General features: G+C 39.7%; 11 protein-coding genes across 22 annotated transcripts; 6 read left to right on the plus strand and 5 right to left on the minus strand.

Moving 5' to 3' along the window:
- The first annotated feature begins 4,004 nt into the window (after window positions 1-4,004).
- On the plus strand, window positions 4,005-18,590 carry dnajb5 (DnaJ heat shock protein family (Hsp40) member B5). 3 transcript variants are annotated; one of them, XM_055049114.1, is made up of 4 exons: window positions 4,005-4,594; window positions 7,503-7,742; window positions 8,996-9,660; window positions 15,128-18,590. In XM_055049114.1, the coding sequence occupies exons 2-4, from the start codon at window positions 7,532-7,534 to the stop codon at window positions 15,359-15,361; spliced, it is 1,110 nt and encodes a 369-aa protein (XP_054905089.1). In that variant the 5' UTR covers window positions 4,005-4,594; window positions 7,503-7,531; the 3' UTR covers window positions 15,362-18,590. The 3 variants fall into 3 exon arrangements, with proteins under 3 accessions (XP_054905089.1, XP_054905091.1, XP_054905090.1); XM_055049116.1 differs by lacking the exon at window positions 4,005-4,594 and adding an exon at window positions 5,057-5,273; XM_055049115.1 differs by lacking the exon at window positions 4,005-4,594 and adding an exon at window positions 5,671-5,759.
- Window positions 18,591-19,114: 524 nt separating this feature from the next.
- akr1a1a (aldo-keto reductase family 1, member A1a (aldehyde reductase)) lies at window positions 19,115-22,431 on the plus strand. 4 transcript variants are annotated; one of them, XM_055049016.1, is made up of 9 exons: window positions 19,115-19,206; window positions 19,725-19,845; window positions 19,932-20,051; window positions 20,611-20,762; window positions 20,873-21,068; window positions 21,652-21,701; window positions 21,769-21,918; window positions 22,008-22,167; window positions 22,295-22,431. In XM_055049016.1, the coding sequence occupies exons 2-9, from the start codon at window positions 19,765-19,767 to the stop codon at window positions 22,358-22,360; spliced, it is 975 nt and encodes a 324-aa protein (XP_054904991.1). In that variant the 5' UTR covers window positions 19,115-19,206; window positions 19,725-19,764; the 3' UTR covers window positions 22,361-22,431. The 4 variants fall into 4 exon arrangements, with proteins under 4 accessions (XP_054904991.1, XP_054904993.1, XP_054904990.1 ...); XM_055049018.1 differs by lacking the exon at window positions 19,115-19,206 and adding an exon at window positions 19,245-19,362; XM_055049015.1 differs by lacking the exon at window positions 19,115-19,206 and adding an exon at window positions 19,392-19,544.
- A 697-nt stretch (window positions 22,432-23,128) lies between these two features.
- Window positions 23,129-32,382, minus strand: vcp (valosin containing protein). Its single transcript, XM_055049043.1, has 17 exons — window positions 32,220-32,382; window positions 29,505-29,616; window positions 29,220-29,392; window positions 28,993-29,135; window positions 28,782-28,912; window positions 28,570-28,701; window positions 28,218-28,320; window positions 27,990-28,123; window positions 27,665-27,800; window positions 26,948-27,060; window positions 26,274-26,438; window positions 26,050-26,172; window positions 25,740-25,952; window positions 24,764-25,072; window positions 24,237-24,392; window positions 23,994-24,148; window positions 23,129-23,726 (listed from the first exon to the last, which is right to left on the minus strand). Exons 1-17 carry the CDS (start codon window positions 32,234-32,236, stop codon window positions 23,621-23,623), a joined length of 2,421 nt encoding a protein of 806 aa, XP_054905018.1. The 5' UTR covers window positions 32,237-32,382; the 3' UTR covers window positions 23,129-23,620.
- A 348-nt stretch (window positions 32,383-32,730) lies between these two features.
- Window positions 32,731-41,839, minus strand: fancg (FA complementation group G). 3 transcript variants are annotated; one of them, XM_055049045.1, is made up of 15 exons: window positions 41,672-41,839; window positions 41,397-41,490; window positions 40,686-40,811; window positions 40,385-40,557; window positions 39,051-39,189; window positions 38,127-38,251; window positions 37,881-38,027; window positions 36,753-36,913; window positions 36,575-36,641; window positions 36,166-36,482; window positions 36,035-36,075; window positions 35,788-35,961; window positions 34,784-34,898; window positions 34,142-34,255; window positions 32,731-33,435 (listed from the first exon to the last, which is right to left on the minus strand). In XM_055049045.1, exons 1-14 carry the CDS (start codon window positions 41,738-41,740, stop codon window positions 34,162-34,164), a joined length of 1,842 nt encoding a protein of 613 aa, XP_054905020.1. In that variant the 5' UTR covers window positions 41,741-41,839; the 3' UTR covers window positions 32,731-33,435; window positions 34,142-34,161. The 3 variants fall into 3 exon arrangements, with proteins under 3 accessions (XP_054905020.1, XP_054905021.1, XP_054905019.1); XM_055049046.1 differs by having other exon boundaries at window positions 38,127-38,245; window positions 41,397-41,493; XM_055049044.1 differs by having other exon boundaries at window positions 41,397-41,493.
- Window positions 41,840-46,352: 4,513 nt separating this feature from the next.
- LOC129372163 (neurofilament medium polypeptide-like) lies at window positions 46,353-50,317 on the plus strand. Its single transcript, XM_055049252.1, has 4 exons — window positions 46,353-47,157; window positions 48,003-48,202; window positions 48,302-48,426; window positions 48,526-50,317. The coding sequence occupies exons 1-4, from the start codon at window positions 46,404-46,406 to the stop codon at window positions 49,667-49,669; spliced, it is 2,223 nt and encodes a 740-aa protein (XP_054905227.1). The 5' UTR covers window positions 46,353-46,403; the 3' UTR covers window positions 49,670-50,317.
- Window positions 50,318-52,619: 2,302 nt separating this feature from the next.
- On the minus strand, window positions 52,620-62,649 carry thoc5 (THO complex 5). Its single transcript, XM_055049309.1, has 20 exons — window positions 62,597-62,649; window positions 62,232-62,333; window positions 60,905-61,048; window positions 60,233-60,346; window positions 59,750-59,847; window positions 58,539-58,685; window positions 58,319-58,433; window positions 58,033-58,165; window positions 57,852-57,929; window positions 57,681-57,724; window positions 56,430-56,529; window positions 55,594-55,702; window positions 54,430-54,531; window positions 54,232-54,328; window positions 54,039-54,150; window positions 53,856-53,959; window positions 53,690-53,777; window positions 53,487-53,602; window positions 52,908-53,098; window positions 52,620-52,791 (listed from the first exon to the last, which is right to left on the minus strand). The coding sequence occupies exons 2-20, from the start codon at window positions 62,325-62,327 to the stop codon at window positions 52,728-52,730; spliced, it is 2,052 nt and encodes a 683-aa protein (XP_054905284.1). The 5' UTR covers window positions 62,328-62,333; window positions 62,597-62,649; the 3' UTR covers window positions 52,620-52,727.
- A 727-nt stretch (window positions 62,650-63,376) lies between these two features.
- tfip11 (tuftelin interacting protein 11) lies at window positions 63,377-70,167 on the minus strand. The gene is made up of 15 exons (XM_055048810.1): window positions 70,059-70,167; window positions 69,405-69,610; window positions 68,569-68,734; window positions 68,307-68,463; window positions 68,068-68,195; window positions 67,779-67,940; window positions 67,141-67,332; window positions 66,825-67,004; window positions 66,582-66,716; window positions 66,382-66,485; window positions 65,598-65,766; window positions 65,259-65,502; window positions 64,987-65,129; window positions 64,052-64,211; window positions 63,377-63,910 (listed from the first exon to the last, which is right to left on the minus strand). The coding sequence occupies exons 2-15, from the start codon at window positions 69,608-69,610 to the stop codon at window positions 63,564-63,566; spliced, it is 2,493 nt and encodes an 830-aa protein (XP_054904785.1). The 5' UTR covers window positions 70,059-70,167; the 3' UTR covers window positions 63,377-63,563.
- A 427-nt stretch (window positions 70,168-70,594) lies between these two features.
- srrd (SRR1 domain containing) lies at window positions 70,595-73,206 on the plus strand. Its single transcript, XM_055048819.1, has 6 exons — window positions 70,595-70,864; window positions 70,955-70,995; window positions 71,220-71,413; window positions 71,503-71,601; window positions 71,889-72,040; window positions 72,125-73,206. The coding sequence occupies exons 1-6, from the start codon at window positions 70,677-70,679 to the stop codon at window positions 72,390-72,392; spliced, it is 942 nt and encodes a 313-aa protein (XP_054904794.1). The 5' UTR covers window positions 70,595-70,676; the 3' UTR covers window positions 72,393-73,206.
- Window positions 73,207-73,415: 209 nt separating this feature from the next.
- si:ch211-166a6.5 (clustered mitochondria protein homolog) lies at window positions 73,416-96,049 on the minus strand. 2 transcript variants are annotated; one of them, XM_055048811.1, is made up of 29 exons: window positions 95,965-96,049; window positions 84,646-85,037; window positions 82,950-83,059; window positions 82,662-82,833; window positions 81,961-82,092; window positions 81,712-81,866; window positions 81,463-81,617; window positions 80,154-80,276; window positions 79,930-80,062; window positions 79,732-79,824; window positions 79,462-79,628; window positions 78,932-79,111; window positions 78,404-78,844; window positions 78,238-78,311; window positions 78,035-78,139; window positions 77,847-77,947; window positions 77,599-77,751; window positions 77,436-77,498; window positions 76,656-76,888; window positions 76,483-76,567; window positions 76,179-76,332; window positions 75,938-76,077; window positions 75,300-75,380; window positions 75,083-75,208; window positions 74,882-74,991; window positions 74,708-74,801; window positions 74,505-74,630; window positions 74,305-74,378; window positions 73,416-74,153 (listed from the first exon to the last, which is right to left on the minus strand). In XM_055048811.1, the coding sequence occupies exons 2-29, from the start codon at window positions 84,692-84,694 to the stop codon at window positions 73,655-73,657; spliced, it is 4,128 nt and encodes a 1,375-aa protein (XP_054904786.1). In that variant the 5' UTR covers window positions 84,695-85,037; window positions 95,965-96,049; the 3' UTR covers window positions 73,416-73,654. The 2 variants fall into 2 exon arrangements, with proteins under 2 accessions (XP_054904786.1, XP_054904787.1); XM_055048812.1 differs by lacking the exon at window positions 95,965-96,049 and adding an exon at window positions 95,852-95,950.
- On the plus strand, window positions 87,215-88,794 carry LOC129371933 (uncharacterized). The gene is made up of 2 exons (XM_055048817.1): window positions 87,215-88,076; window positions 88,200-88,794. The coding sequence occupies exons 1-2, from the start codon at window positions 87,252-87,254 to the stop codon at window positions 88,527-88,529; spliced, it is 1,155 nt and encodes a 384-aa protein (XP_054904792.1). The 5' UTR covers window positions 87,215-87,251; the 3' UTR covers window positions 88,530-88,794.
- Window positions 95,365-107,740, plus strand: ddhd2 (DDHD domain containing 2). Of its 4 annotated transcripts, XM_055048813.1 has the most exons (19): window positions 95,365-95,476; window positions 95,996-96,206; window positions 97,530-97,722; window positions 98,846-99,039; window positions 99,172-99,261; window positions 99,945-100,065; window positions 100,148-100,237; window positions 100,321-100,462; window positions 100,578-100,786; window positions 100,884-100,945; window positions 101,033-101,152; window positions 101,389-101,484; window positions 101,675-101,842; window positions 101,927-101,953; window positions 102,325-102,480; window positions 102,821-102,923; window positions 102,993-103,151; window positions 105,729-105,903; window positions 106,004-107,740. In XM_055048813.1, exons 2-19 carry the CDS (start codon window positions 96,045-96,047, stop codon window positions 106,083-106,085), a joined length of 2,349 nt encoding a protein of 782 aa, XP_054904788.1. In that variant the 5' UTR covers window positions 95,365-95,476; window positions 95,996-96,044; the 3' UTR covers window positions 106,086-107,740. The 4 variants fall into 4 exon arrangements, with proteins under 4 accessions (XP_054904788.1, XP_054904789.1, XP_054904790.1 ...); XM_055048814.1 differs by lacking the exon at window positions 101,927-101,953; XM_055048815.1 differs by lacking the exons at window positions 105,729-105,903; window positions 106,004-107,740 and adding an exon at window positions 103,340-105,715.
- Window positions 107,741-108,816: the final 1,076 nt, after the last annotated feature.

The following is a 108,816-nucleotide window of genomic DNA, read 5'->3' on the forward strand; positions in this document are numbered from 1 at the left end:
CAGAGAAGGTGATCTTATGACTGGTGTGACAGACAGGGCACTCTTAGTCTCTTTGTTCTGGTGCTTTCATTGCTACTCAGATTATTATTAATAACAATAATGATTTTGTGTTTTAATAAAGCACTTAAGCTTCTCTCTTTCCAGTTCAAAACAACTTTACCTCACACAAGTTGAGTCGAGTCATTTCTTTCATACACAGTCAGAATTAAACACACTGGCTGGATAAGATCTCATATGGAAACAATTATGTTTTTTTAACAATTTGAGTATTATAATGTCATTAAAACTGAAAGAAGGACCTATAACTTTCTTCAATATTTACTATTTGTCAGCTCTGGAAAAAATTAAGAGCCCATTGCACTGAACCCCATTGAAAAGCTCCTGGTTAATCCAGCAAATATTGATTTCTGAACTCTTCCTGAGTTAAAACATTCGTATTGTTGTTTTGAAATGAACATGAACTTGTTTTCTTTTGCATTATTTGAGGTCTGACAGCGCTGCATCTTTTTGTTATTTTGACCATTTCTCATTTTCTGCAAATAAATATAAAATTTTTGCTTGGGATTTCTGAGACATGTTATCAGTAGTTCATAGAATAAAATAACGAAGTTCATTTTGCTCAAACATAAAGCTATAAAGAGTTAATTCAGAGAATTGATCATTTGAAGTGGTCTCTTCATTTTCTCCAGAGCTGTAGTTGTGAGCATGTCCAAATAAAATTGGACTTTTATTCCTGCTGAAAACACACTATCTATTTGCTTATATACATAGCTGCACAATGTCTCACTATTCTTCCTCTTTTGACCAAATCCTGTGTCTCTGTGGGTTTACTTTGTGGCCCATGAGTCGGTTGGTGACACTTTATACAAGGCTAATTGAAATTTCATGATGCTTCCCTCATTGCATTTCTGCCTCACAGATTGAGCTGAGGCTGCATGAATCAAACTCTGGTGCTAAACAGCTGCTCCTCTGTGACAGCTGCAGTGACCAGAAGTCCCTTCCTCCTGCTAAAACACTCGGACTCTTCAGCTGGACCCACAAGAATGTCCCTGAATGTCCCTCTGCATAGCAGCTTCTCTCCATGCTCACATTGTTTTGAATGTTAAGTGTGTGTGTGTGTGTGTGTGTGTGTGTGTGTGTGTGCGTGTGTTATTCACAGCATATCTGCGTGTCAGACAGACTCCTCCATTCAGATGCCCACCTTTCTCACACCTCCTCGCCTCACCGGTGACTCAAACTTAAATTTGTTTTTATTTCTCTCTCCAGCTCTTCCTCTGGCATCGACCAATCAGAGCAGACGTGTCCTGCTGAGCGTACCTTTATGGGCACTTAACGATAAAAGTCATCAATAATGACTCAGACCTTCAGCACTGCTGCTCTAATATGATTTGTCTGAGAACAGGACAGACTGGTTGTTATTTATATCAGGACTGAGAGCCAGGGCCGGCCCAAGCCTCCATGGGGCCCTAAGTGAAATGTGGTTTTGGGGCCCTCTAGTTCTGCTAACAATGTGACCGACTGCAATCAACAGCCTGGTCATCAGATCATTCACAAACCTGCTACAAACTTATTGCATCTCTGACCGTGCTGTTTATATTATATACATGTATAATATAGGATACATTCATTGGCCAACTGATTTATCGACTAGTTGATTTCTGGGACCTGATTTCCTTAATTTTGGGGGATTGTGATCAGCCAATACTTACATGTGAAGCTAATCTCAGCTCAACTGAGGGGCCCCTTAGTGGCCTTGGGTCCCTAAACTCCTGCTTAGTTTGCTTATGCCTTGGGACGACCCTGCTGAGGATACTGATGAAGACAAAGGGAAATAGTTTCAATATTTCGCCCGCAAGATGTTTATCGTTTCACTTTGTTGCAAGCAGTAAATCCTCTCGATTGTAAACAAGCAAGAAAATCCTCTGATGAGGGAACATTTTGCTCAGAAAGCCTGTGTTGACTCATTTCTATATAATGGGTCTGATGAGTCAGAAGCTCAGTATAAAAGCAAGGTGTCAAATTCAGCTAAAATTAGTCCCAGACTAAGTCGGAGCTGATGGCAGTCCAACACTTCGGACCGCCACCGGGCCAACAGGTTGGCTTCTGTAGGTCAGCAGGTTTGGAGCATGCATCAAGTTTGTTTTCCAGTGGTTAGTTTACAGAAATATGTTGAAGAAAACTAGTAGAAATAGTTCAGATTTATCCAAAGATGATATTTAGTGTTATGTGATGCATTGCGGGATGTTTCCATATGGCTCTGTTTCTCATGCATCGTAAATTTTTGTCCATGATTTACTGTGCTGCTCGTTTTCTCCATAAAACAAAGTGCGTCTTTTCTAACCGTTCTGAAATATCAATTAAATTCCCATGTTAAAAATGTTCTTTGTTTTTGACAAAATCATCACAGTACAAATATTAGCCCACTTAATAAAATGCATCGTTTGTATGTTGCAGCTCACGTTGATATGTAACTCTGTATCATCAAGAAAGAAGGATGTTGGGTCATTATTTTGGCTAAATTTCTGGATTTTCTGGACTTCTGGTTCCTCTCATATGCTTCCCTCTCTTCAACTCACCACTGAGGTTTTCTGCTGGATCTCCGTGTGGGAACTTGGATAATGCACAGTCGTGGAAAATAACAGATTTTGAGTCGGACAAACCATTTCTGTGTCGTTTAACTAAATAAATGCACTCAAACTGAATTTGTTTTGTGGAATTTTGCTCATCTTTACCAGGATGTATATGTGGTGTTTGTAACCATTTGTTTAATGTTTTGTGTAGAAAACTATTTTGTGAAATAGAGTCATAGAGAAAGCACAGCAATTTATACAGTGAAGACATACAAATTGTTGAAAAAAGAAGTGTCACTTTTTAAACTTTGCAATCAGCCCTTAAGCTACTTTTTTAAAAGTACTTTTTAATGGTTTCCCTGCATGTTGAATTAACTATATATTTAACTGTGTATTTATTAAAGAGTCCCACTCAAGCGTCTTTTTTGAAGCGTCTATCCTAAGGGTCAAGGCTTGGTTATTTCAACAGAGCTGTCTAAACTTAGATTTTAAGTGGGGGGTAAGGTTTTAGTGTTGCGCCTGTGTAGTGCATTCCTGGTTGGTTGTTAGCAGAAATCTTTTTGGTGTCCACCCACAGCAACGTCCAGCGGCAGCTTCAGCGGTGGTGCCACAGATCCACTTCGTGTGCTGTACATGATCATTTTCACATTTTCTTTTAAACTCACAATGTTTTGCAGTTAATTAGTGGGTGAATAATGACTAGACTGACAGGGCAACTTGTCCCTTGGTGATAAAATCGGTCACTTGTCAAAGAAACAGTAGTAGGAGTAAAGATGCTCCAGTCTGACAAAAACAAAAAGCATAAATTGCTAAAATAACTAAACGAGGACTTTAACACAACTTTCACATTACAAATGTGTAACTATAACACCTGGTGACAGTAGTATGATATGGGTGGGATGGCTCAACACCCAGGGCACCATTGCATCCAGGGGTGGCACAAATGTGCAATAATGTTGAGAGTTCCATCTCAAAATGCATATGCAGTGTTTTATAAATGTTTCAGCTCCTGTGTCCTGGAGAGCTTAGTCAAAGTCCTGTAAGAAAATGTGTCTGGTTCTGATTTTGAAGTCAGTGCTGGGAAATAAAGCCATAGATTAAATGCATAGAAGGCAAGTGAAACAGAGAGAGATGTCTGGTTCAGTTAAAACCTCCACGCTGTGATTTGATGGTTGCAGTCTTTATAGAGATAGGAGGTAAAGATGCGGGTGTGAGTGGAGTCATCTCATGACTCAGACCAGGCACGAGGCACGACTGTAGCGCCGCGCGCACGGATACGCACACCCACATTTTATTTTTATTTTTTTTAAAGATCAGCATCCAAACGGGACTCTACCTCGTTTGTGGACAGCAATCATCTCCCCGATCTAATGAGAGGGAAAAGAAATAAAGAAAGAACCATACATTGTTTTTGAAACTTTTATTTTTAGTTGTTGTTCAAGAACCCCCGGGGGAGCGGGGGCCTCCTGCAGGCCGGCTGAGGGGGCTGGGTCTGGTCTGGCTCCATATTTCAGGCACAAGTCCAGGGACGAACACCGCAGCAGTGGGCTCGATAAGGACGTTTTAAAATGCAGCTTTTACTTTGAAAGGATCTCAAAGTTTAAGAAGGGGGTCGATTTTTCCCAGACAACCATCAGAGTTCAGTTATTGACGCCGTTAAATCGATAACTAGACGCACCGATTTGGACACGTTTCTCTCCCTGATTCTTGGAACCAGTCTGCTCCTGCTTCCCCATCAACACGGCACCGGTACAGATTTGGCTCGGAGGTTGTTTTTTTTTTCTTCTACAGAGACGTGAGGCGAGCGGGCGGGCGGACCTCAGCGTTTGGTCACTGGTTTATTTCAGAGCCTGTGATCCCCGCCGGTCGCTGCTGCGTCCTGACGTCAGGTTATTATAAGGAGGCGACGGAACCGGAGCGGCTGGGCAGACAGCGGGGCTGAAAGGGGAGAAAGGAGCGCAGAAACAGGCTGAAGGGGAGCCGGACCATGCTGATCTGATTCTCCGCTGACAGGGGCCATTCTGGTAGGGCTTTGTCTTCTTGTCTTCGCTTGTTTTGCTCGCTCTGCGGGCCTGCATGGGAGCATGTATGTGTCGGAAGTATTGAGCTTTATTTTTGGCATCCCATCGCAAATTGGAACTGTTTCTTTAAGTAGAGGGAACAAGCAAAAAAAAAAAAAAAAAAAAGGATTTAAAAATCCTCCTCATTTTGCTCTCTGGAGACCGCCGTGCCCTGTTGAGAGGCTCTGCAGTGAGGGGGGTCTCTCCTGCCCATCAGGATGCTTGAACACAATAGATTCAGGCAGTGTACCACCGTGGGCTGCAGTGGGCTGCTTCCTTCTGTTCCTCACACAAAATCTCCTGCGATTCCAGAAGAGGTGATTGAGGGGGGAATTATTCTGGAGCTGCCCGGCAGAGTTGATGTGGAGAAGCCCTTCTGGTTACAGTAAGATGAAGGGGATTCCTCTGCTCTCCATCTCAGACTACATCATCACCGTATCGCCATGGCAACAGCTGATGAAACCAGCACTCTCTGTTCCCTTCATATCACTTAATAGATCTCACTAAGTCTCCAGCAAGTGAGATGTCTGGAGGGAGCATGGCAGATCCAGGGCCGGCCTGAGGTTGTCTGAGGTTCCAGCAAAACCCATCACCAGTACATTTTTTTCTTTTCTTTTTACAGATTTAGGAGAATAAAACAAGGGTGAGTTTAATATTTTCAAATTAACTGCACCAAATCAAGTCTTTGGTGTAACTAAAAGTAAAGGTTACACTGTAGCAGATATCACTGCATTGTTGTATGAAACCATAACACATTATTGTTATGCTTAAATGAACACTTCAATACTTATGGGTTTTTTTTTTACTTTAATAAGAAAATGCAATGAACTGCTCTGTGTTAACTGGGTGTAATATTCACCCGAATCCAATTATAAATAGGCGTTTAAGTTTAAAGATAACAGAAGGAATGAGTCAGAAATTAATCAGCACCACATGAAACAAACACGCGGGGCTATTATTTTGAAGAACCACACATGTCTTTTTGTAATGATATAAAGTGTTCCATAAGCAACCACTCAAATAATGCTGGTTCTTGTTGCTCAGCAGCTCAATAAGTAACGTAGCGACTGTGGTGACAGTTGTGGGTTTGATTCCAGCTTCCTTGTGCCACATGTTGGTGTGCTGCTAGGTGAGGCACTTAACTGCAACTTGCCTTCTGATCTGTGTATGTAACTCTGCAGGAATTAAAACTTCAGTGTTGCTACAAATTTAAAACTCTTGGGATTTTTCCAACCGATTCTTTCATAAATCTACCATGTGTAATTTCAAGATTTGGTGCAAGTCCTCCAGGCCAGCAGGGGGCCATAAGCAGACGTAAAGAAGGCCTGTTTGGCCAGGTCATAAAGTGGTTCTCTATAGTTTTGAATATAATTGACAAAAATCTGTATTTCAATAATTTAGGCCAGAAAGGTAAACTGAAACACTGCATAGATTGTTTATACTTGCATTTAAAGTATTTATTTCTGTCAGTTTTGATTATATTCCCAGGGTCTTGGGTTGTTTGAGTTGTTTTTGTGTTTGTTTATTATTTGTTCCTCAGTTTCAATTCTTTGTTTAGATCAGCTGTGTTTCTGTTTTCATTTGCTTCAGCCCTTTCTTTGTTACTCCAGTTTTACTATGTTCCTAATGTCTGGTTATTTGTTTGTTATTAGATTCATTTTTACTAAGTTAATCCAGTTTTGACCCGTGTGCCATTTTCTCTCTTTCTCTCCCCTCACACCGTCAGCCCATTCTGATCATCCATTTATTCATTGTTCAGTAATCAATATCCCCAGTATACATAAATCCCATTCTCAGCCACTCCTTGATGGTTCCTCCTGTTAAATTTAATTTCGTCCCCGTTCGCCTGGCTGGCTTGTGCCGTGATTTTTTTGGGATTTATTTTGTTTTAATATGGCTCCTTGCATTCCTTGTGATTTTTTTGTTGTTGTTGTTGTTCTTCATTTTATATTCAAATTTAAAAGCCACTCGCCATCTCCACCTTGTTGCAACACCACAGTTTAACACCACACTAATCTTTATAGATATTGGTTCAGAGCTTATTAATTAAAAACTTGGCTACTTAGAAAACTGTAAAATTGCAATTAACCCCCTCAAAAAAGTACGTTTTATACAGAAATGTGGCCTATTTAAATTTTTTTGCTGTGAATTCATGACCAGAACTCATTTTGCATGAATTACTGCATCGGTGCAGAGTGGCTTGAAGATGATCAGCTTGTGGTTCTGTGGTTGTTCAGGAAGCCCGGGTTGTGTGAACAGCAACCTTGTCTCTCCACTCCGTATCTGGACTCCGTGATCTTGATTGAGTCAATCTAGAGTCTGTATGTAGATACAAACTCTCCATTTGTGTTTATGCGCTCAAATGCAGAATTTTCTTTAAATAGGACTTTGAACCAAGAAGCAACAGTCGACTTTGTCCAGTTAGAAGTTTTAACACAAGGAATGTGACATTTTGTGTGCAACACTCTCGATCTTGCATACAAAGGGCGTGACGGCCCTTGAGATTCTAACTCCAGCTGCATTCCTCACATTGTAAATCTCCTCCAAACCCTTAAATATGCTTTGCCTTGTAATTGTCTAAATGATGTGGCTGTTCATTTCTGCATCTTTTTCTACCACACTTTATCCCACCATTGACCTTTTATTGGTCCAATGTTATGTTATAATAATGCCAGAAACTGAATTGTGGGTTTTCATTTGCTGTAAACCATAATAGATTCATGTGTGTCAAACTTTTTAAGCTGAATAAATGAACTTTTTAACATAATTCTAAGCCACTGAGATGGATCTAGCGTGTCATTCTCAGCAGCATCGGTCTCTGAGGATTGTTATGAGACTCTTATTGTGTCCTTGTGTCTCACACACAATACAGCACAGTCTGAGCTGAAGAGAGGCGCAGGTATGGGGAAGGACTACTACAAGACCCTCGGGATCCCCAAAAGTTCCAACGAGGATGAGATCAAGAAGGCCTACCGACGGATGGCGCTGCGCTTCCATCCGGACAAGAACACAGATCCAAACGCGGAGGAGAAATTCAAGGAAATTGCAGAGGCCTATGAGGTTCTCAGTGACCCCAAGAAGAGGGTCATTTATGACCAGCTGGGAGAGGAAGGTGAGGAGAAAACGGGTGCTGTGAAAACTTTTGGAGAGCAAGAAGCCAGCAGGCATTTCTACTGAGATAACTCAGGTCTAGTATCACACAAATATGCCTTAGTCATTCAAGTAATAATGTTATCTCCTTCATGTTTTTGTATTTTATGTGTGATTGTTGGTTATTATAGTGTCAACAACCTTCACCAGGTCCAATAACTCATAGTCCTCCTCAGCTGCTGTTTTGTGATCTGGGTATGAATGTGTGTGTGAGTTTCCTGACAGACAGATGGCCCCGAGATCATGATGCTGCTGCGATATGAATAGCGGCAACTGCTGCAGGTTGCATTTGTGGGCGTTTTGTGCACACGTGTGTATTTGTGTGAGTTTGTTGCTTGCAGTGACCTCGTATTTCAGTCACTGCCGGAAGATCGGTGATGCTGTGGGATTTTTTTCCCGCCCACAATCTCTCAGCTTTTTGAGAGAGATCCTCTGTCTGGTATCTGATTTTGTACAGACGTCCAAAACTTTTTTTTATTTAAAATTTACACGTTTTCAGGTCATTTTTCTACATTTTTTATGTCTGAAGTTTTAATATAGATTTGGACATTTTAGTACAAAATATTTACTTATCTGTAGGTACCACAAATTTCAAAACAACACATCTCTGAAACTCACTCCTGTTTTTGGCTTCTCTACTAACTTCTAAACTTTTATTGCACAGTCAACAATATATTAATGCTGAAAGTTGACACTGACTTAAAATGTGCAGTGAGGGAATGTTTCTACTCCTTTTTCATTCATGAAATCAAATTAATTACTTTTATAATTCAGCTCATAAAAGGGTAAAGGCCCAGGTTAGGTGAACATGAATTTAAAGGTACCTAAAGTCCAAAAAGTGATGAAGAGACTTTTTCTAAAAAAATGTAATGCATCTGCATTCAGTCTATATGTCAAATACCAAAATACTCATGGGTGAAATGAAATCAACATTTGATTATTAAAATTAAAGATAAAACATGTAAAAGAAATAAGCCTTTAGAAAACTAAAGACAAGATAAGTCAGAAAATCAAACATTTGTTCATTCTAAATTTCACTTTATTTTTTTCATACTTATCCACTCCTGGAGATGGTAATAGAAATATGATACTGTTCCAGGGTGTTTGATGCTGGGGTCAGAGCCATGTGTGTGTTAGAAGATGGTCACAGATACACGGGGTTCGTAGTGTGTGTTTGTACAGTCAACCATTTCTTAGCCCTCTGGTCTGTTGCAGGTTTGAAGACAGGAGGCAGCAGCTCTTCTGGCGCTCCTGGCAGCTCGACGCACCACTACACTTTCCATGGAGACCCCCACGCCACCTTTGCCTCTTTCTTCGGGGGCTCCAACCCTTTCGACATGTTCTTTGGCTCCAGCCGCAGCCACAGCCGCTCCAACGGTTTCCCCTTCCACAACGAGCACAGCAACGGCGCAGAGCAGGACACAGAAATGGATGAGGATGACCCCTTTGCTCATTTTGAGAGACAGTTTGGCTTTCCTGGAGGAATGAACAATGGCTTTCCAGGCGAGGGTCGCAGGAGGAGGGGGCCAACCCCGTCAGAGCGCCTGGGGACCAACCGGAAGCACCAGGACGCGCCGGTGGTCCACGAGCTGAAGGTCTCACTGGAGGAGATCTTCCACGGCTGCACCAAACGAATGAAGATCACTCGGCGCAGGCTAAATCCAGACGGGAGGAGCATGAGAACGGAGGACAAGATCCTCAACATTGTCATCAAGAAGGGCTGGAAGGAGGGGACCAAGATTACTTTCCCAAAGGAAGGGGACGAGACCCCAGAGAATATTCCTGCCGATATAGTGTTTGTGCTTAAAGACAAGGGGCATGCCCACTTCAAAAGAGACGGTTCCAATATCATTTATAACTACAAGATTACCCTAAAAGAGGTACGTCCAACTTATTTCATCTCTGTTTATCTTCTCACGTTGTAGCTCTACCTGCAGATTAGTTGCTAATTCTTTAGAGGGATTTTGATACCTGGTGGATCCAGTCAGGCAAACACTCACTGCAGTCACATGGCTGGGAAGCTTTGGAACAGAAATGCCTCAAATAGCGACTTTCTAAATCTTTTCTGCATGCATCATCTTCAACAACACAATTTGGCAACACAGTTTTTGGACTGGATTCCCACAAAGTACAAGTAATATGTTTTTAAAACTTTTTTTCTTGTCTGTAGGTTTAAATCTATGTGCTTTAAAATAATAATAATAATAATAATTCATCCACTTTTAAGTTTATCTTTATTTCAGAGCCTACAAATTGAAATGAAACGCTTCTTTAAAAATGACAATATGTACATATTTGTCTAAAAAGTTGTCTTTTTTCAAAAAGTCATGCGACATTTTAATGCTCTAAAGTTTTATTTGGCTAATCTGAGAGCAAAATGGCTCTTTAGGTTGCAAACTCCTGGTCTATCACATAAAACACTTCATATTTGCTATGTGAGAAAATGTAAACGTGCTGAAGGTTTGTGAATATTCCTCCAATGCACTTTATTCTGCTCCTCAGTCCTAGATGTGTTCATTGCATGTGGTCATTGCTGGAGGACAGGATCAGTCGGAGCAGAGTCTCTGCCACCCACATGCGAGAGAGGAAGCAGGAATGTGGTGTCCTGGTGTGACAGGCATAGAACCGCCATCCTCATTCGTTATGTGCATCAGCATGAAATCATATTCATAAACACCGAAGACAAGCACACAAGCATCCACCTCCTGCAAACACATTCAGATAAAGATGGATTGTAGTGTTACAGTGGTGACAATCCCAGCTTCTGTTATTGCAACTGGCAGGATATTTAATTGGCCGCTCCAAGAGTGTGGAGGTCACTGGGTGCTCCGTTGCTTCAGTGTTTCCATCAAGGTTCCCACGTCCTGACAGTCAACCTGATGGTTGGTTCGCTGAGAGCACCAGGGATGTCAGTGCAGTTCTTTGTTCTCAGCTTAAGCCCATTTTTATGGGGTTTTTTCTGTGAGCTTTTCCAAATAACCAGCTAGTCAATGGAGCAATGGCCTCACACAGCAACTCTGCACAGACTAGAGCGCAAAGGAGTTTATTGAGTCATATTTAAAGCTGGAGATGTTGTTTAATCAAACCTGCAAGCGATTAAGTTTGCACTTTGCAACTCCCACAGCTAAAACCTTCTCATCTTTCCACAGCCAGATAAGAGACTTAGGTCTGGTGGAGTTAAACATGAGATGAGGCAGAGTAGGGGAAATGTGTCTGGGGTGGGGGCTGCATCCTGGGAGTTTTAGGGAAGTGGGTCAGATGATTTAGTTTCCTAAGCAAAAATGAGCTCATATATCTCTCCTCCTTCTGCTCTGCTTTCTTCAAAAATGCCGAGGAATGCTGCAGTGAAAAACCCGGCTTCAAATGCGGGCTGCGCACACTCCAGTCTATCAAAGTGTGAAATATGTCATGCAACACATAAAACAAGTCCCGTCACAGGAATAATTGCTGCCATAAATAAAAGCCAGCTTGTTGTTTCTAAGGAGCAAAACAGAACCGTTTGGATGTGTTGATGTTCAAGGTTTGAGTATTAAATATTATGTCATATTATGACAGCTGGATTCTTCACTAGCTATGAGGTTGCTCAGTTTTGTTTTCTGCCAGAAGGATCCCTCACTAAGCAGCTCAGTTTAGTGCTGCCAGTTCTGCTTTTCCATGCTGTGACACTCATGGGAGACGTTCATCCCTGCAGCATCTCCAAAAGTCACAAGCAACAGGAGATGTAGCTCAAATCTGACACTCTGATTTATCTAGAAGCAAATTCTTTCCAAACCCACAGGAGGCCAGAGTGTAGCGATGATAATGGATCAGTGCGCTCCATTCAAAATGGGACGTCTGTCTTCCGTCAACTTAATAGTCGCTGAAGCGGATGATGAATCTTTTCTAGTAGATTTTGTGCTTGAATAGACAGTTTTGGATTTTTGAACTGATATTTTGTTAGATTCTTACCTGCAGTAGAGATCTCTCATAGCATTTCCATTAGTGTAAATCCAGATTAGTTGGACTCAATGGCTGAAGGTAACAGCTTGTTCCACAGGAACCATCTTTAAGCAACTCTAGTGTCAAAAATAGACAAAGCAATTTATGCAAATGATGAATATGATGCTGTATGTCATTGATATTTCTGAATCAATCTATATTAAACAACTTATTTTTTCTCAAAGAGAAAGAAATATCTTGGGTTTGTTAAAAAATTGTGAAAATATTGTAAATGCTCTTGCAAGAAAATATCACAAGTTGATGCAGAGCCAAATTACAAGGTGTGGGCAAAAACTGATTACACAGCATAAATAATGTACTAAAAGTTTTTATTCCATCCTTATGCAAAAAACAGAGTTTTCAGTTTAACGCCGGCTTCTCTTTTCTTTATAGTTTGGCAAACCTTTTTCAAGTCTCTTTAGTCGTCATGCAGTAGAGCCACTTTTCTGCTCCTGTGACAGTATCGAGCCAAGAAATTACCTCCCTGAAAAAACGCATGTCAAATGTACAAAATGGGATCCTTTGTAGCGTATTTCAGTGCTCCATTCTGCGTCAGAACATCTCCCCCTCAGTCCACAGAAAGCTTGAACTGACGTCATGTTTCAAGGCTGCTCTGTATGGTTTAGTGATGTTGTTTGCAGTCATGGATTTAAAATGTTTCCATGACATTTTACTTACTGAAATGAAAGAAAATGTGGTAACAAGAAGTACTTTTAATACATCTGTCACTGCGCATAGCCTGGGTTACAAAAACACAAATATTACTCTAAAAATAGAAAAACGACAGCCTTCGTCCAACAAGCTCCTTCACTACTTCATTTACATCAAGCAGTAATGTATTGCTAGACAAAAAATAAATGAATGCATTAAATCTTCTTCAAATATATTGATGCTCATTAATGATTTCATGAAGCCTGTAGTGGAAAATCAGTTAAAGTATAAATCTCAACCGACTGTCTGTTTTGATAACCATCTACAATTAAAAAAAGTTGCAATATAAATCATTATCAATAATATTTCTTCATCCAGTCATATATAATAATTATCCATTCCTGCTTCTGAGAGCTACCTTAGAATGCATTAATTACCTCTTCAACGTTTTCGTGACATACTGTTTTTATTGTTCAAAACAAGTAGAGAACAAAACGTGTAAAGTAGAACGAATGCCTGCCGTAAAAGTAAAGCATTGTATAAAATTAAACTACCGAATCAGTTTAACTGAATGATATTTTGCTGTCATTTACTACTCTGCAGTTATTCTGACCAGATACATTTGGCATGTTCTGTTCTCAGCACACATTTGCACCTCCTTCAATTTCCTATGTAAATCATCATCGACGTCAGTCCACATCGTTCAGAGGACCCTTTTGGTGAAGAGGATATTTATCAGTTGCAACAAAACACAAAACAGAATTTTTAGGTTTAAGCACGATGGACGTTTGGCTCTGAGAAAATCTTGACAGTTTACTCTCCATAAAAAAGTGTCAGTGCTTGTCTGTATGTGCCAGTCTGTGGTGCTGTTGTCTGAGCAGAGCCTTATGCAATCAATGATCAGATGGCAGTGTGCTCTCAGTGTTATGGCAACCTGTATCTGTGTGTAAGATTTGCATTAGTGAATGAAAGTGTTCAGAACTGGAGGATGAGTCTCTAAGGCAGCCAAAAGGCCAGGTCAAAGGGCAACGTATGTAATGGATGACGGGACGCTGATGTCATGGCTGGAAAAACACCGTCTGTGCCCTGAGACAGCTGCTCTGCTTGACCCAAAAGTCAATGGTCCATATTTACTTTCTATTAGACAGAACAAGAAGACCCAGCAACGCTCCTACCAGAACATTTAGCAAGTACAGACATAGATGTGCTGTGAGGTTAAGCCTGTGCAAAGACACAATTACGTTATGAAAAGCTGGCGGAGTGGAACTTAATAGTACTTGGAACTTTGTGTATTTTCTTTAATGTTTGGCATTATGGATTTGCTTCAGGATTTTAACCAGGGACACATGCATTCTCAAAAACAACAGTAACTATGATTACAGACGAAAGGTTTTCCTTCTGCTCGTTTTGTCGAAGTGCAGCTTCAGCTCTGATGTCGCCGACCGTCTGAGGTCCATCGCTTTGACCAATCAGACGGCATCCACTTTGGCCCTCATGTCCCCTCACGGCCGCAGTGAAGGACACCATCCTGTAGAAAACGTCTTTTTGTTGTTCACTCAGCTTTGTGGGCGTTGCCCTAACTATGAAATTGTTTATTTTAAAGTTTGTAGACTATCTGTGAACCAGCTGATTACTTATCAGCGAACTTTCATGGCTCATATCTTCCTGCTGAACGACTATTAAACATTCCCTATGATTGTGCAGGTCACAACATAACATTTCTTTGCTAAATATGATGTTTTTTGATCTTACTCAAATTTTCTGATCAATTGAACTCTGAATTGTCATTACCTGTAACCTACTTGAAATATATTATTCTATATTTGAATATAAACACAAGTTTCACTTACATATACATTTCAAAGTTACTATTTTGTTTATTTACTCTTACTCCTCTGACCCGAACCTTTCGGATTTGTAGCTGTGTGCTCATCTCCATCTGTGTCTCTTCACACCTGACTTTTTTATTTTACTGCTTTTCTTTGTAGCACTTGCTTCTAAGTGTCAAATAAAGTCTGTTGTTCATTCAGATATTCAGTCACACAGTTAAAAATAGTTGTTTTCTGTTCAGCCTTAATATCCTGAAAGATGCCCACCACAAAGCCTGTGAAGTAGTTAAAACCCACATGTCTCTGGATTCATGGTGCATTGTGATAAGGAGGTTATGCTTATGTGTGTGTGTGTGTGTGTGTGTGTGTGTGTGTGTGTGTGTGTGTGTGTGTGTGTGTGTGTGTGTGCGTGTGTGTGTGTGTGTGTGTGGGGGGGGGTGCGCGCCGCCAGCCATGACTGTGTGGATCTGACAAGCCCTCCAACTATTCACAAGCTCAGCCGATTCCTGCCTCACTTCATTAGTCCAAGATATGAGGGTGCTGCTAAAATTAGTCCCCAGTGCAATGCTGACACACTTGTGCACTCACACAACACACAAAGACCTGAAAACTTTTCCGATGCCAAGTTCCTAATGTTCTTTTCCAGAGGCGGTTCTCCAGACCCGGCAGCGCTGTAGTCCAAGCTAAGTGATCTTTAAAGAGGAACACTCTCTGTTTTCCACACACACAGCACAGAAAACACAACAGCATGATGTTGTGTTTTGGGGGAGGGGAGAGATAAACTCCAGTTTTACCTCATGGAAACATTAGGTCATCAGGATATTCATGGCTCTGGAATTCATTTCTTTCTATAGACTTTAAACCTCTGTGTTTCCTCTCTCTTTTCCAGGCGCTGTGTGGCTGCACTGTCAGTATTCCCACGCTGGAAAACCGCGTCATCTCGCTGCCTTGCCACGACATCATCAAGCCAGGAACGTTGAAGCGGGTCAGGGGGGAAGGTTTGCCTTTCCCCAAGAACCCTTCGCAGCGCGGTGACCTCATTGTGGAGTTTTCCGTCCGTTTTCCTGACAGGATCCCCCCACAGTCCCGAGAGATTATCAGACAGCACCTCCCCCAGTCGTAGGAGGACCCCTCTGAGCCCTCCACCGGCAAATAAAACTACCCATCATACAACCTCATCTACTCCTCCCATATATGGTTGTTACGGTTTTAATGTCCTGTGTTGATGCACTCAACATCTTAGAAGGACAGACAAAGACTGACAGGATCAGGATTTAATTTAGCTTTGTATGTGCTGTCTTTTGGTCCAACCACACACACACACACACACGCACGCACACACACACACACACACACACGAGTCCCCAGACAGTGAAGCGGTGCTGAGGCTGGGCTGTGCACAACTGTGGCTTCTATCCAAACTTCTTTTCTGAACTGTTTTTTTTACAAATTTATCAATGGTTTTATAAGCTCTCCTCCTCTCCAATCCTTGTCTTTTTGTGAAAAGGATGAAGTTTGAGATATTTTTTAAAAGAAATGTTTAATCAGGATTTTATTATTATTATTTTTTTGTTATTCTTACCTCAAGTGTACCAGCAGCTTGGGTGTTTTCAGTACATAGTCTAGTTTTAACATAACTCCACCTTGACTTGGACTCCAGGCTCAAGAAACAGATTTTAAATCTGTAGACTTGTTAGTGTGGTCGACCTTCCTCAAACTAATAGACACCTGCTAGGGAAAAATTTCACATGAAGTTCCACATTGCACTGCAGTTTAGACTTGGCATGGGCCGGTTTCTGGTCTCAAGGTATTCCAAGGTTTTAAAATGTTAAAATGTTTCAAAACCCCCAAACCTTTCCTTCATTCTGATTCTACTGTTTAATGTCATTCTATAGAGGTATATGAGAAAATACTGGCATTAAGAGCAACTTTTTCTTGCTGTTTGAAGCACAGAATAAAACAGAGTTGCTGTTCCCTCGTTTGTTGCTGCGCACTGCCAGTCAGCTGCTTGAAGGTATGCGACTACCGTTTTACATTGTTTAAAAGAAAACACAGAATGTCATTATATGAAAACTCAAAGGGCGACATTTATTATTGCTATTAAGCTCTTAGACTGTTTTAAAACTGCATCTGGTAAACGTCAGCATGTCGCAATCAACTGCTTGCCCAAAGAATCAGCAGTGGAATCAGGATTGTGACATCTAGAGCAGGAGCCCCCTTCTCCAACACTCCTGGATCAAATAACTGAATGATCTCTTCTGCATATCATCAAGTTCCAGAGGCCTAATAATGAGACATTCATTTGATTCAGGTGCGTTGAATCAGGGATTCGTCTATAAGTTTTAGTACTTTGGCTCTTGATGACTCACAGTTGTTTTTGGTCCAACTGGACTTTTTTCCTGTTTTTATTCCAACATAGTCTGTTTTTCTACAGAATTGAAGAGAACAGCAACTCAGATAGCAGCCATAACAACATCACTTTATATCACACCGTAAGCTGAACAGATGCTTCATTCATGTCAGCATGCTGGATGCTTGAAAATGAAAGAGAAACTCATTACAGGACCTACTTTCCGAGTAATTTTGTTAAATATTTTCTGACCATCACATTTTATTCCAACATAGTCTGTTAATGCTTAAATATAAGAATAGATGGTGACATTATAACATACTCAGAACACTGTGATTCCACATCGTTGATCCCAAAACACACGCAATACCCAGAATGGGAAATCATTTTTACACAAATACCCTTCATTTCATCATGTTTATATTCACATAATTCACTTTTCAATATGAATCAGCATGAGAGCAACTATAGTTCTTTCTCCTTTTAGGAAAAATATGTTACCTTTAGCCTGCATGTCACTTGTTTTTGTCATGGCTGTGCAACCAGCTTGTGAAAAATTTCCAGCTCAGAGAAATTATCCCAAAACATCTCATGCAGATAAACCATCAACTCCTGTTTAAGAAGCAGAAAAACAAAGGGCGCTATTTTTCAAAATAAGCACAGTTACTTAAAGAAACTACAACACTTGTCAGATATTTATTCTACATTTTGTTTAATTTTATGTAAGACGACCAATTTACCAATAAATAAATGAAATAAATAACTTTTCCTATAATCATCATTATGTAATGGCATTTCAGATGCAATGGGGCTAACGTTTTTTTTTGTTGTTTGTTTGTTTTTTCTGATTCAAGTCAAAACTATTAGATTACGTCATGCATTTTGGGCTTAAGCTTTTCTGGTAATTACCATTTGGCTCACATTTGTCATACCATGAGGATTACGTACCAGCCCATGCCTCGTTGACATTAGCCCATCTTGGTTGAATTAAAAAGACAATCACAACCTGCAACTGCAGCGGGAGCTTTGATAACAATCTGCTTGCAACAAAGGGTGCTTTCCTTCATGCTGAGCTGCTCACCACCGATTAGCTGGCTCACTTTCTAAGGGACATAAAGGTGCCTTAGCCCAGTGTCACACCAATAACACAGGCCACACTGTAATAAATACAAAAAGCCATGAGTCCACAACAGATGATGCCCTATGCTGTGTTAGACTTTACCATCTGGAGGTGGAAAAACTGTAAGTAAGCAATGTAAAGTTTATAAAGTACTGTAAGTGAGCCAAAATGTTTTTAGGGAGCAATTTGATACGAGACTGAGGATTTTTGTAAGTAATTTAAAGCAAAGTGCCAAACAAGTAGAGGTGGGATTTTCCCCGAGGGACTAAATAGCGGTTACTCTGACAGCCCCCTGCTTTGTTGTGTATTATATCTTTGTTCTCTTGTGGCTTTTGAGGGCCATGTCTTGGTGCTAAAGTGAGCAGTGCCACCAATAAACCACACAGCTTTGTGATTTGATAAGGCTTCTGTGTTTTATATGTGTACAGCTAGTAGGACATCCTGTTTAGGAACCTGGCCTTGGAGCAGATTACCTTTTTCTCAACAGCAGGGGGCGCTGAAACCCGTTGAGCTCCTCATCATTTTGTATTTTACATCAGTGATGTAAAGACACAGAGATGTTTATATGAGCATGAGTTATGCAGGATGTTGGTCTTACATATATACATATTTAAAAAATGTTTTCTTCCTGGGATGTTTAAATGCATTAAAAATGCACTTTTATATTGTAAAAATATTGTGGAAACAATTCGAGGATGGGAGAGACGTGAATGTCTGATTGTGCGATTGTTTGTACTGCCTCTTAAACCCTCAGAGGACACTCAAGTGTGGCTGCAACAAGAGAGTACATGCACTGCTGCTGAAAGACTCGCCGTCACTGCTTGTCTGCATTTGACAATACTTATTTATTAACTTTTAAATAAACCAAATGTGTGAAATTAAGCTTGTGCCATTGTTTTATTCTAGTTCAGGCTAACACTGAATTGGATGATTCAGTGTCAGCCTGACAGTGTAATATTGGAAAGTTTTGACAAGGCTCAATAAACAGGGTCGGATGTTTTCTTCTAATCAGAATCAAAACTTCATGGAGGGGCAAGGCTGCCAAAATTACCCCAACTGTACATCAATAACTAACCCAACAAACTCAGAACATCTAAAAGCACTGCAGACTATTAAAGGTCAGAGTTCATGATTTATCAGTAAGGGGGAAACTGAGCAAAAAATGGTATCCATGCAATTAGTCTATCTAAAATTTTGACCTGTGACACAAAAAAAGGAAATTTTTTTGTCACTCCTCACAGGAAGGAAAATTTCTATACTGAATATTTCCAGCACAAATAAACATACAGATATGTTGATCTGCTGTCAATACAACAAACAACGTTAAGGCAGCTTTTTAATTCACTCTGTGTGTCTCTGGTGTCTCCTAGCACACGGTGGAGTTTGGACATTTTTCACCACTGATAGGTAAACACACACTTTGACCTCAACTTGGCAAAATTCAGTCGAACACAAGAGCCCCATTGGACCCTTCGAGAATATTTTGGAGCAATCTCAGGTAGGAACAGAAAAAGTCAGTACTTTAATTAACTGAGTGAATTACACTCTGGTCTGCAGCCAGGTCAGGAGGCAGTCAGGCTCGCTTATTTGTGCAAGAAGAAAAATCACGTGAAACTGGAATCGTGGTTAATGAACAAATTGTGTGCAGCACATGGTAGGTAAGGATGTTGCTGATGATTACTCAGCCTGGAGGTCAGCTGCAGCCACATTGCACTGTGACTAATGGCATATAGCTGTGTCAGCTATTTCTAGTGGTAAGGTTGGGTTCACAGAAGGTTTATGAATCCTCTGAGAAGATCTACTTTAAGCCTAGAGCGAGCGCGAAACAGTAAGTAGGTCAGTAAATATTTAGTTTGCCTGCATGAGAAATGGCATCTGCTCTGTTATAAGTTTCTATATTATGTGAGAGCCACTAAAACATGCTCCAGGGCAGAGTTAATGAATCCAGATGATAATCATTAATAGAATATTAACACAGTCATCATGACTGGACAATCACTGTGCCCACTTCCACAGGAGTTAAGAGGATCCTCCGTTTGGTTGTCGGCACTAAAACATGAGCACCTCTGTGACTCTCTCATCGGGGCAGAGGATGCCTCTGGTTGGCCTCGGCACATGGAAGAGTGCTCCAGGTCAGGTAGAGCAATGCATATTCATAGAGATTTAACAGACAGATCCAAAGGATGCTCTGGATGTTGTTTAAGTGTTACTATGTACTGCCAGGTGAAGCAGGCGGTGCTGGCAGCTTTGGACGGTGGCTACAGACATATTGACTGTGCGGCTGTGTACGGCAACGAACGGGAGGTTGGAGATGCTTTGGCTCTTCGGGTGGGTCCAGGGAAGGTGAGGAGCTGTGATTTCTTCTTCCTTTTGTACTTCATCAATATTTTATTGGCCTTGTTTAATGTCACTTTATCCAACTGCTATGACTCACTGAATCACCTCTCTAAGGGGAAGAAGAGGGTTCGTCTTTTTCTCAGTGTGAAGCAAGTTTAAGACGTTGCATCTCAGGCTACAAGGTTGCCTAAACTCCGCTTGGCCCTTGGTTCTAAAAATTAACTTACAATAGATGACAAGACAATTTTGAAAATGTTCTTTCACTGTTTTGAAAAAAAAGAAGAGGTTTTTACATTAAAATTAAATAATTCCTTGCTAGAAAACTACTGTGATTTACAGCAAAATAAATAACTGAGATTATTCAGTATCAATTAGAATCAGACGTTTCTAACAAAGCTTAAAAACAAACATGGCAATTTTCTTCCCACTGTTCAACATGATTTCCCACTTTGGTTCAGATAGGATATTCCAAGTTACTTTTGTGTGATGATTCTAAGTGATATGAGTCTCACTTTCTGAAATGAGAAACATAAAATGCTGAACATTTTCATTTTATTTACCCCAGGCTCTGCCGCGTGACGATGTGTTTGTGACTTCCAAACTCTGGAACACCAAACATGATCCCGAGGATGTTGAAGAGGCTTGCAGGTCCAGTCTGACCCACTTGGGTCTCTCCTACCTGGATCTCTACCTCATGCACTGGCCCATGGCCTTTAAGTGAGTAGCAGCTCTTTCTGCAAAACACTGTTTCCTCCTCCAGTGCGTATTATGTGCCCGAGAGTGAAACCCATTCATTTCTATGCTGAAACAAAATGTGGATGTTTCAGGAGAGGGAAGGAGCTAATGCCTCAACGAGACGATGGGAGTATTTGTTACTCTGACACTCACTACAGAGATACTTGGAAGGCCATGGAGAGCCTTGTAGATAAAGGTCTGGTTAAGGCTATTGGGCTGTCCAACTTCAATGCAAGGCAGATTGATGACATCATCACCATTGCCAGGCACAAACCTGTGGTGAACCAGGTACAGCTGTTCAAACAGAACATAATGCATATTGAAAATCCAGAGCAGACCCAAAGAAAGTGATCCAATCTGCTACCTAGCAGCCGCGAAAAGAGCCTGACTTTTCTTATTATGCAAATCTCAAAAATTCAGGTTCTGTCATCACTTTTCTCAAGAATGACTCAAATTTAAAATCACTTTGGAGGTTGTTTAAAAAGTAAATAATAATAAAAAAAAATCTTATTTATGCTTAATGTGAAATATTTCCAATTCAACAATTCGGTCATTTATTAGTTTAACTATTTGTGTCTGGGCTGGGCTCTCAGCTCATGCACATCATTAAATACCAGTGATGTGAAGAATGCAAGAGCAAAGCAAAACATTTCAGTAACATAGTATTACTGTTGACTTACTGGTAAACCACATCAAATTCAAAACACAACCACTTGATCACTTTAATGAGTGATTATTTTGGTTTTACTTGGAATCGGGTTCCCAAAACAAAAATTTGTTTGTTGCCCCATAAAATCTTAGACCGGCTCTGTACAACTTAATATTTTCATGTCAATTTCAATGAACTGCATCTCCTGTTTTTTTTCTGCAGGTGGAGTGCCACCCTTATCTGTCTCAAGCAGACCTCCTGTCACACTGTCGGTCAGTTAAGTACACTTTAGATAAGGGGCTTTCAGAGCAGCGGAAATCATGTTCACTTCTGTTCCAGGTCTTTAGCGGTTTGTGTGACAGCCTACAGTCCTCTGGGCAGCGGAGACAGACCCTGGGCTTCTCCTGATGAGCCCAGTTTGCTGGCAGATCCGCAACTCGCCGCCATCGCTCAGAGGTACCAGAGATCTCCTGCTCAGGTGATACTCAGGTAAGGCAGACCCCTCAAAGTATCACTTTGCACGACTAACTGTCCTCTAATGTCACTGTGGGCAACGTGACTACAATCTCACTCTGCAGGTGGAACATCCAGAGGGGGGTTGTGTGCATCCCCAAAAGTGTGACGGCCTCCAGGATCCAGGAGAATTTAAGGGTGTTTGATTTTTCCTTGTCTCCAGAAGACATGAAACGTATTGACTCCTTTAACCGCAACACACGTTTTGTTATCCCAACAGTGGAGGTGAGACATAACTGGTAGAAATCTAGAAATGGATCCTTAATGACATGTTTACAACTCTCCATGCAGAACTGAAGTAGCAGATGTATTAAGAAAAAATCTGAGAATATATTAATTTTTCTCTCTACAGAGGGATGGTAAGAAAGTGTGGCGGGATGGAGAACATCCTCATTTTCCCTTTCATGATCCTTACTGAGCCATCAAGAAACACATTAAAGGCGATTGTCAGATAGATGACGTGAAAAAATAAATGAAACTGAACCTCAATCAGAATTTGTTTTGTCATTCTTCCCCTGTGACACATTCACAAAATTTATGGAAAACAATAATATTGAGTTTGACTTTCATATAAAAAAAGAAAGTTATGGTGAGAGCGACACTATGTGGCCAAAGACAGTACTGCCTCTCAGCCACCAGATATTTAAAGATTCCTACACCATCCAACTGTTTCATTGTGATAGAGATCTAGTTCTAGATCATTTCTGTACCTTTTGGTTATGACTTCCAGTGAATTGAATTCCCCCAAAAAACTGAATATCACATTAAAACCAAGGAATGTTGGCACCAGAATGTAAACCCTAGAGGGCCCTCCACAGTATTGGTTGGTTCTTCTTTTATGTGAATTATTGCATCAGTAGCACAGAGATGATTAGCTTGATGTTCTGCTGAGGCGTTAGAAAGGTTCAACTTGAACCAAGAGCAGCCTTCTGCTACACGATGTTGAAAGTAAGGAGAAACTAAGTTCTGCTGGAATATTAACTCAGGGTCTCTAAAGCAGAGACAAGCTTTTTTAAATTTAACCCTAAAGTTCCTGATGGATGACTGTTCTGACTTTGTACTTGATAAAACAATGAGAGCAAAATAATAGCAAATGACATGGCATCCTAATAGAAATTGCAATAAAATCTTAATCAAGCCTTAAAAACCCTTAAACTAATCTAAACAAACAGCAGAGAGACCTTAGTAACGTCTCCATTTAGTGAGATTTTATTTGCAACAACATAACCTTGACAAATTTGTAATACATTATATGCTACTGTTTATTTTAAAAAAGAAAAGAAAAAAAAGTCATCAGCAATGTTTTTCATTCAGAGTCTAGCAGAAATCCCCATCACTATAGCCATTCATGTATTTTTTGAGATATACTGACAATGAAGCCACTGAAAAAACAAAAAAAACAAAAACAAAACAAAAAAAACGCCAACCCCGCCTTCTCTGATCCTCATTTGCGGTCACTCACCTTCCATTTTCGTCATCCCAGTCCCCCACCCACATCAAAGTCAGGGCAAACCAAGTGGCTACATGCTGTTTCCAAGAGAAATTATACAAAATAAAGGAAAAAAAAAGAAAAAAGAAGGGAACACATGAAAGAAGCACAAAGTCCTAAAAATGTGGAATCTGGTGAGAATTTGTACAGGTGTGATCCCATGACCGACCACTGGGGGGCAGTAGGTATTTATCCATAAAGGTCGTCGTCATTATCTTCGTTGAACACTGGGCCAGTACCAGTTCCACCAGAGCCGTGACTTGGACCGCTGCCACCTGCAGCGCTGGAGGGAAACCTGGGAGGGAGGAGAAGAAGAAGAAAGATATTCAGCTCCAGCATCAAATCATTTCAGATAAACTTTGAGTCAAAATGTAAACTGATTGGGATTGTGATACTAATAAAACAGAATTTAAGAACGTAGTAATTTGTTAATTAAGAATATCTTTTGTAATGACAGCTATGGTTTCCAAATAATGTGCTGATTACTCATCAGTCACTTTATGCCCTCCAATAAGAACAAATCTAAGAGGCATAAGTAGGTCAAACCCATCGGAAAGTATACCTGAAGCTGCCAAAGCCTCGGCTCTGCTGCAGTGTCTGAGCAAACATCTCGTATTTGCGGATGTCGTTGTCGCTGACAGAGCGACGGGCAAACCGCATGGCTTCTTCAAAGTGGTCCTTCCTGATCTCTGGCACGGGGTCATCCTCTTCTACCTCCTACAAGGACAGAGATGAAGGAGTTCTGGGTGAGATCATGAGGCGTTGAGCAGCAGGGAGCAGACGCTCTGCCTCACAGAGCACTGACCATGGCTGATGGGTTCGTCTGCCTCTCCCGCTCTCTGCGGATCTCGTTCTCGATGCTCTCTCGGATGGCCAGCTTACAGGCCCGCTGGCAGATCTCTGTGAGATCAGCGCCTGAGAAGCCATTGGTCATCTTAGCCAAGAAGTCCAAGTCCACATCCTTTAGGGTTAAAAAAAAAAGTAAAAATTGCTTAGTATCTTGTTTTGGGTTTGATTTCACAGTCAGCCTAAAAGTCTCTTCTAAACACATAAATGTTAAAGTTGCTGTGTGTTGATTATTTAATGTTTATTGATTCTGATGATAACACCCCACAAAATGTAACGTTTGTTACTGGCTTCTCTATTGGAAATGTTTATGACTTTATGTTTTTATGATGTAAAGCACTTTGAACTGCCTTGTTACTGGAATGTGCTGTACAAATAAACTTGACTGAAAGGTATTTAGGAGATCTTTACTAGAATACAATGCAATATCATTACACTCAACTCAAAGATGCCAGTAAATAGACCATGAACAAACAGCGCAATCACCTTGCTGATGGGACTCTTGCGCAGGTTGGCCTTCAGGATGCTGATCCTGCTCTTCTCATCTGGCAGAGGGATGTAGATGAGCTGATCCAGACGGCCAGGTCTCAGGATGGCCGGGTCGATGATGTCTGGCCTGTTGGTGGCGCCGATGATGAAGACGTTCTTCTTGCTCGACATGCCGTCCATCTCGGTCAGGATCTGGTTGATCACACGGTCGGCGGCTCCGCCGCCATCGCCAACGTTGCCGCCGCGAGCCTTAGCTATGGAGTCCAACTCGTCGAAGAAGAGGACACACGGAGCAGCCTGACGAGCCTGAGGACACAAGGACAACGGTTTTAAGACGGGGTACGTTTTATATTTGAAAGTTCTGTACGTGTTCATATCCAAATTAAATATACTTGGGGACACTGAGAACATGAATATGTTGTTTGCATGTTATATGATACATACAAAATTATCCAAAACTAAAACTAAATTCAGAGCAAAGCTAAGGATTTTATTCACTTAATCAACTTGTCAAAGTTAATAAAAAAAGTGTTCTATGAGTTGGTAACAAAACAGTCTCAGTTGAAAAATTGATTCAAGATCAAGATGCCATCAAAGCTGTGAAATGTTATTAGATGTTTATTTTACAGATTCTCTCATCCATCTGAGCAACTGTTCCCTTGCAAACATCCACATTGCGTTTCAGAGCCATTTGTTTTCTACCTAAATAACTATTTTCATAAACAAAACTACATTTAACAAAAATTCCAATTAAGACATGGCAAATAAAAAGATGAATTAAATATGTCAACATGAGAAGCACTACATTTGTTCTATATGAAATAAAACTAATGCAACCTTTATTTATACTCCGTTTTATTTTTTATGCATTTATTTTGATGTGGAAACTGACTTAAGACTGTTCCTCTGAAGGCCTGGATTTAAATGGACTGACCTGGAAGAAGAAAAAAAAACAAAAACAAAGAGAACATACCTTGTCAAAGATCTCTCTGACATTAGCCTCAGATTCTCCAAACCACATAGTGAGCAGTTCGGGTCCTTTGATGGAGATGAAGTTTGCCTGGCACTCATTGGCAATGGCTTTGGCCAGCAGAGTCTTACCACAACCAGGAGGACCGTAGAAAAGCACACCCTTGGATGGGGTCATGCCAAACTTTAGGAACTTGTCTGGATGCTCCACAGGGTACTGAATTATGCACAGAGAGACAACAGTGTTACAGTAAGAAAATACTCCAAGTTTGAAAAGAATAAAGAACCCCTTTCTAGCATAATCTCTCTCATACCTGCACCAGCTCCTGCAGCTCCCTCTTGACATCTTCCAGACCTCCAATATCGTCCCAGGTGATATTGGGAACCTCAACAACCGTCTCCCTCAGAGCTGATGGGTTGCTCTGGCTCAGAGCCCACTGCAACACAGTGTTGACCGAGTTAATATCGACAAAGACAGCCATTACTGGCCAACTGAGGCACCTAAAATCCATTTGAAGCGATCAGATTACAGGTTTACCTTGAAGTCGTCCATGGTAACGGCAAGAGAATTCATGACTTCGGCATCAATAGTCTCGTCCTCCAGGTCGATCAGGTCCATCTTCTTCCTAATGGCCTGCAGGGCGGCCTCGGAGCAGAGAGCCGCCAGATCCGCACCGACGTGGCCGTGGGTCTCGTTGGCCACCTGCAAACAAAAATGTTAAGATTCTCAATGAGGGCACTGTAATTGTGGTTCAAAAGGTCGCCACAGTTAAGACAATACTTAAAATTCAGCAATTTCAGCAAAAATACAAATTTCTGAAATCTTTGATTATGCAGTCATATCTAATAAAACTGAATATAAGAACTGATGAGATTAAAAGTAAATGATTTGTTAGCTCCATGAGTTTTCAAAACTGGGAATTGCATATTAGGAGTTCTTTCAGGGCCATCCATATATGTAAATATTCTCTCATTTAAAACTTTTTGTAAGACAAAATACGTAGGGAAATTTAAATATGACAAACCAAAGTATACTTAGACTAATTATCCATATGCATCAAGTTTACTTAAGCCAGTTTATTGGAACAAAAAGTTAGGATATAAATGGCAGAATGTTACTTATGGCGTAGTTATTAAAAAAAGAAACAAACAAACATAAAAAGCACCCCTCTTTCCGAGTCATATATCCTAATGGGAGTAATGTGCACAAACCTGTTCCAAGTCAACATCGTCAGCTAGTTTCATGTTCTTGGTGTGAATCTGCAGAATCTCCAACCTGCCGGTCGCATCAGGGATGCCAATGTCCACTTCTCTGTCAAAGCGTCCTGGAAGTGGAAGTCGGTACAAAGCGCTCAGTGGTTTTAAAATGATACACATTTGAGATGGATGTCAACATAATTTAAAACCCTTTTCTCAGATGAAGCACTAGATGTGTATTTGAAACTGAGCACAATCTATTTCCCACCCTCCATAAAGCCTGTCATAAACATTAAGTCATGCGTTAAAAATGCAGAACTAGAGGGATAGAGATGGACATGACTGACAGAGTGTGCTCTGATCTCCAGAGCCAACAACAATAAATGCCTGCGCTGTTATGCAATATTTTGTTTTGTAGGAAAACCCCTATCTTAATTACAAAATGAAACTGAAATTTAGTCCCAAGGGACAATAACCTGTATAATAAGGACTACAGTGCATCTTAGAACTGTTAATATAAAACTGTCAGGTAGTAAAATGACCATTTTGATGCAGCAATTATTTAAACTGAGTTCATGTTCATTATAGAGAACAGCATTTGCCATAATATTTGAGGGGAAACAAGTACTCATTACCAGCTCTAATCAGCATAAACCAAAAGAAGCACAGCTTTAAAAAAAAAGCCTCAAATTAACACGCATATCCGCATGGAAAAAAATTAAGAATATTTACCAAATCTCCTGAGAGCTGGATCAATGCTGTTTGGTCTGTTGGTGGCTGCCATGACAATCACATGAGCTCTCTGTTTCAGGCCATCCATAAGAGTCAGCAGCTGGGAAACTATGCGCCTCTCCACCTCTCCATGAGTCTGGAAAACAAACAAAACACTCAATGCAATTATGTAGAAGGAACAGATTTTGCAATAGGAGCAAAAAAATAGCTGTGCATAATGAACAGGAATGTTCTACAGAATAATCACTGTGCACTTTCAGTCTATTGCAAGCTCTAAAAAGGTTTTGAAATCTATTAGGCAGGCATTGCACCACTTTACACTCACCTTCTCTCTCTTTGGAGCAATTGCATCAAGTTCATCAATAAAGATGATGGCAGGAGCATTCTTCTCCGCTTCCTCAAAAGCCTTTCTCAGGTTACTCTCACTCTCTCCAGCCAGCTTACTCATGATCTCAGGGCCTGAAAGCATAAAAATCAAGGCTCAGGTTTAGAGGCAGCATTTCTACTATATACAAGCAGCTTTCAAAACAGAAATGTTGCCAAGTGTACACACCGTTAATTAGGAAAAAGAAAGCTCCTGTTTCGTTGGCCACAGCCCTGGCAATCAAGGTTTTTCCAGTTCCAGGTGGTCCATATAGAAGAATGCCACGTGGGGGCTGAAAGGGCAGAAACATTTGAAGACTACAACTTTCTCAAAATCTAACTTCATTCAAAGAGTAAATTAATAACTCAAGTCTCCTTGTGATATAAAGGTTTAAGAGGCTTGTTTGAAAGATCAAATAAACTGTAATCAATCTGTTGAATGTGACTTCTGTTTGAATTCCAATTCGCAGTTATAATAAAAAAGGTCAAGTTTTGCTCCATATTTGAATAAGAAAAAAATAAAATAAAATCAAGTGCCTGACCTTGACTCCAATGGCCTTGAACAGTGCAGGATGTCTGAGAGGCAGCTCCACCATCTCTTTGATCTGAGCTAACTGCTTCCTAACTCCTCCAATGTCATCATAGCCCACTTCATTCAGAGACTCCTCCTCATCCTGCAGGTGGAAGACTCAACATTTTAGTTTTCACATCATTTATAACAAGAATTAAAACATATGGACAAATGTGTTCATACCTCTCTCCTGATTGGCTCACCCTCACAGTGAATGACTGTGTCAGGAGCAACTATGCAGTAGGGGGATGGATCAGTCTCCACTACCTTGAACTCCACGGCTCTCATCCCGCCTCTGACCAGGAAAATATCACCTTTACAAGTCAAAGGGGGACAAAAAATAAGTTACTTATATCTGTACAGGTTAAAAGCAACAATGGGGTGTGGAAGTCACCTTTGCGGATCGGTCTGTAAGCCTCCAGAAAGTATGGCTTCAGGTAGACTTCAAACAGGTTGCCAGTAATGCCCTCCACTGTGTCGTCTATAGGGAGGACATGAATCCTCTTTCCGTACTTCACATCAGGACAAGGCTGAATGCTGAGGAAGACATTACTTAGCATGGCTTAACATTCATATATATATATGTAGGTGAAAGTTGGACAACATTCCGTTTTCCCTCACCTGATGACGTCACCAAGACGGACCCTCAGGTTGTTGCGGACCACCCTGTTCATCCGGACCTTCTCGTCAGAGCAGGTGTCATCTGAGAGCACGATGCACACAGTCTCCCGCCTCTTCTTCCCCTTCATCAGAACTGTGTCACCACGGAAGAGCTGCAGTTCGTCCATCTTGGCCTAAGATACAAAACATTGAATTGATAACTTGCGTTATTCTGAAACTCACCAAATCGTAATCCGACTTTGTTTCTCCAGCTGTTGAGTGGGTGGAAAACCTCTCAATGTTTACCTGAGAAAGAGAGACCACGCTGTTGTCTTCATTGATAGATTCATCAACAATCAGTCTGTTGGGTCTGCTCTTTTGCTTCAGAATGGCAGTTTGTAGGTCATCATTTTTGGATCTACAGAGGAGAAACAGAAGAAAGGGTCAGACTGAATAATCTTACTCCTCAGCACAAGGGCCCTTTTTTAATTAGCAAAATACTCAAATGTTTATGCAGAAAATAACATTTGCACTTAAAACCAATGGCGACATAATTTTTTTTTAATTATACAGAACTCCAGTATGAAAACATGGTAATTTGCAAATCCTAGTGCCATATTTTATTGGCTCAAGGTCAAATATTTTTTTTATTTTCATCCCAACCTCGTTCCATTTGTTCCAGTAAATAAAAACATTCAGATTACATCTATAATATTGTACAAAGGTTTATTTGTTGTTGTGTTCTGGCATTTTTGATTAATACTGACTACTGAGGGTCCCTTGGTGACGTTTGGAATATCAATCCAAACAAAATTTTCAAATTCTATTTAATATTGAATTTAAAATTAACTGCGCCTTATTTTCTGAAAACAATATCAATGATTATGGTTCTGATTAGGGGTGGGCATTTATTTCATTGTATATTGTTTGGGATGGAAAAGTTTTGATTCATAATTGCCATGATAAATTCTAATTAATATTTTTACCATTTGTTAAAAGACAGCATCTCATAAAATATGATATTTTGAAAAATAGTTGAAAATATTGATTAAATCAAGGTACTGTGCACCATTTAGATACAAATAGTTATATTATTCAAGAACAGCATTTGTGTTTGTGGGGCAATGATTACAGTTATCTAAAATAGAATAGTTTTTAAGCATTTTATTGTTATATTCTGTGAAACTATTGTAATAGCATTATGGGTCCACATGCTCCACCCCTAGTTCTGATCACAGCTGGGCTCAATGAAACATCCTGAAAGTAAATGCAAATTAAAGAATTGTGTGTACCAAAATCTTCATTGTATAAGACTTTTTTTTGTGTCCTGCCGATTTTGCATTCAAATGTTGACCTGGTAGAAAATCGTGTCATGTTTCATAATCAATTTGACAATTAAAATTGATTTCTTAATACTCTGCATTAAGGAAACTTATTTTGTTTGCTATTTAGTCATGATCTTCCATATCTTAGGCAAGTCAACTTCCAAAAAGGAATCAAAATCAAACTAAATGGAAGGATAATGTAAAACTGTTTATAATGAAATACAATTACTTTGTGTCACTGAATCATTTTTTATGACAAATTATTAATAAAAATATTTAAACAATAAAATTCAAATGGAGTTGTTGGCACAATGAGAAAATAAAAATTGACCATGAGTGAAATAGATTTTGTTTTATTTTGGGCAATTCACTTCTTTAGCATCACCCACAAGAAATTTGAGCTGGAAACTAAGCCACTTTATAAAAAGGTCCACCTCTACCCAATAAAATTCAGTTCAAATTCCACTCAGACCTATTGAACTCATAAAATACCACCAATCAATCATACTCTTTTCTAATTACATGCAGAGCAATCTGAGCCTGTTGATTATAACAATGCCAACTGGTAAGAAATGTCTTATAATGGAGAAGTTTTTTTTTTAAACAAAAAAACAAACAGTAAGTTTTACCTTACTGTTCAAATATATAACAAGGATGTTAATTTGCCTCTGTGGCGCAGTGTTTACATTTATATAGATAATCCTGCTAAAGATATGTGGCCCACGTTGTATTGATATGAGCAAACAGGTCGTTTGCTCAACATCCCAACTACCACCAAATCACGTTACGCACAGAAAATTCAATAATACTTTTCTACAGTCATAAGACCACACCAAGCACTAAGCTAAATTTAAAATGTCGCCCTTTTCTAGAAACTTCGCTGAATATTTTGGTAGTTTCCTTTTTACGTTGACAGCATGCTAACGTTAGCCTGTAGCTAGCCGGCTGGCGAGCAAGGGAACGCAGATGACACAGCAAAAGAATCCAAGGAAAAAAAACTTTGTTAGCAGGCTTCGTCCTTTTAAGAAATCCCATTAAAACTACATTGCGACTGGCAAAATCTCAACGTAACCTTGTTTATGCTGTGATTAGAAAGCTAATTTCAAGAGTTTTATTCTAACTGAATAGGTCCATAAAGGCTTGCCGATCGCCTAAATTGAATTAGCCTGCGTTGGTGCACCGTTTAGCATAGCAGTTCGTCACAACCGTTTGGTCCCGTAGAATCGTTAGCTTGTCGGGTAAACTTTTGACAAGCTGGACAGCTGAAATATAATGTTTTCACATTTTAATACAAACTTTAAATAATGAGTTACCAGGACCGGTGAATAGGCCAATTTTGATCGCGGATGGCTTTGGCCTTGACAGTGTTGCTAAGCTAAAGCTAGCATTCGAGTAGCGATGACTGCGCTTTGTGAAGTCATACAACTGAGTTAGTGAATACCGTTAACCGACCAGGAAGGACCGTGTGTGGTGACAACAGTTTAATAACAATTAAAGAAGCCAACATACAAATGGTAGTACGTTTAACCTACAGAAAATACTGCGAAGGATGAAGTAACTGACCCCATTAGCTCCCATGCTAGCAAATTCGACATGTATTAGCATTCTGAACGTTAGACATTTAAAGGGTAATACTTAGCTGCCACTGCAACAAAAAATACGCCTTTGAGCAATTCTGAAGATTCTGTATACTTACTCCCCTCCCGAAGCCATGGTCGTCCACCTGGTTTGCTGGTAATAAATATAGAAATTCTAGCTAAATGTTAAAGGAGCTGGACCGGTTTCGCTACTAGACGTTCTCAGTGCATTCACACGAAAGAGCAGCAGTTTCCTTTGCCTTCTTTACGGTTATACCATGAGTTATACACAATCTGCTTTCTGATTGGCTGGAAAAAATTCGGGCACCAATCAGACGTGTAGAAGCTATCGTCACCAAGGGCACTTCTGAAGTTTAGCCAGTTACAAAGAAGAAAGAAGAGGTCGTTAAGTTTATTTTCTATTGGCCTATTATTAAAGACCATTCATCCAATTAACGCTCACCGCGTTGATATAAATCCTGTAAATTTTTTGTTTTGCTAGTAGTAACAGTGATGTTGCCACAGTCCAGGCTTTAAAATTATTTGTGACTGAAAGAAATTGACTTTTTTTTTCTCCTGAAAATATTCAAAAATTAAGCCTGACTTTTTTGTTTCAAAAATAATTCTGTCTAAAACAATGTAATTTACTGTACTTCTACAGAGCAGATAGTCATACCAATTTTTTCCCTAAGGCAGAAAACATACGTTGAAAGAAAGAAAACAAAAAACAAGGCTTTTTGAAATCAAAATTATACAGTTGACATAGTGCTTAAGTACAGTGATTGACAACATGTCATTTCCAGTCCCAACTTTGAAGGTGGAGATGTAGTTCAACAGCTCATCTGAACTTATTCCAATTTCACTGTCCTTATCCATGATTTGTATAATTTTACAATTTTTAGACATTTCAGTGGTTAGTGTACATCAAACCAGGAATAACAGTCACATATTGAAGGATATAGCAACACAGAACATTATGCCACAATTGATCCTTATGAGTTTTGTGAATCAACAAAATGCAGAACAATGTCAAACTTTTTGCCAGTGTCCATAGCTCCTGTTTGTGATGTTCCCTCCATACACCTGTAGAGTGTCTGGTTTTTGGAAAATCAGGCTATGTTTTGTTTTTTTGCAAATAAAATGGTTGTTGGAATTTTGAAACCACAATCCTCCAGGCACACGGGAATGGTTTGAAGCCACCTATGAAGTGACTGGGGTGAAGATTCACTTCTAAATCTGAGGCTCAACAGGAAAAAGTTGCGTTGCTTCCTCCAGGTTAGGTTTCAGTGTCTTCCTGATGCACAACTCCTGGACCCATTTCCCCTTCAACTTAGTCTAGGACAGTAGAAGACAAAGGATGAATGAAAAGTATTATTCAGAATCTGTTTAATTTCTTTACATTATAACAAAAGTTCTCAAAGCCCCAACTTGCAAGATGTTTTTCAGGTGGTGGAGTCATCAGCTGTGTAATCATGAATACATCACACAGTTTTTAGATGTGCCACAGATACAAAACACTGGAATGAAATGGCTTAATTACCTCTTTCTTATGTAGATCAGTTCTCCAGAGCCTTGCTAATGACCTAATTATTCTACTTAGGTGTGGCGCAGCAGAGGCACATCTAAAAGTTGCAGGACACTGGCCCTTGAAGACTAGAGTTTGACACCCCTGGTCTAGAGGCTATCCAAGTCCTATTTTTGACAGCTGCTATTTTGCAACTTCTGGATGCATCTCTTCCACAACACATCTGAATCAAAGGGCATTCAACCTGCAGAGATAATAAGTCATTCATTTGATTCAGGTGTGCCAGGGCAGGAAAGCATCTAAAAGTTGCAGGGTGGTTGCTCTGAAAAGCAAATTCTGCAGCTGCAGTTTAACTGACACTAACATACCTACAGAGAAATGTGCAGACACAGATCAAGTGATGGGTTTTCATAAATGTGGTTTCTTTATTTCATTCTCGTCATATTTTTTTGTGCTAGCATTTTGAGTTTTATTGCACAGGCGATCACCAAACATTCATGAAGCGATTAGACTTACTTTTTCATTCTCTAAACCGGCTAGGCAGGACCAGGTTCTTGTAGTTTTTGGTGCAGCTCTGCCAAATCCAGCAATGGTCCAGACTGAAGTTCTTGTGCATACACAGGAAGAGCCCTGCAAGAGAATTGAGGTTCCCACCATAAAATTTTGTTATAAGAGGTCAGGTAGAAGTTACTACTGAGCGATTGTTTTTTGTTTGTTTTTTTTTGTCTGTCAATGCATACATTTTAAAATAAGTTTGTTGATTGAATGCTGAACCAGATTTATACGTATGTACTTACTGCTGCTAATAGATGGTGTCAGAGCACTTTAACAACCAAAAACTGTTTTACATCTTTTATTTTCCTTCATCGTTTAGCACAACAATTGGGGTCTCAGAGCAGGACTGAAGTTAGCTTAAAAACAGGTTATAATTAGGTTTTCCCTATTTCTAGATAGGGAAAACCTATCTACAAATAGGTTCTCCTATTTGTAGATAGTTTTTCGATCAGACCTAAATAATTCAAATTATACAATTTCTAATTTTTTTTTCACTTCTTCCTTTTAAAGCCCCAAACTCCAAACTATCAGATTGTTACTGGTTGATATAAAATTCAGTAAAAAGGAAAAGCCTGTGCAAGAGCAGAGTTTAAAGTATCTCACTCTGATAAGGATGGAATGGGACAGCTCTGGGTCTGTTCCCAACAAGCAGCCGCCTCCTGCTTCCTGTCCAGCCTCCACAGGACCTCACCACACCACCGCCTGGCATTCACACCCTCTGAAGCCGAAAAGATTGAACGATCATGTGATTGAAAACAGGACAATGTAATACAAGTACACACACTGTGGTTTTAAATAACATATTTCCTTCTATTTCGACACATTGACATCATCAAATTACAAAAATACACAATCTGACATGTTCACCTCTAGAAAGCAGCCCACTTTCCATTTACAAAGCCTGCAGGTGGGCTGAGTATTTCCACAGACATTTGATCTGTATTTTGTGGTTTCTTGTTTATAGACAGGTTATTTTTGCATCTGTATTATCACATCCTCTGTACAACAGAGGATGTGATTACAACAGTGCCTTTATGATTACTTTTTGCAGCAAACAAGAACATTGCTAAAAATCAACAAACGTTAAATGGCATCCAATGACAGCATTGTTTTAGATTATTGGGCCAGCTGAAGGTTATATATAAACAAATGAAAATGGCCCTGATGAAATAAATGTCACCCTTAACTTGATTCTCTATTGCAGAACTATTTGCACCAATCACTGCTAACCTCAGAGTTCAGCCTGGATGAATTTGGATAATTTTCCTTTTGTGTCCATAACCATGTTAACCTCATACTCTTTTATAATATGAACAACTGTTGTCACAAAAACAATACACTGCTTGGAGATGGTCTAGTAGAGTTTACCATAGAAATTTAAAACCTTCTTTTTGAGATCCTGATCTGATGACAAATTTGAAGGCATTTATGATACTAATTTATATTCCAAACATGGCATTACTCCCCATACATCGACATGTAAAACAAACAAATATTTTATTTTATTTTAGAGCGCTAACATACTATCATATACGCTCGGATCAGAACTCGGAGGACACTGTGAGCTATGCATCTTTAATCATTATTCACAGCTGTGGGGTGCATACCTGGGTGGGCCTGCCGGCTGAGATGAAGGTCTCTGAGAGCCTCTCTCAGTCGGTCTATCTGTGCGAAGCTGATCCCCCTACCAGCTAAGGAAAGTCCCTTTAGTCTTTGGAGGACACACAAGTCTACACCTTGCTTAGCATCTTCATCAGTGCAGGGCATTTGCAGTGAGGAACCTGTAAGGAAACATGCAATTAAGAAGAGACTGACTAGAGATCCACTTCAAAATTCTTTTAAAAAATACTCCACCTGTGTCTTTATAGTGCACCTTCACCAACAGGTTGATACACCTACAGTGCAGAAAACCATGTTGTGTATTTATTCAGAATTCCACATAGAAACAGTCTGAGTAAAACCAGTCTAGAACCAGAACTGCAGACCTTGTGTAGTGGGTTACTGCTTGCTTCCAGTCCTTCAGCTGAGAGTAGCAGTGACCCTGAAGGAGGTAAGCTGCTGCTGTCCAGAGCAGCCTTACCAACCCATTTTCTGTCTCCTCTGTCATCTCCCTGCTCCTGTCCACTTTCCCATCCCCTGGATCCTCCAACAACACTTTTTCTGGAATCAGATCCAGAGTCGCCTCTATGACTTCATCACAAAGCGCCAGACAGTCTGCAGGCCGCTGGGCCATCAGTAAGGCAGCTCCAGCCTCAAGGTAGAGTCTAGGTAACTTGGGGAGGGTGGAGCCTGCAGCATGAACCTAAGGCCATAAACAGGCAATGCAACACTTTTCATAAATACTACTTCATTGATCACTTCTTGGAAATGGTTTGTCAACATGTTTGCTCTTACTCCATGCTGATCTTCTGACTGAAGAGCAGCAAGCAGGTCCAGATAACACTCCACGCCTTCTGATACCCTAAACAACCAGAAATACTGTCATTTCTTAGCAACGAAGTTAACATGTTCTCAAATACACGATCTGTGCCGGTGAAAGGAATTCACGTGGACACCATGCTGCTTTTCTCACCTGCCGTGGATCACGCATTTGAGAGCCAGACTGTGAAGGACACTGAGGGCAGACGGGACAGAGAGCAGGCTGCTCAGTGATTGGCTGCAGAGAAATAAGGACGGTGAGAGGAGATGGCCTGCAGCCATGGCAGGTTCTGTACTTGAGGGTAACAGCAATATCTATGGAAGAAAAGAGGTTTGTTGTTTCAGTATCCAGACTTGGAACTCACTTAATATTTTTCAGAGATAAAAAGTTAGTTTTTCACTTATTTGCTCATCTAGTCAACTACAAAACACAGTATTTGGGGAAAGGCATTTATATGCTTTAAGCATTTTCCAATTTTGTTACAATTCGTTCCACAACCCACTACTATATGTTTTATAGTAGTGCATATTTAATATGTGGAAGAAAATCCAGGACTGTTTTCCAACTTAAAGATCTCAGAAGAATGATGAAAGCTTGTGTTCAGTCCCCTTTACACTGAAATGCCTAAATAAACACCTGATTAGGTTCTGGAATCAACCTGTGTGTGATTTAATGTTTTGGCCTGAGCAGCAATGTATGATGCAAAAAAAAATCCTACACTGCACATCACCCTGAACATACCAGCCCCTTAGAAAAACATGGTAGAGTCAGCATCATGCTGTGAGGATGTGTTCCATCAGATGCAAGAGTGAAAATAGTTGTTGCTAAATTCAGAACAATCTTGGAAGAAAACCTGTTAGAGGCTGCAACAGATAAAAAAAAAAAAAACAGGAGGAAAACAATGCTAAACATAGAATCAGATTATGGTTTAGATCAAAGTTTATGCAAACATTCATGGACTGACAGAGTCAAAAATCTAGACCTAAATCTTAGTCCCTGTCGCTGTAAAAGGGTGATTTTGTAAAACCTTTATATTGGTTAAAAATGAGAACATGTAATTATCCTTTCTACTTTGTGTTGGGCTATTAAACAACATCCTAATAAAAGACATTTAGGTATTTTGGTCATAAATTGACAAAACATGGAAGTATTTAAGGATATTAATACTTTTGGAAGCCAACCACTAATTATTATGAAAACAATTTATTTGTATCCATTAACATGAGAGACAACAAAAAGCATCCTATTATTTGGGAAAATATTCTTATTTTGGTTACTCACCGAGTGTAGTATGCGAAGAGCCTGTATCTCCGCCTGCAAGTTTTCCAACTGCCTGTAGATGAGCGCGCTCTGATAGAGAGCAGAAACACAGCCGGGGTCTGTCTCTAGAGCCTTTCGGTAACACTGCAGTGCCATTTGAGGGCGGTTCTAGAGTCAAGTGCAAACACACACATGCTCACGACAATGAAACAACCCAGCACTCTACGTTTTCTGTTATCAGTGGCTGGTCTGAGCGGCTTTATGTACCATAAGGGCGAGGCAGGAACCTGAGAGGAGGTGTGTGTAAGCGACGAGAGCTCTGGGAGCAGGCGAGGCAGAATCAGCCTGCAGAGCAGAAAGCACACTCCAACCTTCGGTCAGCCTTTCTGCACCTTATTAAAACAAAGGAAGAAGAGCAAAACCACTTGGATTGTTATTCATCAACACCCGCTAACAGGAGAGGAATAGCATTGATCGTCTTAGCTGAAGAAGGAAACAAGTGAGGTGTCAGATCTGGTCAATCTTACAAATTTCTCATTTTAACAATCCAAACTTTTTTGCATTAAAATTTCCAAATGTCTCAACTGATTTTGAAGCATTACAAGGAAAGAAATTGTGATAAACACTACTTTTACTGCACTCTGAAACATATATTTGGGGCTTTAAACTTCCCAACAACCTAAATGACTACAGAAATATATGATGATATATAATAGTTTTTATTAACATATGATCATTCATTAATAAGCGAGTTCCTCTTGGGGATCAATAAAGAATACTCTATTCTCTTCTATTCTATTTGAGTCAAATAGCTTTAAAATAACTAACATTGGAAAGACTGACTTATCTTTCCAATGTCATTCTTCCTGTTCTTGTTTTTGTCTTCTAACAGCTTGACTCTTCCAACATGGCGCACTATTTTGGTGTGATTTCACTTTATTACTAACCATAAACTGTAATTCCCTGTTACAAAGTTCAGTTGAGGTCATTATAAAAGAAAATAGTTAATAATTCTCTATAAGAAACTCATCTGATAGCTTTGGCCATTCAGAAAAAAAAGTGCAATTATGGAAAAATTAAATGTTTGTGTTAGAGAGCATAGAGCTAAAATATTATTAAATGTTAAATGTTGTTTAGTCACAAATACTGGAATCAGAATCGTAAAACTCAACCAGTATGAATGTTGCTGACCTTGGACAATTGCAGTGCAGATTTTCAACAGATCAGCAAGCCTTCTTGGGTCTACAACTAGTATGGGAATATTCAGGACATTTTCCTTTGTTTCAATCCAAACTGCTCCACTTTGTGCCTCCAAAGTAGACATCTCCTCCTGCAGCAAAGAAAATGAGTGTTTTGTAGTTTTTTTCATTGATAACAACCAAACCTACACAGAGATAAAACACTGCAGAGTTTGAGAAAACAAATGATAGACTAGGATGAAGAGTGAGGCATTTGGGTTTTGAATTTTCAGGGGAGTCTTGAAGCAACAGACAGATATCTGGTGGGCAGAATGGCTGCAAACTGGATGGTTTGTAGGAATATAGAGAGTCTGTGAGTTAGCACTCTAACTGGTCTAAAGAAAGTTCTGGAAAACTGCTCAACAATTCAGAAAAAGAAAGCAGAACCCATCCCAGGCTGCAAGTCTTGAAATTAAAATTACTTTAACGCCAACTGAGGTTTTTTCCGCTACCTTGCAGGAAATTATTTCTGGCACACATGAAGAGGTCTGAAGTATGCTATAAGTCTGTCCCATTTGCTGTACTCTGTCCTGAATATAGCACATACACAACAAACAGCATCCAGCTTTTCGGACAATGCGGTGTCTGTGAGTATGTTTTCATATACAAGATTCATTTTATTACTGCCAGTGTTAAATGTTGTTGTTTAGACGATGTTAGCATCTTCATTACTCCAATTCTCATTAATCCGTTAAAAATACATACAATTGATAAATAAAAGTGATATGTGTGGGTAGTGAAAATTTTACACATTGCATTTAAATTAAAGTGTTTAAAAGATTAAGATTAATTTCCCTATGGAGCTGCTCTCAAAACTCAAATTAACCCCGTTTCTTTTTATTTCCACTTCAGTTTGATCATATTTGACATTTACACTGTGGTAAAAAAAAAAAACAGCATCAACTAATTATGTATAAATACCTAAATAACTTAATTTCATTTATTTCTGCAATGCCTTAAGTAGCAAGGTCATAAAATACAAGTCTTTGCTTGCACTTTATCATGTTGTATGCAAAAAAAAGACAGAACAACAATAAAATTTTAGCTATTAGATTTTAAAAAAACTAATAGCAGTCTTATTGAAGAAGGACTGTTTAGCGTTTTTGATACAAATGGATCATGTCAATAAAGTTTGGAAAAAGACATTTGTTGAATGAAAGTTTACTCATTCCAAGTTTTCATTCATTACTGGACATATGTGGTGAAATAATGAAGGAAAATAAAACAAACAAATAACCTGCCACCTAAACTCTTTAGGACAAAAAAAAACATTTGTTCAAAACTTACTTGAAAGTCTTGCACGGCGTTCAGGCAGCTCTTGGCCAGCCATACTCCCCTTTGCAAACAGAGGAGGCTCAGGACATAACGATGCAAAGCTGTCCCAGTCACTGATTTAACAGCTGCTCTCCAAAGCACAGAAGGATCAGAAGTACCAGGATCATCTCCTGCTATCAGAAGCACTACCAGGAACAAACATAAACAGTAGGAGTGATAGCAAAACCTTATCTGATTAAGATTACCTTTAAGGCACTAGCTGGTGTGATCAACAGTACAGTAAAGGTTCCTGTGCTTTCAGACAGAAACTTACATCTCTGGGCGCTCTGTGTGAGGAGCAGCTCAGCCTCATCAAACTGAGACTGAGCAGTAAAGCACACACAAGTGTTATAAACGACAGAAAGCTCCAGCTGTGCACGATCCAAATGAGGAGGAATGCCTGAAAGAGATAAACGCAGGACAAGAAACACATGAGCTATAAATGAGAGCTTTTCTTGAGGAGTAATATACAGATTTCCTTAAAATTTTTCATTTCAAAATGCTACACTTTCATAGAGTCAAATTTCTCAATTGTTTCTGCAGTTTTTGTAACATTCTGGACACTCAAGCCGAAAACATTAACCTTGAGCGACTGAAATTAGAAGTCTTATATTTCCTAGTGGGGTATGTTGCATTTTTTCTGCTGTTTTTTGTTGTTTTTTTTTGCATCAGAACCAACTTAGCCTCTATTTTAAAATCGGCTATTCTTGTCCTTGCAAAACAAATTCTGGAGTTGACAATCATTGCATTATTCAAACAATAGTAAACTTTGATCACTTTATTTCATTTGCTTAAGGTACTATTTGTCATTTATTTTATTCTGATTAACAGTTATGTCTAACAAATAGAAAAAGGCTTTAAAGTGGGTTTTCAATGTGGCATTAAAAAAACAACAAACCAAAAAAATTGTTGGTTTGTTGGTTTCAACAAACCATAAAAAATAGATTTAAAAAATGGGATAAAAAAATAGAGGACTCTGAATCACCTTGTATTTTTCTGAGAAGTTTGTGGAAGTCAGAAGACCATCGTCTCTGCCTGAACAGGTTGTGCTCTCGGTTCGGTGCGTCTTGTCCATCCTGCTGCTGAAACAATCAGTCCAAAACAAACGATAAACTTCATAAGGATGCATCTTAGTTTTCTACCTGCAGACATGCCACTTTACGTTCTTGGTCCACCACAACTTAGAAGAAAATTAGCAACACTATAGCTAAAACTTATGACTAACATTTAGCCGTTAAAATAAATATAACAGGGATTTACCTTACAGCTAGAAGCTAGTTGGTTATTTTCCAGAGTCCAGCTTTCCAATAAACTTGTTGACTGAATCATTTTGTCAGAAACTACAACATTGTTTATTGTAAGAAAACAAAAAGTAAAAAAAACAATAATATAGTTGCTGGTGGTTGTTCAACTTTCCCTCGTTCACAACCGGAAGTCCAAAACCTCACTGCCGTGAAGACTTCTTCTTCTGGCATTAGTCCGAGAGGCGCACTAGCGCCACCGTCCAGTCTGGAGTGTGGGACACAGAACCAAATGCTGAAAGGAAAAAATAATGTCAGGTTGTCAGGTCAAGTTGGCAAATAAGGTAGGTTCCTGTGAAGAGTGTGGATCCAAAGAAACAAAAAATTAAACCACAGCCATAAAATTAAAAAAATAATTGTACCATTTTTTTATTTGTGGTTGACAAATATTGTGATTATAGAGGTCAACTTTTCTTTAAATTTCCTATTCTTTTCTAAATTTCCCCATTTTCTCCTTTTTGCTTTTACACTGAATCATTACAAGTTCAATTGTTTTTTATTTGTTTACAAGACCTACACCTTCCTTTAGGTTCTGTCCATCCTGTGCAGCACTAAGTCCAGTATGTCTTAGCCAAAGGCTTGTTATTACCCCTTCTGCAATTCTCTAAATTATCAAAACTCCTGAATTCTCCAAACTTTGTTTGAATCATGTACCTCTTGTTTCCCGTTTCTTTTCAGTGCTCTATTTTAAACCTGTCTGTGTCGGATGATTCTGACTATGACTCTATAAATTAATGTAATCTTTTCAGTTCCGTGGACAGTTCACTCACCTTCACCGGTAAAGCAGCTGCTGGGTTTGTTTTGGTGGATGACCTGTTAGTAGCTGCGCGGTTCTGCTGCCCCAGGTGGGTCCATCTGTGAAAGGCACGAGCAGTTCTGTTGACTGTCCAGTAGGTGGTGCTGTGAGGAAGCCAGGCCCGGCTCCAGAAACTTCAATCAGTCTATCCTGCAACAGCCCTCAAGCTGTTAAGAGCCGCTGTTTGCTTGCAATCTTCCAAAAATAAACGCCATTTTTAAGTTTCATTAAATTTTTAGCTTTATTCAGAATGATGGATTCCAACAAAATGAAACTTTAATCAAATATAGAAATCTGGTTGCACACACACAGATTTTAATTGCATTATGGCTGAGTCATACTTGAGCCTGCTGGGACAGCCATTTTTCTAAATGTCCCTGCACAAGGTGACCCACTGTCCTCTCACCCAGATGACACCCAGATGCATCTGTCTTAGATCATTCTGTGTGTGTTTGCTGTCATCCCTGCATCAGCCTGGGCTGCCATGGCTCAATTTGCTGCTGTTTCTTCAACCCTAAGCATCCCCCACATTCCTTCATAGACTCAAATAACTGGACAGTCTAAAAGGCACTCCTGACAGCTATGATCCTCAGCACATCCTCCTTGCCTACACTGCAGCACGTAATTTATGCAAATAACACATTGTTCTCCTGAGACATTTTCCACATTTGTAGATATTTTTTCTCCCCTAGCTCTTTCCTTCCCCCTGTCCTCCTGCCATAGCTCTTTGAACAAGTTGTCTTGGATATTTACAATACGGGTTTTGTTTTGCTTATTTCTTATTTTATGTCACTCCAATAGCCATTTGCAAAAGTAGTTTGAACCTTTTCACAATCTTACAAACTAATTTTTTTTGTATTTTACTGGTATTTTATATGACCAACAAAAGTAGTGCATAATGCAGAATTTTTACAAAGTACGACATTTTGTAAACCGCACAAACAAACTGGTTAAAATTGTGCAAAACCACCCTTGACTGCAATTACAGATGCAGGACTTTTTTTTATTGGGTTTTTTTTTGACTTTTCTCCACTAGCTTTGCATTTTTGATTGACATTTCTGCCCATTCCTCATTGCAAATCAGCTCAAATTTATCCAGATAAAATGGAAAGCATCTAAAAAACAATATACAGTTTTAAGTTCTTGTCTGGGCTTTGATTCATTCTAATATATAAAGTTATATTGGTTAAAACTACAGGAAAGTAAACCTTCCCAGGAGTTTTATGTATTCTTTTTTTTCCAGGATTTCTTGTATCCTCCTTCGTCCCTCTTGCCATTCTCCCTGTCCCTCCTGAAGCCAAGCATCCCCATAGCATGACACTGCCACCTCCTTACTTAAGTAAGGATAATAAATTCAGGATGATGTACACATCTAATGCTATCTTTTAAACATGTATTTCCTCTTGCCTCCTCTTTCGTAGTATCCAGATTTGTGGAGTATATAGATTGAGCCTCTGAAGAAGTTTGAATACATCTACATGCTATTATGAGATCGTCTTACTTCACGTTTGCTTTCAAATGATTCTTTTCTATTTATAAACCATGTAGCCCTGAGAGAGACACATGTCTTGTCTGTCCTTCAGCCACCCAAACATGAGTGATGGAAATGACTGTGTCAGTAATTATTAGTCGCGTCACAGGAAATTTAAAGAACCATTAGCGGAAGGCATAAAATGCTGATTTATCCCAGGCTGTCTAGGGAGTCAGTGCTATAAAAGCATGTCATCACACAAACAGTAGATAAAAGGAAACACCAAAGTGCTGGTTTGTCTGCGCTTCATCTTAGATCTCAACAGATCAGTGAATTCACAATTCTCGTGACTCTGTTGAGGTGCGCCGGGTAAACTCGTTCACCCCCAGTTAATCAATAGGTGCTGCACATGCTCTTCAGGGTGAGCTCTATTCTCAGAGCGGAGAGCTCTTCACACCAGCAGCTCAATTTTGGGGGTAATGCTGTGTCATTGTAGCAGAATTCACACACTGACACATACACTGTAATGGCGCTGCAGAATATTGTGCATTATGTGGTGATTTGCATCATCTTAAACCAGACAGAGACGTGCAGAAACATACCAGTGATAATTAGATTATACAAAAGCATTTTTGTTTGAAGCTTGAAATGTAGCCCTTGCTTTTTCGGAAAATGATTTGCTCTAGTATTTAAACACCTTCATATTTTGTCATGGGTATCTTTAGAGGATTTAATGTGATAGACCATCACTCTGTATAGCGCTTAATTATTATGATCATTTAGTGTTCTTCAGGTCTTGTTATATTTCATTTATTTATCAGGAGAAGCAGGGACCAAAATATAAAATTTTTACCTCCCTGCGACACACTGTGTGTGAAAAAGCTCAAATCCCCTTGAGCACAGCATACCCCCTGGTCAACATCAAACACTGTGGTGGGAGCATTATGCTGAAGAAATTGTGAATGTCAGCAAGAAATGTTTTTTTAATTGTTGGTAAAATCCATTAAACGAAATACAGGACGATCTGTTGGAGGCTGCAAAACACTTGATCCAGTAGAGGTTCACGTTCAACAACCCTAAAAATGCAGAGGTCCAATAGAATGATTTAAATCCAAGTACCTTCATGTGTTGGAAGAGTCCTGAGGTCCAGAACTAAATCTTGTTGAAGGGGATTTGAAAATGAATATCTATAGAAATAGAGAAATATTCCCAAAAATTTACGTCTGGAATTGTAGCAAAAGAAGTGCTGACTCTACGTAACACATTGTGCAACTATTCAAATTTTCTGTTGAAAACAATGAATGATTTTCCTCCAGCTTCACAGTAATGTGCTGATTGTGTTGTTGTGTCACCTAAAATCCCAATAAAAACCAAAGATGTCTGCTGTTGTTATGACAACATTTGAGTTGAAGGGGTGCGAATATTTTGCATGTTTAGATTTTTCGCCTTATTTTCTATTCTGACGTTTCCAGAATGGGTATGCTGGAGGGATGAGTCAACAAAAATAAAAGCCAACCATCTGGCGTGGACCATATAACACATTTTGATTTAATCACTGGACTGAAATGAAACAATTCCTGCTATTTTTGCAAATGTGGCAGATTTCAAATAGCATCATAACTGATCTGGTTGCCTTCTGAGAGCAGAAACAGTAGGACACAAGACGCACAGTGAAACAGACAAAAATGTTAAAGCTGGAGTTGACCACTGAAGAGGGGCAGAGGAGAGGATTACAAATCATATTTCATTTTCCTTCTTTATTCCCTGTTTTACACATTTGAACCTTGTATTGCTCTTCCATGTAAAATCCTGATGACATAAAGTCAAGCTTGTGTCAACTTGACGAAACAGGAAGGAGGGATGTGAATACTTTTGCCAGACGCTGCAAGTGTGAAAATTGTCACTGGCCCAGCAGCTGAGGTGATCCCCAGGAGGGCTGATCTGCAAACTCACTGCAGCAGCAAACAATAAAAAAAGCATCAGCAGAACCCACTGAAACCCCCCCAGTTCACCCTCACCATGGTTTTACATCTTAAAACATAAAAGAAAAAAAAATAATCTGAGCTGTTTATTAGTGTTGGATTGAAATGCGACATGGTTGCATGTTTTAAATTGTGGTGCTTTTTGCCCCTTTTTTTTAAAAAAAATACATATATATATAAAGTAGATGAGGTGATTTTTAAGATGCGTGTTGCATGATATAAAGTTAATACTGAGGTTTGTAGTTTCAGCATCTCAGCTGCTCAGCGCGAAGTTATTTCTGCGCAGCCGGTAGATTTTTTTTTCTTTCTTTTTTTGGGGGGGGGGGGGGCTGTCTCTTTAAAAATGCATTGCCCTTGTGCTGACTAGCGACTATTCCCTCCCTCCTATAAAAGCGCAGCGCTCTCCCTCCTTTGCAGTCAGTTCTCCCCCGGCCTGGCCAACATGAGTTTCACGGTGGACCACCACTTCATGGGGCCGAGCTCCTACCGCAAGGCTCGGCCCACATCCGTGTCTTCCAGCGGCTTCCACTCCCAGCAGCGCCGCCGCCTCACCTACAGCCAGCCGGCCTCCGTCGAAAGCGTGGAGACCTTCAGCAGCGACATGACGCGGAGGAGCGAGAAGGAGATCCTGCAGGCTCTCAACGACCGCTTCGCCGGATACATCGACAAGGTGCGCAACCTGGAGATGCACAACCGCAACCTGGAGGCAGAGGCGGCGGCGCTGCGGCAGAGCCAGGCGGGGCGCATCTCCGTCGGGGAGCACTACGAGAGAGAGCTGAACGACCTCAGGGGGCTCCTGCAGCAGCTGACCGGGGAGAAGACCCGAGCCGCCCTGGAGCACGAACACCTGGAGGAAGACATCCAACACCTGCGGGTCAGGCTGGAGGACGAGGCGCGCAACCGCGAGGAGCTGGAGGCTGCCGCCCGCGCCATGAAGAAGTACGTGGAGGAGTGTCGCTTGGCGCGCTTGGAGCTGGACAAGAAGCTCCGCGCCCTGGAAGAGGAGGCGGTTTTCCTCAAGAAGAACCACGAGGAGGAGGTGGCGGAGCTGCTGGCGCAGATTCAGGGCGCGCAAGTGAGCTTCGACCTGAGGGACACGCTCAAGGCGGACGTTACCAGCGCGCTACGAGAGATCCGCTCGCAACTGGACAGCCACGCGTCAAAGAGCGCAGTGCACGCAGAGGAGTGGTTCAAAGGTGAGGATGGCCAGGTTTCAGCGCAAAAGCTGCAAAGTCCCTCTGTCCATGGTGCTGAAGCCGTTTCTCTGCACGTCAGATAAAAGCTGCAGTGATTCGTTTCCACATAAAACAACGATGTCTATTAATGCGCATTGGTTATCTGGTTGTAAACTTTTCCAATTACATGCGCCGCAGTTGTTGGCTGCATCGACGCGCATGATGATAATTTTCGCAGAAAGACAGGACAGCTCTGCGTGAGATGGCACACAGAGAGGAGACTCATTTGCACTCTGGCTTGCTGCCCTTGCATGCAGTGCATTTTTTACGGTAATGGATGCAAAAAATAAAACTCCTCTACAAGGACACAGTGCGTTGCTTAGACAGCAGGTCAAATTAACGCCTTGATCAGTGCGTCTTCTTCTAAATTTGTGTACCTGTACCTGCCTGCTATAATCAATCGGCTTATTATCTTTTGAATAAAAAAGAAAAAGAAAGAAAAAGTACAGTCACAGTTCAGCTGACCTTTAAGCCTTTAATGTGCTGCAAATCCAACGACGTGCCCTAAAACTTGTGCAGCCGAATCCATGCTGCTCTGAGTGAGTAAAAAGAGCAAACTGCGTGACCTCTGAGTCCAGCTGACTGCAGCAGAGCATCATTCCTTAAGGGGAGGAAGCTGAGTCAGACTGAATGACAGATGGTCAGAGTCAAGGTTACACACGGTCCCAGCGGTGAAGGAAGGGACTGCCAAAAAGTCTGAAGATGGCACATCTAATCTGACATGTACATAAATCGGCGCTGTGAAACGAAAACAGAAACCTGGTTTCTGAATGTTTAATTTTTCTTTTTATTTTGTGCACCTGCAGTGCGCATGGAGCGCCTGTCTGATGCCGCCAGGTCCAACCAGGACGCGATCCGCGGCTCCCAGGAGGAGATCGCAGAGTACCGCCGCCAGCTCCAGAGCCGCACCATCGAGCTGGAGACCCTCCGAGGAGCCAAGGAGTCTCTGGAGAGGCAGCGGATGGAGAGTGAAGACAGACACCAGGATGACATCAACTCACTCCAGGTACCAGACAGGCACTTTTTTCCCCCCTACTCACACATAATCTCCTCAAATCTTCAGTGTGACTCCTGATCTTAAGGTTTCTGTGTTTTCATTTCGCAGGAGACCATCAATCAGCTTGACAACGAGTTGAAAACAACCAAATGGGAGATGGCGAGCCAGCTGAGGGACTATCAGGAACTCCTGAATGTGAAGATGGCTTTGGATATTGAGATTGCTGCATACAGGTTTGCTAGGGTCAAAGTGCACACGTCTTTTTTTTTTTACTATTTAGACACTCCTGCTAAAGGTTTTTAATATTTTTACCAACTGTGGTTTTGAAACAGGAAGCTACTGGAGGGAGAGGAGAATCGCTTTGTGTCAGGTGGCAGCCCCTACACCTACCTGGAGAGCAGGATCTCAGCCCACGTCAAAGTAAAAAGCGAGGAGATCTCAGACACTGTGATTGTGGAGGAACAGACGGACGAGACACAGGTGACAGAGGTGACTGAAGAGGCAGATGATGAAGAGGAGGAGGAAGCAGAGGAGGAAAAGAAAGAAGAAGAGGAAGAGGAAGCGGAAAAGGAAGACGAGGAAACCAAACAGGACGAAGAAGATGAAGAAGCAGATGAGAAGGAGGAAGAGGGAAAGGAAGAGGAGCAGAAGGAGGAAGAGGAAGAAAAGGAAGAGGAGAAAGAAGAGAAAGAGGAAGAAGAGGAGAAAGCTCAATCTCCTGCTGTGAAATCACCAGAATCTAAATCACCCCCAAAATCTCCAGAAACCAAATCACCAGCAGCCAAATCCCCCGAGCCCAAATCCCCTCCTAGTAAATCCCCCGAATCCAAATCTCCAGCTCCCAAGAGCCCCGAACCAAAATCTCCAGAAAAGGAGAGCGCTAAGCCCGCTGCTGCCAAAGACACCCCAAAGGAGGAGAAGAAAGAGGAGAAGTCTCAGCCAGCCAAAGAGGAACAGAAAGAGAAAGAGCCACCTGTGAAGGAGGAGAAGAAGCAGGAACCCAAGGAAAAGGAGCCAGAGAAGATGGATAAATCTGATGCAAAGAAGGACGAGAAGGCAAAGGAAGAAACATCGAAACCTGAGACTCCCAGCAAGCCCGCTGAGGACAAACCTGCTCCAAAACCTGAGCCCAAAGAGAGCAGTCCTCCTGCTAAAGAGGAGAAGCCCGCTGCTCCCAAACCGGAGAAACCAGAGCCTGAGGCAAAATCTGAGAAAACCGAAAGCAAGAAGGAGGAGAAGAAGCCTGAGGAAAAACCAGAGAAAACTGAAAGCAAGAAAGAGGAAAAAAAGCCTGAAGAGAAACCCGCGGCCAAGGTAGAACCAGAGAAAACCGAGAGCAAAAAGGAGGAGAAGAAGCCAGACGAGAAGAGTAAAGAGAAGAGTAAAGAGGAGAGTAAAGGAGCGAAGGCAGAAAAAGCTGAAAAGTCCTCTAGCACTGAGTCAAAGGAAACCAAGGAGGAGAAGGCCAAGAAGTGAGACCTATCGCTGCATTTTTACCTGTGGAGGAGAAGGAGATGCCAAAGAACTGAGTAGGATGGAAGGAGAAGGGTGCAGAGCAGGAGGAAGGAGCTGGGCGCACCCAGCTGTTCAGGCAGGTAACAGTATGTAAGCAATATTGATTTCTCTAGCAAACAACCCCACCGCTCCCCAAGTATGGCCATCTACCCCCCCACCACCACCCCAGACCCCCCAATGCTTCTGACTGTATGGCTGTAGTGAATACAGAATGCTCTAAACTCCTTATGTGAATGTGACAACCGCCCTTAACAGACATCAAGTGCATTTAAAGTGAATCCTGACGGGGCCGGCAGGGCCCTCATGAGCCTTCAAGGGCAGAGATGTCAAAGCTATGTCAAGCTTATGATTGTGAGCAATATTGAATATATATAAATATGTTTATTAAAGGAGGTAGAAATCTCTATATTCTATTTACAGATGAATAATTTAAGGAAGACTTGAGTTTTGCTCGTTGTGCACCAATAATGCTGCTTCTCCAGACAGGTGAACGATGGCGTCTCACTCTTCCAGTCTGCAAATGCTAAGACAATGATGACTGTGCTATGTGTAAACTGCTGAGAATATGCAAAATGAAACACTAAATAAACAATGAAAAAAACAAAACATAAAAAATCTGTGTGGGATCATTTTCTCTCTTTTTTTAATATTACAGTCCTGCAGAAATGTGCAACGTAAGAACTCTTGGTAAAGATTAATGAAGTGTCAGAAGCTCTCATACGAGGTGTGAGACCACAGAAAGGTAAACGCCGGGAGTTACTGCACTGCATTGCGGCTAAAGAGAGGGGGAGCTGTGCCCGTCCTCAGCAGCCGCTGCACCCTGCCTCACATACAGTTGATCACGTTCATAGATAAATCAGTAGTCCTGTCTTCACGGAGCAAGTTCTAAGTAACAGCAGCACCTTTATGATCCAATTTAGTGCTATTGATTCCTTATTACCAAGGTGAGGGGATGAACGTGTGAAAACAGCAGCAGAGGCTGTTCGTTTTCAGAAAACGCTTGTTCAATCAATAGGGACAGATGTAATTGATTATGTCTGTCCATGTCAACTGAATAAGAGACAATTGTCTTTCTAGGAAATTCCCAGCATGAGTGCCACTGAGTGTGCAACTGCTGCAGAAACAGGGTGTGGTTTCCCTCATTCAAACTGCAAAATTGACACACCAAGCAAGAAAACGTGCCTTTGTAGTTTGAATTAGGTGTGTCGACAACGCTCACCTTTCCCTGAGACACACTGGACACACTTTTTGCTGACTCTGAGGATGCATGCTCTGGCAGGTTTGTCCTCATTGCAAACAATACTTCACTAAAGCTGCAGAGCACCAAATTAGAAGCAAAGTAATTCCTCCTCCTGCAGCTATTCAGCTATTCTGCCTCCAGCTCCTCCCACCACAGCAGCATGTTTTTGATGCATACTCCACATATACTAAAAATAGATTCCTGATTACTGATACGGGACTGGATCCTCAGTGGCATTGTGCCATCATTTGTTTAACCCTCTAACCTCCCTATAGGTGTAATACCAAGGAGTGGATGAGTCAAAGTGCCCTCCAGCTTATGGTAGAAAACCGATTTCAGTGCCCAGAACTTGACTCAGTGAGGATAAAGAATACATGGCAAACATGAATCTTTGGTGTCGATTTAGACTCAAATTAAACTTTGACTGATCATATGAAATGAGCTACTAAATTAGCTGTCATTAGCTAATTCAGCATTTCAAGGAGCAGAACTAAACACCCTGAAAACCTGAGCTGCATAGAAACTGCCACCTCCTTCAAATCAGGAGTAAAATCAATTTTGGTAGTTTTCTTTAAAGAATCTGATTACCGGTTTGCACAATAATTAATTACTGAAGCATGGGTTCAGCGTAAATTTGAATTTAAATGAGCGTTTTTGTTTTACTTCATGCAAAGCTTTTAAATGTTTGGCACATTTAGCACACTTTTATTTTTTGTTTTTCATTTGATGTCCTGCTAGTGCATAAATGGACATATTTAAATGAACCTCCCTCCCTACAGCTCTTTTGTACACTAATATAGCATAACCAGTTAACACATCTACAAAAAATCTGCTATCTGAGAACATTACAATTCAGCTAAACATAATATTTTGATATCTTTGCATTGTAAAAACCCCCAAAAAAGCTAAGCTGTATTTTTGCAAAGAATGGTCTTAAGCTATGGAGAGAAGACAAAGCAGCTGTAATTGCAGGGAAAGATGGTTCTGCGAGATATTTCTTCAAAGGTTCAGAAAGCATGCCACACTTTTCAGATTTTTATTTGTAAAAAAATTAATCACTTTCACTTCAAAATTACACACTAATTTGTGCTCAGCTATTATGCAAAATCTTTTTTTTGTTTTTAGACATTTTGAAATAAAGGTTGAGATGTTTGAATACTCTTTTTCAATATCTCTAGGACGTCACTCAGCTGTCTATACATTTTCTTTAAAACATTTTTTTTTATTCTAGGGAGGGTGAGGTTTAATTAAGCTTTCTGCAGAACTGTTTACATTTGATGAATGAAAATCTCCTCTTTCCAAAATTACAAAGAACCTCTCACATTTATTTGATCAAAAAAATGAAAAGCATCTCAGGAAAATTGAGAATTTTGCTAAGATGCCTAGTGAAAAGCTGCCCTGCCTTTAGGAAAGGCTGGACAGTGAAAGAGGGGTCAAAGGTTACCTGCACACACAATGCAAAATGTTGCATTTTGTGTGCATTTGTCCCTGTGGAAATGACTCAGCTTAGCTCTCCACTGAATCACAATGGAATAATAATCGGCCTGCTCTCACATAGCTAAAAATAGAGCAGGAAAGACAAAGGTTGGAGAATAGAGGACAATCAAGAGATTAAATGGAAAACGATGTGTGAAACAGAGCCTGCTAGTCATAGACAAATCTTAAAGACCATTAAAGATGACAACAAGGAAATGTTTTATTTGCAAAATCTTTAAAACGGGACTTCATGTTGCCAAGAGGTACAAACACAATTTCAGAAGGACAAATATGGACGCAGGTCTAACGGTGACTGAAGAAGCCCTGAGGGTGGTTGTACTTGAACGGCTTCAGGCGGTTTGGACCCCTGAATTAAAAAAACATGAAATAAACAGGGAAAGAGAGAGGATGTTAAAGGTAAATTTATATAGCATACAATTACATGATTCATTAAAAATCTATCATTTCTACAAAATTGGATACCTGACAGTACGCAGACACATTTTTTCTCGTGGGAACTCCCGAGGTCCCTCCACACTGTCATCTTGCACTTCTGTCTCCAAATACACGTCCAAGCAGACGCACAGGCGTGCGATCTGATTGGTCAGAAGCTGATGCCCAGGCTTTGGGCCCTGAAGCTCGTTTTTGAACACATTCACTTCGCTCTCCATGGCCTAAAAATGTAAACAATATTTTGATGACAAAACATTACATACAATCTTGCAAAGCAATTCCCATCCCTTAAAATCAAGCAAAGACCAATTTCAGTCTCTAGATGTCCAAAGCTAGAAGACAAAAATCTGAATATGGATGGATATTTAATGGTAGAAATGTCTGAAAATCCTCTTTTCATCCGCGTCATGTTGTGCACTACTTTGTGTTTGCTGACGACAATAATAAGAGACAGGCACTTTTTTACATACATTTGGGCCTGCCAACAGGGACAAATGGTAAAAGGTTAAATGAGGATGAATACTTTTGCAAGGTACTTATTGTATTACAGGACCAAAACAGTAAACTGAGAACAGAATTTGAGGATATAATAAGCTGAAATGTCCATACTCTGAGGTTGTCATCACTGCGCCCGCTGCACTCTCCCTTCCAGTTGAGGGACAGAGAGAACAGAGGAGAGACTTCTGGGTAGCGGGGACTCAGGACCACAGCTGCGTGAAGACGCGCTAAAGGGAAAGCAGCCATGACGGGTTTTACTTTTTTAAAGATTCACAACAAATGACTTCATGTATGGTGTCAGTGACTGGACTCACCTGTTCCTCTTTCGACAACTGCCATGAAGTACAGGTCTGTCTCTCTGGCCAGTCCGGCTTCAGTTACATGATGAGTGTAGGGCAGCTCCTTCAGATGAGATTACACTGAGCATGAACACTGTGAACTTGCAATGAAAATGTTGAAGTGGTTTCTTCTTGAATTTACCAAGTACTCCTGCTGAGTGATGGTGGTCCACCGAGCCAGACGGGAGATGATCTTGGCAGGAAACAGGTGCTGACACTCGGCGGAGATCGGAATGATGTTGTGCTCTGCAGCCACAAACACGGTCAACCTCTTGCAGGCAATCCACAATTAAGATTATTTAACATAAGTTGTAAAGTGAGTCACCTAAAGAAGCAAACTGTTTGTGCAGAGCCAAGCGGGACAGGACTCGCCCCCTCAGCAGCTTCATGGTGGTCTCCATGTGGCTGGCGCTCAGAGAACTGCCCACCAGAACGCCCTGGACATACACAGACATACACCAGCATTTAACAGCAACAGCAGCAGCTTTCCTGAGGCACCTCAGGGTGTCAGCACACACCTCTGATGATTCAGTGGGGAAATGAAGTCCTCCCAGATTCTGGACCCACATGTAGGGATATCCCAGCTCCTCCACATAGTCAGCAAAGGAAACAATCCTAAAGTAGAATTACATGTTAATCCTTCTTGAATATACTGGCAAGTAACATTGTAATCTAGAGCTCGTTTTTTATTCTCCGCTGCTGCTCGATGTCCTTACCCGACTTTGTCAAACTGGTAGCGATTGGCTGGATTGGGAGTCTCTCTTCCTTGGTCACTGGTGTAGAGACAGCTCAGGAGAGTTTCAGATTTAAGAAGCTCTCTGGAAAAAAGAAAACACTGTTACAGTATCTTTCGGCTCTTAAAGGCAGGGTTTCTATGAGAAAGTGTGATAAAGTGTCTGATAAATCCAACACTTTATCAGACTTGAATTTTCAGATTTCTCTGTCCTTTTAAGTCTCTTTTTAAAGAAGAAATACAAACAATCAGGGTGGAAAGAAATGTCCCTTTCCACACAGCTCCTCCGTGGAGATGAGAGTTCTCAGCTCCTTCATACTAGCGGCAGCAGCAATTAGCAAAAACCTGCTGAAACTGCATGCCTGCTGCTTATCATACAAACTACTTCTCTCTCAGTCCAACATTCCTAAGATGGCTGTAAATGGCGCAACGGACGAATGTTGATGTGATGACGGTGAAAGCGAAGTGTCAGAAAGAGAAGGAGCTCCTTAAAGGGACAGGTCCCAATTTCAAGGTGTCAAATTGCTAAGTAAAATTTTCATTAAATCACATTTAATATATACTGCATTTTTATGACGGAAGTTAACATTGTTGATTGTAACACAAAATGGCACCATGTGCCTCGAAAATACAATTACTGACAGATGTATGGAATTAGCATATTAGTTTTTTCTTTGCATCCTCTTTTTTTAGTTGAGGCCTTTTTAAATAGAAATGAATTTGATTAACAGTAAATGTGTCTCGTTACTACAGTTAATCTGTTGTCAGTGTTTTTGTTTGCTTTAAGCCCTACTTTAATAGCAGTTATTCTATATATTATGTTGATTCTTTTAAAAAGTGTGACAGAATTTGTTCAATGGGAGAGAAAGAATTTGACATTATCACAAAGTAAATGATTACAAGAATAAATTACTCAGTACAGCTAATTGGATGGACAATCTGATTTACAAGGGGCAAACAGATGAAAAGATGAATACACCAACAACTGATAAAAGGACAGATTGATGGATATCACTTATTAAAAACATCATTGTGAAAAACATTTTTCCCACACCATTTTTTTTCACTGGATTAAGGGACTAGGTAAAAACATTGCGAGTTTTCCAGTTTGAATAGAACCCTCACACAGAGTTGAGTTTATACACACCCAGCGCTGATGGCCGCGTTGAGGTCTGTGGATGTAGAGACGTTTGTCTTCACAGTCAAAATATTCAGATTCATCAGGTAGAAGAAGTAGAGATGCAGAGTGCTGCCATCTGTAGGAATAATGAGGGAAATAAATCATCCTGAGAAGCCAATTCACTGCTATCGTAACACGCTCTCATCCTTCCTTCATTAATCCTCCCAATGATAGCCCTCATAGGTTTACTTCACACTGCAGGGAGTTGGAGAGCAGCAATAGGGCGTGGTCAGTGTGGCAGCTTACCGCACCTGGGGAGCACACACTATGCTGATGGTCATCTTTTAACATACTGTCTCTGCAGTAACATTGAACTCAGTGACACGCTGTCAATCACTCACACCTATGCTACTCTCTTTTTGCTTTTCCTGCACTAAAAAGGCTGCTGGCAGCAGAGTGAGGGGGTGGGGGGGATCAGGAAGGGAAACTGGGGTAGAAACAAAGCAGAGAGAGAAAACGCTTACAAGATGCTGTAGGTGCTGCAGACCTACGATGCTGCAAGTATCTACTTCCCTTAATTTCCTCCCCTCCCCTCCCACATTAGGTAGAGTTACGCCTGCAATGCAGATCTCCCCCATAATCTGTCACCATGTTCCCTTTGTTGCCAGCAGAGGGAACACTAGGGTCAAGCGGTGTCATGCCACAGCAGAGCCGCTCACGATTTCTCCCTCATACAACCATAAATATAGTTACATCGCAGCACAAAAAATATGTGGTCACATTACAAAGTGTGCATGAGAAAACAACTGTAAATATTAGGACGTATAGTGTGAAAAAAAAAAAGAAATGGAGAAAATCTTTACCTTTACACTGAAGGTCCAAGCTCAGAGAAAGAGGGTGTCTTTTTAGCATCTCTCGTCTTTTGTCGTCCAGTTGTCCACCTGTTGTCGGCCTCCTTCTCTTCTGTCAAACACACAGCCACCATGACATAACATTAGAAAACACAAAAAGGCAGATGTTTCATGATGTTTATGAGATGCAGTTAGAGAACCAAATAGCTGAAAAGACTGTGGAGAAATGGAAAGAAACATTTTTCTTTTGTTAAATGAGAGGATGTAGAGAGCACTACATGATGACATAAAAGTTTAACTTTTACCTTTGAAGTTTATTAAAAGGTAAAATAAAAAAAATTTATGAAAAATTAATTGATGGTAAAAGACTGAGAAAGGCAAAAAGGGAGTTTGGGGGCACAATAACAGGGCAGGCCCACAACAGCAGGAGTGGCCGAGTCCAGTCCTCCAGACCCAGAGTTTTCAGGCTCAACATACATGAAGCAATTAAGTTGCTCACTAAAAGGCTCCACTAGAGTCTGATGACTTGATGAACAGGTAAATCAGACAAATAAGTCACTGTGTTGGACTAGGGACAAACATACAGAACAGTGGATGTAAGGGACTGGAGCTGGTTGATTTTCAACGCAGGCCTTTTTACTGCTTGGTTTGACAGACAGACACATGGATGATGGATGAATGCCGGCCAAATCAATGGACAGACGAATATAAGAATAAACAAACTAATGGATGGATGAACGGAAAACTTGTCTAGACAGATGAAAAATGGGCAGATGGATGGCTAAAACTTTCAGGAAATAAAGTCATTAAATACATATTTTTCACCCTCTCTCTCAAACATTGTTATGCCTGAAAAAAATAATACTCAAATGCTAGTTTTTAAAACTGTGTCACAACCTTCAGTTCATAAATCATATCTTTAAGTCACAACTAAACCTTCATCCATTTAGATGCTAAAATCCAGCTTTGCTATGATGCTGAGAGTGCATGTCCCAGACGGACTCAGGTTACAGTCACCTCCCCGATCTGGGTAAATATTTCCCAGAATCCCCCACTCGCCTCCGGATGTAGACATCGATCGATCGCTGCTACTCTTTGAGCCACCCGACCACAGCGTGTGGAAAGCAAAACTTCAGGCAAGGGTTTCCGTGTCCAACCCAGAGACAGGTATTTATAAAACAACTGAACTCACTAACCTCTGAGCACGCGCGCGTGTGTGTGTGTGTGTAGGTGTGTGTGTGTGTATCCTGTCCTGAAACTCACCGTTTTCTCCTGCTCCTCTTCTGCATCTGAATCACTCTCATCATCTGGGAACAAAAATGTCACATTTTGAAGAACAGATATGTTAAAAAAAAGAAAATCCAACTAAATGGACAGAAGTTGAGTTTTTAATGTGGACAGACTCCAGTGGCATCAACATGGCGCTGCATGTACCTTGAGAATCATCAGGAGGCTTGGAAAGGGCCCTGGCCTCGTCCACGTCACCGCAGATCGACACACTCAGGTTCTTGTCTAAAATATGAAAAAAATAAATCAGTTATCAAATCGAAAATGCATGGTGAGCTGTCCAACTCAAATATCTTAATTATTTGTGATATATTCTGTCTTGACTCACCACAGGCTTGGCCGTAAGCATTTGCTTGAACAAACAGCACGTAGAGCGGTGGAGGAAGGTGACGGGCAATCTCTGCCTGCTTCTGGGTCTTTTCGAATGGCATGGACAGGTACTCCTGCACTGGGAGAGATGCCTGTGGAGACAGAGCATGAGGGGAAAAGGGGTCGTCACTGAATTTGCAAATAAAGTCACCAAAAACTAGCTGAGAATTTCAAACTGATTCTAGGCTAGAATATAAACAGAATAACAAAATTTGTCTGTTTTCCTTCAACTTTTTATAACGTACCTGCATGATGGCATTCAGTCCAGGCTGAAGGCTTCCCAGATGCTCTTTCTTTACCTCTATGGTCTTCTGAATTTTCTCCTTAGTGGATTGTGACTCCTCGTATTTCTCCGCCAACCTGGATTCCAAAGACTAACGCTTAACTTCTTTCACCTCTCCAAAAGTTAATAAAAACAACACCAAGTTATTCCAACTCTGGGCGACTCTGCTTCCGGTTTTTCACCTCTTCCTCTGTTCCAGCTCCCAGTCCAGTCTTGCCAGTGTCAGCTGGTGGGGATCATTTTTGGTCAGGCTGGGCCTGGAAATCTCCGGCGGAGCATCCTGGAAGAACTCCTCTTCGCTCACCAGGTCAATTTCTTCATGCTTGGATCTGAAGCAGGAAAGATGCTAATCAATGTGACAAAATATAAATCTGAAAATGTGAAACATTTGAGGATTGCTTTCAGTGTAACTGGACTGCGGTGTTTATAAGTACTTTTCGAGTCGCTTGATCAAAGTCTTTAAAGTTTCATTTTAATATGCAAAAGCTTACTGTGACAACGTTTCAGATACATTTCCATGTAAAAGTGTTAATATCTATTGAACTTCATTAAACCATAATCTTCAATGTATTTTATTATTTCTTTAATATGACATAACAATATAACCTACCAAGATATGCATTTATGAAGTGGCAAGAAAAGAAAATATGGGTTTGAAAATGTTTTACAAAGAAAAGCCTGAAAATTTTTCTTTATAGAACCTTTTTATTGCCATTTCCTTCTTATTGCAGCTGCAACCAGAAGAAACAGATAATTACTTGACTATCCATTATTTTTGCAAAACACACCAAACTCAGCTAGTTTGAATGTAGAGGATCTTTGAACTTGCATGTTTAAATGTTCCGACAGATTCTTAACCAGGTTTGGGTTTTGACACAAAGCCGTTTCTCTGGCTTTGTGTTGTCCAGCCATCTTGCCATTAATTCTGACCAGTTTTCCTGTCTCTGCTGAGGAAAATAATCCCCGCAGCAAGATGATGCTGCCATCTTCATGAAGATGTTTACTGCCTAATGTTCTCTGAGGCCTTTTCAGAACAGAGTTGAAATTACACACATGTGGACTCTATAAAACTATGTGACCAAATCTGGTTGCACTTGATTTTATTTAGGTGTAGCAGAGTAAAGGGGGCTGAAGACAAATGCATGCTGCACTTCAGGATTTTAATAGAAATAAAATTTAATACATCATCTATTTTCAATAATGCACTACTTTCTATTGGGTTATCACATAAAACACATCAAACTCTGAGGTCGTAACATGACAAAATAAATATTTTTGCACGGCACCGTCTTCCAGTCCTTTATGCCAAGGTTAACTGGGGCGACATCAGTGACGTACATTGTCTCAATAAAACTATAAATGTTTAATTTAACAAAGAGTAATTCACACTAACTTGAATTCGAGACACTTGCTGATCTCCTTCTGAAGATGCATAACCTCATAGAGGAGGTTCTGCAGCTGAAGATGAAGCACATCGACCTTTTGCTTTGCCTGAGGACAGAAACATAAATCGCTGGTGAGGCTTTTCCACCAGAAGAATCACCTGACGGACGCAAAACAAACACCAATACATTTATACCTGACAATATGCCAAAACTGAGAGCCAGGTTTATGTGAAATCAAAGATTAATGAGCTTAAATACAATCTACAGCGAACATTTACAATTTAACACAAGCGCACTCAAACTGTTTCTGCAGACTGTAGCATCTACTGCAGTTAGATGTTGCAAGGACAAAAGTGCTTAGTTCACCACTCCTTCAGTGATCAGCACAAAGGAAACTCGCATCAGCATTTTTTTTTGAGAATATATAGAATAGTACAACTCAACTTATTTTGTCTGTCATTAACTCCATTGTAGAACTGTGGAAGAATTACCTCATGGGTTTGGTCTCGCCCTCTTTTTAGACGCATGTGAGCTAAACGGTTGAGTTTTTTCAGGTTCATGAAGTGGATGCAGCCCTGCATGCGTCTCAGCTCCACCTCAGCATTCTAAGGAGAAACACACCAGTGAGATAGATATTTAAGGTCCTCCTACTGTATACACTGCAGATACAAGGAGGCGTGGAATCTGAGAAGCTAAATATCTGCAGCATTGCTTCCAGACATCTTAGAGATATTTCCCTTCTTAATTATTGATTCCTTTGAAGAAATATCAATTTTAAGAGACATATTTTAAATGTAGCAAGTAGTTAGTCACTGATCAATGTGTATGATTACACATAATGAAAAAAAAAAAAAGATTTCTTCATTCGCTTATGCTGATCTGACAGTTCCCTTTCTTGTCAATGTTTTGGATCATTTTAATAGCATTTTTTTAAAGAAATTCTTACTTAAAACTTCAGTTTTAATCAGAATACATATTCTGTATATAGGTGCCGTTTATGTATAAGGAGTACTTGTTTTTTTTTTTTACTGAATTGAAAAAGCAAAATAATCAACCCCATACATAATTGAGAAGAAAACAAAACACACCACAGTGAATTGAATTAAAGTACTCTCCACTAAGAACAATGGAAAACTATATTTATGTTGAATTGATTGTTTTACCCCCTCTTTGGCGCCGTTGGCTTTCAGCTCCTGGATCTCACTCATGACTGCAGCCAGACTCTCACAGGATTCTTTGTACTGCAGGTAGTCCTGCTCGGGGTCCCTGCCGTCCAGCTCCCCCTCCTCATTATAGACACGAACGTCCTGAATGAAGCAATAATTAAAAAGTTAACAATCCACATGTATTTATAGGTCACCTCTTTCCTGTTGCTCTCATTGTGTTATCAACGTTAAATGAAAAACTAAATATTTTGGTCATAATTCCTCATATTTGTCCCCTCTTTGTGACACGATTATTATACAGGTTGCAGTTAAACAATATTTTCCTCTTTTGTTTCCTTCAAGATGTCAACGCTGTCCTAAATGAGAGTGTCAATAAAATCTCTTGGGAAAAAATTACGACACCTTATGAAATATAGTTTTTATAAGAAACTGTTCATACATCAACAGCTAATCACAATTTCATCTAAAAAAAAAAGTAATTTAATTGGACTATAACACAAAAAATAACCTGATTTGATGCATTAAGTAGAGAACAAAAGTTGGAAAACTCTCCTTGGCTTCTCATGGCAATTTACAAGACTAACACCCCTGACTATATGTGACTGGAGATGGTTTTATGCATTATCAATTTATTATGGTTCGCAATGTGTGCATTCGAAGATAGAATCAATAAAGCAAGGACACAAAATCATACATACATAATAAAGGTGCAGCTCTGCTTCAGCTTTAATTGTTTTCCACTGGGCCTCATATTTTCCTCTGACAGACTAACATTTACAAGAATTCACGGTGGATGGCGTGATGATGAGCATCTCTGAGCTTAATGGATGTCAAGTTTGTGCTGACAGTTGTTTTGAATGTCCCCCACCTGAAACCAGGCTGCTTTCAGGTTCTTCTTCTCAGCCTTTCCACATCCCAGCTGCAGTCTGAAGGCCTCAGACAGCTTTTGATCTTACCATTGAGTTCACCAACACTTCAGAACTAAATACCCTAAACATAAAAAGGGCAAACCTACACCAACATGCGGAGAAAACGTGTTCGAATCATTTGATCCGATTATGAAATTACTAAAACTAGTTTTTGACATTTTACGTGGGACTAAATACAGAGGTGTCCTAAATGATTCCTTTACCGAAGTAATTTTTAGTCATATTTTATAGAAAATGTTAAAGGTGCCTTTAAAATGTTAAAGGGGGTTTTCGTGTTAATTTAAAACACAAATCTTTGTATCTGTTGGGTTTTTTTATTTTATTTTATTAAAATGGTCATGAAGTCAGATGAAGACACACTGTCTGCAGAGCGTCGGTTGTCTGGTTGTGCTTACCTGGTCCACATCCCCCCGGCCTCGCTTCGTCTCTGGGGTCCCTCCTTCACCGCGGAGAACCTTCGACTTTCTCTTCTTTAAGGCATCGGTCGACATGGCTATCTACGTGCATAAATAAATGAAACGACATGAAACCTCAGTTTAGCAACATGTTGGATGTATATGCTAATGTTAGCCACATAGCCTGTGATAGCTTAGCTGCTAACAGGCTCAGCCGCTAATAGTCGTCTTTCCTGACGACTATAATGAATAGAATTAGTCTATTATTGTGTTTCAAAACGCTCATGCACTAATTTGTTCGAAAAAATTGGCACCGTAATAGTTTAATAGTAAATTAACAACAAAGAGCTATAATGTTGTCTTACCACAAAGCGCCGAATGTTGACGGAAGCCTGGATGAGCCAATAATCAACAACCGAACCACAATAAGCAGAAAGAAGACTGCCACCTACTGTTCCTGTGTGGTTACCAGGAGTACCTCTTTCAGTGTCAAAAATGTTTTGTCATGTTAGTTGTATTACAATAAATTATATGGAAACAAAACATAAAACTTTTCCAGATGAGTATTACTGGAAATTTGTAAGACTCATCGGGAGAATTAAGTTATTGTACATTTTCTACCTTTGATTAATTTTACCAGGATTGTCTTATGGCTATCAACAGGAAGTTAAACAGTTTAGAGACAGATTAAGATGGGTCTTGTTATTCACAGGGTTGTCTTTTTGCGTCTCTTCTAGAATTTGCTCTCCAAAAAAAGAGAGTGACTCTACTGTCTTTTCTGTGTTGCTCTAGCATTTTTATGCTATTCCAGTTAAAGTTAGTGAGAATGATCAAAGTAAATTTTCAGCTTTCTATGACAGTTCCTAGCTACTGCTATGGATGCTCTGCATTGTTTCTAAAGTTTTATTGAGGGAGATGTAGTAGTTCTTCCCAAGTAAGAAAACTCCAGGATGTTCCATTCTCATTAGACAATTCCCACTATTGTTCCGCCAATGATGAAAGTAATGAGTTGGCTTATGCTAGATCTGTCATAAACTTGCAAAGAAGGGATTGAAAGACAAAACTTGTATGCTGTCTTTCCATAAAAAGTCCAAAGATGCATTAAAGGAATGTCAATTCTAACTGAAAGGTCATTCATAAATAAATAAAAATAGAAAACATGTTTTATTTGTGGAAAGTAGTCTGTGAATGGTCATCATTTTTATTCAGTCTGACAGTTTTTAAATTTATATGCGTGACAAATAACCACTGCTAAAATTACATGAAAAAGTTGCTTTACTTTTTAAATCGTTTCATAAAAAAAAAAAAACCAAAAGCTTCGTCTGTCCAAGTTCACTTTGCCATATCTATGAGACTCTGCAAAGACGTGGGAACCCAAGTCTTCTCCCCCTGCACGAACACAACGCCCCTGTCTATGTAGATCACAATACGGCCAAATGTGTAGAGCTGCTTCCCCTCGTGCCGTTTGCCCACTAAGGGCATGAAGACGATGTTGTTCTCCTCTGCTTTGGTCTGAATGAGATCTTTAAAGTTTGTTGGCACACCAGTACTGATGCCTCTATGAGCCACACTCTCAGCATCCCTGCGCTCCTGCAGCGCTTCATATTGGAAGTCCTTCCGTCTCTCTGTCTGTGTGAGATATGCAATGTTCTCTCTTGCTCCTGGTTGCATGTATCCCCCTGTGGTTGCAAAAGTGAACAAGTGTTATGATAGGTTTCAGTGGAAAGGCAAGCTGAGATGCAATAATAGTTTTAAGGCAAAACAACTTTTTTATGACTCTTCAGTACATATTTTAAAGGAATATGGACAATGTCCCGTACCTGAAGACACTGCTCGGTTCATGATGTCCAAAGCTTCGTTGAATTTCTCTTTAATGAGTGGTTGCGCCAACAAGACGTCGCTGAACATGCTTTTCCAGCCGAGGTACCACTTAGTAATTTCCTCATAGTTTGGACTATTGCTCAGCCATGAACACAGCACCTTTAACCAACACAGATACAAAACATTAAAGTTATTAACATATTATTACTGACTAGAAATACTTTTTTATAAATCCCAATAAAATAGGTGTCACTCCAGGATCCCTAAAATATCACTGAGTTTTCAATTAAGTAGAAAGATTATATATGCAAAGTGACTGAAGGTAAAGACATTAACTAGTTAATATACTAAAGTAAAAGTTTGCTGATATTATTGAAACTTTGAGATTTCTTTATAGGTAAAGAAATCTGCACAATTGCTTTTTTTTAACTGGGTGTCTAACATAAGGTGTCCCTTATATTATCTCAGATCCACTTCTGATTGGCTGATCAGTTCCTTCTGATGTCTCCTCCCCAGGAAGTGCATAGTATTGAGTTAAGTTTGTGCAGTAGACAAATTTTACACCCATCACTCTGTTTTTCGTTTTAATGTCATAGGAATACATGATGCCGTATGAAAGCAGCACTCTACTACTTATTCTACTCTGCAGTATTTCACAAAAATTTTCTTTCCTAAATTTACAATTACATTTACAGTTGTATAATAAAATTAATATTGTTTGTCTCTGTTGGTAGTTAAACTTTTTTGGCCGGAGTTTAATTACCTTTGATTGTAAACAAATCATAGTCCTGAAAAATACTTTGAAATTTCCAAATTTCTTAATGTTATTTAAACTACTTACATCTCACTACATAATTAGCCTAATAATGTACAGACTTGAAGATGATCTACTTATATGTCCATAAGATCTGTTTTATTCCAAGCACTCACTTACCTGCAACCATTTAGGAAAAAAGTTTTTATCCAAAAGCGAGACCAGGCTGGAGGGTGACAGCATGCCTTCCCAGTCCATCACCCAGTGAAATGGCTCCATCTGCTGCTGGTGAGGGTTGATAACCAGTTCTTCCAGACACAAGGCTTCCCCCAGTGCACAGAAGAGAGACTACCATTAGTAGCAGCCACAACAAATGGAGAACAGAGAGCAGCAAAGTATACATTCATTAATGGATTTACCAGACATTGTCCTAAGCATTCCTGCGGACCTACCTAGTTTAGGGATGATGTTTTTCACCATGAAGGCTTCCCATGCGCCTGCCGTGAACACATTCTTCCACGGCTGCAGGATAAGGCGGGCTGAGGCATCGCTTGGATGCCACCTTTGCAAAGCGTTGGACAGTTTGCTCCTGATCGGTGGGTAAAGAGGCTCCAGACGGGCTTGGAGCAGAGGCAGCCAAGGGTGGATCCAGGAGTGAATCGGGACGGTGTCGGTCAAAGGGTTCCAGTTATCCACCTGTGTCAACAAGATAGAAGTTCACTCTTAAAATCCATCTTCTGATGCTGGTATTAGGGAGAATACACAATCATGTGAGACGGTCTTTGTCTTGCCTCTCGCTGCAGTCGGGGTAAGATCATCTGCTCCAGCAGCTGATCTAGGATCCATGGGGGGAGAATAGGGGTCCACAAATCCAAACAGTCCACCATGGGCCCAACGAGTCGAGGCTGCCAGTTGGACACACAGGAGCGCATCACTGGGATCCACACCTCCCATAACAGTCTGGATGAATAAACGCACATCACACACTTTACAAACACAAACTGAAATATAGTGGCAGAAGTTGACATCCTCTTATAATCAGCACAACTGCTGTTAAATAAGGTGTTTTAATACATGTTTATAAACATTGACACAACTTGAATTTTGCAAACAAGAATTTATTTTACATATTTTAATTGACTGAGGACTTCTCTAATGTAAATAGGATAACATTTATTTAGAAATATATTTAGAAATGCATATACATTCGCCCCATACTAATAGTTTAATAAAAAGAACTATCAAATATATCAGAATTAGGCCAGTTTTCCATGGGTGCAAAATGTATCTGCAAGCTGCTAAGTAGGATTTACCTAAATATCATAATTTATATTTAAGATTACAGTGGGGATTAAAGAATATTATCAAATTCTAATTTGTGCATTTACTTTTTGTATTTAAAATTCTCTAATTGTGTGATTACTCTGCCCACAAAAAGAGAATTATGTTTTAAATGTTTTGTTAAAAGCCCAAAATTAATGAGAAACTCATGTCAATTAAGACTAGATAGAAATTCTGTTTGGCACAAATTCTTCACGAGGCACATCTGAGTCTCTCTTTTTTGTTTAAAATCACCTGTGGTATGGATCCATGTTTGAATGTGGACCACTGGAGTGCATGTCCTGGGACTCGAGGATTGCTCTCCACTGACCAATGTCTTCCAGACAATATGAGCTGTCCTGAAATAATCAGACAAACAATATGAGCTGTCCTGTTGGCAGTATCACTTAAAAATGTCATCATTTTCTTCAGCTGTGATGATAGCAGAAGAATACCTTGAGAGGGTCCCAGGAGGAGAGTTTCTCTTTGAGTAACGGGTGTACAACAGCAACAGCCAGGTCCCCCAGTCCCATTGTCTTGTACTCTTCATAATAATCAGTCTGCAGGGTCTCAAACATACGGGCACACTCCTGAACAGAGGAAGAAGAAGAAGTGATTAAAAGAATAGGGTTGGAACGATAAAACTCAAAATGCTTGACGATAGAGGGTCTACAGTGTATAATCAGTGTAACATAAACCTGCAGGGTTGGTCCCTCGCCCGGGGCCGTCTCCTCCGTAGGAAATCGCTCCACCAAGGCCAACACAGTCTCCATTCTTTTAATGGCATTCTGCTCTGTGTCCAGTCGACTCTGCAAGGCTCGAGATTCGTGGCTCAGAGAAACAACCACGTCTTTTTCATGCTGCAAACGCCTGGCGGACTGCAAAACATGCACCAGGGAAAGAAATGAAGCTTAGAAACCGTTTGGTAACTCTTACATTTGTACCTCAGATTATTAATATTTTATGAAGATTAAGTCTTGCTCCTGCTGAATGCACTTCACTGTTTCCCCTCACCTGTAAAATGTCCTGCTCTGTGAGGTCTATCAGAAGCTGCAGGTTGTGCTCGAGCTCAGGGAGAGCAAAGCCAGATCCTTTCTGATCGCGAGTGGCCAGACTTGGTGGGGCTTCATCTGGAACGCTGTGTTTGTTGGATATCTGGCTGTAGCTGTAGTAAACCTTCTGCTCTCGGCCAGTCATATCTATGACCTTAACCAGGAGAAACATAGGAAAAATACATTTAAAACGCTAAATAGCAGGCTTCAATGGACTCACATGTTCAAGATATTCATGCCCAAAACTCTTCATTTTGTTCCAGAGGTAGTATTCCCAGTGAAAAATTAACATTGTTACGTCTATGACTCATTTGCTAACATATAAACAAAAATCCTGCTTTCTAAATTTAATGAGTAAGAATCCATATAAAACCATTCAAAGCTAGCAATGATGTGAGAGAGGGGAGGAATAAATAAGAACGATTTCAATGCCTGAAAAAGTAAGAATGTATACTTCACAAAATACTCTAGTGTGTGAGGGCCATAAATGTGAGTGCAACTTTATTTTTAAGCTTAAACACATTAGCCCAACTCCCCCAAAACTGTTGTGTAATCCATGCGAACATATATGAAGGAATCCAATCTAAGGCATTGACATACCTTGACTTGTGCCAGCTCTCCTGCAGATGCCGGTGTGCCCCGATAAGCCATTTTACCTTTAGCTTTTAGCTCATCTGCAGTTTTGTAGGAGTACTTTGGCTTCTTCTTTCCTGCAGTCCCAGCCGGATCCTTACGCCACTGGCCTAACTCTTTCTTAAATTCCTTTAAAACAAAAACAAATCATGCTAAAGAGGCTCTGCGGGATCAGGAAACAGGTTATGAAAAGCAAAAGCCATAGTGGATATAAATGGGAAAAGAGTGAATGACGACATCTGTTCCAGTAGTTTACCTTTTCCTCCTCCTCCTCAGAGTCAACCACGGGGAAGTCCTGAAGGCTCTGCTGAGTTCGCTCATTGCCATAAGCACCAACTGCTCCTTTTCCCTTACGAACTTTGGCCTCAATGGGGTTCACAATACCTGCAGCAATGGCAGAGAACTTCATGTTAAAGTTTCCCAACTACACCACCTCTCCTCTGAAATGTAAACAAAATGACACAACAAGACAATATCACTGACAGTTCTACCCACCTTGAGCATTCTTGCCCAAACCTTTTCCTGGCTGGTAACCCATTTTCTGCAGAAGTTTCTGTCCAATTCCCTTGGTGTGCTTCTCCCAGTTTCCAATGCCTTTACCAGATTGTATGCCACCTGCAAACCTCTGGGACTGATTCCCACCAAAAGTACCCTAGAAAAACAAAGCATTTTAAAAGAAGGTCTTGCTAGTCTTCCCTATATTTTCTTCAAATTAATGGTTAGCAAATGGACAAAATGCAGACATAAATGAATTCACCATCTGAAGTTTTTTGGGAGCTGTCGCACGAGGAGGAGGAGGAACTGGAGGGGAATCATCATCAGAGTCATCAGAACCTCCTTCTTGCTGCTGCTGTTTCTCCTCAGCTGCAGTCTTACGCACACCAGCACTCACAAAGCTCACTGGAGCAGTGTAGTCTTTAGACCTGGAGAAAAAAAAATGTCACAACCATTTACAGTGCCTTGAATAATAAAAATGCTCCACATTTTGTCCAACCATGAATTATTTTGTTAGCAAAAAACAACCGGTTTTTATTTAAACTAGAAAATAGAAACAATTCTGCTAACAACAATTATTGCTTTACCATTTCCAAGATCTTCCAGTTTACTAATGTTACATCAAAGGTCTATGTATTAATAGGTTTAATAAGTTTTTACATGCTAGGCCAAAATAATCTTGTTTGCTATATTTGCATTCAACATATTAAATAAAATCTAGTGTAAAAAAATGAATTCAGATGTCAACTTATTGGTAAATAGAGCCTATTGTGTGTAATTAATGTCAGCATGACTTCAGCTGATCTGTGAAGGCCTCAGCCAACACTAGCTAATGAACATGTAACGCAGCATACAAGTCAGGGAGAAAGTTGTGGAGGAGTTGGACCTGGGTTAGATAGTGATGAATGTAACATTTTAACATTTTTATTTGTATAAAACCAGATCTCTAGTTTGTGTTGGTTTGACATATTAAATTAAAGGTACATAAGTTAGTGATTGTAATATTGGAAAAAGACCATGGGTATTAATATTTTTTACAAAACACATTAACTGAACCTATTACTATTTGTGAACAGAAATCAGCTTAGGTGACACTACCTCTTGCCTCCGAAGCTAGGTCTCTCATCCTCATCTGAATCCCTGTCAGCCCAGATGCCATAGGTGGCCTGCTCCTTGGTCTGCCTGAACCTGCGACGCTCCGGGTTGAACTCGTTGGCCAGATCCCAGTCTGTCACTTCAAAGCTCTCTATCTCCACACCTTCCTCCTCCTCTTCCCTCCGCCCGTAAAGGTGAGACATGGACATCTAAATGTTGAGGCAGGAAACACAAAAAACAAAACAGAATATGTGAAAATTGGTGACCTGATGGCAATCAAAACTTGTGACTGAAAACAGAGGGGGAAAAAATATATATTGTACTTGTGTTAAAAGTGTCAGAAAATACTGCGTTTCCCTTCAGAAACAATATAAATGTTACTGCTTTAAAAGTAACAACTAGGATTACAAATACGATATTGTTTTTGTAGCAGCGATTTGCTCATAGTTAACCAGAACAAATAAAATATTAACAAAAAAAAGACAATGTTGAAAAAATTATATTTACACGTTGCCATTTAGCGACAACAAATAAAGAGTAATTAGGCGACCTGAAAGCTAATGTTAACTAGCAAATTCTAACGTGGGCCATAATCTATACGTCTGTACGTTGAAACAATTTAAACTGAAAAACATATAATTATTTTATCATACTCACGTTAAAGTTTATGTAATATTCTTATTCGAGATCAACAACATGTTTTTTTAAAATAAGAAAATAGAAACAATTCTGCTAACGACAACGGTCGTTTTAGCAGATCGAAGTACTTCCGGTTTACAGGTGTCACATCAATTCTTGTTCATAACGAAAGCATAGGCATGAATACGAACAAAAATAAAAGTCTGTTTTTCCCCGACTTAGGTTTTAAGTTCTGTTTTTACTGTTAACAACTGAATTGTTGTTGTTTTTTTATTCCAGTTATTCTGTTGAGAAGCACAAAATATATATTTTATATATCAATATTGATTATATTATATTATATTATTTTATTACTTCATTTTTTTATTATTATTTTAGAAATTATTTTGATTTTAGTTACTTCGATTGTGTGTACAATATTTTACACACAATATTGTACACACGTTATTTTGCGCCTCCTTTGATTTGTTGACTATCATTTTAAATTGAAAAAAAAAATAAAAAATGACGTGACCCCGGAAGAGGAACTTCTGTGTCGTTCTCAAAATAATCCCTCGTGCTGGCAGCTTCCCAGGCTATGCGCTCTCCAGCAGACAACGATTGCAATAAAAATATGCATCATAAAATATACCTTTTATGACATTCCTGAATATATGTCTGCATAGTAATATATACATGTCGTCGGATTCTGTAGAAGAGTGGCAGGTGGTTCGACGGGGAAAAGGTGCATCAAGGAAATTTCGATCTCGCCAACAAGTCCCCTCTGTATGTCTTCAGGAGCAGCTGGATGTTGAGAAACTTGTCAGACGGATCCGAGATACAGTGTAAGAAATGAATCTGTGAGATTAAATCTTTCCGAAGTTCAGCAGATTAGCATCACACACTATTAACTGCTTTTATTTGTCCTCCTTTAGGTCTGAGCTGAGAGCTGAAGAGTTTTGGCAACAGTGGAAAAGTAAGTGTTGTGCACAGCTAAGTATTTACAGTGCCTTACAAAAGTATTTATTCCCCTTGAGCCTTTTCACATATTGTCACATTCAGTCACAAACTTAAGCGCGCTTTGGAGGATTTCATAAAGTGAACAAACCAGGGCTTAGTTGGAATGAATACTTCTATCAGGGACTGAACCCTTGTTCTTGAAGGATCTTGGTAGCACCCTGATGAAAATTTTGTCTTTAGATCAGCTTCTAGTTTCAACATCCCCATCAAGACCTTCAGACAGTGTAAAGACTGAAGGCCAGGAGGACGGGGACACAGAGGCGACAGGAGGCCAGCAGCTGGAGTGTGTGTGCTATGGCCTTGGCTGCTTTTCTTCGTGTGTCTCAGCCCGCTACCAGCTTGCCATGTTGCTGCTGCTACTGGATGCAGGACATGTGAGGGAATCAATTTCATCCGCGCTATACCTCAGATTTATTAAATTGTGTTTTAATCTAAGATGGTATGCTGCTGTTTCTTTGTGTAGATTCCCTTGAAGGATTGCTCTCTTTATGATCCTGCATTCTCTGTCGCAGAAAAGGACATTTTAAGAGAGCTGGGGTTGACTGTGCTCACAGAAAATGAGGTTAGTTTTTTTCTGCTTATGCATTTTATTTGTTCAGACTTGCACATCTAACAGACACTGTTGGATGTATATTAAAGATAGCTGCATTATATTTTACTACTTAGCTGAATCAAATCACAGATCCAGTCAGCTTTTTTATGTTTTCTATTTGTCAGCCTGTAATTTATAATAATACTTTAATAGTAGTAGATTAGGCAGACATCAACATTTACAGCTATTGCACCTTATCATAACTTAATAACAATTTGTATGGAAGAAACAACGTCTTATTTTGTTGTATTGTGAAGGAGGGGAAGCGCCTGGCCTCTAAGCCCACCATATTTTATCTAATGCACTGTGGGAAAGCCCTTTACAACAATCTGCTGTGGCAGAACTGGAACCCACACTGTTTGTCTCTGGTTGCGATCATCGGAAACTGCTTCAGCGGCATCAGAGAGAGGTGTGTACCAGGAATTAATGAAGTGAGACCATATTGCAAATGATGGCAGAGATAAGATGACGTTCTTTCCTCTTTTGCCTGCAGGACCATCGAGAGGGAATTGAAGCGGGATTACAGCTACATCTGCAAAGCTGTGGATTTGTGTGAAGAGAGACTTCTGCCTTGTCCTTCCCGTCTGATAGACATCTTCAGTGATACAGCAATTATCACTTTTCCTTCAGACCGACTTAACAAACTCCCCTCATCTACTTGGGCGGACTCACCTGAACCACAATACCAACATTGCTCAGATTTAGAAATTATACTGAAACAAACACCTGTCTTAGACTCTCCAGAGACAGGTCTTAGCTAACAATGGATGTATTTTGAAGCCTAACATTTACACACCTTTTTAAAAAAATAAATGCTCAATCTGACAGATCAGCATCATCGTAAGTTTGTTTTGAGGCTTTCTGGGAGAAGAAAGAAAAATATTTAGTTAAGGTTTGGTTTCATTTAGCAGTTATTACTCTCATTGGATTAGTTTATGACTGTTATTTTGAGTGTTTATTATTAACTACTTTCATATTTTTGAATGTTTCTTTTTCTTGAACTGCAGTAGCATTACCAAAAAGATTATTTCCGTTCTGTGAAGTTCTGACAACCAATATTTTCTGCAAAAGCTAACTTGAAAGGAACTGTGTTCGAAATGTCAGATATGTAAGATGCAAATTTTGACAAATATTAACATCGCTACTAGTACGTCTAGAACTAGTGCATCTAATTAAACTAATTTAAAAGGTAATTGCTAAATACTGAAGACCATTTTGAGGTATTACTTTTTCTAACTGTTGCAGTATACTTACCACTTAACATGCTTACCAAGACATCTGAGAGTTGGCACCAAGGTTATTTACAGGTTCTGTAAATAACCAAGTAAAATTCACTGCGAGTGAATTTTACTTGGGTAACTTCCTATAAAAGTTAGTCACCATCTTAAAGAATTTCTACCTGTTGCTAATATATTTTGACTATAGAATGATGGATATTGTCTCATAATTTTTCCCAGATTTGTGGGCAGCTGCAATTCATGTTGTCTGTCCTTGTTAACATCATCTGAACAGACACCTGTGTTTATTGTTCACAATCACTTCATAGAGTTCCATTAAAAGAAACACTTGACTTCAGGATAATCTTGATATTAAACTCACTATGCTTTCATTTTGTCAAGAAAACAGAATATACTTCTGAAATATGGTTCAAATATTTGCTGGAAAATGACTTTTTTTCTCTCGCTTGGCAAACAAGATTTTAACTGTTGTGCTCATGCTAGTTTCAGGAAAAGCAGCAAAAACCAGGATGCTTTATTAATAGAAGACTAAGTTTGTTCATTACAGCAAAGTAAAAAGTTTATTTTTGAAACAAAAAAATAAATTGCAGCCAAACAAGTTTCTCACAGCATCCGTGACAGCGAAACATCTCAAACATGAAAGAATACTCGTCTTTGTTAAAAATACCTTCCTGTATTTCCTGTTGTTTTGAACATGTTACGTTTTAAATCCAAGGTTAGTTTCATCTTACAGCAGTGTCTTTAGAAAGCTCGGCCCTACAAGCCTGTGTGTGTTTTCAGTGTTTTCACTCTTCAGCTGCTCCATTAGCAGTGACTCCATTTACTGCCTTGCCTCCAGTTCCATTGCTAGATTTTGAAACGATATCTGCCCAGCTTAGTTTACTACTCATGGCAGATGGGCTGGGAATTGTTTCTACATCTCCATTTATTTCCCTATTTTCCCCCCCTGAAGCTGACTGCATTTCACCACCATTCACTGTCTGGGTTTCTCCATCTGCAACTTCTCCATTAGTATCCACATCAGCTTTCTCTTCATGTTTGCTTCGCTCAGCTGGCTCTACCACATGACCGTTAGCTAAGACACCTGCACTACTGTCGGTAGACATGCTCTCTGCTTCGGTTCCTTTGTCACCAGCTTCCTTCCCATTTTCTTTATCCAAGCTTTTATCTTCTCTGCTAACAAGATTTGAGTTGACAGGCCAGATTGGGAGCTTGAATCCCAGTTCCTTTGCTGCTGCAGCCTTTCGTTCCAGGTGTTTCTGCTTATACTCCTGGAACCTATCACTATAAAAACACAAAGAGATTAAAAATTGGTATTAATAGAAAACCTACAAAATCTTTTTAATAAATCAAACTACAGATTTGTTGCGAGTCATTTTAATAATCGTTTCTTATCTCTGATTTCACACCTTACAGTCTTTAGAAATATATTTACCTGCGTGTAATCCTCCTGATCCCTGTAACTAGAACCATCTGCTCCAGCACAGTTTCAGATGTTGGGCTTAGACACTGAGAGAAGAACATACAACAACCTGAGTATGTTTTTACACCTTTTAGATAATCTATATATATATATATATATATATATATTATATATATATATATATATATATACACACAAGCTCTTACACTTACCTCAACGGTTTGCTCAGCAGACTCACTTCCTGTCTGTCTGAGAGTGCGTTCTACTTTGACTGCCTGCTTGGTGATGGTCCCCAGGAACTCTTTGCTGCAGCTCGTCTGTGGGTGATCTTCTCCAAACTGGAATAGAAAGTTAATTTAAGCAGACAGGCACAAAGAAAATGAGCCCTCTGACGGTTTCTCCCAGAGTTACGAACCAAGGATGTAAAGGCAGAGAGGGCTTCTTTCTCATGTGTCATAGCACTTCTGTAGTCTCCTTTACTGCACATCCACTGGGCCAAGAGGTGGTGGCTGCACAGAAAAAAATGGAAGTAGTAAGTAAACCTACTGAGTTAAAGCCACATTTCCATTGTGAGCTATAATTAACATACCTAAGAGCGGTATGCAGATCAGTGGAGCCGAAAAATGAAGTGTTAAGTTTCAGAGCATTCTTAAGGAACTGCCCTGTTTGATCTTCTGTCAGCACCAGACCAAGACAACTCTACCAGAAAACAAGTAGGGGGAAAAGCTGAACCATGAGCAAAACCTGTGTTTCCTTCTTTGTTAGACTTTAAAAACTTGATTTGACTTACATCTAGTGTTGCGGTGTACGGGTGGTCTTCTCCATGCACCGTCAACATTAGCAGACGAGCTCTGAGAAGACATTTCTGAGCCAGGGCCGTCTCCCCTCCGGCATACGCATACACGGCTAGGAGTGCCTATAAATCACACATCAGTGACAATATTCACACTGTGACAACTCGGATGAGTAAACAGTGATGATAAATATCTACATGGAGCTGTACTCACATATTGCTGTATAGTGTTTGGATGGTCAAAGCCAAGCACCCTCTCACTAATGACCACTGTCTTCAGCTGAATACTTCGAGCCTTAAGGACAAAAAAAAAATCAAGGTCAATCCGGGATTCATGGAACGGTTTCGTCTTGTGGAGCTCAGAATCTGTCAACTGATATTTCCTCTTGAGCTGTGAATCTCTGCTTCTCTGGTAATGCTCTCCTTTCAAGACCTTCCAATTTAGGTGGGCAGCTATGTTTTGCTAGGTCTGCAATTGTGCCATATTTATTTAATGTTTAGATGAAAAGTTTTATGAAACGTTGCATTGGTAAATGTGTATGGATGCTGAAATAAACCTGCACACAGAGGAACTACATTTACTAACTAATTGACAATTCTCAAGGCAATTGTTTGTACATTTCAATTATGCACTGCTTTATGTTGGTTAATTACTTAAAACACCATTAAAGTATGCTTATGTTTGTAATGTGCCAGAAGGTGAAAACATTACAAGAGGATTAATACTTTGTAATGCACAAAGCAACGTTTTAAGTAATCAGCCACAGCTATCCATAACTGGAATACTTTAAAATCTGCTGATACTCTGTCATTACTGTCAGAAGTTGACAGGTTTGGAAGTTGTGAGCGTACCTCAGCTGCTTTCCCCTGTAGGAAAGTGACTTTGGCCAACAAGCTGTTACAGTTACAGGCCTCAGGGTCCAGATCATCACACACTCTGCCATACAGGTAAGTTGCTTCCTTCAGCTGTTCGTGGGCCTGATCTAGCAGACCTACACACCAGAATGGAGGATTCATAAACATAAGAGCCACTCAAAATCATATGTTGAACATACAGTATGCTCAATAGTTTTTTCTTTTCTTAGAGACATACCCTTCTGGATGGAAGTCTGTGCAGCTCGGTATACCTTTGAAGCATCAGCAGTCGGCATTTTGATGTGTTTAACAACAGGAAAGATGTTAAGGATGTCGTCAGGACTGAAAGGCGCTTTGTTCTGGTTCTCCAGGACGAAGTCTCTCAATCTCAGCTGGTGCAGATACAGAGTTCTCAGTGGTGTTTTCAGAGAGTTTATGTTGCTTTCAGGATGTTTCTAATACATGCGTTGTGTCTTATCCTGAATGCATCTTTAGAACTGCAAAGTATTGATTCAAATAAACAAAACTGAATATTTGATTACCTGCACTCCGGTCTTTAAACAGAATTCTCTCAGCAAAGAGACTTTTTGAAGCCCATAGTTCTCCACCAAGTGATTCGGACTTGAACTATGAGAAAAGGGCTGGGGTTAAGCATTAACTTCATCATTGCTTAACACACAAAGGGGGTGAATGAGCGAGGTCTGTGACTTCTCACCCAAGGCAGTCAGAGATATCATATGTTTCAACAGCATCTTGGCAGACCAGATTCCACAGCTCAGCTCCAGTGAGCATGCTCCAGGGCGTGCTCTCGGAGGCCCCGGCCCCACGGCCACGCCTCCGTGACTTTTTCTTAACCTCCTCCCCGACAGGAGAGGGTGTGAAGTGATGAACCAAAAGACAACTGAGGAAATGACTGATGGCTGCAGACAGGCTTGGCACGTCCACACCCTATGCAGACATGAAGAGATGCTGAGCTACACTTTCTGTGGAGAACCACAGAAAATGTTAAAGTACCAGTTGGACGTTTACATGCACTCATCACGGACAGAAACTATCGTATTCATTTTGGGCCATTACTGGTGCAACTCAAGACGTTGTAAGGATGATTCACAACATTTGATAGACATCTGTAGATGTAAGGTGACACCTCAAGTACTGCTTCATTGTGTGACATTATAGGAAAGCAGATATAAATGCAGCCATAATTATTTACCTTCTTTGGAAATATATCTGTCTGATAAAAACAAAGTGATGTTTTAGGCCAAATGATAGTTGTTACATTTGGAGGTAAAATGGGGAAGTCTGCAAGACTCAAATTTAAAGCAGACCGTTGTGAGAAACCTGCAGTATGATACCGAAAATGTTTGACACAAATCAGACTATTGACAGGGAATGAATGTAAACTTCCAACTGGAAAAGTCTTTCACCACCCATCATGTATTAAGGTTTCCAGACATAACTTATTGGAGTTATATTACTGAATGCTGCAAAGTACCTGTAGGAAATGGTTGAACACTCTTTTTGCTGAGCGGGTGAAAATTTCACCTATTGTTGATCTCTGTTTTATATAAAACAGGAGAAAGAAGAACATTATAAAAAAAAAGTCACAATAAGACCATTTTAAATTTGTGAATTAAAGGTGAGGAAACTAAACATACCATTATATGCCTGAGTTGCTCCTTGTGTTCTGACTGGGAAATAGCCTTGACCACGTGCCCCAGGTAGCGGAGGTTGATGCCTCTCTGGTGTAGCGCCTGTCTCAGAGATGCTCCGTCCATCGGCGCCTCATTGCTGTGTAGGCAGGACTGCAACTGTAAACACAATCATTAAAATGTATTATGCACTGATTTTGTTGTCCCAGAGAATTTCCCTGTAGCACAAAATCTGAAACATTGAGGACACGCACAAAGTCTGGTATCTGGTGTGTGATAATGAAAGCTGCAGCTTCTCTCAGCAACTTCTCCTGCAGGTTTGTTGACGCACTCTCAGAGGAAGGAAAACTTATTCCTGAATGTAAAACACAAGAAATGTATGCTCCAGTAAACATTTATTGTCTGTCTGTTGTTTCTGAGAAGGTATAGTTCAAGTGTATACCTGGAGAGAAAACATTTGGGTTAAAGCGCATCTCAAAGATGATGTCACTGACGGAGCCTACGTCTCTGCATGCAGCTCGTACGGCATCTGTCGCTCGAGAGTCACCTGGGAAAAAGTAATATTAGTCCACAATTAAAACGTGTGCTTCGTGTTAAACAGGATTTAAATGTTCTTTCACAAGGATGTGCTGAAACACTCCTTACAAGCTGTTGCACATTCTTCAAATCCTCCATTTTCATCCATCTTCTCCTTCACACGTTGGGTAAACTGACAATGTCTGACAATAAACAAAGAATATTAAACTTAATAATAATAATAATAAATAAAGTTATGACTGAATGTAAAAGTTTTCTTTCACATTGGACTCACTTGTGCTGAATGAAAGCCTGCACCAGCTCTGGCCTCAGCCTACAGAGACTGTGAGGAAACCTCTTTGGAAGCCCAGAAGTGCTCTGATAATTCTCTGGCCAACCTTGTTTCTCATTCCTGTTGCTCTTTTCCTCATTCTCTTCGCAGCTTTTGCTGCTCTCTTCCTCCCCAGCAGCTGTCTGACTTTGTGTTTCCTCCTCTGGACAGAAATTGGCATCAACTGGGAAGCTTCTGAATACATCTAGCAGGTAGAACCTCCCATCAGCCCCCAGCAGGCCCTGAGCGTCCAGGGAGGTGAACAGAGGCACCTGGTGACCCTTGGGGGCCACAACAACATGTCTCTGGATGAACAGACTTTTGGCGGCTTGAGCCAATAAGGCTAGCAGCCGTCTGCGTTGACGGGATTCTTGGGGCCCTGCGTTCACCCCGTAAAGCAAACCTCTGAGGAGAGAAGAAGAAACAGATTTAGCTGCAAATGGACAATAGAAGTCTCACACAGTTCAAATATAGGTCACAGGTCAGACGTACCCTGAAGCAGGAGAATCTTTTTGGTCCTGCTCTGAGCTTTCAAACCCGGGGGCCAGACCCTGGGCCGACAGACGCACTCCTCTGTAGTCCACGATGGCTGTGGGTAAAGTATGCAGCCCCTGCAGCCCCTCTAAGTCACTGTAAGCCTGCACGCATTTAAGCTCCAACCTCTGAGCTGCCCTGCAAGCAGATCAGAAAATACTAAAATAATTTTTAAAAAAATCCATTAGAAACCCCTGCCCAAGTTGTAAAATGCCTCGACATAAATTCATCTTTTTTAACAATAATACGGTATAATGCCACACTAAATATTTCATTACTGTAAGGAAGCTAAATATCTCCAAAGCTCACTTTTAGAGAACTGCAGCAAAGAGTCTCATCTCAGGTTGTACGAGTTTGAATAACAATTTATTCTGCTGTTTTTATGCAAATCTTTGCAAGGAGTGACAGCAATTGTGGAGTCTGCATAAATATACAGTTTTGTGCATCTTCTCTCCCATGTATGCAAAAAGACTTTAGACTTTTATTACCTGCGACCTCTCTCACCACCAAACGCTGGACTTGCGGCCCCCTGACTCATGAACAGGCCTCTCCAAAGGAATGCTGGGTCCTCAGGGTTTCCATTTACCGGCTCAACAAATCCATCTACAACCGTCTCAGCTGCCTGCATAACAGTCCTTACAAAAGCACTGTTAACCTGAGGCGAGAGTGAAAAAGAGGAGGACCGACAAAGGAATCCAGAAAGATATAGAAACTGGACTTCTGTCATGAGCAAAAAAATTCACTGGCTTATTTCTTACTTGTAGCAAAACTTTGTCTCTCTGCAGCCTTTCTTCCAGACTCCCCTGGGAAAGATTTCTGGCCGCTTGTAACTCCTCATTCCAGTCTGGAGCCTACAGGTGAGACCCACAAAGCTGCTTAGACTTGGTTTATTTATGTTTTATGCAATATATACACAATTAAAATCAACAGCAAACCACTGCTGTGTGGTATATAACCTGTGCTGCCGCCTGCTCATCCACCCCCAATCTACTGAAGGTGTTCTTGTGGAGACGAGAGGCGCAGGGAGGTCCGAGCCAGCACAGCGTGTGGTAAGGAGTGGGCATTGCCTCTACTGGTGGCTGTGGTGGCCTGAAGAATGAGAGGCATTATGCAGATTCACATCCATCACACTCAGCCACAGCAGTTCTTACAGCATCCAGTGGTATTTAATATTACTTACCTGTTTTTGAGTGTGGTAAAGGCTTGTTTGAAAGTAGGACTGACATGACACAGCAAGTCGGTGAGACAGTGACAGACTGGAGTAGACTGCGCAGGACGAGGGTCAAATATATCATGGGTAGACCTAAACATTAAAAAAATAAATATGAAACGTTAAAACTGTTCATTTGCAAAAATGAACATCCATCCATATAGTGCGTATATGGACGGATGTACATGCAGTGTCCAACAAAGCCAGATATATCCTTAGAACATTTGCGCATGTCATTTTAAGGAATAATTGCTAAATGAAAATAAATTGATTCATGGTTTTCAGATTGTTTTTCCAAACAGAAATCTGGTCATTTTGGCAAGTCCCTAAAGCAATATTTTATTCAATCACTGCTGCAAATCTTTCTAAGTATATCTACCAAATTTTCACATGTAAAAACTAAAATTGCTGCCCATTCGTCTTTGCAAAATATGTCCAACTTAGTGAGACTGAATCGCCTTTACAAAAAGTCTCAGTAAATTTTCTCTGGACCATGACCTGGAAATACTTTGATCTACTGTCATGTTGTAGCACTGGCAGTGTTTTAGTGTCCTGTCCTGTGGGAAAGGGAACTTCCTCTCCAGACTCAAGTGTTATCCAGCTTCTAAAATATTTTTCTTTCAGCACTCTCCGAAATGCTGAATTAATGGCGAAGCTCCATGAGAATTATCACTGAAATCTTTGCAGCTTCTCTAATTAATGCTGTCCTTGTCTGGCTTGTTAGTTTAGATAATCACTAATCTCCTTGTACGGTTTGCAGACATGTCATCCTTTTTCTACTTTCAATCCATGCTTTACGCAGCTTTTCATAACATTTCAAAGCCTGGGATATTGTTTTATAACCTTACTGTGCGTTAAGCTTCTCCTTCTTTCTGACTTGTCTTAAGTGTTCCTCACTCTTCACGATACTTTGTGCTCAACTATGTTGTCTAACACTGAAGAATTAACGTAACTGATATTATTGGCAAAAGCTACACACAGGTGAATTCTATTTACTAATGTTTGTATTTAGTATAATCAAAGTAAATATGACTGAACACAAATAAATGCACACCGGACATTTTAAAAACTGCATTCTTTTCTCCAACTTCACGATTACCGGTTTGTGTTATTAATAACACCCACCACCCAAAAAAACCTGAAACATGTTTGTTATTTAAAAAAAAAAAACATGGTATATTTTTGCATAATAATATTGCTCTAGTATCAAAACACTTAGTTATTTAATTATTGCTGTCAAGTCAGAAAATAAGACAATTTCTGTTGTAACTGTGCTCACCTGTTCAGGAAGAAACCTTTGGGACAAGATGTGATATCACAATGCCGACCCTCTATTGTCACCACTGTCAAGTACATGAAGTCTCCCTGCAGCTTCCTGTGTCCTGGTGGGGGGTGCCAGCAGCTGAGGGACAAGTCCTTCAGGTAACTGGGGGGCTGTTGAAACACAGATAAAGAGGAAAATGTTAAACTTGTGTTTTCTTTGGGTCAAACAAGTCAAATTCCCAGATAGACTCTGGTATGAATCCACCTCTGGCTGAGAACTGTGTGGCAGCAGAGCCATAAGGGGTCTTTCTGAGGAGCCAGGCAAGAGGTACTCAGGTGGGGGTCCATTCTGGTTGGCTGATTCTCCCTTTGAATTGCTTAATGAACGCTTCAGGCTCTTTCCATTTGGTAGGCTCGAGTCTGTAGTAGGGGCAGAGAGAGAGATTTCAGTATGAGTCAGAAACCATTTAGTGTTGCCTTCACCTTTCAGTGGGCTGTTTCTTTGTGCATTTACCAGGTGTGTGTGTGAGTGTCTCCAGTACGCTTGGTGATTGTCCTTCTCTCAGTGCATCGTGAGGTCCGGACGCTCTCAGCAGCTCCACAACCTGAGCCAAGTGGACCCTGGCGGAGTGGGACGTATAAGGCTCTGCGGAGACATGCATTAGTTAGCATCCAGTGTAGCCTGACCGTCTTTATGAAAGTCACAGTGATGTGGGAAAGGTCTGCTGAACCTGTGAAATGAACAACATTGCTAACAAAGCATCCAGAACATTGTGGTGAGCAGATGGTTGAGTTTAAGTCTTAGTTTAAGTCTAACCTTTTAATAATAACATTAATCCATTTTATGTACCCTTGTACCCTTCTGTACCTGTCTCTTCTTAAGCAAGAGCAGTTAGTAAGTCTTTTGGAGTATCTGCCTAAAAGCTTTCGACATCTCGAACCTGTATTTTCTGCCCCTTCTGCTTTGCAACATAGCTTAAATTCAGTTAGACTTATTGGGGAGCTCAAATTTAAAACAGTGGATTTAAGGAGACTTCATTTATATGCAAAATGTCAAAAAGTTCATGGGGTGAGGATATTTTTAAAATACTGATGTAAGATACTAACCAGCAAAAGGACAAATATGTCATGTCACTAGATTTAATCATTACTCAATCGTGCAGCTACAGCGTGAACTCACAGCGAGAAGAAACAAAGTGAAATAAAAGAGTATACCTTCCACCAGGCGAATGAGAGCTCCGGCTTTAAGGCCCTTGATGCTTTGCAGATCGGAGTGGGGATCCAGTGTTGTCCCAGCTAGAGATAGAGACAAGTTCGAACGTGGGCACACCTCATTCCTTGACAGCAAGGCCATTATTGCATCTTGAACGAGCCAAAATGCATTCACCTACACAGAACAAACACAGAATGGATCTCAAAACATGAACACAAAATAAATTTGTGGGTTATGGATGAGGGTGAAAGTAAAATGCCGTCTCGCCTCTCTCACTGTTGTTTTTGTACCTGCAGTTCAAACGACTCGACTCCTGCTCCTTGGATCTTCACAGGAAACGCTGTGCCCTCATCTTGTTTGATATCAACAGCATCATCTCCGCTGGCTGCACTGATTACATCTATTATACGGAGAGAAACCAAACTAACTGTGAATAATTACAGTGTCTGTAGAAACAGGAGAAAATGATGGAAACTTTCTTCTGGAAAATACCTGGATAATTGTATCAAAAGATAACTTGAATACAATGAGAAGATGTGCTCTGATTTTATCAGTGCGTTTATGTTTTGTTTATCAAGACCTTTTCAAAAATCCCCGTCAGCTAGCTTGAAGAGTCTTAATGAAAAAAATAGGAAGAGAAGAACATGCCAAGAAGAAGATAAATGGGGCGTAGCTACTGATTTACACTCACATGTAGAACCAGAGGCAAAGCAGGACTCAGCGTGTTCCCCAAACTGATCTGTGACTAAACCTGTTGCATTTGCCTGCTGGTCTTGATGTCATCTCCAGGTGAAATGACAACCACACCCAGATCTGACATCAGCAGACAGTACAGTGTAACGAGAGACACAAAAAGTTTGACTTCTTCCATTCAATACTGAAGGCCCACAACACCAACAAATCCTGATCTATGTGTGATTACTGTTCTCCTTACTACAGTAGATTATCTGCTCATGCTGTCAATCTGGATCTGCTTTACTACTGGAAAGCTTCCAGTCAACAAGTGGCCGCTATTGGCTGGAGGAACGCGCCTCCCCTGTGGTAGCTAAGAAGGCATCCTTTATTTTCTCTACAGGAGTTGCTACTTCATTTTAACAGGAAAAAAAAAGGCTTCTTTGAGAGCCTCATTTCAGTTTCTAAAACAGTAGTTTTCATTTTACCAAAATGTGTCATTTTTTGCTCAGATTGGAGCAACTTAGAAATTTGACACATATAAGTGAAAAACTGCTAATAACACCGTGGTTAAAGATGTTTAAAAAAAACGTCTGTAATTTGGAAACATGGCTCTGATTGTTATTTTTTTATGCATGAATGATCTATAAGTTGGTGTTAAATTGCTTGACAAACACTCCTCTGCATGGTCAACTTTGAGAGACGTTCTAAAAGCTTCGAAGAATTGAGATCACTTTTAAAGATTATAAGAAAGTTTAAAATATCATAAACAAACTAATACAAAACCACATTGTCATTTACGTGTAATTGGAAAAACACAAAGCGTCCAGGTAATTAAATTCGCCACCTTTCAGTTTTATTGTGGTGACAACATTTATTTTTTTACAGGAAAAAGTTTGACTCAGTCTAATTTGGAGATGAGCCAACACACACTGAACCCTAATTCAATCATTCAACTCTGTAAAAAGGGGAGTGGCAAATGTTGAGAAAGGCGAAGAAGTCACACTGGAGAGCATTGCTCCTTCTTCTCATAATAAATCTACTCTTTGAAATTGTTATAACTAGATTGTTACAGTATTATAAGGGGGGTAGCCATTTTGTAAGGAATGTGTCAGGATCAGGAATGCTCTAAAACCAGAAAAAATGAACTGCACTTTCCCCAAGCAGCTAGAAAGTTAGCACCAGCCATGTTAGAGCGTCAGTGCTGTGCCAGATCTCCCACCCTACTTCCACACATTCTTCTCGAAGGAGAAGAATCCACTAAACGGAAAAGAAGGGACAAGAGAAAAACCTGTGATTACAGGGATTACTCACCAGTTTTGACATGATTCCTTCCTCCTCCTTTCTTCAGTTTGTCCTTCATGGCTGGGAGTTTTACTTCTTTGTTACTCCCTAAAAAAGTCTTGTCTAAAAACTGCTAGAGCAAAAGAGAGCAGAGAAAAGAGGGTTTGATTTGTGCAGCTGGACTGTATGTGTGAGAGAGAGAGTCCAGCGGAGTGAAAGTGAACGGCTCACTGTTCAGGACTGTGACTCATGCACCTCTTTACAAGGCAAACTCAACTTATCTGTTCCCAGTGTGCAAAAAAGGCCACACCCTCTTCTTGCTCCACAGACTGCCTCAAAAACTTTGCTGGCCTGGGTGTGTCTTTGTTGTAACTTCCCTCACTCTTCCTCCCTGAGGCATGTTTCACTCCTCCCCTATAAGCCTGCAAAGCAGAAGAGAAAATAGTGCACAAAGCTTTTGACATATTCAGCTTTTATGTTGCTGTTGAGTTTTGAAAGTCATTTCAATTTGTCGGAAGAAGACATAATGCAGTAAGACACATCTATTTAAACAAAGCAGCTGTAATGTATCTTTCAAACTGCATGAATCCTTCCGCTGTAACATGAAGTTGATCCACCATGCTGCACTGTTCGATAGGTCAGTTTGCAGAAAATACAACAAGACATGGTTGAACTTCCACAGATGGGTGTATCTCTGTGTGATGCGGTTTCTTGTGATTGTGTCGTGTACAACTCCTACTACGTTATGTTTCATCACACACATACTTGAGAGTATCTCAGTTTAAACAAAACCGATGATGTGTGGGTTACAAATGTCACCTGTCTGTTATCACTGGTATCCGACAAAGTAAACTTGAATAATGCAGAAGTAGAGCAGGGCGTTGTCTAAATTAGCTCTAGTTGTAGGACAGGTAAATCGAGACCAGACCAAGTTACAAAAAAAAAAAAAAAAAAAAAAAAAACTAATTAGACTAAGGTTTATTAACCTCATGACATCTATGCTGAGCATGGAAATGACTGTGCCAGGGGTGCTTCCATAAAGATATAAAAGTTCCCAGATGGGGGAGGAAAATTAAGGGGTGGCAGAATTTAAATAGTTGTATTATTCTGTCATTGATCGTACGGCACAAGCCCTAAATTATTCACACCTGGAGAAGCTGAGAAGGGAACAAAAGATTAGAGTGATGACAAGTAGGCATTTCAAATACTTAAAAATCTCTGCAAAAGACAAGTCATCAAGAAAACCAGTGGAAATATCCAAAAGTTGCTTAGCAATTAAAAGTATTTGAGTGAGGCTTTCCATTAGTTATTGAGATAGCATAAATAATTATTGACATGCCATCTTTTGTTAAGATATATGTTAAAAAGAGGAAATATATTATTTCTATTGTCTCATAAGATACCCCTGTGTCATTTTTACTCAGAATGTGCTTAAGCCATTCTATGTCAGTTTTTTTTTCTGTTTAGTTATGACTTTTCACAAATAGAGAACTCTTACAAAAGTATTTGTAACATTTTGAAAAAAACAAACAAAAAACAACTGCACGGTGGCCTAAACGAATTAAATGTTATTGTTAAGACTATTTCTAGTTGATAAATATATTTCAGGGTCACATAGCCATCCTTATAGTGGACTTCATCATCTGTATTTATTTCAAAGAGAATATGCCCATCAAGGTGAAGTAAATTACTCAAACTACAACATGAAATGACAAAATAAATCTGAATAAATTACTTAACCCATTAATCCCACAATTCTCTTTCCTAAACTTGAAACTGTCAAGTGTTGTCCAGCAATTTGGCTCTTCTCCTTTGTACATTCACTCTTTGCTTTTACTTCACAAATTATGTAGCCCGTTTTTGTTAAATTAAATCAAATTATCTCATTATAATGAGATAGTATCTCATTATAATGAGATAGTATCTCATTATAATGAGATAGTATCTCAAAATAATGAGATACTATCTCAAAATAATGAGATAGTATCTCATTATAATGAGATACTATCTCATTATTTTGAGATAGTATCTCATTATAATGAGATAGCATCTCAAAATAATGAGATAGTATCTCATTATAATGAGATAGTATCTCAAAATAATGAGATAGTATCTCATTATAATGAGATACTATCTCAAAATAATGAGATAGTATCTCATTATAATGAGATAGTATCATTATAATGAGATACTATCTCAAAATAATGAGATAGTATCTCATTATAATGAGATAGTATCTCATTATAATGAGATAGCATCAAATAATGAGATAGTATCTCATTATAATGAGATAGTATCTCATTATAATGAGATAGTATCTCATTATAATGAGATACTATCTCAAAATAATGAGATAGTATCTCATTATAATGAGATAGTATCTCATTATAATGAGATAATATCTCAAAATAATGAGATAGTATCTCATTATAATGAGATACTATCTCATTATTTTGAGATAGTATCTCATTATAATGAGATACTATCTCATTATTTTGAGATACTATCTCATTATAATGAGATAGTATCTCAAAATAATGAGATAGTATCTCATTATAATGAGATAGTATCTCATTATAATGAGATAACTTGAGTTGGCCCTATAGTTTGAAATATGCTCAGCTTGATAGAAAGAAATGGATATTGATAACATCATTGAGCAATACTTCAGAAGTGGTTTTACTAATCTTGAAATTTTGGGAGTTTTGGAAGAAACCCATAATGTCAAATTAAGTCTCCGGACGCTGGAGAGAAGACTGCAAAAGAAGCGCCTTTGGCGTAGAAAAAATAAGACAGATGTTGCAGAAGTGGCCTCTTTTATAGAGCATCAACTACAAGGATCTGGGAGACAGCACGGCTACAGGTGGATGCACCAGAAATGTTGGATGGCTGGCATAGTCACAGACAGAGAAACAGTACGTCTTTTGATGCGCCTATTGGATCCCAACCGGGTTGACCTGCGTGCACAAAATCGCTTGAGACGACGCTTATATGTCAGTCGGGGACCAAACTATGTCTGGCACATCGATGGGTACGATAAATTAAAGCCTTATGGGATATGTATTAATGGATGCATAGATGGCTTTTCAAGGAAAATGATCTGGCTCGAAGCATATAAGACTAATAGTGATCCTCACATTATTGCTGGCTATTTCATTGACGCTGTGATGGAGTATAATGGATTTCCTCAAAAGATACGAATGGATCATGGCACAGAGAACACTTATGTGGCAGCGATGCAAAGATTTCTGCACAACACCGAGAATGAAAATGGTTTTGACTCTGTTATTCTCGGTCCGAGTACAGGAAATCAAAGGATAGAGCGATGGTGGTGCACTTTAAGAAGTGAATGTACCCAGTTTTGGATGGAACATTTCGACCAGCTTAAAGCTGATGGCTATTTTGTTGACAGTTTTCTGGACAAATCACTGATCCAGTTTTGCTTCTTACAAACAATACAGGTACTATAAATTTACTTCTTACTTTTAGCACACAAATTTGAAATAAGTTACAAATAATACAGAAGCATGAATTTTTTTTTAACAACTATTTTATTTTATTTTTTTCAATTTTTTTTCATACAGATGGAGCTGGATGAAGTTGTTCATACATGGAATGACCATCGAATACGATCTACAAATAATCCTCGGGCTCCTCCTGGTCGTCCCACATTAATGCATGGTGTTCCCAACCTGTATGGGGTTCCAAACTTTTTACAGTCTGCTAATCTAACAAAGCTGGAAATATGTGTAGAAGAATGTCATTTCAAGGACTTTCCCTGTGATGTCGATGTATTTCACTTATGCACTGAACTCATGACAGAGCACAGACTGGTAATGACAGATGATGTATATGAAATTACTAATCTTTATGTAAGACTCCGCCAAATGATCAGTGATGGGCTGAGGGAATAGTTTCTCTAAATCGCCCAGGTTAACAAGTCAGATATTATGTCAGTATGTCCTGTGTAAACATTGCGATTGTAAAACTTAAATGCATGAATGAGTTACAATTTGTTTCTATGGTTTATTTAAAAACACTAATACATTTTAGTTTCCTTCAACATTGAGGTCAAGGTCAATCTACTAATTTCTATGTATTAAATCTTCTTTATTATTGCAAAAATACAAGCCTCTTCTTCAAAACAGCACTAAATAGTGGCAGCATTTGCAGGTTCTCTGTTTTCTTACCCTTACTTAGTCGGGGAAAGTGTTATATGTACAAGGCAATGTTTTAATCATGTTATTACTAACAGATAACCATTTGTGACAATTTTCCTACCAACATGATTGTTTGCAGTTGGTATTAATTCGATAAGAGTACAAATGTTGTCATTACTCTTGACATACAGTACAGACCAAAGTTTGGACTCACCTTTTCATTCAATGAGTTTCCTTTATTTTCATGACTATTGACATTGTAGATTCACACTGAAGGCATCAAACTATGAATTAACACATGTGGAAATATGGACTAAACCAGGTGTGTCAAACTCATTTTTGTTTTGGGCCAAATCAAGATCATGAAGGCTCTTAAAGGGCTGGTTGTGCCAGAATGAGTTGATAAAACCTGTTCACAAACGGTTAATATGTCAATGAATTCTTAAAATTACATAATATTATTGAAGATTTCCCTTCAGGAACTTATAATAATGTGACTGTTTATTTACTCGCTGTATAAATCATGGACTATAATCATACATCAACTAAATACTCAAGAAATTGGAGGGATTGGTTGATATAAATTGGCAGTAAACAGATAAAAAACTGCATTGATAGGATTGATAATATAATATTTATTCACACTTAGTGTTTAGTGTAGTCTGTGGAGGGCCACATAAAAAAGCTACGGCGGGCCGGATTTGGCCCCAGGGCCTTGAGTTTGACACGTGTACTAAACCAAAAAAGTGTAAACCAACTGAAAATGTGCCTTATATTGTAGTTTCTTCAAAAGTAGCAACCTTTTGCTGTGATTACTGCAAAAGGTAAATATGATTAATGCAAATCACAGTAATCACAGACGACCTCTTGATAAGCTTCAAGAGGTCATCACCTGAATGGTTTTCACCTCACAGGTGTGACCTGTCAGGTTAGTAAATGAGCTTTCTTGCAGGTTGTGTCCAAATTTTTGGTCTGTACCGTATATATGTTTTTCAGTATTATGGCCAATAAATATGTTTACAGTGCAACAGCAAAATATAAACAGACCCTACACTTTATTCAAAATATATTTATTTTGTATTCTTTCAACAAAGAAAAATCCATTATTTTGACATTCCACTGACAGTTAACAGATCTGAATTTGCAGAACTTGTGCATATATGGTAGAGTTTTGACAATCTACCCTTAAACAAACTAACAGCTGTGCTGCACAAACAAACATTCACCTCTCACAAATAGGTGATCCCTTTTTATAACATCTGTAGAAATTTGGGAATGGTAACATCACCCTGGTAAATTGTTATCTGTAAAACCTTAAATTCTGATAAGGAAATTTTGGGGGAAAACATCTAATTAGATTTTGATAGGCAACTTGTTACTTTAAATAGCCACCTTAATCTCTTTTTTTTCCTCTTCCTCCATCACTTTAAAATCTTTAAATAATGTCCATGACCCATACATTAGAGTCCAAAACCTTGTTCATTTCAGCACTGAAATGGATAGCTATCATAATAGATTGACAGCTCGAGGACACAGCTACATGTGTGAGCCACAGGTCTTCTGAGAAACCCTTGAATCTTTGTAAAATCAATAAGAATTTTCTTATCCAAGAACAGGTCTGAACCTGTGCAGAACCTTAGAAACAAGGACAGATGCTGCAAATCTGCGTTCCTGATATATGTGCTAACATACTTTTGAATGTCCTTCTGATGACCACTCATTCCTGAGGAAAGACAATGGACTTCAAAACTTTTCTTGCATTTGGTTGTAAGTTTTCATACACTGAAGAAAGATCCTGGAAGCTGTTCCCGGTGTTACTGAGTGTTTTGGCCCACTGTTTCAATAACATAAGCAGGCTCTTGGACAAGTGTTTTGTGTGCAAGCTCCTGGAGGATTTCATTTACGTTGCTGGCAGTTGGCATTCGTCTGCAACTGTAGTTATCAAGAATCTCTATCAATTCCTCTTGGTCAACACTGCTGAAGTCTGACTGCCATGACTGAAACACAAAGCGCTCAGATTCAGGCATGCACTTAAGGAAATTCTCCACTACATCACTTTTTACCTGTCCAAAGGCTGCTTGCTCTAGTATGACAGGTGCAATCTTCATAGGAAGATATTTCTCTCTTGTCCATCCAAAAACAATTATGACTGACTGCCATGACTGAAACACAAAGCGCTCAGATTCAGGCATGCACTTAAGGAAATTCTCCACTACATCACTTTTTACCTGTCCAAAGGCTGCTTGCTCTAGTATGACAGGTGCAATCTTCATAGGAAGATATTTCTCTCTTGTCCATCCAAAAACAATTATGACTGACTGCCATGACTGAAACACAAAGCGCTCAGATTCAGGCATGCACTTAAGGAAATTCTCCACTACATCACTTTTTACCTGTCCAAAGGCTGCTTGCTCTAGTATGACAGGTGCAATCTTCATAGGAAGATATTTCTCTCTTGTCCATCCAAAAACAATTATTCGGCCTACACTCTCCCACTGGCTCTGTCCATAATCATCTCAGAAAAGGCACTCTGTAAGTGTTTCCTGTAGTACATTGGTCATAGAAATTCTTTCCAGAATTCAGAAAGACAGTCTCTGACGACTCCTCCGTCATCATATCCCATCTCAGGAGTTCCATCTGGCAGTACTAGCTGGATTTCGAAGTCTCTATCTAAAAGTCTGTCATCACAGAAATGTGCTATGAGCTCAGGAAGTACCTGTCCTCTGTGAACTATCAGTATCTCCTTCACTGCTTTGGCAGATGATGTGGATTGGGGGGATATTGGCAAAGTATCGTCCAAAATCTGTGGCTCACTGTCAGAAAATGGTCCTAGAAACACTATGCCACTGCTATCCAAATCCTCCTCCCTAAGCTCTGTAGACTGAAGTGAAAAGTTTATATGTCATGATTTGTTATGTTTCCAATAAATAGAAAGTCAGGAGTTACTTCTGTGGACATTGTGGATTGGCTGGTCATTGCAACATTAACAGCAGATGAAGAAGAGGGCCGACTCACAGAACTGGCTTGATCCTGAAAAATGGTGAAGGCAAAACTTCATCTTGACTGACTGACTGGTTAGCCTTCTTTTATGGGTGGTCAGGTAAAACCTGAGAATAGTCAGTTTTGTAACATGAAACATTTGTCCAACAGTGATTTTGTCATCAACTGCCACTTCCTGATAATCTTTCAGATCTATTTCAAAATCTGCTATGGACCCTTCTCTATTTCTTCCATTTGGAAAAATGCCAACAGCTATTTGGATTAACTCACTTTTTTAGCATCCTTTGAAACATCAACCTTCCTTGTTCCACCACCTCTTCTTGCTCTTACTTGTTTAAAAGCTGTTGGTCTTCATCATAAAGCAGCCAGCCTATTTCTATTTTTCTCTTTGACTTCAGCATTCTTCTTAACGTTTGTTTCAGATTGCTCTTCTTTTTCCAGACCACAACCATCTTGATGAGCAGTTTTCCTTTTACCCAGCTTTGATTTCAGGCGCTCAAACAGTTTTGATTTGTGACTGTTTGGGGGACCAGTTTCCTTCCTTTTACAGTATCCTAATAGGGCGATGCGGTCTCCATATGATGGCAAATAACTCTTTAGCTCTTCATCTGTCATGAGTTGGATGACACTGCTATCAATCTAAACAAGAAGAATAAAAAATAATTTATTTTAAAACTTATGGAACTAGAATTGCATGCAAATTATTTGAATTCAATTATATAACATTGCTAGACACATGCCTTAAACAAACCGTAATTTTTGAAATACTGATTTATTTTTTAGCTTGTACCTTCTCTCTCAGCATGGTCTCAATAGTTTCCTCAGGAATATTTCTTTGTCTCAGGAAATCACTCAGGTCATCCATTCTGTGATCATACACTGGAAGGTGAAGATACACAAGACCATCATGTTTCCAATAAAATGTAAAGCAAGTCATACTACAAATTATAATTTTCCTGAAAAATTAATTATAATTCATAATGCCATTTATCCATCCATTTTCTACCACCATTGTCCCTAGTGCGGTTGGGAGGTGCTGGTGCCTATCTCTAGCTGCGTTCTGGGCGAGAGGCGGGGTCACCCTGGACAGGTTGCCAGTCTGTCGCATGGCAACACAGAGAAAGACAGGACAAACAATTATGCACACACACACTCACACCTAGGGAGAATTTGGAAAGACCAATTACCCTGACAGTCATGTTTTTGGACTGTGGGAGGAAGCTGGAGAACCCGGAGAGAACCCACACATGCACAGAACATGCAGGCTCCATGCAGAAAGACCCCGGGCCGGGACATTCATAATTCCTTTAAGCGCAATTTATTTATTTTTTTGTGAAATGATTTTACTAGGGGGCCTGCACAGTGGTGCAGTTACTAGCACTGTTGCCTTGCAGCAAGAAGGTCATAGGTTCGATTCCCTGCCCGGGGTCTTTCTGCACGGAGTTTGCATGTTCTCCCTGTGCATGGTGGGTTCTCCCCGGGTACTCCAGCTTCCTCCCACTGTCCAAAAACATGACTGTCAGGGTAATTGGTCTTTCCAAATTCTCCCTAGGTGTGAGTGTGTGTGTGCATGGTTGTTTGTCCTGTTTGTTTCTATGTTGCCCTGTGACAGACTGGCAACCTGTCCAGGTGACCCCACCTCTCGCCTGGAACGAAGCTGGAGAGGCAGCAGCAACTCCCAACCCCAATAGGAACAAGGGTGAACAGAAAATGGAATGCATCTTTTTAAACTTTTGTTTTATAATAACTATTACCACAGTTATTTTATTTGTGTAATTACACAAATTTATGCATATACAGTGGTTTAAATGGACACATCTTGAGAAACCTCTTTAAATTCACAGAAAAGATAAAAATATTTATTGGTAATAACAAAGAACTGTACCGTTCCATACTGACAATGTCTTTAGCAGTAGAAAAGGAAAGAAAACATAAAATGAAGCTGTCTGAGGAGCATAAAGGTCTTTCAATGGAGAACTGGAGAAACACACTATAGCAGAGAAGTCACTTATACCGCTTGTGTGATGAGTTAAGGCTTGTGAAAATCCAGCTGGTGCACACCATCCACTCTTCTCTTTCTGAAACAACCTGCACTGTACAAAACCAAGCACATAATGTTTTGTTTGTTACTTGAACTTACTGATTAAATCAAAGAAATTGATTTGCAAACAGACAATTATTTATTATTTTATTTATTTGCTTGGGGACCAGGTACATAAAGTATTTAAAATTTAATAAAAGAGAGAGATTCTGACAGAGTACGACATAAAATGCCACGACATATTTTAGTTTAACTTAAAAAAATACATAGGCTAGAGGTATCGTTTTGGCGTCGCAATGGTTTGGGAGCGTGATGCAGCATCTAGGAACTACTCACCAGTTATTACACTTTGTGGTAGACTGAACATGTATCATTACAGCAAATAAACGTACCACGTAATCCTCAGATATTAACTACAATCAACGAAAAGTCAGTTGTGCACTGACGAAGTGAAGAAACAGAAACCGGTAGCTAATTTTGATATCTTCAAAATTAGCTACCGTCGTCAGTATAACAAATTGATTACTTTATACTATGCTAGCTTATATTGCAGACTTAATTTAAATGAACAAAACCACAATTCTTACCGTTGTAAATAGCTACATTTAGCTAGGTGATTTCAGGCGGCAGGCGCGACCGATGGTACCGTCAAATCTGTCCAGGTGGACTGAACCAATTCGAAAGGGGGTTCAACCTCCACAGTCTCCTATCTCATTATATTGAGATACTATCTCATTATTTTGAGATACTATCTCATTATTTTGAGATACTATCTCATTATTTTGAGATACTATCTCATTATAATGAGATACTATCTCATTATATTGAAATACTATCTCATTATTTTGAGATACTATCTCATTATTTTGAGATACTATCTCATTATTTTGAGATACTATCTCATTATATTGAGATACTATCTCATTATATTGAGATAGTATCTCATTATTTTGAGATACTATCTCATTATTTTGAGATAGTATCTCATTATTTTGAGATAGTATCTCATTATAATGAGATACTATCTCATTATTTTGAGATACTATCTCATTATAATGAGATAATTTTATTTAATTTTTTTAACAGAGTGGCGGAAACGGGCTTCCATAGAAACGGGCTTCCATAAACAAATAATCTTTTGTACGGACTAATTTACAGTTTTGATGACAGCTGCTGCAACTCTGCTTTTGTCGATGTTGCCTTTAAAGTTTCTTGTAAATTCAATTTCTTTTAAAAGGACTGGATGTTATTAAATGTTTTCACCTTCTGTTTGTTATCATCATGTTTGTTGCACTCATGTGTTACGGTGAAATATTACCCCCCAGAAAAATTTTACAATTGCGTAATGATTTGTATCAACTCCTTTTAAAATAGCATTTATCGTACATTACATTACAAGTATACCTTTTAGAAAAGATTCATTTTTAACGCACTTCATGTCAACTAACGTTGTTGTCCTTTGTTTGTTTTGTGGGGGTAAATCTTTCGGAAAACGTCTTTTATAGACGTTTTCCGAATTGCCGTATTTCCGACGACACCTAAACATATCTTGACAGCAGCTGAGTTGACAGGAGGCTGTCCGTAGCTAGCCGCATTAGCAAACCGAGCAACATAACGCCCGCTCAAGCCGTTTGTTTTCGGTCTATATGAGACGGTTGCGGTGAGTTTCTGTCAGTTACTTAACGCTGTTAATGTCGTGACGTTAAAACATCTGGAAGACAAGAAAATAAATAACTTAGCGGTCGTGTCGCTGTTTCTCAGCTAGCATGGCACTCATCAACCCGTGGCCTGAACGTTATGTTTGTTTTGGGGTTCTTTTTTTCCGAGTCGTTTAAAACATTTCGGGCCAAAACGTGTGTGAAGGTTAAAATTAACTAGTTGTGTTTAAGATTATTCCGAAAATTTCTCGAGGGTATAATGCGTCCCTTGTTACCTATATTTGGTCGAAACCAAACTGTTTACCTCCATTTCAATGCACTTACAGGGCAGAAGTTAAGCAGGCTTTAAATCAGACGATTAGGAGTTAACACCTCACCTTAAAACTCTAAGTAAGGTGTTAGTCGCTGTTAATCTGTCTTGTTTCTCAGCTTCACCACCTATTATGCTCTTTCAAGATAACATCAGGTTATGCTGCAGTCGTCTGTTTACCTGTTGATCCTTGCGCATATGGCTGTTCCAGGTCCTGTGACAGTGCTCCACCCCTCAGGTAAGAGCTGAGGGTCGGGCCGATGTCATCCAGTCAGGGTGACAGAGGGGGTCTTTCTCAGGCTGCCCCAAACAACAACACCACCGCCACCACCCAGGACGAATTTGACAGCCCTTCTCAGACTGCTGCAACATGCAATACACCTGAGGCCAGCAAGGCCGAGCTGTCTCTTGCAGAGGCACAGGTGAGGCTGCAGATGGGATTTCATATCATGATGCAAATGGTTCTATTTTAAGCCTTGCAGTATGTTTACTTTCTGTCCTTCTTCACAAAGCATTTTGCATGATTCATGCATGTTTCGCTTCCATAACTGAATGCGTTTTTATAGATGTCCTGTCTTATTTCAGACAGATGCTTCTGGGTTTAATTTGTCTGTTTTGAAAGAATATATATTAAGGCATTTCTGTAGCATTATTTTTCATCCTAAAATGTAAAGGGTTAAGGTCACGAAATGTTCAGCCTCAGACTGGATGATGTTAGCTAAACTAGCAAAAAATGATGATACTGGTCGATGTTGCAATAATGACATGAGTTGTGATAAATAAAGAAAGAGATCAGTAAAGTTTTACCAGAAAACATGCTTTGTAGAACAAATATAACTTTGAGCATCCTAGCTTTACTGCATGACCACAGGCTAAACAAGAAACTGTGAGCTTCTATTTGGGGACTGGAGAAAAGTGGACATCACATGCTGCTCCTCTTTTTATGATGTTTACACTCTGTAAAATGTTGGACTTGGCAAGAGCTCCATAAAGGACAGCAAACACAGCACATACCTACAGTTGGGCTGGAGCTTTTTTAATTGCCAGTCCTGAGTTTGTTACTTTCGAGAAGTTCAAAACACATTAGCTGTTTTTCTGCAGCTCATTAATAATGCACCTACAAAAAGTAAAATTTTTCAAGGAATCAGTGAGATTTAATTCTTAGGAAGTATTTTCCAATCACATTCCAGTTTCTCAATCTTTACAAAAGAATGTACTCATGCTTTGTGCACATACTTATTTAATCAAATTGGGAAAGTGTAAACAACTTGAATGATCTGGCAGTTGCGCAGTGGGTGAATGTTGTGTCAAATAGTGGCAGGCTCTACCGTTCAGCACGCTGAAACAGGAGCCGTATTACTGGTTGTATTGTTTTGTAGGCATAAGAAATTCTGTGGAAAGAAATTGTTTACAAGCGGTGGCCACCTTGGAATCAGCAGAACAGACAAGGCAAAGCTTGTAGATGAGGGAAGAATACAAGGCTTTGTTCATTTGATCAAGAGGTGGGCTGATCTTTTGTTTCCTGACTGCCCTTTGCTTTATGTAATGGGCTGAGCTCACTTGATGGGGTTTTAGTAGGAGGGTGCAGACATTGGTCACTTCCTGCAGGGTTGACCAGTGAACCGCTCTGCAAAAAGGAAGACACAAAATAACCGTCAATAGGAGGTATTTTCCTTGTCATTACAGAGGATTATAGCTTCAATCAAGAGGAGGTAATGCCTTTCGATGCATTTCTTTTTCTTCAGGTTTCTCCTGTTTTGGATGAGGTTTCTCCTTCCTCTACATCCTCTTTTGAGATGCTGGACATGGAGTCAGTGCCACCTCCGTACCAAGAGGTGCAGCCTCACTGGTTCTTCTGTCGTCAGGCAGATGACAGCGACTCCTGGCATCCTTTCAGCAGAGAGGACTCTGACAAGCTAGAAAATGCTTTCCATACTGGTAAGGAACAATAAGCATCTTAGACATAAACTGTTATTATGTTGTTGTAAATACTAATAGCTGTTTGAAATAAAAGTGATGTTGTAGTGGAAGTGTTATACATGTTTTTCTTTCCTTGTAAATCGGTGTTGGAAAAAAATACAATTGGAAAACAGTCCTGTGATTCTTGAAGCAAAGTCCAGTTGACACATCCCCCACCCCTTTGTCTCTAAATGTTTGGACATAGTCCTGTCAGGTGAACTTTGGTTTCTGGGGGGTTTTGATGAATTCCACTGTAATGAATTTTTAAGCATCTGTAGTGAAATTGACATGTGGACATTTTTTCCATTTCTAGTCTGAATTTAAGTGTCTACTGTAGTTGAAGCAGTACATGTAGTTACACCACCTGTATTTTGGCACGCACATTTACAGAATGAATATAGTACTGTGTGAAACTAAAGTAAAAAATGTCATGTTGTGTCTGCGCAATATTGAAATGCAACACCAAAACAATACACAAAGCTCTCCCAGCTAACACTGAAGTCTGTTTTTTGGGATTATTAAGGTTTCTTACTAAGTCAGTTAAATTGGAAAAGGAAATGTTCCTCCAAATCAAACCCATGACTGAAATATGACATTAGAACCAAGGTAGGGCACTAAACCTTATTTTTAGTGTACCTTCAGCCCTCTATATTTCCAATTCATATAACTACAAATGTCAATTGACTAAGTAAAAATCTAGAAACGTAACATTTCTAGACAATATTTATCTAGAAACGTAAATGTCGACAGGTTCAATAGTTGGGTCAAGTTATTATTGTTTCCTTTAACAATGCACAAATGCTTTCCAAATGACATTGGCATTTTGTAAAAAAAGCTTGAAATAAGAAGAGGCAAGTTTCATCAGTAATGAAGGGCTTCATAAATATAGTATTTTTTATTGTATTTTATTGTCTTTGGAGCTATTTTTACTGAAGAGTTTTGTTTGATACAGTACAATAGTTTAGTCAATTGTGGAAAAAAAATCAGATTTTTTTTAACAATCAGTTGATATATTTATTTAATACCAGAGAAAAGCACATGAGTCCTTATTTTTTAATTTTTTTGAAATAGAGACATGAAATAATTTTCCATTTTTTTACAGTAAAAGAACAGCAAAAGGACATTGTGGTTGCTGTGGAAGGGGAGCGCTACGATGTATATGTCAAGAAAAGGATGCGCTTTGCTGTCTATTGGGACCAAACTCCCACTGAGGTCCGCCGCTGCACCTGGTTCTACAAAGGAGATAAAGACACAAGATTCTTTCCTTACTCTGAGGATTTCAGCAGTCGTTTGGAGGTAATCTCACATTAATTCTTTTGCTTTTTTTTAAACTTTCCGTCAGACTTTCTTTATTCTCCAACTTTGACTTGTGACATGCGTGTTATTTTCTCCCACCAATAATCCATCTCAACTATGCTGAGTTTTCAGGAAGCCTATATGATAGCAGTGACCTTAGATGAATGGAAAAGGAAGCTGCATTTTCCCACTGGAGAAACTGTTATCTTGCACAACCCTAAGGTGAGGTTTGGTGTTCAGAGTCGGTTAATGATGTGGACCCCACACTGGATTTTATAACTGAAAAGAAAATGTGGTTTATTTGGTTTGAAAAGAAGAGGAAAGTCCTATGTTGAAATAAAGATCTTGATCTCATTGAGATACTGCAGGGTGACTTAAAATGGGCTGTATATGCAATAGACCTCTCGAATATCTCACAGTTGAAAGTTAGGAGTGGGACAAACTTTCCGGCTTAGATCAATGTGAGAGACAGCTAGATGGTCACAAGAAACATCTCACTATAATTATTTCACCAAAATGGTAACACTAGCTATTAGGGAATGGAGTCTTTTGCCTCAGCTGTAAGAAATTTTTGTCATTTATTGGCACTTATTTTTGATTTTTATCTGTGAGTAAATGTCTTTACAGAGAAATAAACCTATATTACACATTGATTTTTTTTAAGTTTTCTTTTGATAAATGCATTTTGTCCTTACATATTGAGTGTATATACATGACTATATGAAACTCCAATTCAATGCAAATGGTTTTAAATCTAAAGAAAGCTGATGTAAGCGCACGTGTAAAGCAAAACATGCTGTACACGTTTTGAATTTTATAGTTTCATTTTTTTAAACAATAAAAACAACAGATTTTTTAAATGAACTTCATGGGTCCCTCCTCAAAATTTTTTGTCCCTTTCTCAGCTGATAATGCATTATCAGCCAATAGGATTGCAGGATGAATGGGGTCCCTCTCCGTCGGAGCAGTTACGGCCTTGTACAGTCAAGAGAGGAGTGGAGAACATCTCTGTAGAAATACCTGATGGTATGTGTGTTCTTTTGCTGTCAGATCATAATGAAAGATAAACTCATTACCAGGAGCTCTCATCATGTCAGTTTGTTTTCAGGTGAACCGGAGAAGGTGGATCACCTGGTCTTTATGGTGCATGGGATTGGTCCAGCATGTGATTTACGCTTTAGATCCATCATACAGTGCGGTGAGTCTGTTTGTGTGTGTGGTTGTGCATGAATTTTCTTAAATGTGCATCAATGACTCAGTTCGATTTTCATCTGTTTTCAGTGAATGACTTCAGGGGTGTTTCGCTGTCCCTCCTGGCCTCCCACTACAGGCGTTCTCAGCAGGAAGGCCAAGTGGGTCGAGTTGAGTTCCTTCCTGTCAACTGGCACAGCGCTCTGCATGGGGATGCCACCGGTGTGGATGAGTACGTAACCTGATAAGCAGAAATGGTAGAAAAGAAAAATGTCTGTCACAACTGCCAAAAAAATAACTCCTCTGTGCTCTTGTTTTTGTTTTCTCCCTCCTTTCCCATTTTTTAGGGACATTCAAAGGATCACTCTGCCCAGCATCAGCCGCCTCCGGCATTTCACCAACGACACTCTGTTGGACTTATTTTTCTACAACAGCCCTACCTACTGCCAGACCATAGTGGACACAGTGGCCTCAGAAATCAACCGGCTACATGCCCTCTTTAAGCAGAGACACCCAGAATTTGATGGAAAAACTTCTGTTGTAGGACACAGCTTGGGTCAGAGTTTTACTCACACAGAATCACAAACATTCACATGCAGGTGTAATCTGCAAAGTTTTTTTTACTGAAGTGGGCCATCTCTCTTTTTACTCAGGTTCTCTGATCTTGTTTGACCTGCTAACCAATCAGAGAAATAGATCCAGAGCAAAAGACGGAGTATGACATTAAATTTACTATGAATGTCTTTATCTTATTTTCTGTTTTGAAAAGCGTACTCCTAAGAGAATTATTTCTGTTTTTAAGGTACCTTCAGGAGAACACTGTGCTCTGAACAGTGACACTTTGGAGCAGATGCTGACTAAATTGAACCTCCAGCAGTACCTGCAAATTCTACTGGCAGAAAATGTGGACATGGAATCACTGGTATATGCAATAGACTGTATACCCATAGACTGTTATAAAAAAGTATTCAAACACCTTGAACTTTTATTAAATTAGAACCACACACTTCAATGTACTTATTGGCATTTGATACAGCACTGTACAAATCTTTGTACATGTCAAATGAGTACTGCGGAAATAGAAATATAAGACTGAAACCTTTGGATTACGTATACTGTACAAATTTTGAAAACCACATTTTAATATTTTTTCTTTAGGCTCTCTGCCAAGACAGTGACCTTCGAAATTTAGGAATTCCTCTTGGACCCCGAAAGAAGATTTTGCACTACATCAGGAAGAAGAGGCTTCCAGAGGTCAGCCATTATTCAGGTGTAGGGTTTAGGAGGTGTTACTTTTTATATTTAACCCTACTTAACATATACTGTGAGGAATAATGAGTAAATCAGTGAAAAACAGGCAGTTAGTAATTTCATTTATTCTTTAGCATTTACTGTTTTGTTTTTTGGGGTTATTTACAAAGTTGGATGACTTCTGTTCTATAAGGACTATGGGATGGCACCAGGGTATCAGACCTTGGGGTCTGGTCCACCTCAGGTTACCAGGGAGGGCAACCAGTCTTCAGAATCGCCGGATCAGAAATCCCTGCTCCACAAAAGACTTTCTACCACCGGTGCTGTGGACTACGAATACTTTGATGTCGGCATTGGACAGGTAATAGATAAGCATGCAAAATGTATAATTTGCTTTTTTTCGTCACCGTTGCTGCTTTTTTCCTCTCCCTGCTTGCCTGGAAAGTCCAATGGAGGCATAGCCAAGGGACAGGTGTGTCTCACATGGTGTCCACGTTCTCCTCAGGCCTTGTCTCTTGATGTGTTTGACCTCACTTTGACTTGATGTTTCCTTTGTGCAGAGTGCAATCTTGGCAACTGAATTGAAGTGACAGCTTTTTATAGAAATTCCCATGACTCTTACAGTTTGTTCAAACAAAAAGCACAGCGTTGTAGCAAAGAACGCTGTATCTGTGCTCATACATTTGTATTATGCTGCATGAGTGGTCATCTCTTCATTCTCGACATATGTCACTGAAGAAACGAGTCCATCATTTATAAATGATGTACATGTTTTTGTAAGTTCCACTTTAGCTAACTTCTCACACTACCTCCCATTTCTCCTCCTGTCTCTACTCCCCACAGGTGTCCATCGATTACCCTCAGCTGGCATTTTACCCTGAGACATTTTTTGCTTTTGGGTCTCCGATTGGAATGTTTCTGACTGTACGAGGCCTGAAACGCATTGATCCAAACTATTCATTCCCAACCTGCAAGAGCTTCTATAACATCTACCATCCAGTGAGTATCTTGTGGTTCCTTCACAGTTTCGAAAGCTTTGACATTTGATTTAAGCTGGAGATTATCTCTGCATGCAGGTCTCTTTAGGGACATAAACCTTTCACAGAGAAGTCTGATTGCAGTTGGCTTTATTTAATAGTATGAATGATCATGTAAAAAAAAAGTCATATTTCAGCAAAAAATTTGAATTGAGCGTCAAGACCTGCTTAGATGCATGTTGCCTCCATTTGATGTTAATTTAACTCGTATCAATTAAGAAAACTTCTGTTTTAAAGGATTAAATGAGAGATTGGTATCTCAAAAGCTGCATTCGCCTTGTGTTGTCTCAATACCCATTTAGTATGACCCTGTTGCCTATCGGATCGAGCCCATGATTGTTTCGGAGGTGGATCTGGAGCCGATGCTTATACCGCACCACAAAGGCCGAAAGAGAATGCACCTTGGTAAGACAGTTTTCCTTTATTCATCTGCGCAGTTGGAAATGTTCATCTGTAATTCTTCATCTCCTGTAGAGCTTAAAGAGAGCTTAACCAGAATGAGTATGGATTTGAAGAACAACGTTTTGGGATCATTACGGACAGCTTGGCAGTCCTTTACCAGACCAGTAGCTGCACTGCCCCCAGTGGAAGAAGGGGAAGCGACAAATGACACAAGCCCTCAGGAGGATCAAGGTACCAAATGCTTCTTCTGGGTTTGACTTGGTTCACTTTGGGTGCTGTCTGAGAGAGGACATGCTGGTGTCCAACCCACTGTTCCTGAATCCCTCTCACTCTCACTCCTCTCTGCATGCTGCTGCCTTCTCTCCTCTCTGTTCTTTTACTTCTGTACACACCTCTTGCCTCCTCACTGTGAACTCCAGTTTCAGTAGATACTGCTGCTGCTAAGAGGGAGGACAAATGTACAGATTTTTGGACTAGAATAAAGGAGTGGCCAAAGGCCCTTCAGAAGCATTACCTAAAAGGTAAGCCAGGATAGAAAGTAAAACAATTGAGTTTTACCACTTTGATCATATGATGATTCAGTTCACACTAAGAGTAATCTCAATGAACCCCTGAAGATTTGTCGACTGCCTGAGTTTGTGTAATTTGTCTTCTAGTATTATTCTATACTAACAAAGCAAATTAAACAGTATTGCCTTGTCTTTACCTGTTAGATATCTTGTGGTAAAGCTTTACACAGAAAAAAAAATCTGTTCATCTTTGATGGTTTATCTTTGTACATGCTCAAAGAAAGGGCCTTACGTAATGGTTGTCATTATCACCACAGGCTTTCTCTGCTTGTCTTCTCCTCTCCTTGTGCGTCAAGAGTTTACCACCTGCTGAACAAGTTGTCATTTTAACTGAAAGTTTAATTTACTAAAGCCTCTCTCAGGTCTATGCATGCCTTTCCACCTGTAAGTTCTCATTGGCTGATTCACTCACAGCTTTGCTGATTATCTATATCATATATCTGGCCTAAAGCACATTTTTATATGACTTCATTTGTTTTTCTAAGTAATTAATTAGCTGTAGGAAAGACTTCACTTTAATCTATGTTTTTGTTGAATCAATTTTTCTACATGTTTGTACATGTAATGAGAAAAGTCTGTCAGGTCATTAGATGGCTTTAAGGTATAGCGGTTCAGAGAAAAGAGTTCATTTCACAGTCATGTTTTCTTCCCTCTCTGCCAATCCCTTGAAGCAAATTTATTGCTTTTCATTTGCAGGTTATATGATAGACTTGATAGTTGAAAGTAGGATTTTTACCGCATGATTGCAAGTCACTGCTTGTATAGTGGATTATCAGATCTAGCTGGGAAAACTATTTTGATGCCAGCAGTGGGCACACTCTGAGAAACGACAAAGCATGTTAGCATTCCAGCTAAATTATGTACTTGCTACATGATTTTTCTGTTATTAAAGCGCCTTCAAATTTAAGGTTCCCACTCATTCCCTCAAAATAATCAGAATACTTATACCCATTTCAGGCTTTTTGTACTGTCTCTGATCATTTTTTCTCTTCTGTTTTTATATTATGTTTGTGAGTTTCAGTGAAAAATGATTGTTGTAGCTTTAATTACGTTTTGTTTAGTGCCAGTGCAATTTGTTATGTTTTGTTCTGGAGGTAATAATACTTATGAGTAATAATATATATTCTCTTTGGGTGCTAAGCCATAGTGAACATCTGACTGCAGCTCTTTCCTGGACCAATGGTTCAACGATGTTTTGTCCAGTTTTAAGATATTTTAGATCAAGGGCGTCCAGCTCCAGCCATCAAGAGCTGTTGTCCTACACATTTTCTATGTTTCCCAAGTTTGACAAAACTGAATCAAATAAATGGCTGATGAAGAACCTGCAGATAATTCAGGAATTAATGACCCAGCATGATTCACAGCTACCTGTCATTTGCCTCATCACATGCATACGAATTACTGCTGAATCAGTAAATCAACTGGATAAGTCTACAGTGTTTCTCACACTAGGGTGTGCGATAATGACAAGGGAGACTGAATCATCAGAGATTTGTGTACAAAAGTAAGATTCTGTAAACTATTAGTAATGAAAGATAAAGTAATAGATCATGAGAATTGTGTTGACATACAATCATTATTCATGTGGGCATAATTCTTTGTTTCTGGGTGTTGCTCTGCTGAAGTGTGTTGGTGATGCAGAGATTTCTCGGCTATTCATCTTTAGTCACTTTAGAGCAGGCATCCAACACACCTGAATTACATGGTGGACTTGTCTCCTCCCTGCAGTCATTTTCCTCCAAACCTGGTAGTAGCATAATTATTTGATTCAGGTATGCTGAAGAAGAGATGCATCTAAAATTAGCAAGACACCGTCTCTCAAAGACTGCAGTTTTAAACACCGGTTCCCAGGAATAGCAGTAAATACTTTCTAATTCTAAATGTAAACATAATTTCTATATATTTTTTTGTCTGGGCCTTCAACCTGCCAGGATAGTACTAAGATCTCATCTCTTGGTTCTATTCTAATTTTTAAAGTGGAGGTCTATTTCTCCCCTCTTGTAGCGTATGAACTTCAGTCAGCTCTGTTTCAGCATCTATAAATCCTGGTCTTATAAAAATAATTGAGTATTTTTCACCTTGCTGATTATTTAAGCACAGTTTATCAATGAGTTTAACATTAATGACTGAACTAGCCGTCCTTCTCCTCTTTGATTCTCTTTGTGGGTCAGAACAACCGGACGCTGCTGCTCATAGTTTTGATGTCTTCATGTAAAATCTTTTGTATTGCCTTTTGTAGCAGCAGGAGTGTCCACAGAAGCTGAGTGCTCAGAGTCAGTGGAGCAGATTGAAGAACCCGAGATTGAAATGGGGATGCTGAATGGAGGGCGGCGGATCGACTGTGTGCTGCAGGAAAAACCCATTGAGAGCTTCAATGAATACTTGTTTGCCATCCAGTCTCATCTCTGTTACTGGTGAGTCACAAATACCTGCACCACCATATGTCGCTGAATTTTCTATTTTGGTTTTCTTGATACATTTGTCACTCTCACAAATGATCTGTATGTGTGTTAGGGAATCTGAGGACACGGCTTTGCTGCTGCTGAAAGAAATTTACGACAACCTGGGCGTGGCTTTAGAACAGCCGCAACAGTAACAAATTAGTATGAATGAAGATCTGCTCTTGTGACCGTTATCTGAAAGTGAAGGACAGCCGACAGAGCCGGAAACTGAAAGACAATCCTCTCCAGAATGCCTTACCGTCTGTGGTTTTCCGGACTGCTGCCCGGATGGTTTGCGGCAGTCGGGCGATCTTAGTTTACGTGTGTTTGTCAAAGCTTGTTTGCCGTAGTGGCGGCTCTGCTGCCATTCCTGCTATCCAAATATTTCAATTTAGTTCTGAAAGTTTTTCAAGATCAAAACAATGCACTTTTTTGACTAAATGTTATAATTTATTAGCACTTTCACATTTGTCATGACCTCGTGGTCATGTAAAGAAAGATTATGATCATAATTACTTAAAATGCACGTGAGAAGGTAGTTCAGTTTCAGTTGTCATTTCTTCTCCCTTCTGTGGAAAAAGAGATTTATAAATACAATTATCTGATCGTTCGACACTTTAGACTACGTTGACCAAAAATGTATATTGCCCCATAAGAAACAGCTGAAGTTTTTTGTTTTCTGTTTAACAATGAAGGTTTTGTTTCTGTTACAAGTTTTCTTTGGCAGCTATAATTATTCTACTTATGTAATAAACAGCTTGAAGCATAAAGCTGCCACTCCTTTATTTTAGTTATTCATGCTAACTACACTCATCTCCTCTAAATTTGCATACAGTGCTATGTAAACCAAAATGTAGTGCACCTTCCTGTTTAGCCGAATTTCTGTTTACATTTGGATTTGGTTATATTTATCACAGGAATCTAAAGTACAAATCCTTATGAAGAGTTGTGGTGCGGAAAGGAGGATTCCTCAGAAGACAACAGGATTGTCTCTTTAATATGTACTATGCAACTTATCTCCTTGTTGTATCGACTACAAAGTAAGTTTGTATAGATTTTACAAAAAGGCTTCCTCTACCAATGCTCCAAGTCGGGACAATTTTATCTCAAGTCCAGACCAGCACTACGTGCTTTATAATGTTATTGATTTAGAAACAGAATGCTACTAAATAGACTTTTTTATGTCTTTACTCAAAATTATACCCATTTCATGTCAGTCTAGTCTTCGTGAATAAAATTCTTTATTTGTCATGTCTCTGTTGCATGTATTTCTGTTGTTTAAAAATTAGATTACCTTGCTTTTTGATATCTGTAGATTCCAGTTGTTTTTCTAGCAACAAGCAATAAAAATATTTTTTATTTATTTTATTATATAAAAACAAAAGTGTTATCTTCCAGTAGTCTCAGTTTATTTTATAGGAAAATTATGGGCATGTTGGAAAAACAGTCCCACATCGCTAACTTTCCAAACCTTTTTGTCGTTATGACATAAATGTATAGTAGGTGTTTCATATGCACTGATGGCGGAACCACAGCCCAGCACCAAAGCTGTAAATTGAGTCTTGGATGAAATCATTAAATCTACTGAGGTTGCTTGTTATCTTGTGTTAAGAAAGCACAAAAGTTTCACAATAATAGTTAAATGTCAGTGTCATTTCAACCACAGCAGAGTTTTAACTCGACATAATCCTTTTACGTTGGGTTATGGCAGTCGCCTATTCAAGCCAGAAAGGTGATATTCTCTTTCAATACATAGCTTTATAAATGTGAATACTTGTCTAATGTGCCATAATAAAGATATTATTGTGTATTTGTGTTGGGTTTTTTTCCAAATGTTATTTAAATAATTTTACTCTCATATCCAGTGTCTAAATATGTTTCAAGGCATTTACAAAATGTAAAAATGTTTTTTTTTTTGAAGTAAGCAGTTTCTGAAATTACTGTTTGCTTTATCTTTGATTTGTCAGATTATAGTTTTGAGTTTTAGCTTTTGAGTTACAGAATCCACGTAATATCCTCGATATCAATGTAGACCCTTAAACTCGCAGAGTTTCATGTGATTCAGCTCAGTGGGAGGAAACGCGCTCAAAAGCTCCTCTGTTGTTGTCAAAGGCTGGTTTGTCCTGGACCCCTCTGACTCAGTTTTCAACTATTCATTTAATTGAAAGGCTAGGTGGATAGCAGAGCCTGAGAATCAAACCCAGAGGGTACTGTAATGCATTCACTTTGTAGAAATATTTGTTTTATAGAAATAAATACATTGATCAGATAGTTCCTGTTCAGAATTTTAATACATCTAGAGGACATTTATTATTTTCAAGCTGTTTCAGCTGCTTTCAGGCTTATGGTTCACAATAGTTTATTTTTATAACCCAAATTATAAAAAAGAGACGAGCCTTGAAAGTCGCATAAAGTTGCTGAAGAGAAATGAAGTTGTAATATGCACAAACTGAAAACGCAAAAATACTTAACACATTGTCCACTCAAGACAAAAACAGAGCAAAGTCGCAGCTCAAATTAGGATAATTCACCTGGTGACCATTCTGCTGAATATAAGAAAGTCATGTGAAATGTTAAATGAATGCAGTAGCATTGAGACTTAGAAAACCAGCAACCTACAGTCTGTCACCATGGTCACAAATAACTGTGATTATTTGTAACTGATTTAGCAAAATAAAATAAAAACAAAAGCATAAATGTCCAATTAATTAAAGTATTAGATGAAAGAAAGGCCTTGCTAAACAAAATGTCAAAGATAATATTCTAAGCTATGAGCTGTTATTTTGTTGTGGTGATTTTTTTTGTCGGTACAGGGAAACTTTTTCTTAAGAAAACATTTTTTATTATATATATAGAAAAACAAACAGTCAGAAAAAGCCCCCCAAA

The sequence above is a fragment of the Poeciliopsis prolifica genome, unplaced genomic scaffold, assembly GCF_027474105.1.
Source record: "Poeciliopsis prolifica strain line A6 unplaced genomic scaffold, Auburn_PproV2 SCAFFOLD028, whole genome shotgun sequence".
Taxonomy (NCBI): Eukaryota; Metazoa; Chordata; class Actinopteri; order Cyprinodontiformes; family Poeciliidae; genus Poeciliopsis; species Poeciliopsis prolifica.

Bases quoted from the DNA above. Each gene is read 5' to 3' on its own strand.
- akr1a1a (XM_055049016.1), top strand. From the start codon at position 19,765: ATGAGCACCTCTGTGACTCTCTCATCGGGGCAGAGGATGCCTCTGGTT. The intron at 21,069-21,651 runs GTACAGCTGTTC...TTTTTTCTGCAG, and splicing joins ACAAACCTGTGGTGAACCAG to GTGGAGTGCCACCCTTATCT. The intron at 21,702-21,768 runs GTCAGTTAAGTA...CTTCTGTTCCAG, and splicing joins GACCTCCTGTCACACTGTCG to GTCTTTAGCGGTTTGTGTGA.
- srrd (XM_055048819.1), top strand. From the start codon at position 70,677: ATGACATTCCTGAATATATGTCTGCATAGTAATATATACATGTCGTCG. The intron at 70,865-70,954 runs GTAAGAAATGAA...GTCCTCCTTTAG, and splicing joins AGACGGATCCGAGATACAGT to GTCTGAGCTGAGAGCTGAAG. The intron at 71,414-71,502 runs GTGAGGGAATCA...TTCTTTGTGTAG, and splicing joins TGCTACTGGATGCAGGACAT to ATTCCCTTGAAGGATTGCTC.
- vcp (XM_055049043.1), bottom strand. The intron at 27,801-27,989 runs GTGAGTGTAAAG...TTTGTTTTCCAG, and splicing joins TTGCTCCAAAGAGAGAGAAG to ACTCATGGAGAGGTGGAGAG. The intron at 25,073-25,739 runs GTATGTTCTCTT...TTGTGTCCTCAG, and splicing joins TCAGAGAGATCTTTGACAAG to GCTCGTCAGGCTGCTCCGTG.
- ddhd2 (XM_055048813.1), top strand. From the start codon at position 96,045: ATGTCATCCAGTCAGGGTGACAGAGGGGGTCTTTCTCAGGCTGCCCCA. The intron at 100,066-100,147 runs GTATGTGTGTTC...GTTTGTTTTCAG, and splicing joins CTCTGTAGAAATACCTGATG to GTGAACCGGAGAAGGTGGAT. The intron at 102,924-102,992 runs GTAAGACAGTTT...CATCTCCTGTAG, and splicing joins CCGAAAGAGAATGCACCTTG to AGCTTAAAGAGAGCTTAACC.
- dnajb5 (XM_055049114.1), top strand. From the start codon at position 7,532: ATGGGGAAGGACTACTACAAGACCCTCGGGATCCCCAAAAGTTCCAAC. The intron at 7,743-8,995 runs GTGAGGAGAAAA...GGTCTGTTGCAG, and splicing joins TGACCAGCTGGGAGAGGAAG to GTTTGAAGACAGGAGGCAGC. The intron at 9,661-15,127 runs GTACGTCCAACT...TCTCTTTTCCAG, and splicing joins ACAAGATTACCCTAAAAGAG to GCGCTGTGTGGCTGCACTGT.
- LOC129371933 (XM_055048817.1), top strand. From the start codon at position 87,252: ATGGATATTGATAACATCATTGAGCAATACTTCAGAAGTGGTTTTACT. The intron at 88,077-88,199 runs GTACTATAAATT...TTTTTCATACAG, and splicing joins GCTTCTTACAAACAATACAG to ATGGAGCTGGATGAAGTTGT.
- LOC129372163 (XM_055049252.1), top strand. From the start codon at position 46,404: ATGAGTTTCACGGTGGACCACCACTTCATGGGGCCGAGCTCCTACCGC. The intron at 48,203-48,301 runs GTACCAGACAGG...TTCATTTCGCAG, and splicing joins ATGACATCAACTCACTCCAG to GAGACCATCAATCAGCTTGA. The intron at 48,427-48,525 runs GTTTGCTAGGGT...GTTTTGAAACAG, and splicing joins ATTGAGATTGCTGCATACAG to GAAGCTACTGGAGGGAGAGG.
- thoc5 (XM_055049309.1), bottom strand. From the start codon at position 62,327: ATGTCGACCGATGCCTTAAAGAAGAGAAAGTCGAAGGTTCTCCGCGGT. The intron at 58,434-58,538 runs GTGAAAAACCGG...TTTGGAATCCAG, and splicing joins GAGCTGGAACAGAGGAAGAG to GTTGGCGGAGAAATACGAGG. The intron at 54,329-54,429 runs GTAAGGACATCG...ATTCTACTTTAG, and splicing joins TACCAGTTTGACAAAGTCGG to GATTGTTTCCTTTGCTGACT.
- fancg (XM_055049044.1), bottom strand. From the start codon at position 41,740: ATGATTCAGTCAACAAGTTTATTGGAAAGCTGGACTCTGGAAAATAAC. The intron at 38,028-38,126 runs GTACATAAAGCC...ACTTGACTCTAG, and splicing joins GTTCCTGCCTCGCCCTTATG to AACCGCCCTCAAATGGCACT. The intron at 36,076-36,165 runs GTCTGCAGTTCT...TCTGCACTGTAG, and splicing joins GCAGTAACCCACTACACAAG to GTGTATCAACCTGTTGGTGA.
- tfip11 (XM_055048810.1), bottom strand. From the start codon at position 69,610: ATGTCCATGTCTCACCTTTACGGGCGGAGGGAAGAGGAGGAGGAAGGT. The intron at 65,503-65,597 runs GCAAGACAAAGA...TTGTTGACACAG, and splicing joins TACCCCGACTGCAGCGAGAG to GTGGATAACTGGAACCCTTT. The intron at 63,911-64,051 runs GTACGGGACATT...TTGCAACCACAG, and splicing joins GAACCGAGCAGTGTCTTCAG to GGGGATACATGCAACCAGGA.
- si:ch211-166a6.5 (XM_055048811.1), bottom strand. From the start codon at position 84,694: ATGAAGGACAAACTGAAGAAAGGAGGAGGAAGGAATCATGTCAAAACT. The intron at 82,834-82,949 runs GTACAAAAACAA...TGTTCTGTGTAG, and splicing joins TCGAGTCGTTTGAACTGCAG to GTGAATGCATTTTGGCTCGT. The intron at 74,802-74,881 runs GTATGTTAATTA...TTTTCTGTGCAG, and splicing joins GATCTGCATACCGCTCTTAG to CCACCACCTCTTGGCCCAGT.